Consider the following 130,305-nt stretch of genomic DNA (forward strand, 5'->3'; position numbering starts at 1 on the left):
CAGGAGCAGATCTGGCTGGATGTAAGGAAATATTAACAATTAGAATTATCCAAATATTAACAATTAGAATTACCCAGGAAGTAGTGGATTTCCCCCATTAGCAGTCTTCAAACAAAAGCTACATGACCACTTTAACCTACTCTCTTGTTGAGAATGTTAAGGAATAGATTCTTATTCAAATGTGGGTTAAGCTAGATGGCCTTGGAAGTCCTTTCCAATTTTAGAGAATCTATGATATATGATGTGCTAATATCTATATATCATATATATCATATGCTAATAGCTCATATTGCCATAGTGTTTCCAGATTTACAAAGCTCTTTCCTCATAACCCTTTTAGAGAGGTAAAACAGGTCTTTTATCCCCATTTTGCAGATTAGTTAGCTAACTTACCAAGGGAATACACCTTGAAAGCAGGCTTTGCCACCAAGGCAAAGCACTTTCCACTATACCACACAGTAAATCTTTTGTAACAGCTTTACCCCACATTACGGTCTTTCCCTTTTCTGAACTGAAACACACACATTATATGTACATGTATGTGTATGTATACATATATGTGTATGTGCATACAGTTATCACTTCCACATTGTGGGGGTTAGGAGCATGGCTCCTCAGCTATCTGGAAAATCTACATAAAATTTTTTGACCCTCCCTTTGTACCAGAGAAGAAGTTTGAATTATTATGGTACTGAAAGATAAATGTTGATATTATATAATATTATACATACATCGTATGCATTTTCTGAGTTCCTAAAATTTTTTCTGTGTCATCTGTGGCGTCTGCAAAAGGCCCATTTAATTTCTTATTCTGACTTGTGATCTATGGAAACCATGATGGGGAAAATCATAATGTGGATGGGATAACTATATATATATATATATATATATACACACACACACACACACACATACACACATGCATATACATATGTGTATGTATCATTCATTTGAAACATCTTATACTGATTTGTGGCATCTCAGACAAAATAATAGGATTTAGATAGAACCTAGATAGAACTAAAAAAGACATTAGAAATCTAGTCCTACTTCCTTATTTTGTAGAAGAGGAAATTGAGGCCCAGAGAAATTGAATGACTTGCCCAACATCCAGTGGGTAGTAAGCAACAGAAAAGGGTCAAAACACTGGTCCTCAGATGTCAAATCCACTTCTCCTTCCACACACCACTATTTCATACAACTATTTATAAAGACATTAAAAGGATCTGTGATTTTGTCCTCATGGGGAATTCTCAATGTAAGAACTCCACCCAAAGTGGATTGCAACACATTTATGACTAAGTAGCAAGTTCTAAGTAGTTGCTTTTACTCAGAATGTGATACCTTTAAACCTTCTAAGACTAAAGGAGGAAAGGATGGATTAAGACAAGGAAAGGTTTTGAGATTTGGAGTAGGGGAGATGAAGGAAGCATGATGTTAGCCCTTGTTATGTGTGTCTATATCTGTGAGTTCATTGCTATAGAAGCATCCACTTGAAGAAACTCTTTCTACCAATGCAGTTAGGCCATTTCTCTTTTTTTTGTTTTTTTAGTGAGGCAATTGGGGTTAAGTGACTTGCCCAGGGTCACACAGCTAGTAAGTGTTAAGTGTCTGAGGCCGGATTTGAACTCAGGTCCTCCTGACTCCAGGGCCGGTGCTCTATCCACTGTGCCACCTAGCTGCCCCAGGCCATTTCTAATCTTAGAGATTTGCCAGAGACACTGAGATATTAAATGACTTGCCCACCAACACACAACTAATGTGTCAAAGACAGAACATAAATCTAGGTTTTCCTGGGCCAGCCCACTATCCACTATCCTGATTGTTGTTTTTCAAAACACTGTTTAAACATAAGTTACTATTGAGCATCAGGCTACTTTTGCATGTATTTTTTCATATATAGCTGAGAGTACCAGGGAGAGCTAATTGGCAAAAAACAGCTAGTCAGATATAAAATGCCAAAGATGAACAAGTGATATCTCCCTCTGCAGAGGAATGATCCTCTTTTTAAAAAAAATTTTTTTTAAGTAGCATTTTCATCTTTAAGTAACTAGATTGTCTAAAGGTTTGTATGGATTCCCTATAGCAATGAGATAAGATACAATGTAGCCATTTTACCAGGCCTGGGGGCCCTTCTAGACATCCCAGTACAATCAGGGTTTAAGTTTATGTTACACAGAACCCTTCTGTTCTGCAAGTTTGCTTGTTTCTGTGCCTTTGCTGCCATTGCTGGGAGACAAAAAACGTTTCCAACACCAAGAACATGTGCAGGCTACCCGTCTGCAAAACAGAAATTTCCTGTTAATTTGATCTTTTGTAGTTCATTCCAAAAGCTGAAGTTCAATCAATAAGCAACCGGCATCGAAATCACTGGGGTTGGCTGTGATAACAGGTCATATGCCATGTAAAGAGACGTTCCTACAAATGGTATGCTCTGGCTTTCTTTGTCCAGCTAAATCTTTGTTAAATAGAACACAGTGTATTGACTTCAGTGGATCTTTGATCAATGACTTTAGATGTAAAGATAAGAAGAACAAAGAATAAATGAAAAGATCCCCATTTAAACAAGACTTAGCTGGGTTTGGGGTTGCTCTGTGACCCTGGAGACAACAGTTTCAGCTGAGTAGAGGAGATCAAAGCCAGACTACAAGAGGCTGAGTGGAGAGGGAGGAAAATGGAAGCAGTAGGGAGGAAAGGTAACTCTTTCTAGATGTTTAGCAGTGAAGAGAAAGGCAGAAATGGAAAAGCAATGTGAGGGGACAGCAGGGTCAGGAGACCATATCTCGCTTTTACACTTAGAAAAGGAAAAATGAAGAAAAATCGTGGTCCATGTTGAAAAACTCACGCACATTCCACTTTTCACTTCTGCTCTTTCCTGATAAAAATAGTTCATTTCTGTTCATCTAAAGAAATCATTAGGCTTAAAAGAAATAATTGTTTTAAAATGTGGGCAGTATTTTGGGGTTGGGAGGGGGGAAGGAATGATACCGTTCAAGCTTGTCAGTTATTCCACAGAGCATCTATGCCAGTGGGAAATAAAAGTACCAGAATGATGCAAACAGTTCTATGAGCTCTTCTCCCTCCCTTCTCTCCCCTACCTTGTCTCTTCTTTCATTGTAGCCTATGAAAAGCCTATAATTAGGTGGTGGGATTATGACATCAGCAAGGATTCGACCAATCTGCCAAAAGGTAATTTGCATAGGACACTCCTACTATTTCAAATGTAACCCAGTTATCTTGAGGAGAGTTGGGAGTGGAAATAGAATTCTCCCAATGAAAAAAGGGTGAGGGAGGAGAATCACACAACAGGAGACTATTAGTATTGATACTGTTTTCAGTGATATAGTGATCAAAGTGTTATAATGGCTGTCTTTTAAAGTGTTTTCTACCTTCAAAGCACTCTAGCATGCTAACTCATGTAATAACTCCTGGAGCCATTTGATCTTTAAAAATGCTTGTTTAATGTGTAATTATTGCATATGAGGCAGCTAGATGGTACAGTGGATAGAGTGCCTGGCCTGGAATCAGGAAGATTCATTTTCCTGAGTTCAAATCTGACTTTGAACACTTCCTAGTTGTGTGACCCTGGACAATTTACTTAACCTTATTTGCCTCAGTTTCCTTATCTGTAAAATGAGCTGAAGAAGAATATGGCAAACCACTTCAGTCTCTTTGCCAAGAAAACCCAAAACAGGATCACAGAGTGAGACATGACTAAAAAACGACTGAACAACAATTTTTTCAGAATGGAAAACTGAACCATACTTGGATAAGCTCTGAGTCCCTCATGACTCTCCCTTTGTCAATTTTCAGGTTGAAAGGAAAGGGGACTTTTTTATTCTTAATATTTGAATAATCCTTTTAGGAAAACAGTTTACTTTGTATTTATTTACTTGTAGATTGTAGCATAGAATAATCTATAGTTAAAATTGGGTATTTATCAAAGTAAATGAACTTGTAGTTTCCCTGCTATAGAACTCTAAAACTGATCTTTATCTTACTTTATTTAAGTGCTTGCTCATTTGCCAAATTTGATAAACCCCAGGAGGTTCCTCTCACATTAGACTAAACTCACTGGGACCCCCCACAAAGAATTAAGTCACTCATCCCAGTGGGATAATTCTGCTACTCTCTTGTGTCCAATAGGGTGCTCCGGTTTCTCTGCTGGAGGCCTGGACTGGAGTATCTTAATTATACAAGCTTCATTCACCCATGCACCAGAATTATCCAAGATAAAAATAGATATGGTAAAAGAGAAAGGAGAGTGTTATTCTGTAGACCTAGTGTCACATTCCTAACAATTTAAGACTGGAAATTTCTATCAATGTCAACAAGAATTTTAAATGTGTTAAGCACCTAATGTATACCGAGCATTATGCTGGTACCAGGGAGGTAGAAAAATTAGATAAAATGTGATCATTGGGCTGGTGGAGCTTATAGTATAGTTGGGGAATAGGCACATGCACAAATAAATATAATGCAAAGTGATACTTGAAAAGTAAACAAAAAATATTAAAACCGAGTCCTATTGGAGAGTCACATGAAGGATGGTCCATTACTGATTGGGGATCAAAGAAAACTTGGACAAGTAGTGGGGGGCATGAGGTGAGGGTGGGGCTATCTAAGTATAGGCAATGGGTTGAGCAAAATCATGGAGGCTGAGGGCATGTATGTGGGAGAGCAAGTAGTACAATTTGGCTGGAGTATAGACTGTGTGGAGTAAAGTAGTATAAGCTAAAGCTCTAAATATAGGTTCTTGCCAGGTTATGGAGATCCCTAAATTCCAGGCTAAAGGGTTTGAATTTTTCTTATCAGGCAATAGGGTTTGATTTTGAAGAGAGGATTTATATGACATGATCAAATATGGGTGAAAAAGGAAGATTAATTTGGCAGAATATGAAGGATATGTATTGTAATAAACAGTGAGAGCTTGAAGTTTTTCAGTAGGCAAGAGGGAATCATTGAAAGGTTTTTAAAAGACTGGCATGATATGATCATATATGTGCAAAAAAGGTTAGTCAGACAACATATGAAGGAAAGTATTGCAATAATCCAGAAATTTTTAGATTATAATGAGAACCTGTTATAGGGCAGTGGCAGTAGGAATTGAAAGGGATGACACATACAGGAGACTTTGGAGAGACAGAACCAAAAGGACTTGGCAACTGGGGGTATGGAGAAGGGAAAATAAAATATAATACTAAAGTTTCAGACAAGGAATACTGTCAGAAATAGGACAAAGGGACAGGTTAGAGAGGGGGAAGAGAATAACTTTGATATTCTGTTTTATCTTAAATATCAAATCACAGCCTGTACTTGGTTTTTCTCCAAAGAAAATTAGAACAAAAAACCAATATCAAATTTTCAATTATCTAAAAGTAATCTCAGTCTCATTTAGCGTGAGTACTCAAGAATCTACTCTGAATAATAATTCTTCACCAGCTTCAAACAGATGGCTGTAGCTCACATATGTCTTTTAAAATGTTTTACATATACTTTTTCCCATAAAAAGTATTTTATTATTTTCCAGTTACATGAAGAGATAGTTTTCAATATTTGTTTTCATCAGATTTCTAGTTTCAAATTTTTCTCCCTCCCTCCCCTCCCCAAGACAGCAAGAAATCTAATATAGGTTATATATGTACAATCACATTAAACATATTTCTGCATTAGTCATGCTGTGAGAGAAGAATCAGAACAAAAAGGAAAAACCTCAAAAAAAGAAAAATAAAAAATAGAAATAGTATGGTTCAATCTGCATCTAGATTCCATAGTTCTGTTTTTCTGGATTTGGAGAGCATTTTCCATCATGTGTACTTTGGAACTATCTTGGATCATTGTATTGCTGAGAAGAGTCAAGTCTATCCCGGTTGATCAACACATAATGCGGTTGATACTATGTACAATGTTCTCCTGGTTCTGCTCATCTCACTCAGTATCTGTTCATGTAAGTCCTTCCAGGTTTCTCTGAAATTTGCCTGCTCATGGTTTCTTACAGCACAATAGTATTCCATTGCATTCATTTACCACAACTTGTTCAGCCATTCCACAATTGATGGGCATCCCCTCAATTTCCAGTTCCTTGCCACCACAAAAAGAGCAGCTATAATTATTTTTGTACATGGGTCACATATGTCTTTACCCAGACTTTCTATCCCAATATCTCTGGCTATAGATGTCTGTGCTGTAATCTGATAACAGATTTCAGAAATATGTGGTGACACATTTGAACTCCTGGGGTTTTGACTACTGGAATGGAATGTGCAGGCCATTTGACACTGGGTGACAAATCTTGATGCCATAAGGTTGAGCATCATTCATTACTTTGGATCACCAACCCCTATGACACTACAGTTGTCGATGTTGTTTACTGAGCTGAATCTTGGGTCAGACCTAAGATTGACAGTAAATTGGACATTTAGCTGTTCCCCAGAGTATGAAAGTTTATTCAAATCAAGCTTAAGGTTAATCTGAGTCCAATACAGCAAAGTAACAACAACAACAACAACAAAGATCATCTTTTCTCTTCTTTCTATTTGGATTCAGGGTTGATGCAAATAGCCTTTTTGGTGATGGTTGTTCCAGAAGCAGTCCACTCAGTCGTGATTTTTGCAGAACTTCATGTTATTCTGAGTTGACATTTGTATTTTTTGCACTCTTCCAGAGGAAGATCTGCAAATGGCTTGTCTAGCAACCTGACAACATGGGAATTTCTGTCACTGGTTTGAGGACAGTTATCCAAGTCTACTAGTGATCCATGTGGCACATGCTCTTGTGGTGACTGACTCTTACTTTGTATTTACTTATCTGTCCTATGCATACATTGTTTCTTCCAAGTACAATAAAAACTCTTTAAAGGCCAGGGTGTTTCCTTTCATTTTCTTCCTCCCTCTCTCCATTCCCTCTGTTCTTTTCTTTCCCTACCTTTGTATATCCCTGGCACCCATCACAATGTCAGGTGCTTAATAAATATTTGTTGATCTGAATCGAATCCACAAGCTGCAGCACAGGATACTATCTCCTGTTCTCATCTTCTTAGAGGAAGGTCACTCTCTGAGTGACCCTTGAGGACTCCAGTTTGGATAACCCAGTGGGCTTTGGCGGAAAGAGATACCTTCTTACCCCGTCCCGTTCTTAAATGACTGAAACCTTTGTAAATCTCTGGGGACAAGTTAAGGGTTCACCCACAGGTGAGTGAATGGCTGTTTTCAAAGCCAGAAATTCACTCGAGTTTGAATGGGTCTGCTTGGGTTGCCCGGATGCTTCCCACGACTCCCGGCCCATCGTGAGGCAGAGGATGTAGAGGCAATGCGTGGCCTTCAATCCTCTCCAGGTCTCCAGCAGAAGCTTGATACCGGTGGTTTAAGTGGTCTGATGGGGGGAGGGGAGGGGGTGGATGTGCGGCAAGGACAAGTGGATGAATGAGAGAAAGTCCCAAGGGATTTCCTATCTGGCGGGTGGGAGACGTAGGGGCGCTGTCCTGAGAAGCCATGGGGCGCACCCAACCGCTCCCCGCCACCCTCCCTTCCCTGCTCCCCGAAGCCGCCTCTCTGCATTGCTAAAACGCAGCAGCAGCATCGCCCTCCAGCCCACTCCGGGGGGAAATGCACAGTGCAACCAAGCCTCCAACGTGCCTGGGCGACGCCCCCTCGGCCTGCCGCCCGGTTATTGGCCGCGCGTCGGTGTCACTCGACGTCCTACTTTGCCATCCCCTCCTGGGCTGAGGAAGACGGGCGGGGTAGGTTGTGCGCGCCGCTCTCCAGCTCTGGCAGCTGTGCCTTTGCAGCAGGCTCGGGGCGGGTAGACACGGAGAGGGCGGGGGAAGAGGTAGAGGGAGCGGGAGCTGGGCACTCTGCGGGCGAGGCGCTGGTCGCTCCATGCGGGGAGGGGCGCAGCCGGGCAGGCCAGGGCTGGGGGGCTGCGGCCGGCGCCGAGGGCAGTCAAGGAGGACCTGCCCGGCTGGCTGCCCCATGCCATGCCCTACCTCGCCCAGGCGAGGCGGCGGGCGGGGAAGGATGCGCCGCCGTCCACTGCAGTTTGCAGACCAGCTTTCCCTCTTGCAGCCCATGCCCTGAAGCAGAAAGTTTGGGGACCGGGGGCTTCTATCTTCCTTCCTGCCAATGACTTTGCCCAAGGACTTCTGCTGCCCAGCCCTGACTGTGACCTGGCATCTGGTATCCAGATCAGAATGAATTGCTCCAGCCAGTAACCAAGGCTCCCCCACTCCTTCAGCACCCCCTTCTTTTTTCTTTAAATTTCCGTTTGCCATCTTTTGTTTGTTTGGTTTTTTTAAACTCACTGCCCCCTTTCTGGGTGGGAAGGAGGGAGAACAGTTCCCCCTTAAGAAGGCAGCGCTGGAAGGGACAGATCTCCAAACCGACCCATATTCATCATGAAGAGGTGCAAGTCTGACGAACTGCAGCAACAGCGGGAGGAGGATGGAGCCGGGCTGGAAGATACTGCTTGCCACCTGGCCGGCCCGGACTTGAAACCTGGAGAGGTCATGAGTGCAAATCCTGCTGTGGCTCCAGCGACTCCAGATGTAGGTGCTACCATGGCCCCCAACCCTGGCCCTCGAAGCAAGCCTCCGGATTTAAAGGTGAGCCTCAACTCTCCCTCTCCATCCTTTCTTGCCCTCAGGTCAACTGGCAACTGGGGGGTGAAGGTGGGGAGGGAAGTTGAAGTCAGGGATCAGAGAGGTTGAGCTACTGGTTTGTAATCATAGGTCATTAAATATTAAGATTTGGAAGGGGCCTTTGGGAATCACCTGATCTGACTTCATATTACAGAGGAGGAAACTGAGGCCAAGAAAAGAGAAATGGTTTGCCCAAGGGCCCTGCCATACAGCTTAAGCATCAAGCCTCAGCTTTGTTTTCCTGGCTATACATCAGACATTCTAGTGACTCACCCAGAGAGGAGGCAACCTGACATCATGTGTGAAGTACTTTTAGCTCCTTAGCAGCAAATGCACTGGAGAAATTAAAAGTGTTAACATTGTCATAATGACCTCTTTGGGGACTGAGAGGAGAGGGGAGAGGAGAAGAGATATGATTTGGGGATGATAATTAAGGACCAGCAGTCCATTCTTGAGCCTTTCTTTTTTTCCCTGAATGACTTTGGAAATAATCCCCAGAGCTCAGTTTGCCCACCTGTGAAATGGGAGAGAGGGACATTTTGCCATTAGGTGGAGCCAAAAGCTAAGCTGGTGCTTGGAGATCCCTGGATGGAAATGGGTGACAGACAGGTGGCGCAAGTGGTACTTGGGCTGCTTCGGGGACTCGATTCAAGTTGCACACGTGCTGAGTGAGGAGCCTGAACTAGAACTAAAGGGAATAAGTGTGTGCGAGCAGTGGTCATTAGCTTCAGGCCTGAGGTCCTTTAGAATGTTTCTCTAGATTAATCGTGGGGGTAACAGCAATGATCAGTCATCACTGGCCTTTTTGAAAGTGGCCCCTTCAATGATTCCAGGCACAGGATTGTTCTCATCTCACTGAGGGCTGTTGGATTCTGGAAGAACTTAAGCGTTTGTGGAGACTGATGCATGAGGGAAATAGCTTCTCTCATGGGGGTGCAGGGCCTGGGCTAGGAAAGAAGAGAGGAATCAGTTACTTTAAATAAAGCCTGTAACCTATGACAGCAGCCACTAAGGAGCTTTCCGGCAAAAGCCAATGACACTCCTCAGCTTGTGGGAGCGGACTGAAGTCAGGAAACTCTGGGGTATAGGTGAGTATGTTTAGAAGCCAGTTCTCTCACCTGGATGTTACCTGTCTACTTTCCTTGGGGGGCTGGGGCAGGGGGAACAACCGGGCCACCACGTTGAATTGACTACTTAAAAAAAAAAAAGAAAAACTTGATTGTTGCTGGCAGGAGGAATAGAGGGCAGACTGCAGGCAGGACCTCCTTAGGATTGGGGGAGAATTGGAGGAAAAACAGAAGAAGCTGACCCACCCTTCACCTTAGCCTTTCCAGTGGCCTGAGGACAGCCAAATCCCAAAGTAGGATAGCCTTTCGAAGGGAATGTTACGATGAAGTCACAATCCCAAGGAAGCTGGAACCCTCACTGCATAGCCCAGTAACCATTTGCTCTAAAATGCCCTTTTATTGACAGTAGGAGTAAGGTAAATGCCATCCCCTAACTCCAGGCTTCCTACTCCTTCCCAGCTGATCCACAGGAGCCTGGCCCACTCTGCTTTCACAGACTTCCTGTCCTCAGTGTTTACACCCAAACTGGGAGGACCCTCTTTCTTTGCTGATAATAAGAAACCCTTTTCATGCCCCTAAGACAGCCTTGGAAAAATCCAGTTGTCCAGGGCCACCAAGGGCACGTAGTAAAGACCGCTAATTTCATTCATTTTATTCTGGGTGTTATCTTCCTGGCAGAGAGTGAACCAATAGATAACAACAGTGTGTGGGCAGTCTAATATTTTGTACTTATCAACAAGGCCTTCTTATGGTGACTTGTACCTCTTCTATCCACCCACATCTTCTCTAGCTCCCTGGCTGTTACTTTACCATCCTCTTTAGTGGCAGATGCAGCAGCAGCTCTGTCCTTAGTATTAGCTGCGGTACTCCTTAGAACAAGAAATTGTTTTGGGTGTGGAATAGAGGATGAGGGAAAGGGGGAGCCACTCAAGAAAAAGACTACCGAGGTTGGTCCAAGCAGCTTGGATTTGAGCTGTGAATAGGCAAGATAAGACCCAAGCATTACTTGCCTAGTGGGATCAAGAGAGGCAAGTGAACGATGCCTTTTCCTGTTTATCTCTGACTGCTGTCATCACAACATGTTTACAGCTCTGTGCAATGACAGGACTTGGAGTTAGAGCTGCCAGTTTCTTAGCTCAACTCTGTTCTTGATTTGCTATGTGATTCTCGGCAAATTACAACTTCTCTGGTCCGTTTGTCCCTGTGTAAAGGGGCAAGGAATACTCATGGGCCAGATTTAAAGTCCCGGAAACATTGTGTCTAAGTTTGTTTCCCAGAGATAGGGCTGGAGTGGTGGGGCAGGGCTGGGAGGTAGAGGGAAGAATTCATCAGTAATCTGGGAACTCTTTTGGACTTGGTTCATTTCCAGACCCAATGATGTGAATGGAAGGAGATGGGTTTCGTTTTTTTTTAACCTTCTCTCTCACCTGCCTTTTGTAAAGCCAGACAACCAGTTTGGGCTTTCTGTTTGTCTTATTCTAAACTTTTCTGATGAGCACCAATGTGTTGACTCCATTTTTTCCCAGTGACACAACTCTGAGATGTCTTGGTTTGGGGGTTGGTAGAAAACACCTTGGAAAAGATGCTCAAAGGCCATGTCCAAGGCATCCCTGTCAGGGTGTGTTTTGGCTTTTGTCAGAGGGGTTTGGATGATGTTCCACTTGAGGTTTCTCCTAACCCTGACCTCTGAAGCTGTTGGTAGCCCAGTGGAAGGTTTCTTCAGTTGAAGGTGGGGGTGATAGAGCAGAGGGATGCTCTGGTTTAAATTCAGCTTTGGACTCCTTGATGTGTGACTTTAATTTTTCTGAGTCTCAGTTTTCTTCTGTCAAAGGGGAATAATAGTATCTGTCCCATGTCCCTCACAGGGTTGTTTTGAGACTCAAATGTACTGTATGCAGATGTTTTACAAGCCTTAAAGCACTTCATAAATGTTAGCTATTGTTATTTTCTTTTGATTTTCTGTCTCACCATTCCTTAATTCCTCATTCTATTATCATTCAATTCTGATAGGAAAGACTACAATCTGTGATGGGGTGGGGGGAAAGGCAAGCAACAACTTTAAAAGAGTAATGATATGAGGTCGAGGGAATAAACATTTATATTGCACATACTTTATAAATATTATCTCATTTGATCCTCATAACAATCATGAGAGATATGTACTGTTATTTTTCCCATTTCACAGTTGAGGGAACTGAGGCAAAGAGGTTAAATGACTTGCCCAGAGTCACACAGCTATTAAGTGTCTGAGGTCAGATTTGAAAGCAGGTCTTCCTGACTCTAAGCCCAGTCTCCATCCACTGTACCACTTCATTGCCTCATTGCCATGTGATGATGATGTTAACTGGGAGAATACTTTTGGAGGTCGAACCTGTCTGTAAATATTTCAGTGGGGTTTTTTAAAAGTTATTTTCATGCTCAGGGTGTCCCAAAAGTCTGAGTGCAGCAGGAACTAGATTAAAATGTAATTGGGAAATGTTTCACAAAATAAACAAAAATACAGTACAACATAGATAATGTTAACTTTGGGTTTTCCAAGTAGCCTGCGGGGAATTTAGTGGTTCCCATTTCTATTAGACATCACTGGTCTTGTACATCACAGGAATGTTTGGTCGAGCCCAAAGTACACCAGCATTCTCCAGCGGGAAAGAAAGCTTTATCCCAGTGAGATCAAAATCCAGCTTTCTTTTTCCTCTCCCCCCTCCCCTTCAGTGCCACCATTAGCAGCTGAAGTGATGAGAAGCAGAAACAGACTTGGGGCACATGGGCCTGTTTAAAAATACAGTTGTGATAGACATTTCTGAGGTTTGTGGCATAGTGACTAATTCCACACTAGGTGCAAGAGAGAGAGAGAGAGAGAGAGAGAGAGAGAGAGAGAGAGAGAGAGAGAGAGAGAGAGAGAGAGAGAGAAAGAGAGCGCTTGTTCTTTCCTGAAACATTTTAGAAGTGCCAGGCTAGGGCCCCTGAAGGTAAATCCCACCTCTGAGTCCCTCTCCACTTCCACCGGAACTAGGGGAATTCAGCATTTTCCCAAAGAAGAGAGAGCCAACTGTCTTTGGGCCTGTACCATCTGTAGGCCATCCCCTACAATTCCATTGATACCCATCCCCCCAGCAAGAATACAGTATCCCTGAAGTCTTAGTTCGATTTAAATCTTTAATGGCTTAAAAGTTCAGTAAGGCTTTTTGGAACACCCCATATCTGTGAGATTTTTCCCTAAAGAAAGAGAAAGAAACATTTCTGAATCACATTCCTGATTATGGATGATTTTTTTCAAGTAAAAATGTTTATATTTTTTCCAGCTACTTGTAAAAAATATCTTTAACATTTTTCCCTCTCCCCCGCCCCCGACTTGTAAAATTTTTTTTAAAGATTTGTTTAAGTTTGAGTTCAAAATTCTTTCCTTCCTTCCCTTCCCTTCCCCCTCCAAACAATTTGATATAGATTATATATGTGCAGTCATGTAAAACATATTTTGTGGATGAATTTAAACCCTAGTCTCAGCCTACCCACTCAGCCTGTGTTTTGGTATGTTGTCTTTTTTCTTCTATCCATATTAACATTGTCTTTATTGGATTTTTTCCTTGGCTCAGAGCAGAGAACAGAAAACATGGTAAGGAGCGGCACATCTCAGGGAATTCCTTATAAGATCTTGTAAACTCTTCTGTGCTTGATCACAAGCCCTGTCTATGACCATAAATGTTTTGGCACTCATTGCATGGACTATATAACTCTATTGTCTGGAGAAAACATCATTAGAGAACTTTGGGCCTAGATTATATTTCTAGCTTTGTCCATAATTTATTTTGTGTCTTTGAGCACATCCTTTAATCTCCCTGGGTCTCAGTTGCTCCATCTGTGAAATGGGAAAGATACTGCTGTATAATTCAGATGGATGTAGTGGGAAACGGAGACTGATCTTGGAGTCTCAGGAATAAGTCTGGGGAAATCTGAGATGGGAGTTAATGGTCATCAGATTTCAGAAATGAAAGGGACTTTTGATATTGTCTAGACTAGCTCCTTCAGTCTATAAATGAGGAAAGTGAGGCACAGGAGTGAAATGACTTTCCCAATGTCATACACTAATTCTTAGGGGGAGCCAGGTTTCCTGATGCCCCCTTCTTTCCAGTACACCAGTGCTGTCTCTGTCCGTTATTTATTTTAACAGCTACAAGTGAATAACATCAAGCAAGGCAACATAGGGATGTGTGCATGGCTCTATGTGTGTATGTGTGTGTGTGCGCACGTGCATGCGCACGCACATGCACGCTTGTGCTGGGCTTTGTGGCACCAAAAGGAGATCTGGATATGATGAGATCCCGTGTAGAAAAGCATTTTGTTATTGTAAAATGGCACATAGATGTGAATACCTATTGTTATTATGATCCTTATTGGTGTCTTTGTGTGGTCCTGGAAAAGAATTTGATATTAGTATTCTCAGACATGGATGATTCTTGTCATCATTGACATAAACTAATGATAAGGTTGGGTTGCTGTGGGGTCAGTGCTAGGCTGCTTCCAGAATGGGCCAGATCAATAAGGAAATTGGGCAATTCATAGTAGTCAATAATATTTACTGATCATGTATGTGTGAAGATCAGTAGACTCTGGGCTGTGGGAAGAGAAGAAGAAGGAGGAGGTGGTAACTTGAATCTGGGTCCCCCCTTTCAGGCATTCTCAGTGCAATAGGAGAAAGAATATGTATTTGTGAAAAATAAATTAGACTATATAAGCATAAAAAACTTGGTGAAGCTTAATATAGAGACCTCAAGACATCAAGGATAGAACATAAGTGGAGTTAACCACAGAAATTTTTCTGATGGAGGGAAGATTGGTTTTAGATTTTGAATGCAGCCAGGCATGGAAGCCTATGCCAGGAGTCCCTGATGCTGGGAAGGCCAAGGCTGGTGAATTGCTTGAGTTCAGGAGTTCTGAGTTCCAGTAGGGCTAAAGCCAATAAAGTGTCTGCCCTAAGTCCTGCAACAAGACAATGAGTTCCCAGGAGCAAAGAGTTATCAGGCTGCCTAAGGATGGGGCAAACTGGCACAGGCCTGATAAATAGAGAAGGGACTCATCAGCATTGGGGTAGGACCTGGGAGCTGTTGCTGCACTGCCAGGCTGAGCAAGATAGGGAAACCCAGTCTCAAAAAAATAAAATAAAATAAAAACACAAGAGGCAGGGAGGAAAAGGGAAAGATAGAGAGAGGGTTAGGGAGGAAGAGGGGGAAGAGGGAGAGGAGAAGGAAAGAGAGAAGATGGGGAGGAAAGAAAGAAGAACAGGAATTGTCCTTTTAAACAAGGGGTGTTACCCCACATTTTTAGGGTACAGAAAACAGGTGTGCTTGGCCATTATGGTGTTTCTGCCATTCTTTCAGCAGCCATGCAAATATCTAGTTGCCAGGAGCTAGTTACAAGACATTAGTGCTGCTGGCAGGTAGGTACATAGAACCCTGGACTTGAAGTCAGAAAGACTTGAGTGCAAATTTGAGCTCAGACCCTTACTAGCTATATGACCCGGGGAAGTGTTCTGCTTCTGTTTCTTCTTCTGTTAAATGGAGATAAGAGCACCTATCAAATAAAGCTGTTGTGAGAATCAAATGAGGTAACATTTCTAAAGTGCTTAACACAGTGCCAGGCACATAAGTAGGTTTGCTCTTACTTAACCTCAATCTCTCTCTCTCTCTCCCTCTCTCCCTCTCTCTCTCTCTCTCTCTCTCTCTCTCTCTCTCTCTCTCTCTCTCTCTCTCTCTCTCTCTCTCTCTCTCTCTCTCTCTCATATCTATCTATCTATCTCTCTATCTCTCTATCTCTCTCTCTCTCTATCTATCTAACTAACTAACTAACTAGCTAACTCTATTACTGGAAACTAGATGTTTGCTAAAGGAAAGACAGAAACACCATTCTGGCCTGCTTGCTGTACCCTAAAATTACTTGTCTGGAGCTTCCAACTTGCCTTGTTGCCAATCCGTGTCCTTTTTTCTGGTGTGGTAAAGGCTGCTGATGTTATATATTTCATTCTCTCCAGACTTTGGCAGGCTAGTCAGGCAAATTCAGTGGACTGTTAAATTTAGGGGCCCACTCTTTTTTTTTTTTTTTTTAGTGAGGCAATTGGGGTTAAGTGACTTGCCCAGGGTCACACAGCTAGTGTTAAGTGTCTGAGGCCGGATTTGAACTCAGGTACTCCTGACTCCAGGGCCGGTGCTCTATCCACTGCGCCACCTAGCTGCCCCCTAGGGGCCCACTCTTAATTGTCAAGGTGTGCTTATGGGCTCACAGGAAGACCACAAGTAGGGTGGTATATTATGAAAGAGGGCATTGGATGGACCTCAAGGCAAAAGATCTGAGTTTGAGTCCTAGTTCTACTATTTAATAGCTATTTGACCAAGGACAAATCATCTTTTCTGTCTGAATCTCAGTTTCCAAATCAGTAAAATGTTGGGGGGGGGGTTGACTTGAGCAGTTTACCTCATGGGGTTATTGTGAGGAAAGCATCTTGTAAGTTGCTATATAAAATGTGATCTATTAGTACCAGCAGCAAGAGTAAGAATCAGCTGAAGGAGTTAATGTTGGGAAACTCTATTTAAAATGAAGTGTTCTATGCTAATGCAGTGCGCATTTGGGTTCTGAATTAATTACCAGCGATAGTTGGTTTGATGGCATGTTGCCTTCCTGTGTGCTCAGTATTTACAGAATTACCATCTCTTAGTTTGTTCCTAATTGCATTTTAACTGTCAGCTCCATTGACGGGAATATCTTTCTTAGTGAGGAATTGAAATAGCCGGTTTGGTCCCAATTTTGGATTGGAATTTAAAAGAAGAATTGGCACAGCAGTTTTTCCGTGGTCTTAGAAGCCAACTCAGAAACATCTTTATTTTCCTCTCTCCACTTAAGAATGACATTTCTCCTTTTGAAATCCCTGAAGTTTAAGATGAGAAATTTTTGGAATGCTGCCATTGACCCTGTTGGAGTAGCTCTTAGAGCTTACCATGTCAGTGGTCCAGGCCTTCACAAGGCTGAGTTTTCTGAAGCAGGATTGGTGAATCATGACAGGTGGTTTTTGTTGTTGTTGTTGTTGTTGAGGTTTTTTTGTTTAGGAAAAATAAAAGTATTTGTAACTTGGCTGGATCAAGCTTTTCTTTGGTCATTTGGTTTGAAAAAGCCAAAGAGGCAGTTGTGTCCTGTACTCTGGAAAACAGAGCTGGTTTAAAGAACATGACCTCCCCGACCCTACTCCCTTAGCCAGTTTACAAAAACAGTAAACAAGACTTCGATCTTTCCTTTGTGTGCTCTCTTTCCAAACCAACTACATCTCAGTGATTTGCTGCTAGAAGAGTATTGTTACCAAGGAACCCAAGTGGCTGTTCTCAGTCTCCAGATGAGATGGGCTAAGTTGGGGCAAGGAGAGAAGGAGCTAATTTGCTCCATGATACAAAATGGCGGGGTGGGGGTGAGGGGTTCCTGGCTGAGAGCTATTGAGAACTGGAAGTTAAATAAAAGATATAGGATTAAAATAACATGTAAAGAAAGACAAATTCCTAATGATATGTAACAAGGTAGCACATGACCAAATGCCAGAGGAAGGGTAAAGTACTCTCAGCTCAATAGGAGTATAGAGAAGGGAGAAAGTAATTTAGGTTGTGGTAGCTCAACCTAGATAGAATGCTGGGCTCAGAGTCAGCAAGACGAGTTCAAAAGCAGCCTCAGACACTTACTAGCAGCATGTCCCTGAACAAGACACTTCACCCAGTTTGCCTCAGTTTCCTCATCTGTAAAATGAGGAGGAGAAGGAAATGACAAACTACTCCAGTATCTCTGCCAAGAAGACCCTCAATCACAGTCAAACACAATTGAAATGACTGAACAGATCAAGGAAAGCTTCACAGAGGGTGGGATTTGAGTGGGGCCTTGAAGTCTGAGTCTCCATAGTTTGACTGGTCTCTCCTGATGTTGTTGTTGTTGTTGTTGGTCCTTTGTTCTTGAAGGGGACTGTGACACATGTCATGATTTGCACTGAATCGGAAAAAAGTGCGGAAGGGCTGTACAAAGTCACCAACCTCACTCTCTCCTCTGAAGGGATTATCAGAACTAGATAGCACTTTTAAGACTATCTGGGGGCAGCTAGGTGGCTCAGTGGATAGAGCACCCGCCCTGGATTCAGGAGTACCTGAGTTCAAATCTGGCCTCAGACACTTAACACTTACTAGCTGTGTGACCCTGGGCAAGTCACTTAACCCTAATTGCCTCACTAAAAAAAAAAAAAGACTATCTGGTCCAGGGGTTCTTAACTGGAGGTCTAGGAACTTTTTTTAAAAAATATTTTTATAACTCTATTTCAATATAATTGGCTTTCTTTTTACTCCTTTGTATTTTATACATTTAACAGCACGATTCTGAAAAGGGTCCATATTGATGGCTTTATACTAAACTACCGACAGGGGATGCAGGACACACACAAAAAGGTGAAAAATCCCTCATCCAGTCCAACTCTTGTATTTTGCAGATTAGGAAACAGAGAAAGCCCCAGTGTTAGAGGTGGACTTTGAACCCAGGTTTCCTGACCCCCCCAGTCAGCCCAGGGTTCTTTTCTTTACAACACTGGGGAGAAATCACATGCCCTTCCTCCAGTTGAGGTTTATTTGTTAATATCCACTTGGAATCTGAGAAAATAAAAGATTCCAGAAACCTTGCATAACCATGTCTCCAGTAGAGACCATTAGCAGACTCCAGACTCCAATTTCTCTTTTCCCTCCTCTCTGTTGTCCTTGTCATGAGTTCTAAACCTGGGGAAGCTTCTTTAAGTCAAGCCCAGGCTTTCTCAATTCACTTTGTACCTTGAGAGTGGGTTTTTACGGTGATTAGCTCTGTTTCCATAGAGACCCTATAAATAGAGGAAAATTTCAATCCTTATTTCTCCAAATGAAGATTCAGTGTATAATGGGGGAACTTTGGCTTTATGTGACTCAAGATGACCTAGTCACCCCACCTTGCCCCCTCAGGGATGAATACAAGATTAAGCCCACTTGGGGTGGTGAGGAAAGGGTCAATGACATTGAGGAGGGTAGACACATATTAGGTAAGGGATTTTTTAAAAAAAATGCTTCTAGTTTTTCTTAGAGATGTAAAGACTATGAGAACCCTTAGGAATGAGCTGCTGTGTCTGAGCATTTCTGAGCCAATGAGCAAAAGGTTGAGATTCTTAGTTTTGGCCTTGGGCAGGCCTGGTTTCCCAATTGAAGAGAGACCCTGGTGGATGTGTCTACAAGTCTGCCTTTCCCAATCCCTCCAATTCCTAGTGTCTCCCCCCACCCTTAGATTACTTTGTATCTATCTTATTTGTATCGTGTCTATACCTATGTAGAGTTAGCATGGTGCAGTGGGGAGGGACAGAATAAACATTTATTAAGCACCTACTATGTGTCAGGCTTTGCATTAAGTGCTTTTTACTAGTATTATCTCATTTGAACCTCACTACAACCCTGTGAAGGTAAGTACTGTTGTTATAGTAGCCATTTTACAAACAGGATAAGTGATTTGCCCAGGTTCACACAGCTGGTCTGAGGCCAAATTTGAACTCAGGTGTTCCTGACTCTAGGCCTGGTGCTCTCTCCATTCTACCAATTGCCTCAGTAGAAAGAGCATCAAGATTTGTTATCAGAGCACCTGATAACAAAGGGTTCCGACCTTGGCTCTGGCATTTCCTGTTTAGGACACTTCAGGCAGGAAGCCACTTTGTTACTCAGCCTCATTTTCTCATATATAAAGCAAAGAACAAGGAGTAAATGGTCTTTTAGGTCCCTTTGAGTGCTAAATCCGTGATCCTATGACATGATATATTTTCTCCTCGGTAAAATATAAGCTTTTTTTATGGACAGAGATACTTTTGCTTTTGTCTTTTTGTCTCCAGCATTAAGCACCAGTGCTTGGAACACAGTAGTTGCTTACTCAATGTTTATTGATTCAATAAGAAAAACAGTTACATTATAACAACCCAGAGATGGCAGAATCCTCCTGAAGAGAATTACAGAAATCATTTGGCCTAACTAACCTTTTCTTATTCTGGCGAGTGACAGCTCCAAAGAGATAGAAGTCTGGGGGTGAAATTAAATTTCTAGGGAAAGAAAATATCAAGCTTATTTCTTTTACTTATTCCTGTGTCTGACAACTTCTTTGGCAGGAAGTTCTACTTTCTGCCTAATTTCCCTTAAAGGAGAAGTAAGAACTTTTACTCTTCTGTTCTCAGGGTACAGAGGGTCTAAATGACCTCCTCGGGCCTTTACATCTGAGGGACCTTCTGCCCCCCTTTCCTAATATGTGTCATAACTTGGCCACTAAAAAGTTAGGGTTTTGTTTTTCCCACCTGGAAAAAAAAGTTTTTAAAAAGTCTTTATGGAAAAGCAAGTGACATTTATTTTCTGGAGTGTGCTAGTTGGAGCAGGTGGTGCTTTCTGATGCGTTGGTTGCTGAGTTCCCTAGAGCTAGTCACCATGGTTTTCCTCACTTTCAAAACTTGGAGCTGGATTGTGGAATGTACATGGGCTTTTCTTTAAAAAGAAAATAATACCCTATTTGGGGTGTAGATAGGTGGCGCAGTGGATAAAGCACCAGCCCTGGATTCAGAAGGACCTGAGTTCAAATTAGACACTCAACACTTACTAGCTGTGTGACCTTAGGCAAGTCACTAACCCCTATTCCCCTGCAAAAAAAAAAAATACCCTATTTGTATTTGTCCAATTCTCTAGTAGGAAAGACTAAACCCCACCTCACCCCTACTCCAACAAACACTCCAGCACCAGCTGCTACTTATATCCAAGTAAAGCTACTACCATCAATTGATTCTTTTTTTTTTTTTGAAGCAATTTGGGTTAAGTGACTTGCCCAGTCACCCAGCTAGTGTCAAGTATCTGAGGTCGGATTTAAACCCAGGTCCTCCTGACTCCAGGGCCGGTGCTCTATCCACTGCGCTACCTAGCTGCCCCCATTCTTTCAGGGGATCTTGTTTGTTGTTGTTGTTGTTGTTCTTCAGTCTTTGTGACCCTATTTGGGGTTTTCTTTTTTTTTTTTTTTTTTGGTTTTATGAGATATTTTATTTTTTCCGTTACATGTAAAGATAGTTCTCAACTTTTGTTTATACATGCTTTACAATTTCAGATTTTTCTCCCTCCCTCCCCTCCCTCCCCCCTCCCCTAGACAGCAGGTAATCTGATATAGGTTATATCTATATATCTCTATACATATACATATAGATATATATATACACACACATATATATACACATAATAACATTAATCCTATTTCTGCATTAATCCTGTTACAAGAGAAAGAATCAGAGCAGTGATGCAAAGCCTCAAAATAGAAAAAAAAAACAACAGCACCCAAAACAAAAGAAATAATATGGTTCAATCAGCATCTATACTCCACAGTTCTTTCTTTCTTTTTTTTTCTTGGATTTGGAGATCCTCTTCTATCATGAGTTCCCTGGAACTCTTCTGTACCATTGCATTGGTGAGAAGAATCTAGTCCATCACAGTAGGTCAACACTCAATGTTGATGATACTGTGTACAATGTTCTTCTGGTTCTGCTCATCTCACTCATCATCAGCTCACATAAGACCCTCCAGGTTTCTCTGAACTCTTCCTGCTCATCATTTCTTACAGCACAATAGTATTCCATTGTATTCATATACCACAATGGGGTTTTCTTGGCCCAGATTCTGGAGTGGTTTGCTATTTCTTTCTCCAGTTCATTTTACAAATGAGGAAACTGAGGCAAACAGGGATTAAGTGACTTGCCCAAGGATCTCAAAACTAGTGTTTGAGGCCAGATTTGAACTCATGAAGATGAGTCTTCCAGACTCTAGACCTAGCACTCTATTTATTGCACCAATAGGGGACTCAGCTTGAACCAAAGTTAGTGCTTGCTTAAGCAATCTCAAAAATTTCATTTTATCTTATTGATGCTTTCATCTGTCATTTTCTATTCAATCTCCTTCTACTCTTTACCTTCCACTCTTCCTTGGAATAAACAGTCAAGTAAAGTAAGTTCAATGTTATCAGTCATGTTTGTACCCCCATCCACAACCTCTGTGCTAAGAGTCTTCTGATGTCACTGCTTTCATTAGAGTTCTGAAATTTTTTTACTGTTGTTTTCCATTAACTATCTGTGGTGTTCATCACATAAGCTATTCTTCTGCTTCTGATTACCTTGCTCTGCATCAGTTCATATAAGTCTTCCTAAGTGCCTCTGAATTCTTTATATTCATCATTTTTACCATACCATAATAATCCATGACATTCACATACCACAATTTGTTCCACCATTCCTCAATCAATGGCCTCTCACTTTGTTTCTAGTTCTTTGCAGCTACAAAAAGTGTTGCTATAAGCATTTTCACATATATGAGACCTTTCCTTCTATTATTGACCTCCTTGGGATATAAGCCTAGTAGTGGTTTCTCTGGGTCAGAGGACAAGTATATTTCAGTGACTTTGGGGGTATAATTCCAAATTGTTTTCTAGAACAGTTGGACCGATTTACTGCTCCACTAAAAAAAGTACCTTAGTGTGCCTGTCTTCCCATAGCTCCCTCCTTAACAAATTTACCAGGCATCTGTTAAGCACCTATTATATGCAGAGTTGATATTTGAAGTTGGAATACAGAGCATTGTACAAGGATAAATATATGGCCTCCGCTATCAAGGACCTAAGAATCTACTGGGGAATAAAATATAATAATAACTAGTATTTATATAGCAACATAAAGTTTACAAAGCACTTTATATACATTATCTCATTTGAGCCCCATGTCTATTCTGGTACTTCAGGTATTATTATCCCCATTTTACAGATGAAACTGAGGCCCAGAGATGTGGAATAACTTGGCCATTATCATACAGCTAGAAACTGTTAGAGGGTACCTAGGTGGTGCGGTGAATAGAGCACCAGAACTTCAGACAGACCTGAGTTCAAATCTGGCCTCAGACACTTATTAGCTGTATGACCCTGGGCAAGTCACTTAACCTTGTTTGCCTCAGTTTCCTCACCTGTAAAATGAACCAAGAGAAGGAGATGGCAAACCACTCAAGCATCTTTGCCAAGAAACCCCCAAACAGGGTCACGAAGATCAGACACGACTGAACAACAACAACAAAAGTGTCAGAGCCAGGACTGGAAGCCAGCTCTTCCTGACTCTTAAGTCCAACACTCCACTAAAGCAGAAGTTAGAATGTGCTAAGAAACTACTTGCTTTATACTAGATAAAGCAAAGAGGGGTGAGAGGTTTGAGGAGGAAACAGTGGCTTCACTTCAGTATCCCCGGCTTGTGACTGCCCTTTGATTTTTTTTTTTTGTTTTGTTTTTTGTTTTTTTGTGAGGCAATTGGGGTTAAGTGACTTGCCTAGGGTCACACAGCTAGTAAGTGTTAAGTGTCTGAGGTCGGATTTGAACTCAGGTCCTCCTGACTCTAGGGCCGGTGCTCTATCCATTGTGCTCTATCTAGCTGCCCCGCTTTGATTTTTCTTACTCACTTCAGGTGGGTCTCCACAAACCCTGGAGAGTGTTAATAGCAGAAGAAACTTTGGAGGTCTCCTTTGCCAAAATGCTTGTAGCATCTTCACTTCCAGAGTACAGGAAACTGGGACCAAGAGGAACAAGTGGCATCTCCAAGTTACCGAGTGGGACTGATAGGGACTCCTGTATTCTGGCCTTAGTAACAACTCCAAAGACACCACCTTAAGGCCATTGCCTTCAATTGTCAGAACAGAATCATCCTTGGTATCTTTTCTGGTCTTGATTATGTCGTTATTAACTGAAAAGAAATGGGATTGAAAATCAGGAGACCCAAGGTTGACTGAGTGACTTTGAACAAGCTGCTAACCTTCTCCTTGTCTCAGTTTCCTCATCTAAAAATGGAGAGAATATCTCCTCCATTCTGTATCCTTGGGGTGAAAGGGTGATGGTATAAGGTCATACATTGCACCACAAACTATCCCTCTTATTGGTATTGCCATTGTCATTTGTTGGCTCAGCATTCTAGGCTCTAAAGCATCCTGCAGGTAATGGCAGATGACATTTTCCATTCTTATCAGAGTTGGGAGGAAAAGGTAGAGGACTTTGTAGAGAGGAGAGTATGTACAGTATTACTCCAAGGATCCCTGGTAGTATCCATCTATGAGATGACTGCCTTTGATAACTGAAGGCAAGTATCAAGGGAACCACAGTGTTTTGGAAAGGCCATGGCAGGTTTGGAATCTAGAGGTAGCCAGGGAAGTCTAAGGGAATGGAGCAAGGAAGTAACTGCTAGGAGCTTTTACAATTTAGCCATATGACTATCTCACAGAAGCAATGTCAAATGTCATAATCAACCATCTTTGGCAACAGGTCCCCTATTAGGGGGACCCTGAAGAAAGTGGGGAGTCATACTGGATCTTCCCTGGTTAACAGGATCATAGATTTAGAGTTGGAAGGGACCTTGTAGGTCATCAAATCCCACCCCTCATTTTACAGATAAGAGAAACTGATGTCCAGCAAGGTAGAATCACTTGCCCGTGGTCACATAAATCTTAAGTGGCAGAGTTGGGATTGGTGCCCCCTCCCCTGGAAATTAAGGGTTTCTTCAGACCCATTTTGAGTGGGTTTAAATCTACAGTTTGGTTTGAGATTCCCTGGCCTAGAGCAGACCAAGGCAGACTCATATTCCAGAGTGGTTCAGTATCATGGGAGTTTATCTAGGCTAGAGATGAAAGAAAATGATGGGGACCCTATTACCTCTTACCTGCTCCAAACCAGGGCCTAATCCCAAACCCTGAAGGCTCCCCTTTGCCCCAGATTGCCTGCTTGTCTTAAAAGCTTTGTAAATATTCCCTTCCCCTGTGTAGAGTTATAGAAAATATGAAGTCTGGAGAGTTTTTTTAAAAAGCCATCAAATACTTATTGAGTGTCTGTGACACAATGGAAAGAACACTAGGTCAAGAGTCAAAAGATCTGGTCTGAGTCACATTCTATTGCTTGGAACCCATAGTTATTCTGACGCATCGAGCGTACTCTTGGGGTCTCAGTTTCTCCGTTGATAAAATGAGAATGATAAATGCCTACCCAACATCCTTTGAAGTTTTATTTTGAAGATCTTCGTAAATACTTAATGAGATAACGTAGGTGAAAGTGCTGTGCTCATCTAGGTATGCTGTTGGTAGCAGCATAGCATTTTACTATTCAGTAAGGGTCAAGGAGAAGGCAGCTAGGGAAGAAGAAATCAGAGACCTTTAGAGTTCACAGTCTAGTCTGAGAGAAGAGAGAACTACATACAGGAAGATATTTAGACATTGAAAAAGCAATATGGGGGCGGCTAGGTGGCGCAGTGGATAGAGCACCGGCCCTGGAGTCAGGAGTACCTGAGTTCAAATCCGGCCTCAGACACTTAACACTTACTAGCTGCGTGACCCTGGGCAAGTCACTTAACCCCAATTGCCTCACTAAAAAAAATAATTAAAAAAAAAAAGCAATATGCAAATTCTTAGAGCACATAGTAAATGTACAAGTGGGAGAGTCAGGGTGACCAGAGGTGATGGATAGAGAGCTGGTCTCATGTCAGAAAGACCTGGCTTCTAGTCCCTACCCCACCCCTGACATATACTGCCTAGAAATTTCTGATTTGCATTGGTAGAGGAAGTTCCTCACCTGGTGCTCCCTATAACAAGGAAATCAAAGACCTGGTCCAAAATAGCAACGATAACATCGCCAGCTTAGTGCACTGTCCTGGGTGACTTCTCACTGATCTTAAACTACTTCTGGCAACTCCTTGGTGATCTCAGACTGCTTTCAGTAATCCCATGCAGTAAGGACTCAGCCATCTCTGACTTATCACTGGTACAAAGCCCCCATCTTTTTAAATACCAGTCATCCTCTCCTGATACTACATGACTGCAGACCATGACACATGATTTCTGAAAAAAGACAATGACAGATACCTCAGAAGGATGAAGGAAAGATGATGCCTGGGGACTTCTAGCCAAGATGGCTTCCTGAACAGAGGCAGGCCAGTTTGCTCCTCCTTACTTACTCTAGCAAAAGCCTGAAAATCATACCAGGTCAAATAGCAATCAAAAAGTCCACTGAGAAATTACAGTAAGTGACTTCTTCCACCCCAGGACTGTACAAGAAGGCATCTAGAAGCCACCAGCCCATTGGCCAATTCAGGCAAATCAGCCAACAGCCTCTCAGTGCTAGCAGAGGTGGACCACACATGGACCCTGCAAGGCAATGGGTTCCATAGCAATGAGAGTGGAGAAAACTTCAAAGTGGTTAGAAACCCACAGTGGGACCCTGAAGCACATTATTACTCAGAACAGAACACCCCAGGGTCAGGGGTTCTGAGGTTCTTAACACTGACCCAAGATGTCTTAGAGGGCCTTATAGATCCATATCTCTGACCTTTAAAGATCCAGTGGGCCCTCCATGATGCAAGGGGAGCAGAAGGATTCAGGACAAGACCAAGCATTGAGACTACCCCACTCACCCAAAACCACAGTATGGAGAAGAGCCTGCACCTATTACAAAGTCTCAATTCATAAACTAAGGTCAAAGAAATAAACTGAAGAATGCACCAACCACTATAAAGAATGATTATAGACTCAAACATGGCCAGAATCCAATTTATAAGGACAGAGTAATGCCATAGTAACTGCAAGGGGAGGCTCAAAGGAAAAATAGATTTTCTACAAGCACAACATAAATACCTACAAGAAATGAACCAGGGGCAGCTAGGTGGCACAGTGGATAGAGCACTGGCCCTGGAGTCAGGAGTACCTGAGTTCAAATCCAGCCTCAGACACTTAACACTTACTAGCTGTGTGACCCTGGGCAAGTCACTTAACCCCAATTGCCTCACTAAAAAAAGAAAGAAAGAAAGAAAGAAAGAAAGAAAGAAAGAAAGAAAGAAAGAAAGAAAGAAAGAAAGAAAGAAAGAAAGAAAGAAAGAAAGAAAGAAATTAACCAAAAAGTAGGAGGAAGGGTTCCCATCAGTTGAGGAATAGCTGAATAAACTGTGATATGTGAATATAACGGAATATTATGACACCATAAGAAATGATGGGGGTTAAGTGACTTGCCTAGGCATATTAATGGTTCAACACAAAAAAGGATTGTATATGAAACCATGAGTCTCTATTTCATACCATTTGTTCTTTTAAAAATGAACCAGGGGCAGCTAGGTGGCACAGTGGATAGAGCACTGGCCCTGGAGTCAGGAGTACCTGAGTTCAAATCCAGCCTCAGACACTTAACACTTACTAGCTGTGTGACCCTGGGCAAGTCACTTAACCCCAATTGCCTCACTAAAAAAAGAAAGAAAGAAAGAAAGAAAGAAAGAAAGAAAGAAAGAAAGAAAGAAAGAAAGAAAGAAATTAACCAAAAAGTAGGAGGAAGGGTTCCCATCAGTTGAGTTGGTTTCATATACAATCCTTTTTTGTGTTGAACCATTAATATGGAAATGTTCGTGGAGGGTTAAGTTCAGAATAAAAAAGATGCACGAGAGGTATAAACAGGCTGCATCTTACTAGAATGGATGGATTATAGTTAACAAGTCACATAAAGACATTATTGAAGACACACATGACCAGAAAAGGACTTGAGGGGAGGGACTTTTATATGGATATGGGACAGCTGCTGGACAACCTGTGTGGTATATTGGTACTCTTGAAATATTAAAAACAAGAGGAAGACCTCAAACACAATGGTTGAATCCTCTATGGAGGGTGCATGAGAAAACATGGCCAAGATTTGTACAAATGAGAAAATGTGACTATAGTTCTGATCTTTGTCAATGAAAAGAATAACGAAACCAATAAGAGTAGTAGAAATAAACTCAGTCGATCACCTGTCTAAAGTGCATATAAGAAAAAAAGGGGGGGGGCAGCTACGTGGCGCAGTGGATATAGCACCAGCCCTGGATTCAGGAGGACCTGAGTTCAGATCCGGCCTCAGACACTTGACACTTACTAGCTGTGTGACCCTAGGCAAATCACTTAACCCCAATTGCCTCACCAAAAAAACCCAAAACCAAAACAAAATGCATACATGTTCTTACTTGATTTCCCACAATAATCCTATGAGACTATTGTTATTTCTATTTTACAGAAAAGGAAACTGAAGTTTACAGAAATTAAGTCACATGCTTAGGGTCACACAGAGCGTACATTTCTGAGATGGGATTTGAATCTAGGCCTTTCTGACTTCAAGTCTGAAACTCAACCTATTACATACCAAAGTACAGTAATTCAGAGAATGAATGCTCAGAAGTAAAGAAAAGAATTGTGAAAATGGGATGAGATCAATTAGCAGTACACGAGGTTCAATTTGGAACTATGCCCAAAGGGCTACAGGACTGTTCATACCCTTTGACCCAGTGGTACCACTGCTAGGACTGTATCCCAAAGAGACCATAGAAAAGGGAAAAGGACCCATATGTACAAAAATATTTATAGCAGCTCTCTTTGTGGTGGCAAAGAATTGGAAATCAAGGGAATGCCCATCAATAGGGGAATGGCTAAACAAGTTGTGGTATATGAATGTAATGGAATACTATAGTGCTGGAAGAAATGATGAGCAGGAGGAGTTCAGAGAAACCTGAAAGGACTTACATGAACTGATCCTGACTGAGAGGAGCAGAACCAGGAGAACATTGTACACAATAACAACAACATTGAGTGGTTAACAATGGTGATGGACTTGGCTCTTCTCAGCAGTGCAATGATCCAAAATAGTTTCAAAAAATTCATGATAGAAAATGTTCTCAACATCCAGAAAAAAGAACTGTGAATTATGAATGTAGATTGAACCATACTGTTTTTTCTTTTGGACTGTTTTTTTTCCTTCTTTTTTGAGGTTTTTCCCTTGTGCTCTGATTTTTCTTTTACAAGATGACTAATGTAGAAATATGTTTAATGTGATTGTACATATACAACCTATATCAGACTGCTTTCCATCTTGGGGAGGAGGGAGGGAAGGGAGGGTGGGAGAAAAATTTGGAACTAAAAATCCTGTGAAAACAAATGTTGAAAACTATCCTTATATGTAACTGGAAAATAATAAAATACTTTGGAAAAAAAAAAAGGAGTACATGAGGCCACTTTGGGAGATGGCTGGTTGTTCCTTACAGCCAGAAGCAAGCTTGGATCAAGAGTTGCTGTAGCTCCCTGATTATGATCACTCAGTAGGGATAAGAGAATATTCTTTTCCTATTTAGTATTAGTATTTAGGACTTTACCTCTCATCTGGACTACTGGAGTAGCCTCCTAATAGGTCTGTCTGCCTAAAGTCTCTCCCCACTCCAATCCTTTTTCTGCACAGCTCCCAAAGTGCTTTAAGAAAAAGTGTAGATCTGACAGTGTCACTCCCCTGCTCACTGAATTCTAGTGTATGATATGATATGATGATATGATATGACATGACATATCTAAATTTAATCTAATGTGAATAAATGATGTTCTATTATTATATTATCAAATATGAATTCTGTTCAGCACTTAAACCCTTCATACCTGGCCCTCACTTACTTTTCTAGCAGCCTCTTCATGTATACTATAGTCATGTCTACTTTTGTACCAACTCTCCTCTGCCTAAAATGCATTCCCTCTTAACTAGCACCTCTTTGAATCTCCATCTTCGTTCCAGGCTTAGCTCCCTTCACATGAAGTTTTTCCATATTACTCCCACACACACACCTTCTGTCCTATAGAAGTATCTTAATTCTATTTTGTATCTTTCTATCTATGTATATGTTGTTTCCTGTTGCAAGAACTCTTTCACTATTGTTTGCATATTCCCAGCATTTAGTACAGTACCTGACCCCTGGTTTAGCACTTAATAAATACTTACTTGTTAGTTGGCTGATTGAGCCCCAAGTCTGCATTCCATTCCTTTGAAGGAACGGTCTTACTTGGATCCCTTTATGTGCTTTGACTGCCTGGGCCACGCAGCAAGAGATGGAAGGGTCACTGGGCTGTTCTGTCTCACTGCTTTCCTGCCTTCAAGACTGATTAGTTTCATTGATGCCTCTTGTTTAGTATACCTTTGAATATCCTTTTTTTTTTTTATTTATTTTTGCGAGGCAATGGGGGTTAAGTGACTTGCCCAGGGTCACACAGCTAGTAAGTGTCAAGTGTCTGAGGCCGGATTTGAACTCAGGTACTCCTGAATCCAGGGCCGGTGCTTTATCCACTGCGCCACCTAGCTGCCCCGCTGAATATCCTTTTCTGATAGACTACCCTGCCCTGGCCCCAGAACTTTCTTTTGGGACAAAAGCCATTGAGCAAAACTGACTCATATAGTGATTGTGTTTGACAATGTATGCAATATTTTGTACTTTTAGTCCCTCACCTTCTGCTGAAAGGAGGGATGTGCAATCCATCTGTTTTCTGTGACCAAGATTGGTCATTGCATGAAATCTATGATCAGCCATATGGCTGATTTTTTTTAAAAGGCAGAATTTATATGTTCACATTCATTCAGAAAACATTTACTGAGGGTCTATGATATGGTAGCTATTGTGGGCATTGTGAAGATGATTAAGGTATAGCCATTGCCCTCCAGGAATTTTCAATTCAATAGATAAGATCAGTTATGTGTACCAAAACTTGTGCTCTAAGGCAGAATGGGATAAAGGCCATAAGAAGCTATAGGAGAATAGATTTTGAGTTGAAAGAGGCCTTACAGGTCATCTAGTTTAACTCACTCATTTACAGAACAGGAACCTGAGACCCAGAAAGGCTAAGTGGTTTGCCAAAGGTTACATAGATGGTAATGGCAGGGCTGGGATTGGAACTGGAGTCTTTAATTCCAAACCCAACATTCTTTCTATCATGCCACACACTCCAAAAAAAGTGCTTTTTGAGTGCAGAAGAGGGAGAAATCAGGTCAGGGAGAGATAGTGGGCTGGTCAAGGAAGTCTTCAGAGAGAAGGGGAAATCTGAATCCAACCATGAAGAATTGGTAGAATTTGAGTAGGTTGAGATGGGGATGGAGGGAACTAAAGAAGGAAGTCATCTAGGCAGAGGAAATAATGTAAAAAAAAGCAGAAAAATGCAGAGTTTTATTTGGGAATGGTATGTAGCCCTATTTGTAGAAAATGTGAAGAGGAATAACATGGAAAGGTCATTTGGGGCTAGATAAAGGATGTATTTTAATATGAGACTATGGAGTCACCCTTCAGAGTCATCCTCTTGGGAGATTGTATCCTTAATGGTGGGACTGTGTGTATACGTGTATGTGTGTGTATGCATATACAGACACACGCTTACACACACTTTAAAGACAGATATGGATTGGATACATGCATGTATGTGCATACATGTATGTGTATGTATCTACACAATGTATACACATGTAGCTATGAGATGAAGAGTCACTGAGCTGTTGTGTCTTGCTACATTCCTGACTTCAAGACTGATTTGTTTTTTTGATGCTTTTTGCTTTGTATACCCTTATATAAAATTTTCTGATATACATATTCACATATATGTATACATATACATATGTATGTATGTATATGTGTACAGATAGATCGATTGTTAAAGGGGCAGCTAGAAGGCACAATGGATAGAGTGCTAAACGTGGGGCAGGAAAACTCGAGTTCAAATTTGGCTTCAGATGATACTTAATAGCTGTGTGATCCTAGGCAAGTCACTTAACTCTATTTGCTTCAGTTTCTTCATCTGTAAAATGAGCTGGAGAAGGAAATGGTAAACCACTCCTGTATCTTTGCCAAGAAAACCACAAATGGGGTCACAAAGAGTCAGATATGACTGAAAACAACTGAACAGCAACAACAATGATTTAAAGTTTGCAGAATGCCTCATATATGTCTATTATTTTCTCCATTTTATAGATGAGGAAACAGAAGATAGAGATAGTAAATTGCTTGTGCAAGGTCATATAGTTAGAAAGTGTCTAAATTGAGATTTGAACCCAGATCTCCTCAATTGTCAATCCAGTCCTAGCCATTATGCCACAACAAAACACTAAGATTCTAAGGTTGGCGCCATTGTCCCAATCATATTTAGAGTTTCTTGGGGAAGTCAATTTCCTTCAAAATCAGCTTGAACTACATAAAAAATCAGTCCTATATCATATTCTCCTCCTTTCATTCCCTCCAACCTAAAGAAATCCCTGTTTTCCAGCCCAGTGCATATTTTGCTAATTAGACTTGGCTGTGAATGACTTTTGGTTGTTTTTCAAAATCAAAACCATTTTCTGCCACCTGACATCTATCAGATTGGCTAAAATGACAAAAAAATAATAATAAATGTTGGAGAAGTTGTGGAAAAATTGGAACACTAATGCATTGTTGGTGGAGCTGTGAACTGATCCAACCATTCTGGAGAGCAATTTGGAAGTATGCCCAAAGGGCTATAAAGCTGTGCATACCCTTTGACCCAGCAATACCACCTTTGGGTCTTTTTCCCAAAGAGATCATGGAAAAGGAAAAGGACCCAAATGTACAAAAATATTTATAGCTGCTCTTTATGTGGTGGCAAGGAACTGGAAGTTGAGGGGATGCCCATCAATTGGGGAATGGCTGGACAAGTTGTGGTATATGAATGTAATGGAATACTATTGTGCTGTAAGAAACAATGAGCAAGAGAAGTTCAGAGAAACCTGGAGGGTCTTGCATGGACTGATGATGAGTGAGATGAGCAGAACCAGAAGAACATTGTACACAGTATCATCAACATTGTGTGTTGATCTACTGTGATGGACTAGATTCTTCTTACCAATACAATGGTACAGAAGAGTTCCAGGGGACTCATGATGGAAGAGGATCTCCAAATCCAGGAAAAAAAAAAGAACTGTGGAGCATAGGTGCTGATTGAACCATACTATTTCTTTTGTTTTTGGTGCTGTTGTTTTTCTATTTTGAGGTTTTTCCTCATTGCTCTGGTTTTTCTCTTATAACATGACTAATGCAGAAATATGTTTAATGTTATTATATATATATATATATATATATAACCTATATCAGATTGCCTGCTGTCTAGGGGAGGGGGCGAGGGAGGGAAAGGGGGGGAGAAAAATCTGAAATTGGAAAGCTTGTATAAACAAAAGTTGAAAACTATCTTTACATGTAACTAGAAAAAAATAAAATATTTTATCAGAAAAAAATCAAAACCATTTTGAAAGAATGAACATTTACCACCACTGAAGATATATTTGGGAGAAAAGTTAAGGAAGAGGAATAGAATTCCCCCTTTAAAATTTTTAAAAGGTCGGGGACAGCTAGGTGGTACAGTGGATAAAGCACTGGCCCTGGAGTCAGGAGGACCTGAGTTCACATCCAACCTCAGACACTTGACAATTACTAGCCGTGTGACCATGGGCATGTCACTTAACCCTCATTGCTCTGCCAAAAAAAAAAAAAGTTAAAATTCTTAAAAGGTCATTGAAGTGTTTTTAAATAAACAGAAGAAAACAGAAAAACTAGAAATAATCATAGAGAAGCAGAGCAGCTCTGAGAGTTATATGCTGAATTTATCATATATTTGAAAGGCAGGATCTCCACATTAAAGATTCAAAGTTTCATGTATGATCTTCTTCTGTTGTACTGTGTATATGGAAATACTCATTTAATTTGTTGTTTATTTCATCATAAACAAAACCCCCCTCCAAAAGAACAAAAATAATGAAGCACAGTCAGTCCTATTATTCTCACTAAATTGTTATTATTAAAAATATTTAGTGAAGATGGCGGAGAAAAGGCAGTGAGCTCTCTAACTCATGACACGATTGCTCCAAAAAACATCTAAATAATGCCGTAGGACAATTCCTGGAGCAGCAAAATCCACCGAAGAATGTGCTGAAATCATATTCCAAGCAACGACAGCTTGGAAGGTCGGAAGGAGGGAGCTGCTGTTCTGAGACAGGAGTGGAGCCCAACCCCATAGTCACCCTGACACAGATCCAGTCCAAGGAAGACCTAGACAGAGAAAGAGACCCCCAGAGCCTCTGAATCAGCTGCATCGCCAGTGTTGTCTGGAACTAAGCTCACAGTCTGGTGAGAGGGCTGAGCCCTTGGAAGGGGGGAGATTACAGGGGTCTATGTTGGTGCTGATGCAGAACTTGGGTTTTTCACCCCTGCTGGGAACCAGGAGGTAAGTTTGAGTAGCAGTGGCCCAAGTGAGGGAGGGGCACCAGCTTGTTGGAGCTGACAACCACAACACACAAAGCTGGTTGATTAGCAAGTTGGTCTGGGGTCATCTATGGACCAGAGAACAGGCCAGGAGAATGAAGAACTTGATCCTCCTTAAATCATACCACCTGGGACCTTCTAAAGCTTGGGATAGTGCAGCCTGGAAACAGTGCCCCACTTTAAGGAGCTAAAAGTCAAGTAAAAGAAAGGAAAGATGAGTAGACAGAGAAAAGTGAGGACCATAGAAAATTTCTTTAGTGAAAATGAAGATCGAGGTACACCCTCAGAGGAAGATGTCAATGTCAGGGCCCCTATATCTAAAGCTTCCCAAAAAAATATGAATTGGTCTCAGGCCATAGAGGTACTCAAAAAGGACTTTGAAGATAAAGTTAGAGAGGTAGAGAAAAAAATGGAAAGAGAAATGAGGGTGATGCAGGAAAGACATGAGAAAAAAGTCAACGGCATGAAAACCCAAATTGGCCAATTGGAAAAAGAGGTACAAAAGCTCTCTGATGAAAATAATTGCCTAAGAATTAGGATTGAACAAATGGAAGCCAGTGACTTTATGAGAAACCAAGACACAATAAAGCAAATCCAAATGAATAAAAAAATAGAGGGCAATGTGAAATATCTTTAGGGAAAAAACTGCTGACCTGGAAAATAGGTCCAGGAGAGATAATTTGAAAATTATTGGTCTACCTGAAAACCATGATCAAGGAAAGAGCTTAGACATCATCTTCCAAGAAATTGTCAGGGAAAATTGCCCTGATATTCTAGAAGCAGAAGGTAAAATAGAAATTGAAAGAATCCACTAATCACATCCTGAAAGAGATCCCAAAAGGAAAACTACTAGGAATATTGTAGCCAAATTCCAGAGCTCTCAGGTCAAGGAGAAAATATTGCAAGCCGCCAAAAAAAAAAGAATTCAAGTATTGTGGAGTCCCAGTCAGGATAGCACAAGATCTAGCAGCTTCTACATTAAAGGACCAGAGGGCATGGAATATGATATTCCAGAGGGCAAAGGAATTGGGATTACAACCAAGAATCATGTATCCAGCAAAACTGAGTATAATCTTTCAGAGGAAAAAATGGGACTTTAATGAAAAAGAGGATTTTCAGTTATTAGTGATGAAAAGGCCTGAACTGAATGGAAAATTTGACTTTCAAATACAAGACCCTAGAGAACCATAAAAAATTGGAGTTGGGGGACATACCTGGGGTTGTGAAGTGGGTAACTGTCTCGTGTCTGTGGCCAGGTTTTGGCTGGGATCCCCCTGATTCCAGGGTGGATGCTTTGTCCACTGTGTCACCTAGCTGCCCCATGATGACATTTTTAGGGTAAAATTGAGGGGTGAGGGGAATGCACTGGGGGAGGGGGAAGGGCAGAGGTAGCATGGGGTGAAATCCCACATGAAAGAAATAGGAAAGGGCTTATGGAGTGGGGGAAGAGATGGGGGAGGAACAGGGCAGTAAATTAATTTTACACTCATAAGAATAGGCTCAAAGACCTTAATCTCATCAGAGTTGCCTCAAAGAGGGATTTACATACACACTCAATTGGGTGGAGTAATCTATCTAACCCTGCAGGAAAATAGGAGGGGAAGGGGATAAAGAGAGATGGACAAAAGAAAGGAGGGCAGATTGGGAGAGGGGACAGACAGAAGCAAATCCCTTTTGAAGAGGGATAGGGTGAAAGAAGATAGATAATAGAGTAAATATCATGGGGAAGGGAATAGGTTGAAGGGGAACAGTTAACAATAGTAATCATAAAAAAGAGAAAAGGGGGAAAATTGTACAAAAAATATTTATAGCAACTCTTTGTGATGGCTAAGAATTGGAAATCAAGGGAATATCCATCAACTGAGGAATGACTGAAGAATCTGTGGTATATGATTGTAATGGAATGGTATTGTGCTATAGGAAATGACAAACAGGATGATACCAGAAAAATCTGGACTCATATGAACTGATGTATAGTGAAGAGAGTAGAACTGGGAGGACATTGTGCATAGTGACAGCTGTATTGTTCAATGAGCAATTGTGAATGACTTAACTACTCTCAGCAATACAATGATCCAAGATAATCCCAAGGGACTAATGAGGAATCATACTATCCACCCCCATAGAAAAAATATTTAGTAAGAGAAAAAAGGGTTTTTTGAACCTTTAATAAATACAATTTTAAAAATCTTTTTAAATGGTAAGGGTGGCAATATCCTTGCTTTACCTCTTTACTTATTGGGAAGGTTTCTAGTGATTCTTCATTGCAAATATGTTGACTCTTAGTTTCAAATATATGCTTTTGTTCACATTTATTAGTCTTTGCATGCATATTGGCATGGATGAGCACTGTATTTTGTTGAAGTTGTTTATTTATATGTGGGGTTTTTTTGTTTTTTTTGTTTTTTTGCAGGGCAATGGGGGTTAAGTGACTTGCCCAGGGTCACACAGCTAGTAAGTGTCAAGTGTCTGAGGCTGGATTTGAACCCAGGTACTCCTGAATCCAAGGCCGGTGCTTTATCCACTGCGCCACCTAGCTGCCCCCTTATATGTTAATATAGTTACGTTTTTATTGTACATGTTAACAATTTTACTAATTGTTTTTCCTAATGTATAAATAGCTTTGTTTCCTTGGTATAGGTCCAACCTGAATTAGTAGAGAAGGGTAAAGATAGTCCTAGATTTGGAAGCAGAGGACCTGATTTTGAACCCCAATTCTGCCATTTGTTATGTGACCTCCAGCAAGTTTATTACTCTCTCTAATCCCCAGTTTCCTTACTTGTTCAATTTGGTTTTTTGGTTTTTTTGTTTTTGGGGGTTTTTTTGCAGGGCAATGGAGGTTAAGTGACTTGTCCAGGGTCACACAGCTAGTAAGTGTTAAGTGTCTGAGGCCGGATTTGAACTCAGGTACTCCTGAATCCAGGGCTGGTGCTTTATCCACTGTGCCACCTAGCTGCCCCTTGTTCAATTTGTTAAATGAGGAAATTAGACTACATGACTTTCAATGTCCCTTCCACTTCCAATTCTATGATCTTTTATTCAGAAAAATTTGCTGCAGGCAGAGCCTAAAGGCTTTACCAAAAATGTATGGAGCATTGTAAGCACAGTTAAGATGACCAAAACAGTTTTCTAAGGGTGCAGCTTTAAAGGAAAGAACATTTTTTTCTGGATGTGTGCTGGATTGTGTTTACTATTTCGTGATCACATTCGGCCTAGTATGTTTGAAGTACTTGAAAGTTTGCAAAGCATTTTTGTAATATATGGTACACAAAATATATTTTATAATAATGAAGTACTTGAAAATTTGCAAAGTACTTGATATACATCTTATCTGAGCCTCTTAACAACTCCATGGGATAGACGCTGCAGGGATTATTATCCCCATTTTTTACAGATGAGGGAACCAAGCCTCAGTGGTTTAGGGATTTTCCCATAGTTACAGTGCTGGTAAGCATCAGAATTTGAATATAGATTTTACTGACTTCAAAGCCAATGTTGTATCCATTACACCTGATGCCTCTTTATTCAGTCTGCATTCGCAATCTGTTTGACAGAATGAATTGGAATTGCCAAGTGTCTCTGCTTTTAAGTGAGACCACTCTGAAAGCTCCAGGGACTCGACTTTTAAGTTGGTAACTGTCTCTGACTCTCAAGATGTCAAGTGTCCTAGAGCCCTTCTACCCTGAAAAGTTAATGCTAGGGGCAACTAGGTGGCGCAGTGGATAGAGCACCGGCCCTGGAGTCAGGAGTACCTGAGTTCAAATCCGGCCTCAGACACTTAACACTTACTAGCTGTATGACCATGGGCAAGTCACTTAACCCCAATTGCCTCACTAAAAAAAAAAATTTTAATTTAAAAATTAAAAAAAAAATCCAGGGTGTACTCTTTTCTTTCTATTATGCTATACTATCTGTGGTTTTGAATATGCTTTCACATACATTTTATGTTTTTCATTATCTCATTTGATTTTCTCCCAATGAGGAAACAGGACAAGAATTATTATCTCAGTTTTATGGAGGAAATGGAAGCTCAGAGAGGTTAAATGTCTCTGTTCACACAGCTAATAAGTAGAAGAACAAGGATTAGAACCTAGGATGTCTGATGTTCATTTGATACTCCATGCTGGTGAGGCTAGGAAGAATCCGGCTGAGCAGATAAAACTTGCTAATATGAGTCATATATTCCATGGCAAAGAGTGAGCCATTCAATATAATTAAAGTAGCATGATGTTTGATGTCCCTGAACCTGTCATTTCCCATCATACTCTCTTAGAATGCCATGTGGTAGCCATTGGGGTGAATTTCTGGGGCATGGGGTGGATAGTGCATGTTATCTTTCCAAACAGTGATGTTTAGAAACTTATCCATGGGGACCTCTGAATTTGAAGACTGTTGTTAGTGACTGAGATCTCACTAGGAGCAGGGCCCAAAGGACCTGTTAAGGCAGAAAGATGCATTCTGATGACTTTTGTCCTTTGTCTTCTCTCCTTAAGAAAATCCAGCAGCTTTCTGAGGGCTCCATGTTTGGCCACGGCCTGAAGCATCTGTTCCACAGTCGAAGGCGGTCCCGGGAACGGGAGCAGCAGCAGCAGCAGCAGCAGCAGCAGACATCTCAGGACTCCCAGCAGCAGCCGCAACACGGCATGTCAGACCATGACTCCCCAGATGAGAAAGAGCGCTCCCCAGAGATGCACCGTGTCTCCTACGCCATGTCCCTGCACGACCTGCCTGCTCGGCCCACTGCCTTCAACCGTGTGCTGCAGCAGATCCGCTCCCGCCCCTCCATTAAGAGGGGGGCCAGCCTACACAGCAGCAGCGGGGGCATCGGAGGGGGTGGTGGTGGCAGTGGCAGCAGCCGCAGAACCAAGAGCAGCTCCTTGGAGCCCCAGCGGGGCAGCCCTCACCTGCTGCGTAAGGCCCCCCAAGACAGCAGCCTGACAGCCATCTTGCACCAACACCAATGTCGACCCCGGTCTTCTTCCACCACTGACACTGCTCTGCTGTTGACAGAGAGCAGCAATACCTATTTCTTGGCCGAGGAGTCAGAGGGCCTTTCTGATAAGGTGAGATAGGGGTTGGGTAGGGGCAGGGGGCACCAGGTGGGGAGGAAGGGAGTCAGGAAAGTTTTGCAAGAGAAAAGGGGGGTGGAGAGAGTCTGTCCTAAGCTGTGCATCCTACCTGCTTCAGTTCATAACAATGATGCTGTTCAGAGATAAGTAACGTCTGCATCCATCGAAGGAATCAGTGGAGTGAATGATCCAGAACAGGAGACAATGAAAGGAAATAGTTTGTATGTGTTTAGGATTTTGTAGTAGATCTGTCTTCCTAATTACATTTTGCCTTGGCTGATAACAACGTTGATTTGCTCTCCCTGAATGACCAGCTGATGAGAAGGAGGAAATAGCTGTGAAGGGTGCTGATTGGTAGTGTGGCGCAGTTGAAGGAGTCCTAGATTGGGAGTCAGGATATCTGGGTTCTAGTCCAAACTATACCAATTAATAACTGGGACCTTGGCCAAGCTATTTAATTGACTTAGTTCAATTCAATAGGCATTCATTAAGTACTTATAAGCTGCTGTTGGGCACTGGGGCTATAGAGATGAAAAATGATATACTCTCTGGTCTCAGAATGTTTACAAACTAATAGTAGGGATATGACCTGAACACAAGTAAGTATGATACAAAGTTCAAAATGCTAAAGGCAAAAGAGAGATCCAGACAGAATAATATAAGGAAATTTGAGGAGGGAGAGATCACTTTCAGCTGATCAGGAAAGGCTTTGTGGATCAAGTGGCACCTGAAATGGACCACGAAGGGAGAAAAGGAATTCAGACGGGAAGGAAATGGATTCTAGACATGAAGAATAGCCTGCATGAATGCACAAAGACTGGAAACAATAAGGCAAGATTAGGGAACAGCCAGTAATTCAGTTTGACTGGATTGCAGAGTGTGTGAAGGGGCATAATGTGAAATAAGGATAGAAAGGTAAATGAGAGCTATCTTGTGGAGGGTTTTAAATACCAGACTAAGGAGTTATTTGATCCTAGAAGCAATAAGGAGCCAGTGAAGGGTTTTGAGGAGGAGTGACATGGTCAGACCTGTGCCTAAGGAACATTATTTTGGCAGCTGTTTAGAAGAGGGAGAGACTGGAGGAAGAAGGGAGACCAGTTATACAGGAAGCTTTTACAATAGTCTGGGTCAGAGGTGATTAGGACATGAATGAAGGTGTTGTCACCATGAGTGAAAAGGAAGGGATGGATCTGAAATGTTGTGGAATCTTAATTTTCCTTTCTACCAAAGTGGGATGTTTATCTCTGTCCTGCTGAGGTAATCACTGTGCTGTGGTAAGACCAAAAAAGACAATGAAGGTGAAATCGTTTGGCAACTGTAAGGAACTCTTAATTGCAAATTTAAGAGACTGAGAGGAGGTAGCAAGCTTGGCATTTCATGTTTGCAGTGTATAAACCTCCAAGTGGACGATCCATGCTCAAACCACTCAAATAGCAACATGAACTAAACTGCCTTTGTATAATTCCAGTGACCATAGATGTATATGTGACAAGTTAGCTAAAACCAGCACCAGAGAATAGAATCCTTAGTACTTTCACACAATATGGTTCCATTTTCTCAGCCCTCAGTTTCCATCCCTCATGGTACCTTCATATAATCCTGTTTTGCAAGCTGTATAACCTATTGTCTCTTGAGTTGTTCTAGAAATTCCATGGCTGATCCTGGCTCTTGGTTACTCACATCAGGGCTCTCTAAACTGTAGATTTCTGTCTGCCAGTGAATCTTGAAGCCCAGCGTGGGTAACCACCAAGCCCATTACTCTTTAGCTTGTGGGGAAGAGAGCGTGTCTGGGCACCAGCCCCATCCTCCAAAACTCTGAGTGGATAACACTTGTATACCACTTACTATTCTCTGCTCTTCCTTTGGGAGAAAATCAAAAGTAGCTCTCTCAGAAAAAGTGAGTGCCAAAAAAAAAAAAGAAGAAAAAGTTAATGCCAGCTAAAACTGGCACCAGAGAATAGGATCCATAATGTTTTAACACAAATACCCTTCCATTTTCTAGGCCCACATAATCTCCATCCTTCATGATACTTTGATTCAATCTTAATTTGCACATTGTACAACTTAACACCATTGGCTCCTGAGCTATTCTAGAAACTCCATGGGTGATCCTGCCCCTTCATTCCTCAGATCAGGGCTCTCAACAGATAGATCCCTATCTGCCAGTGAATCTCGAAGCCCTGAGTGGGTAACCACCAAGACCACTACTCTTTAGCTTGTGGAGAAGAGAGCATGTCTGGCACCCAGTCCCATCCTCCAAAAGTCTCAGTGGATGGCACTTGCCTAGCACAATTCTCTATTCTCCCTCTGAAAGAAAAACAAAAGTAGGTCTCTCAGAAAGTTAATGATCCTTGCTCCAAAAGGTGGGAGGTGAATGAATCAACTGAAATTGTTATGGAGCCCAGAGCTCAGAGAGGGCAGGGTAGTGAAAGGTAAAACATTAGAGTTTAATAAGCCGTTGATACATAATGTTTTGTTAGGGTGTTGGGTTTTGGGGTGTTTTTTTAAGTACAGGTAAGGAACTCTGTTATTCCTTCTATTTTGTAATAAAAGAGAATTTGAACTTCCTCATTCTTGAATGCAGCAGAATTTGGAAGGTTTTCCAGACAAGCAGAAGGCAATGGAAGGCATAGGGTAAGGAGGGAATGACATTGTTGATGCTGGAAACACAGGAATGAGATGAGCCAAGGGTCAGTAGGGTTCTTGGTGACAGGTTGGACATACTAGGCGGTTCAGTAAGCTGACCTGCCAGGATCCTCCATCTGTTGTCTCCTTTTATCTGCACATTGTTCCTGAGAGTGAGACAGGGAAGGAGGATTCAAATGAAGGGCCAGTGGCATTCAGTGACTTGTTGACCGGATCACATAACCTGTCCTTATGGCTGGACTTTGGGATTTTTTTTTTTTTGGTCCTAGTTAAGATGGTAGTAGTTATTTTTATTTTACATCTGCCAAATCACTCTTTTGCCCCAGGGCACTGAGGGTTACATGACTTGTCCAAGGTCACACAGCTAGTGTCAAGTGTCTGAATCTGGATTTGAACTTAAGTCCTCCTGAATCCAGGGCCAGTGCTTTATCCACTGCACCACCTAGCTACCCCCTGTCAAATCACTCTTAACTTTTCAGGTTTATGACCTGAATTGATTTTCACAGCAGCCATGAAAAGTAGGTGTTAGGAATGACTCTCCTTGTACTGATAAGTCTCAAAGAGATTAAGTAAGTAATAACAAAAGCCAGCATTTAAACAGCATTTCAAAGTTTGCAAAGTGCTTGTTATCTCATTTGATCCTCACAACAACCCTGGAAGGTTGGCTGCTTATGGTTATTTTACAGATGAGGAAACTGAGGCTGAGAGAGTTAAGTGTAAATAAATGTTTACTGAATTGATTTATTGAATTAAGTGACTTACTCAAGGTTACTGCTAATAAATATCTGAGGAAGAATTTCAACCTGTAAAATGAAGGTGTTAAACAGAATGCTCTTTCAGGTCCCTTCAATATCTAACATTTGATTGACACTATTGTTATGAACCTCATAACAGAAATTCAACCCTTCTGGAAGTAGCATTAGCCCTTTCTGGGTAGAAGGGCTCTGGGATACTTGATATCTTGAGAGCTAGAGACAGTTACCAGCTTAAGAGTCAAGTCCCGGAGGCAGCTAGGTGGTGAAGTGGATAAAGCACCAGCCATGGATTCAGGAGGACCTGAGTTCAAATCTGGCCTCAGGCACTTGACACTTCCTAGTTGTGTGACCCTGGGCAAGTCACTTAGTGAGCTGTAAGTGGAGTTTTGAAGAAAGTCAGAGAAGCCAGGAGGCAGGGATGAGGCAGGAGAGCCTTCCAGGCATGGGAGAGAGCCAGAGAAAAGGAACAGATAGTCAAGAGATGAAGGGCTATGTTCGAAGGAAGGAGAGGAGGTCAGTGTCACTAGATCCTAGAGAGTGAGACTTCCATCTATTCCCTCATCATGAACACTAGTGACTGCTTCTCTTGGCTGCCCCCCTTCTTAAGCTTTTATAGACCTTGGGGCTTTTCCTTCAGGAATGTGAAGTGAGAATTGGGGTTGGGGGGCGGGGGTCAAGAGGGATGAGGACACTCTGGATCTGAAGTCAGAGGACTTGGGTTCAAATCCTGTTACTTTAACTGCCTGTGTGTCTGGGGAAGTAACTTGGGTTTTCTGGGCCTCAGAGCCCTCATCTAAAATGAAGGACATCTAGTAGATGGTCTTGGAGATCCTCTGATGTCAATGTTCCCCTAGAATAAACACTCAGGGCTAGGGGCAGGGAGGGGAGGTAAAGGGACTGTGCAGGAAATGTCGTTTGCTGTCAGCAGCTGGTGTCCCTCGGGCACCAGAGAAAACTTGGTTAATGTGAGAAGCCTGGGTGGTGGTGGTGGTTTAATCCATGTAGTCTTGATGCTTGAATACGAGCTATTCTTCTCTCTTGTAAATAGAGAGCTGCACATGCTCTCTGCAGTCTCCAGGCTATTACTAGCATCTATTTTTAATTCATAAGCTTCCTCCGCTCCCTACACCCTTTGCCATTGTTTCCAGCTCACCAGCTGGCTTCCTGACCAGAGATGGCCCAGCTGGAATGCTGCATTACCAAGTGCCCCTATGACGGCTAGCATTTGCTCCTTGGCCACAACCAACCACCCTACCCCATCCCAAAAAGGCAAGAGACCCTGAGCCAGAAGAAGAGGAAGCAGAATTTCAGAGAGACATATAGTAAGTGGCTCAAGGTCCAGGGAGTCTCCTGGATTCTCCATAGTCTGAGGACATCCATGGACCGTGAGTCTAGAGACACCACGTGGAGTCTCCTCACCCTTCGTTCTGTAGGTTATAGACAGATCAAAGGGGAAAACTGGGTCTAGTTTAAAGGCACTGAAAGGGGCAGGTTATGGCCAAACTAACTTCATGTACACATCCAGGAGACTCCATTAAAGATCCTGGTAGAGGGGCAGCTAGGTGGCACAGTGGATAAAGCACTGGCCTTGGCTTCAGGAGGACCTGAGTTCAAATCCAGCCTCAGACATTCAACACTTACTAGCTGTGTGACCCTGGGCAAGTCACTTAACCCTCATTGTCCCACCCCCCCCAAAAAAAAAAGATCCTGGTAGGGGTGAATGGTTTTGGAAATGGAGCTCATCCCCACCCCCACCCCAGGTGTAGACAAACAAGTGTTTTCCTGTTTGTTGCTAAATAGCTGGATCATTGGGGAAAATCTAGCTCCCTGACCACTGCTCCTCCCCTGAAGAACATTTGGAGTCCCAGCTGCTGCCCATTGGGAGACCTCTCCTTCATGCCTCTTCTGTCTCCCTATAATCTAACTGGGTTCTCTGTCTCCTTTTGTCCCTTCTTCCTCATCTTTGCCCTGTTGTTGAGTCAGAGCTTTTTGCTATCTGTGGGGGCCCTACTGGCTGTCACTGCATCCTATGCTCAGGCCTTTTCTGCCTAATCAGACTCACCAGGCTCATACAGCAGGATCCCAAGCTCAGAAGTTGTGAGCTTGTATCCCATTTCTCCCTGGCCTGTGCAGTGTCACCTCAAGCTACCCCCTAACCCTTGCTTTGCCCCCTCTGTGAAATAGGAACTACCCCATCTTGGGACTGGAGTAAAGATGAATGAAATTCCATGACTGGAATGATGGTAGCTTAGGGGGAAAAATTCCCAGTAGCTTTAGGAAATCCAAATCCAAAGCATTCTGGAGAACCATTCATGGGCAGAATAGACACTGTGGGGCTGATAGACAGGCACACAAGTTAGGCCATCTCCTTTGAAGCTGTAGTGTTGAAAGGGAGCTGAGATCACTCGCAGTCTTAGGGGACTAGGCAGATGGGGGCGGAGCTTGCTTAGGATGCCCTGATTGGGTTTTTTTTCTAACATCCATACCAGGGTGTTATCTCCAGGACCCACGCAGGGAGACTGTGGGGAATCGGTAAATCAGTAAATAGGGGGAGACCTCAGCTTTCCTGACCTCTTAATTTTCTCTTCCAGCTTTAGCAACTGATTGAGATTTTCTCAATGCATTGGCATAAACACCCATGTTTACCACAAGGGATGGCTAGTGAGGGACAGGCCCCCAGTCAGAGGCCCTTGCCAAGAAAAGGCTAAGATCTTGGCAAGGGCTGAGGGATTCCTGCTTGTTTATGTGTCTGGAGACTGATGGGTGGGGGAAGGGTGAGATTGCCTTTTCTGAGAGTTGTTTTTAAACATCCTCCCTCCTCTGTTTGGGATGGGGGGGAAGGAGGTAATGATGGAAAAATCAATGGTCACAGTGCCACCCAAGTCCAACCAGGCCACACTGTCCTCTGTAGCATCCAAACCCATAAGGCCAAGTTGCTTATTAAGCTGTAGGCATTAGCCTTAGCTACTGAGGCCTGAGAGAGCAAAGGTATTTGGGCTGTAACCAGGATCTCCTGGCCTAGATTCATATGGGAACAAAGATGTTCAGTTACAATACACATGTACACACATACACATGCAGTGGACTGTAAATGTGATCGTGTAAGTGTTTTCATGTTTATCACAGGTACTCACACACATACACACGTATACCTTCTCTCTGAGAAGTTAGAGGAGACAAGCTCCTTCCTCCTTCCTGTCCTATGCCTAATGAATGATGTGCTTCTCCACTCTGGAATCTTTTGGTTTCTTCAGGCAGAACCAGGAGAGCAGCATACAGCGTAGCTCAGAAGGCAACCTTCTTTGGCAATGCCCTGCTCCTACTAGCCAAGGAGGAGCAGTTCCTTTGATCTGCCAGGAATCCTTATTCATTAGTGATTAAAAGCTCCTCTGATTCCCAGAGGCCTTCAGGCTCCAACACAGCAGTCTGGCCTTTTGAGATCTAATAGCCCTCCCAGCCAGGAGGGAACTTAAATCTAAATAGCACCCCATATGCGTCAGTTGAAGACTTCTAGCAGAAGAGGTCCTAGAAAGTGGGATGCTGCCTCTTCCCTAAATAGATAAGCTTTGAGGATCATAAATGGCTCTTTTGACTTCATTGAATTTGTTCTTGTCTTATGAGGATAACTGATTTTTTATTCATTCCCAGACCTGGGTTCAAAGCCTGCTCTTAGGGGCAGCTAGGTGGCGCAGTGGATAGAGCACTGGCCCTGGATTCAGGAGGACCGGAGTTCAAATCCGACCTCAGACACTTAACACTTACTAGCTGTGTGACCCTGGGCAAGTCACTTAACCCCCATTGCCTCTAAAAAAAAAAGAAAGAAAGAAAGAAAGAAATCAAAGCCTGCACTTGACATCCTGGCTGTGTGCCCTTGGAAAAGTTATATAACATCTATCTCAGTGGTCTAGGCAACTCTAAGTCTATAAAACTGTGAAGGTGACACTAGTAGATGGAACTTCCTTATCCAGGGAGTTAGCTATATTAATGACATCCCAGATCTATTCTTTATCCCTATTGCCCAGTCCCATGAGGATGCATGCTTCCTGTTCAACCAAGCCTCTAGAACTAGGCTTCATTCCTCTCTTCCTCTCTGCCATGCCTCATGCTCCTTACTGTTCTGGATTCTTTTTAGAAGACTTTCTTCTCATCCCCTTTTAAAATATCATGTCAAAAAAATTGCCATTAAAAACAAAAAAACAAAATACAACTACCATGTCAAATGAGATAATATTTGTCAAGCACTTAGCACAGTACCTAGCAGATAGTAGATGTTTAAATGCTCCTTCCTGCTTTCCTTCCTTCTATCCTTCCTTCCTTTCTTCTTCCCCTCTTTCCTTGCTTCTTTCCTTCCTTTCTTCTTCCCTCTCCCTTCCTTCCTTCTTCCCTTTCTCCCTTCTTTCCTTCCTTCCTCCCTTCCTTCCTCCCTCCCTCCCTCCCTCCCTCCCTTCCTTCCTTCCTTCCTTCCTTCCTTCCTTCCTTCCTTCCTTCCTTCCTTCCTTCCTTCCTGTCTCTCTGCACAAGTATGACTCTTGAGGATGTATGGAAGGGGAAACTCGGGGTATAGTGAGTCTCTAAATGAATTGTTCCTAGGGATCTGGCCTGGAGTGAGTTTTGATCCAGGCCTCTGCCTTCTTAACTCCTTGTCTCTTAGCTCAAGTCAATGATTCTTCAGAAGAGGCCACCTTGGCTAACAATGGCAGTAGAGATTTGAAGGTGAAGCCAGCCCAGACACAGAAGAGAGCTGCTGTATTAATTCTCTAGTCTCCTCTCCAGGGTTCCATCCATTTCAGCTTTAGCTCCCTCACCACCCACTGACTTTCTTTGCCTGGGAGGAAGGCGTACTGGAGTCTCAGGTGTCAGACCTCTCTGTGCCAGAGCCAATAGCAGCCAGGGGTGAAGGAGCTCTCTGGCATTGAGTTTCAGACCGAGAGGAGCCTAGTCTGGCAGGATGGGCAGGGGCCGTGGGAGTTAGCCATGTACTCCTGGTCACCAAGGCAAATTCCTCCCTGGATCCGGCCACATCCCTGAGAAGTGAAATGTGACCCTGGACCTTTCTGCTGCCTGATGAGGCAATGGAAATACAGTATCACGAACCTGATCCTTGCTTCTCTTCCCCGCCCCCTGACCCCTTTTTGTATAAACTATGTTTGGATTTTCTCTATTTATGTTTGGAGAGTAAGAGAGACTTGAAATAGAAACAAAGATGGACACACATGCATAAATCCTCCCAGTGTCCCCTGGGAAACCAAGGAATTCCCTGAGCTTCATTGAAGAGCGGTGAGCTAAGCTTCCGAGGATAGCAGGCCTTCAGTGCAGTGAATCCACAGTAGAGAACTGGGGGCTGGGCAGGGGGTGAGATGGATTTCTGGATTGCTGCCATTCATTTGTCCTGCAATTGTTAGAGTTTTTAGCATCCTTGACAAGCTGACCAAGACCCTCCTTGTTTTTTCGGTCTCCTTCAACCTCCCTGCCAGTCTAGTTACCAGAGGTATATGAATGAGGAGAGCACATTGAGTCTCCAGCCTCCTCTCTTTGGAGCCCACTGCCTGAGCCCCCTCTCCCAAATTAAGAGCTGCCTTCACATCTGGTGAATTATTTAGCAAGTCTCATAGCAAAAAGCAAAATCAGATCCAAGGCGATATTGTGACTAGGAGGCCTCCTTAGGGCTGCTGGAAAGGCGAACCCTGTCCTAGAAAGACAACTAACTGCCTGTAACATTAACTCTATTATATAAGGTTTCTCCATAGCCTGAGAAAGACAGCTTCAGGCTGCACATAATCTGGGCTCTGTGCCTTTCTGTTAACTCCTTGGTGGATGGATGGCACTGTGGATATATGCCCTGTCCAAACTCTAGGACCTGCCAGACAAGCTCCTTTGATAGTGCTCCTGGCACAAAGAGAAGCTCTGATGAAAAGCAGAGATGTTGGGTTGGAAGGTGTCCATAAAGGTCATCTTGTTCAGCCCTCTGCCTCCAGACAAGACTATTTGACACAATCCCAAGAAAAGGATGTTGAGGGAAAGATTTCTCTCTTTTCTTCAAGACATTTGGGAAAGGAAATCTGGCTTCCTCCCTGGGTCCTTGGCTTTTTACCAGTCTATGCTTCCCTATGGTACTTGCCATGAATGTGAAGTGCGTGAAATCAAGGATCTTTTCCCCTGCCTGGCACAAATTCTGCTTTGCCTCTGCTAACTGGAGTGAGTGACTGTTTCTATGGAACAGTCTCTGGTACCGTGTCAGTGTTACACCCACCCATCTACCCACCCACACACTCACTCGAGAAGGACTTCCACACATTGAGAGTTCTGCCCAAGACACATCTCCCTGTATGCCTCTAGTCAGAAGCTACAAAGGATAGAGCTTCCCTACCACCCTGTGCTTTGGACCCATCTGTGTTGGGTCACGTGTGGATAGGGCTCCCTGTCTACTCCCAGGAAATCTTGGTACCCTTGTTGTCCTAATTCACTCTGAAGGATATAGGATTCCATGCTGGATCTCCTTGAAGAGAGGTTCAGATTTACTTATCTGTACACATGTGATATTGTTCTTTCAGAACAAAAACCACTCTGTCTCTCTTTGTATACTCAGTGCCCAGCATAGGGCCATGTCCATAGTGAATGTTTGCTAAATTAAATTTGGTAGTGTAAGCGTGGAACAGGAGGAAAAAACACTGGAACTAGAGTCAGAGGACCTGGGTTCAAATTCTGCTTGTGTTACTCTGGCCAAATCACTTAACCTCCCTGGGCCTCAGTTTCTTCATCTGTAGAATGAGGATTATCCATTCCCTTATCCTCCATGGATAATGATAGAGCCTGCCTCACAAGGTTATCATAAGGATTAACCGAGATAATGTACATTTAAGCATTTTACAAATTTTAAAATGAAATTGCAATGTTGGCTATTATATTTCTTTCAGACCCAGAGAAAGATCTAAAATACAAGGTGGTCCTGAATGAGTCAGGGAGTCTCTATATGTTGCAGTTTCTTCAAGCTCTGTATCTTGGATCTTATAGATTCCATGTGGGCAGATCTGGCTATAGCTGAAAAAGACTGTAGGAAAAAGAGAAAATAATGAATGTTAACTTCCATGGACCAGCCAGGTGGAGAGAGGGGAGAGTTAAAGATAAACCCGGCATTAAAAAAAAAAATTTTTTTTTAAAGAATCGATCTATTTCTCATATGTAGATGCAGAAAATACAACCCAACAAACTCCTCACGAAGTACCTTCCTGAAATGGTTATGCAAAACAGTTCGAGGGAAAGGTTGCCACTGATACTATATATCGCTTTCCACTTTAGTCAGTTACATTTGTCAACAGAAAGGAAGGCTGTTCCCTTTCACTTTTATTATGCGAGTCCCAGTTTTGGAAGGAGGGATCTTGGGCAGCAGATTTCCTTGCTATGGTCCAGGCTCCTGGAGCTCCAGGCTGTCCCATTCTCAACCACTACATTTAGCATCTTTGGATGCCATTTACTCCTACAGCCTTTGTTTCCTTCCCTCTTTGCCCCCTCCCGACGACGACGACTTGTGTGTTGGTATATTGTTGAAAATAAGAAAGAAAAAGGAAGGGAAAAAGAAACAGGAAGGGGGGGGTTGAGAAAGGAGGGGGGAGAGAAGAGAGGAAAGAATGAAAAGAATACCAAAGTCGAAATGGAAGAAAATGGGGCAGATAATGAGCATACTGCTGGGGCTGAAAGGGACCTCAGAGGCCATCCAGGAAACTGAGGCCCAGGATTTGCCTGAAATCATACAGATGGGGGGGCGGGGAGGAGAGGGGGAAGGGCTGAAAGAAAAGTGAAAGGTTAACACAATAAAGAAAATAGAAAAGTAACAAAGGTGATAGCAGCAGATTCTCAGTAGAGAATGACAGTATTGCTAGGAAGGTACAATTAAATATAACAAAAATATTAAGGCATTTATTAAGTGCCTATGATGTGCAGAACACTGCACTAGGGATGGTTATAATATCCTATGGTTTGGAGGTGAGGAGCTAGTAAAATGTTGCCTTCTTGGGTAGTTGTTTTGATTTTCTTTTCCTTTCAGTATCCCAGAGCCCAACAGTTGTTTGCATATAGTAGGTAGGCTCTTAAAGGCTGAATTAGATTTATTCCAGTCCCCTCATTTTATAGACAGGGAAACTATGGCCAATAGAGGTGAAGTATCTGCTCAGGGTCATAGAGGTAGCAGAGGTGAAATTCAAATCCAAGCCTTATGCCTCTCTGTGTCTGGGTCACACTGCTTTGTCTCAGGGGTCTCTCCAAGGTCCCACTCTGAGGTAAGGGAAGCCCATTTGTTTTGTAAGGTCTCACTTTCAGGTAAGGTAGATATGTGGAAGTTGCAATACCTTCTTATTGCCCAAAGCTTCTTCTTCTTCTTCTTTTTTTTTTTTTACTGAGGCAATTGGGGTTAAGTGACTTGCCCAGGGTCACACAGCTAGTAAGTGTTAAGTGTCTGAGGCCAGATTTGAACTCAGGTACTCCTGACTCCAGGGCCAGTGCTCTATCCACTGCGCCACCTAGCTGCCCCATTCCCAAAGCTTCTTAAACTGTGGGTTACACTCCCATGTGGGGTCACATAGCTAAGCGTAGGGGTCACGGAAGAAAATTGCTAACAGTAAATGGTTGGGGGCAGCTAGGTGGCGAAGTAGATAAAGCACCAGCCCCGGATTCAGGAGGACTTGAGTTTAAATCCTGTCTCAGACACTTGACACTTACTAGCTGTGTGACCCTGGGGAAATCATTTAACCCTCATTGTCCCACGTGCAAAAAAAAAAAAAGGGAAAAAAAACAGTAAATGGTTATGTATTACCTATTTTATATATCTGTATATCTGGGGGTCACATAAAAATTTCTCAGGTGAAAAGGGGTCAAGAGTGGGAAAAATTGAAGAAGCCCTGCTCTAACCAGTGTGAAGGAAGGAAGACCAGATTCTATTAAAATTCTGTTACATGGCGGGGTGGGGCAGCTAGGTGGCACAGTGGATAAAGCACTGGCCCTGGATTCAGGAGGACCTGAGTTCATATCCAGCCTCAGACTCTTGACACTTACTAGCTGTGTGATCCTGGGCAAGTCATTTAACCCTCATTGCCCCACAAAAAAAAAAAAAGAAAGAAAAAAAAAATTTGGTTACATCTCTGCAGCATGGTGGAGACCATGTGCTTTGCCTGAGCCATTCCAAAGGAGAGGCAGTAGGACCATGGAATTTCCATTCCAGGTCCAGATCCCCCAAATTGGAAGTTGCAGGGTTGTTAGAATTTCCAGTAAAGAGCATTTTCATTTGCAGAATTACAGTTGTTCTCTAAATTATCCCATCCTTCCCCAAACCAGTTTGCCTTGGATTTTTGTCTTTTTTCCCAAGTCTTCTTCATTCTTTCTCCTTTCATTGCTGTTGAAATCACATTTCTGACTCCCACCCAGGTAAGAATCTAGATGGATACATATTGTCTCCTTCCCCTCTCCCTGGAGAAAAAAAATGATAAAGTTCTATAGAAGGAGCTTCAGGACAACTTAAATCCAACTTGTATGTAATCAATAAGCATTGAAACCTTTTTTTTTTTTCTTGGTGGTTGGAGAGTCCCCTGGATCCCAGAGAGTATATCACTCAACAAGGCCACTGGGCCCCTCCCCCTCTTTGAGAGTGTTGCCCCACTTACTTCAATGTCAGCCCCCAAGGAAGAATTCTCTTATATAGACTTGTGTTTTTCTTTTTAATTTTTCTTTATTTTAAAAATATTTTTAGGGGCAGCTAGATGGTGCAGTGGATAGAGCACTGGCCCTGGAATCAGGAGGACCTGAGTTCAAATTTGGTCTCAGACACTTACTAGCTGTGTGATGGTAGGCGAGTCACTTAACCCCAATTGCCTCACCAAAAAAAACCCCCAAAACTGTTTTTCAATTAACACATTTTTTCTCCTCCCTCATGTTCCCTTCTCCCCACTCACCCACCCAATCACCACCACTGGAAAAAAGAAAAAGAAAACTCTTATAACAAACACACATGGTAAAGCAAAACAAATTCTCATATTGGCCATGTCTGAAAACATGTGCTTCCTCCAGCCCCTTAAGGCTATCAACTCTCTGTCAGGAGGTAGGCAGCTGGCTTCATCATTGGTACTCTAGACTTACAGTTGGTCATTGCATTGATCAGAATTCTCAAAACTCTTTTTTTCATTTTACTATTGCCTTTGAGTCCATGAGGAAGAAGTCGGTGGAAATGATTTTGTTCTGCCCAGTTTGAGCCTTTGTATTAATTCCTTTCTTTCTTTCTTCATTCATTCATCCATCCACTCATTTAACAGATTTTTATTGAAGACCTATGTGGTATCAGTATCCAGAAACCAGGCCCAGAAAGCAGAGTTGCTCTGTGCTGAGTTTCTCTCCCCAACATATAGAGAATCCCTGACTCATTCAGGACCACTTTGTATTTTAGATCTTTCTCTGGGTCTGAAAGAAAAAACAATGGCTAGCATTTCTTTATCATTTTAAAACTTGTAAAATACTTTAACATACATTAATTATCTCATTTAATCCTTATGACAACCTTGTGAGGCAGGCTCTATGATTATCCATGGAGGATAAGGGAATGGAATTTCAGAGAAGTTAAGTGACTTTCCACTGGTCACATAGCTAATAGGCGTCTGTCAGAAGAGGAAATTGGGCCTCAGTTTCCCCTTTTTCCAAGTACAGCACTTTTCTGTTACACCCAAGTAGAGAACAGAGCAATGGAGAAAAGTATAAGGTTGGAGATGCTATTCTCTTTCCTGTTAGCCTGTCTGTCAGTTATTACCCTATCTAGCTCTTCCTTCCTTTTTTAGCAGATGGTGATTTCTCTCTCCCACCTGCTGCTTGGTAAATGTGCTGAAAGTCCTCCCTGGCGTGGAACTGAGACTTCTAAAAACAGGGGTGATGGCAAGAACCAAAGAGAGGCTAGAAAAATCCCCAGGGCATTTGACTGACATGCTATAGGCTAGGCTGATGCTTAAGAATAATAAGGATCCCTAAAGTGTGTTCTTGGCATAGTAAACAAAGTCTCTGACTGCAGAGATTCTCTGGGCTCAACTCATTCGGCCCCTTCCAAAAAGCTGTTGCCTCCTTTCACTTACAAAGAAAGGTTAAAGGTAGCAGTTTTGCAGGGCCTGAAAAAAGTAGGGTGGAGGATATTGATAATGGTCTTTTATAGCAAAAGGGTTTAATTATCCCTGAATAGAGTATCACATTGCTCTTCATGGATCCCGAGGACCAAATGCAAGGAAATAAGCTGACTTCTACTGTACCAGAAAGGCTGTTCCCCTCTGACTCTCCTCATAATCAGGAAGCTAGGTAGCACAGTGAACAGCCACTGGACCTAGAGTGAGGAAGAGCTGAGTTCAAATCCAGCCTCAGACACTTACTAGCTGTGTGACACTTACTGGGTATGATCCTAGGCAAGTCACTTCATTTCTGTCCACCTCGATTTCCTCAACTGTAAAATGGGAATCCTAACAGCACCTATTTCACAGGGTTGTTGTGAGGATGGAATGAGATAATATTTATAAAGAGCTTGGCATAGTTTCCGGCACATAGTAGGCACTATATAAATACTTCTTCCCTTCTCTATACCCCAAGACTTCTTTGAAGACCTCCCTGATCCTTATTATCAGCAATGACCATTTTTCCTCTGACTTTCACATATCACTTTTGTGCCAATCTAATTTTCATGTTATTGTGTATCATAGTTATCTGCATTTTTCTCCCCAGCTGGTGTGTAAGCTCCATGAGGCCGGGCATCCTTGCCTTCTCTAAACTGTATCACCTCCAACACCAGCCAATTAATAAATGTTGATTAAATTGAATTTGTGGCATGTCAAGGAAACATTTCCTACCATGGATGTAGAAGAGCCAAAACTAGAACCTAGAACCTAGAACCTAGAACTGCTTTGAAGTATTTTAACTAGGGGCTCTTAACCTGAGACCCCCACTTTGGGAGTCCATATATAGATTTCATGGGGTCACTGAATTTGGAATAGAAAACATACTTTTATTATAATATAATCAGTTTTCTTGATAATCTTACATATTTTATTTTATGCATTTAAAAACATCACTCCGAGAAGGCATCCACAGGCTTCACCAACACCAAAATGTTAAGAATCTCTGCATTAGTGGATAGAGCACCGGGCCTGGATTCAGGAGGACCTGAGTTCAAATACAGCCTCAGACACTTAACAATTACTAGCTGTGTGACCCTAGGCAAGTCACTTGACCCCTATTGCCTCACCAAAAAAAAAAAAAAAAAGAATCTCTGCATTAGATGAGCTCTAAGGTCATCTCCAAACCCTATGAGGCTATGGTCCTAGCACATAGTAGGTCCTGAATAAATGCTTCTCCATTAACATGATAGACATCCTTCTGCCATTTCTTCTGTCATTATTTTTTTTGCTGGTGACGTGTATTTCTTTTTTCTTTGTGTCTTTTCTTTCTAATTCAGCTGTGAAAGTAGGGACAACATGTTGTGCTTTTGTAACTCCCATCCTAGCCCAGGGCATGGCATGCAGTAAATGCTTGGTAAGTATGTGTCGATGAGCCAGTTGATTTGGGTAACCTTGCTGCAGTCATTGATACTTTTGTCTGTTTACATATAAATATCTACCTTGTAGATGGATTGGTAGCAAACATCTAATGTAGGGGCCCTTAGCCCTATTTCTGTCATGGGCCTATGAACCCCTTCTCAGAATCATATTTTAGTGCTTAAAATAAAATATATAGTATTACAAAGGAAACCAGTTATATTGAAATTAAGATGTAATTTTCCCCCATCCAACTTCACACAGTCCTTGAAATCCATCTGTGGGCTCTGGGTTAAGATCCCTGGCTCTAAAGCGGAGGCAATTTTCTGGAATCTGGGCACTCTTCCCGCCCCTCAGCCCCATCCCCAAGCTCTAGCCTCCAATTCTTCTGTATAACCTCAGAGTGTACAAACTAACTTTAACCCAGCTCCCTTGACCTCAGATACCCCAAGTCATCATCGATGACAAATATTTATTAAGTTTTTATAGAGCTCATGACTCACATATCCAGGTCATCATGGGTACAGGATGATCTCCTTGGGTTTCCCCATGTGCCCCTTACCCCCACCCTATTTTTTGGCAGCAGGGAACCCAAAGATACCAACCAGCAGCTCTTATCTCCCTGCTCCTTCTTGAGCTTCCGGATACCAACAGTCAACGTAATCTTGCTGACTCTGTATTTAAGGCCCGAGTCCCTGGCTAGGACCTCAAGTGCAAAATTGGATGGCTGTGGGACCCTGTGGATCTGTTGTGGAAAGCTCATTACAGAGGCCTGGAAATCCCAGCCTGCCAACTCCAGCTACTCTCTTTCCTCGGCTGGCTTCACTCAGTTCTGTGGACTGCTGGCCCCCTCTACTGGCTACCTAGAGTTTCTTCTACCAATTGGAAACGTCCCGATGAAGTCCCAAGAGGTAGAGAAAGTTGTATGCTTGTTTCTTCTCTGAAGCTGCTTTTCTGGACAGGACCTGGTGCAGGTCAGGGAAAGCTAATCTCCTGAGAGAGGATCAAAGTGGGACTGTAATTCCAGCCTCAGCCTACTGTGGACTAAATCTGAGGACCCTGGACTGGGTGTCAGGAGACCTGGGTTCTAGTTCCAGCTCTGCTACTTCACTAATTGTGTGACCTTGGGCAAATTGCCTGACCTCTCTGGACCTTGGTTTTCCCATTTGTAAGAGGAGGGTGTTGGGCTAGATGCTTTCTGAGGTTTCTTTTAGCTCTCATATTTTCTAGTTAAGAGAAATCTTGGGGTCTAAGGAGATTGCATAGACTAGGTAGCCAGCTGTTTCCCAAAGGTCTTGATTTTAGTAGGAAACTTTGGGGACATTCTGATTAGCTGGAGTCATTTGGAAGTCACTTAATCTCTCTATGCCTCAGATACCTCACCTATAAAATGTGGGGGTTGAACGAGAAGGCATCTGAGGACCCTTTCAGCTTTAAACCTATGATCCTAAGATCATCCGATGGCTCCCAAGCATAATGCAACAGACATTTATTAAGCATCTAGTGTATGCAGCTCAAGGGAGATGTGTCAAGGGCTAACATCAGAGAGCTGACAGTTGAGTGAAGTGGATGAGACAGGTAGAAAGTGTGGTCAGGAAGATCTGAGTTCAATTCCTGTCTCTGATGCTTACAGTCTGTGTGAACCTGGAGGTCACAACTTCTTTCTCAGTATTCCAGGCAACTCTCTTGAAGGGCAGGTGGTGGTTTGCATTAGTGGAGGGAGTTTCCTCATCGGGAGTACTTTGAATACCATGAAATCACAGATATGGTCCAAAAAGAATGTCCCAATGGGTAACTGTAACATATAAGATTATAGGATATGTGAGTTAACCAAAAAAGAGAGGGCGGGGGTGGGGAGGGAGAAGGAAAGGAAGGAAGAAATGGAGTGGAGTGGTGGGAAGAAAAGTCTTCTTTGGGAGAACAAGGATAGACTTCTTTAGGAGGTGGTATTTGAGTTGAGCTTTAAAAGATAGCTAGGAATTTAGCAGTTAAAGAGGAGGGCAGATACCCCTCTCAGGCACAGAGAACATCCAGAAAAAAAAAAGACCTGTGTCATAAATGTGAGTATGTACACATGCATGTATGTGTAAGTATGTGGAGCTGGGTTTGCACATGCATTTTCATGTGTGTGTTTGTGTGTGCTGTTAGCTGGGAGAGAGAATCATGTCTGTGAGTGGTGCCTATACTCGTGTCCATGGCAATAGCTTTAGGGCTCCCACCTGAGTCAGGGATGGCCAACTGTTACACATCCTTGGGCTGGCTGAGCTCCTAGTCCAGCTAGCTGGGATTAGGGATCGGGATCGGGACAGCCCTACAACGAGAACCCCCACCACAGAACGAGGTCCAACTCCCAATGATCCCTCCTTGGTGACCTGCCAGGAGGCTGCCAGATGGGAAGGCACAGTACCACCAGTGCTGGGGAAGGGGGCGGGGAGGGATGGGAAGGCTTTCAGAGCAACCCGTCCCTAATCCCCCAGGGCTGGGACTCAGCTGAGCCAAGCACGGGATGCATCAGACGCCCTGCTGTGCCTGCTCGAAGGCCCCTCACTCCCAAGGAAAGGCTGGCGCTTCCCAGGGACAGTGATATCCTGAGCCTGACCCAGTGCACAGAGAGCTGGAGGGTCAGAGAGCCTGGAACCCCATCACCAGCACGGCATTTGGAGATGGTACATGGGCAGGTGAGGTCCTTTGTATGTTGGAGGAGCCATTCTGAGCCTGTGTAAATAGGGAGCTCTGTGGAGAGAAGGCACCTCAGATTGCCTCTCCAGGCTGATCCATCCTAGGTTTGGGCGTGTGTGTGTGTGTGTGTGTGTGTGTGTGTGTGTGGTGGGGGCAGGGTAGTATGGAGAAGATACAGGTCCAGCAGCATATGGCAGATAAGAAATCACTAGTTTTTTATCCTGTTATCCCAGGAAAACCTCAGCGGTAGCCCCATCTTCTCTCCTTCCCACAGGGGGATGGTAAGAGATAATGGAAATGAGAAAGATGTTTGACCTTCCTGAATATTTCTTGGATGTGAGATCCAGATGGCCTAGCAGAGAACTGGCAGGACCAGAAACTTAGGCTGGGAAGGCTAATAGAGCGCAAGAGGAGATCTTGGAAAAGAAGTAGTGGAAGGACTCGGGGTATAGGAAAAAATGGATAAGAGCTGTGACTTACAGGAAATGTGAGGGTAAAAACTTCCTGGTAGGATTGGTGAGTGTGATGTGTGAGGATGGGAGAGTAGTTATTTGGTACACCATAGCAGGTACTAGTGACTAGTGAAATGTGAAAACGACCAGATTCTCCTGGTGAGGTTCGAGGTTCTGTCAAGTACAGAGAGATCCCTTGCTTGGATGAGTTATGGTAGGGGACCCTTGTGGAAGGGCTAGATGTGGGGCTCTCCCCTTCTATGAGATTGTGTGTGGCCAACAAAACAAAAGACATTCCCTGAATATATCCCGTCTGTCTTGCGTTGTAGAAATGAACTGTAGAGAAGCAAATGATTCTAATGTTCATCAGAGAAGCAGCACTGTCAGGTAGATAGGGGATTGAGATGTTGTTTATCACTTGGGGAAGTCAAAGTGTTTATCTTTGTTGGGAAGCTAGATAAACTTCATAATCAGTCAATCTTCTATGAAGTACCTACTGTCTGCCAGGCACTGTGCTAAGCACTGCAGCTACAAAAAAAGATAAGAGACAGAACCTGTTCTCGAGGGGCTTGTGGCTCATAACTTGATGCATTTAAAGGATAAGGAAATGGAGAACTTAAGAGTCCCACAATGTGCTAATGGAGATTGGTGGGGGCATTTCAGGACAGTTGAACAGAGCCCTGTTCAGAAGAGAGATTAGTTCAGCAAATTCCTGGGGTGGGGAGTCCACATGACAGTGGCTCATTTGGGGTTCAGGTGACTATTAAGAGAGCAGATTCTTCTTGAAGCTGATGATTGGACTCAGAGCTCAGATAGAAAAGGGCCCTGCTCTCTCTTGAACCAAGGGAATAGAGGGGAGTAACTCTGGCCATGGCATAGAATTAGCAAAAAATGGCAAGAGACCCTCAGAGTCAGAGTCAGAGACCATGGGAAGAAGGGTGAAACAGGGAGTGCCTAGAAAAGACTAATTCATGCTTGAAACCTGGGCCAAACTAATTAAATAATGTGAACCTGAACCTCTAACAATGCCTGACACAGAGTGGACCCTGAATGATTTCATTTGTTGCTTTACCTGTGATCTAGGTTGGGGTTTTTGGTCCTGATGCACCTAAATAGAAATGAACAATCATAATTCACACTTATATCTTCCTTGAAGATGTTGTTGCACTTTAGCCAAGCTCCCGAGTGTGCATTAGATATTGTTGGGGGAGGGATGGGACCAGATAAATGAAAGGGGGAAAGGTTTTGAATCCTAGTAGGGGGCCCCCTCCTCATTTCCCAAGGACTTAGGGATGCTCAGACTGGCTCTGGTGAAGCATCCTACTCTGATGCCCAGACTTTGGAGGGGAAATCTTGGGAGTTCATAATGGAAAAGATAACTAAGACTCAAGATAAAACATGCATTTTGGACACAGCCTTTGTGAGAATTAATTTATTTTGACTATGCATAATTGTTACAAAGGGTTTGTCTCTCCCCCCACCTCACCTCAGCCCCACTCCCTGCAGCTCCCACCCTCAACCCAGTGTAGGATGGTGGGAGAGCAAGGACAGGAGGATAGAGTAGCAAGAAAAGAAATAAAATGGTCATTGAGGAATCTCTTTTTTTAAATACAGTATGGCCAAAAAGAAGCACAGACAAGCAGGACAGCTTTGAAAGCTATTGTCATAGAGGTTGTTTATATTGAAAGCTATAGTCGTAGAGGTTGAAATTATTATTTATGTAAAAAAGAAAACCAAGCTATGCAAAACAGAGATGCAGGGGGCAGCTAGGTGGTACAGTGGATAAAGCACCAGCCCTGGATTCAGGAGGACCTGAGTTCAAATCTGGCCTCAGACACTTGACACTTATTAGCTGTGTGACCCTGGGCAAGTCACTTAACCCTCATTGCCCAGCACAAAAAAAAAAACCCAAAAGCAAAAAAAAAACAAAACCAAAACAGAGATGCAAAGTTCCCATGTGCAGACCTTTTTCTGTTCTACTATGTATATGGAAATGCCCATTTTATTTAGTGTAAAATTTAGAATAAAAATACATTTTCAAGAAGAAAACACCCTCAGGCTTCAGCCAGTGGCAAGCCTCCTCCTTCAGGGCTCCTTTCTTCTGACATTCTGCTGTAAAGAGGGACTGGCCTGCCTTACTTAAGCTTGTCTAAACAGCTGATTCCCAGACTCAGGGAGAAAAGCTTCTTATACTTCTAGGGCAATACCCTGCTAGCTGGGTGGATCAGTGTCTCCCCTCCAATCCCAGGCCCTGGGAGCATTTTGAATCAAGGTTTCAGGAACACATTTAGTGCCATAGAGTATCTCCACTGGGAGTGAGATGGGATGTCTGTTCCCTCCTCCCTCAACAAAGCCAGGCCAGGGGAAGGCCAGGAGCCTAGGCCCTCTTCTGATTTCAGGACCAGGCCCCAGAAATAAGTACCCAGCCCCCATCAACAAAGATGTCAGTTGGTATTGGAATTAACAGGTCACCTCTCTGCCACCCTCCTAGCTGTTCCTATGGAGTCATCAGTCGGGATTATTAAGGGATGACTGATTTCTAAGGCCCCACTTCTTTTCTTCTTCAAGTCCTTGGTATTTGGAGTCACTACATGTGGAATGGGGTAGTTGCTCCAGGTCTCTTACTAGCTGTGTGACTTACCTGAGCCTCAGTTTCCCCCCAACTGTAAAATGAGGAAACTTCTTCACACTAACAGGATTATTATGAATAAATTTTAGAACAATATTTGTGAACGATTATTACTCATTTTGCTGACCTTTATCTCCCTATGAAAAGAGGAATAAATAGGAAAATGACAGTCTTCAAAGTGCTTTCACATTATCTCATAAACTCCTCACTTTCCTACCTGTAATGGAGGCAGGGGAATTATTATTCTCATTTTAAAGAAGAGGAAACAGTCTTGAAGATGTTGTAACTTTCCCAATGTCACAAAGCTAGTAAAGTGTTGGGTTTGGAGAGGGTGGGCAATTAATGGACTTGGGTTTTACTACCATACTATAGAGCTGAAGGTTATAACCTTTTTTGAGTCATGGACCCCTTGGGCAGTCTGATAAAGTTTATGGACCCCTTCTCAAAATAGTGTGTTTAAATGCTTAAAATAGAATTTTGTTGCTGAATCATTTTTCAGTCATATTCAACTCTTTGTGAACCCATTTGGAGTTTTCTTGGCAGAGATACCAGTCATTTGCCATTGCCCTCTTCAGCTCATTTTACAGATGAGGAAACTGAGGTCAACAGGGTAAAGTGACTTACTCAGAGTCACACATCTAGTAAGTGTCTGAGGCCAGATTTGAATTCAGGAAGATGAAACTTCTGACTTCAGACCTTAAATGGAATTCTAAAATGGAATACATAGGAGTAAATAGGAGACCAATTATACTTAAATATAGCCATCCAAAGATTTTTTTATAAAAGAAACAAGTTCATGGACTCCAAGTTAAGAAATGAAGGTGGTAGGGATGAGGAGGAGGAGAAGAAGAAGAAGGAAGAAGGAGGAGGAAAAGGAGGAAAAAGAGGAAGAAAATAGCACCTTAAGATCTAAAAAGCACTTTATGTATGTTGTCACATTTAGTGGTAGTTGCAACAATCCTGTGAGGTAGGTGTCATTATTATCCACATTTTACAGATGAAGAAACTGAGGCTGAGGAAGTTTACATGACTTACCCAGCTAGAAAGTGTCTGAGACAGGTTTTGAACTCCCATCTCATCCTGATTCCAAGTCCAGCACCCTGTCCTGGCTTGCCCAGGTGCCTGGCAGTGGGAGCATGAGATCTTTTTTTTTTTTTTAGTGAGGCAATTGGGGTTAAGTGACTTGCCCAGGGTCACACAGCTAGTAAGTGTTAAGTGTCTGAGGCCGGATTTGAACTCAGGTACTCCTGACTCCAGGGCCGGTGCTCTATCCACTGCACCACCTAGCTGCCCCAAGCATGAGATCTTTTTTGCCAGGGTTAGCCCTGCCTGCCAGACCCCAGAGTCAGTAAAAGGCTGAGCTGAGAAATTCCTCCTGAGCTGAATCTCCAGGGATAATTCCAGCTGGAGTCCCGGACATTGGAAGGAGCCTTTGGCAGGGACCCTGTGTCCTTTCTGGCTCATCCCCAGCTCTCCAGGAACATCCTGCAGGCTCAGAGCAACAGAGTCCACAGCAGACATACCAAGCCCTGGGAGGCACGGCCAGGGTGGTGATGCGCAGACAGAGCTCCCTCTTTCCTGGGGTCAGTCTTGACAGGCTGAAGCGAGAGAGCCCCATGAGGCTTTTCTTCTTGCTCTCAGGGTTGCCTTTGATGGGAAGCTATTCGGATCCTATTAATAGTCATGATGCCTGTCTGCCCAGCTCTTGGTGCAGATGGTTATGGTACAGAGTGCCCTTTGCAGGCTTCCTGATATACAATGGCATAGCAGGAATACTGGATCTAGGTTCTGCTGGGATCTGCTGCTAACTGTGTGACCTGAAGCAAATCTCTTCCCCTTTCTGGGCCTGTTTCCTTATCTCCAAGATCAGGGCATGGTCTCACTGGATGAGCTCTAAGATACCTTGGTGATGCAAAGCCTGTTTTTTCTTTCTTCCTTCTCTGACCTCAAAAAAAGCCTGCCTTTCAGTCTAATAAGGGAAGTTGGCATCCTGAGTTGTGTCTGCAGGCAGCCCTTCCTGTGGGCCTGTCATTATCAGGAGGGCCTAGTGTCTGACATTCCCTAACTCCTTTGCACTGGGCATAAGTGACATCTTTTGAAAACTGTCTTTTAAATTATGAACTAGAAAATCACCATCAAACCTTGGGTGTTTCCAGAAAAAGGCCAGAAAAAGATGATGGTACATGACCTCATGGGTCTGTTACATACAGCTTGTTTTTCAAAATATGTATTAAATTTAACACAGCAGCAATAACATCACCCTACTTCTCTGTTTTCCCCCTTATAACTTCCTTCTTTCCTCTGGGTATTTTTTTTAAATGTTTCATTGATGTTCTTTTTTTTTCTTCTTCTTCTTCTTCTTTTTTTTTTTTTTAGTGAGGCAATTGGGGTTAAGTGACTTGCCCAGGGTCACACAGCTAGTAAGTGTTAAGTGTCTGGGGCCGGATTTGAACTCAGGTACTCCTGACTCCAGGGCTGGTGCTCTATCCACTGCGCCACCTAGCTGCCCTTCTTCTTTCTTTTGATGTCACTTGGCTACCCTCCCAAGTCTGCCCCCAAATCAAAGCTAAAAACAAGTATAGCCAAGCCAAAACAAATACAGCCAAGCCAAACAAATGTGGATTTTATTGGTTGTGTCTGAGAATGGCTTTGTTTCTCTAGCAAGGGGTAGGAGGAATGTTTCATCAAAAGGCTCCTGGAATTGTGATTGGTCATTGCATTGATCAGAGTTTATTTTTTTCTTTTTTTTTTTTTAAATTTTGTGGGGCAATGGGGGTTAAGTGACTTGCCCAAGGTCACACAGCTAGTAAGTGTCAAGTGTCTGAGGCTGGATCTGAACCCAGGTACTCCTGAATCCAGGGCTGGTGCTTTATCCGCTGCATCATCTAGCTGCCCCCCAGAGTTTATTTTTATTAATTTTTTTTCAATCGGAGTTCTTAACTGTTGCAAAGTTGCCGTCCTTTAAAGTGCTGTGGTTATTGTATACATACTTCTCTTAATTCTGCACCTTTTAATCCTCATTGATTCATATAAGCATGATGAGCATCTTAGTATCTAGAGAGAAGGAAGAAAAATGGAGTGTCACATGGATGGGGCTAGCTTAATGTCAGGAAAGAGACCACAGTTTAGGAGAGGGGGTGGGGAGGTGGAGGAGTATGTGTGAGCTTCTGAAAGGTCCCAGAGCAGGGCTGGGTGTGCAGGTCTGACTGTTCTTAATGGGCAGAGTGCTTTATCTGTTTTCTTAGTGCTGATGGAAAGGGATCCCCTGTCCTTGGGAGGAGCCAGGTGGCACAGTGGATAGGATGCTGGACTTGGACTCAGGAAGACCTGAGTTCAGATTCTGCCTTAGACACCTACTAGTAGTGTGAACCAGGGTAAACATTTAACCTCTCAGCCTCATCTAGAAAATAAAGGGATCAGACTCTATGGTTTCTAAGGTTCTTTCCAGGACTAAATCTATTGGGTAGATGTTTCCATATCCAATCTGGCTGGGCAGGGCACAGTCCTCCTTAGAAAGGAGCACGTAGAAGGCTGCTCCACTTTGTGATGTTGGAGCATCTCTTGAGCCTTAGCTGGATTACCATCAATTCATTTAACTTCAGGTAAATGCTGATTAAGCACCTGCTATTTGCAAGGCTTGGCACTGGAGGCACTATGACTGAGCACCATTCAAAATATGTTCCAGTAGCAAGTCCCTCATCTTTATGCAGACCATCAGTTTGAAAGGCACCATTTGCCTCTACCCAGAAGCCTGCTTCAGGTATCATGGTTAGAGGAAGGAACAGGTGCTGGGAGAAGAGACTTGTCAGATGTGCAAATTAGGAACCCTTGAAAGGAGCATTTTCTCTCTAAACTGGGACTGTAAGAAGGGGTGGGGTGGGAAATAAGTCCTCACAGTGGATAGGAAGGAAAATTAAGAAAATGATCCTTAAGCCAGATGGCTCTCCTCTGTCAGCAGCCAGACATTGGACTGAGGTACCCAGGAGGTTGGCTCTTGGAGCCTGCCTGGCTTGGCAGGTGGGAGTCATCCAGCAAGGGTCATTGCCTGCCCTGCCTCTCCCAGGGGCCTAGCTAGTCATTATCACTTGTGCAATATCACTTGGATTAGGCTGGGGAGGAGGGAGGGAGTGATGGGAAAAGGGAGTGCATAGTAGCAGTAGAGACAATTCCAGATATGGGGGCTGACAGCTGGGTGCAGGCATTTGGTGGAATTTGTTTCCAAGATTCATGCAGAGAGCTGAGCTGCCTATTGGGTGGATGTGTGCTAATTGGAGGAGGTAGAAGAGGATGATTCTGCAAATGTGTGTGTCCAGGTGTCTGTGGCAACGGGGGAGGTGGGAAGGCTCACTTCCAAAAGCCCATTGGTCATCTGGATTCTGGAAGCTCCTAACCTTGACTGTGTAGTAGGGATTTGAATTGGAAAATGTTTGTTGCTCGTGTTTCTTCCAGCATCTGGATGAAAAAAAACACTCTAACTTATCATCATCATCATTTAGCACTTTGCTCATAATCACCCTATTGAAGTAAGTAGGACAAGTATTATTATCCCCATTTGACAGATAGGAAGACTGAGGCTTAGAAAAGTGAAGTGTGGGACAGCTAGGTGGCACAGTGGATAGAACACGGGCCCTGGATTCAGGAGTACCCGAGTTCAAATCTGGCCTCAGACACTTGACACTAGCTGTGTGACCCTGGGCAAGTCACTTAACCCTCATTGCCCCGCAAAAGAAAGAAAGAAAGAAAAGTGAAGTGACTTGTCCAAGATCACCCAGCTAATGAACAGTGTCTGGTCTAGAACTCAATTCTCTTGATTCCCTTGCAGTCTAGGGACCTTTTCTCTGTATCACGCTGGCTTTGGGGAGGGGGTCCTCAAAACTGTCAGTCATCAAGACTTAGTTTGTATTTCTTTATTATGGAGGCTCTTTCTCTCCCCACCCCCAAACCATGTTTCAGCTTTGCCAAATACTTGTCTTTCTCTTCTCACTGCCTCGCTGACTTATTTCGTCACCCTTTCCATCTGTCTCCTTTCCTTTTCCTATTTTCTCAACTCTTGCTTTGTCTTGGAGAGTGGAGCTTACTGTTTCCCTCCTCATCTCTGTTTGTTTCCCTCTGTCTCTTCCCTCTCTTTCTCCATATTCCTTCTTTATTCTCACCCTTTCTCTCCTTTCCCTTCCCTCCCCCTCTTTTTCTTCCTTCTCCTCTTCTTTCCCTTTCCCTCAACTCTTTCCTTCCCATCCTCACAATTCCCTCTTCCCTTTTCTTTTCCCTTCCTTCCCTTCCTTTCTTCTCTCCACTTTTCCTTTGCCCTATTTATTCCTTTTCTTCCTTTTCCCTTTCTAGCTTCCTCATTTCCCTCCCCCTTTCCCTTCTTTGCTTCTCCCCACCCCCACTCTTTCCCTTCTCATTCCTCTCTCCCTCTCCCTCCATCTACCCCCTCCTGTGTCTGTGACTGAAAAGTTTAGAAACAATTGCCTAGTGCTGTCCTCAGCCCAGCCTCCCTCCCTCCCTCTTGCCCATCCTGGGAGAGGAGCTGTTGGCAGTGCTACAAGGCTCACAGCTGAACACTGGCTTGTTCACATTCTCTTCGAGCTAAGCCAGGCACAGCCTGTGGTTCTTTGGACTCCCTCTGGGATGGAGGTAGGAGACCCTGAGCGGAGGAGGGGTGGGCTTCCAGTATAAGGAATCTTCATCATGCTCTCTGGCTTCCGGGTTCCTAAGTTCAGATAGTCAATTTGTGTTGAGTATGGAAGAGAGATCAGTGCCAGGGTCTGTGGAAGGCTGGAACCCTTGAGCTCTGAGGATAACTTAGCCCCAGGTTAGGGAGCTAGGACAGGCTCTGCATCTCTGTTTCTAAAGCTTCCTTCCCCTGCTCGCCAGGGTGCTCAGGATAGCAGTGACTAATGGAATTAGTGACATATTGCTTGGGAGCTCCTGATGGGCATGGGTGGAACTGTGTGCACCTGGGAAGGGTTGGAGTGGATGGTGGGGGAGGATCTGTTAACTTCTGTGATTTTTTGTTTTACTTAGCCCTTTCTCCTCCTACTCACCAAAGGTACGGCTGTCACCCCATATGCCTAGGCCACCAGGCAGGATAGTGGATAGAGTGCTGAGCTTGGAATCAGGAAGACCAGAGTTCCAATCATGCCTCAGATAGTTACTTAGCTACTATTTGCCTCTGTTTCTTCATCTGTAAAATGGGATCAATAGTAATAGCACTCACTTCCCAGAGTTGTTGTGAGGATCAAATGAGGTAATCTATGTAAAGTGCTTTGCAAACTCTTATGGTTATATATATAAATGTTAGCTATTATTGTTGTTGTTGCATTCCAGCTGGTTACCTTCTAAATGGGGGACCCTCCCTCAAGCAGGGATGGTGGAGATGCTCAGCTGTCACTCTTCCCCTTTTTGCAGTTGCCAGGTCACTTGGCATGTTGGCAGAATTCAGTCGTGCTGGCTTCTACAGAGCTTCTCCCCTCCCCATCTCTCCCTTATGAAAGCCCAGTATGGTTGTGTCCCAGCACACCCCAGAGATGGCTACAGGATGGCCTCTAGGGAGGCAGCCAAGGAGAGAGCCAGTGAAGGCTCCCTTTGGACCTGCCAGTTACCTGTTTACAGGCCAGTGTAGGGTCATGTGACCAAGCAGACGTGTGTGTGGGGGGGGGTTGTTCCTGATGCTACTAATAGTTACAGGAAGGGTTTTAAGCATGGGAAGGTAGAAAGAGATGAGAGACCTGGGTTCTTGTTCTGCCTTGACTTCTTTGATCAATTGATAAGTCAAGCAATAAATAAACATTTATTAAACACCTACTATGTGCCAGGCACATAGTTAAGCTCTGGGGATACAAACAGAGGCAAAAATGTCTCTGCCCTCAATGATACTAATCTAATGATAACAATGATTCGAATTAGGAGATTCGCTTGAATCCCAAGGTCCCCCCAAATTCTAACATTCTATAATTCTAACATTCTAGTAAGGGAGGAAGGATGATACAGTGGGAAGAGTACTAGCTCTGAAGTCAGAAGACCTGGGTTCAAATCCTGTCTCTTAACACGCACAACTCCCAGTGTGACCTTAAGCAAATCACTTAACTGCTCTCCCCTCCCACACCCTCCCCAGCCTCAACTTCCTCATTTGTAAGATAAGTAGGGTTGGGCAGAACCAGGAAAATAATTCACACAGTAACACCAATATCTAAAGATAATCGACTCTGACAGACTTAGTAACTCTGATTAATGAACTCAGTGACCCACCACAGTTCCAAAGGACTCAGGAAAAATGCTTTCTTTCTCCTTACAGATAAAGAAATGATGGACTCAAAGTGTAAATTGAAGCATTTTGTTCTCTTTCTCTTTCTTGTTTTTCTTTTTTTAAACATAGCTAATGCAGACATTTGTTTTACAAGCTTTCGTATTTGTAATGGGCTTTGCATTTCTTGCCTTCTCAATGTGTGGGGAAGGTAGAAAAGCTGGAAATGAAAATCAAATAAAATTGGGAGGATGGGAATATGAGAGAGTTGAACCAGAGATCTTTGATCCTAGTCTAAGTACTCTTCTCTGATAAGGTCAGAAGATGGAAGGGGAGAAGGTGAAAGTGGAATTGAGTGCCTTTATTTCTCCTTGTTTCATGCCAGATCAGTAAAAGGAAGTTGCAGAAGACGGTCAAAACCTGGTAGAATGGAAAGAGCATTGGATCTGGATTCCAGCTCTGCCACTTCTTAACCATGTGACCTTGGATGAGTCACTGGTTTTACATCTCTAGGCCTCTGCGTTCTCAGCTTTAAAGTCGAGGATTTGGGGCTACATGACTTTGAGGGGCCCTTCCGGCTTTCCGTCTATGGTCTGCCAGTCTCCGGGAAGTAAGGGAGAACTAAAAAACTTGTAGGAGCAAGGAAGCCTGGAAGATAGGAGCAAGTCAAAGGCATCAGCCAGCAATCAAGGCTAAGTCCGGGAATCATTTTCTTCCAGCTCTGAGGGCTTTGTTGCTCTATTCATCTAGAATAGTTTCAGGGCTCTCTCCACCCCCCTCCTCCCAGGGCAGCTGTTCCTTCCTCTGCTTCCAGGCCACTTAGAATAGCAACTCAAGGAGAAGAACAAAATGCTGACTATGGCAGTAGAAATCATGGTGCTTGTAGGATTCTTCATCCCACTCTCTATGTCCACATTGAAATCCTCCCCCAAAGGAAATAGCTGCATGAGTAGGGGCTCTTTTGTGAATGGAGACCTCAAGGGCAGTAGCAGCAGAGGAAGAGAAGAGAAGTTTTAGCCTCACCCTCTCTAAAATTCACTTGATTGCCTGAATCAGAACCAGTCCCATTGACCATGGTTTTGGGGCAAGCTGCTCCCTTTGTACCCATCCTGGGGCCAGATCTTAACCCACCTGGGGCTAGGTTGTCCCCTTGAGAAGGAAAAGGATGCACGATTAAGTCAGATTAGTGATCAGAGGCCTTTCTTTCAGCTCCAGCCATCTACCAATCAATCAAATCAATCAATAAGCATTTATTAAGCACCTACTATGTGCTAGGCACTCCTATAATAGCTGGGGATTGTCGTTGTTTGTCCTTCATTATGGAAGAGGACCATGACTCATGTCATGACTTGCAGTGAATTGGATTTCACTGAGGGAGGACTGTGCAAGGTCAACAGCCTCACTCTCTCCTCCAGAGCCATCTGGGTCCAGTGGCAAGATATGCATCAGGACGACTGGAGATGGCCCCAGATGCTTAAAGCAGTTGGGGTTAAGTGACTTGCCCAAGGTCACAAAGCTGTTAAGTGTCTGAGGTGAGATTTAAACTCAGGTCCTCATGACTCTAGGGATTTTTCTAGCACCTAGCTGCCCCAAGTGCTGGGGATACAAAAAGAGGCAAAAGATGGTCCCTGCCCTCAAGGAGCTTACTATCTCATTAGTTTGTCTTATATGGCTCTTAACCCTTCTGCTCCTTCAACCTAGCTCTGTTTGACCCACAAATAGAAAAAGAAGAAGACTGAATTATTAGAGAGGACATGGGCCAAACCTGGGGCCCTGCCCTTTTTGTTATTGAATAGCTTAACAGCTATCAAGCACTAGCACAAGACACATTGTCATTTGGTCTTCACAGCAACCCTGTGAGGTCAGAAAGACCTCGCCCCCATTTTCCAGACAAGGAAAACTGAGGCCCTGACATATTAAGTGGCTTGCTCAAAGCTAGTTGGTCAGCAGGGCTGGGTCTCTTGATGTAGGATGAGGGAAAGCACACTGAACCAGGTGTTGGAAAACACCAACTCTGTTACTTACAAGCTGCATGGACAAGCTGCTTAACCTCAAGAACCTATGCTTCCTTATTAGTGAAATGAGGAGTTAGCCCAAGATTCCTTTCAGCTCTAAAATTCAATGATTAAGATGGATTAGCCAATGAAAGGAAACAAGTATTTATACAGGGCCTACTATGTGCCAAGCACAGGGCTAAGTGCCCTTCAAATGTTATTTCCTTTGATCCTCACAACAACCCTGGGAGTTAGGTGCTATTATTATCACCATTTAACAGATGATGAAACTGAGGCAGACAGCACCTAAGTGACTTGTCCGAAGTCATACAAATTAGTATGTGTCTGAGGCCAGATTTGAATTCAGGTCTTCCTGAGTCTAGGTCCTGTGGCTCTAACCCACTATACTTATCTACCCCTTGAAAACGAAAAGGGTTATTGATGAGGGTAATAAGAGCTGAGATTTATGTAGCACTGAGTATGACTTTAAAAGCACTTTATGAATATGACCTACTTTATTCCCTTGCATTTCCCTTGCACATATATAATATCTATTTATGTGTGTACGTGTTGTTTTCCCAGAAAGATTGTAAGCTCTTAACACAGTGCCTGGCACATAGTAGCTATTTAGCAAATGCTTGTCTTTTAATGACTTAAGTCTCATAATAGCCGGGTGAGATAGGAAATATAAGCAGTATTAGCCCCATTTTAGAGAGGTAAAGGGCAGATAGGTGGCTCAACAGATAGAGTGTTGGTCTTGGACTCAGGAAGAACTGAGTTCAAATCTGGCCTCAGACACTTACTAGCTGGGTGACCCCGGACAAGTGACTTAACCCTGTTGGCCTCAGTTTCGTCATCTGTAAAATGAGCCGGAGAAGGAAATGGCAAACTACGCTAGTCTCTTTGCCAAGAAAAACTCAAATGAGGTCACAGTTGGACACAAATGGAAATGACTGAACAACAACAAGGTGAAGCAACTTGTCCATAGTCAATTGGAAAAGCCATAATTGGAACCCAGGTCCTTTCACTTCAAATTAAGTGACTAAAGAAAAAATTCTTTCTTCTAGTCGTGAACAACCAGAAATTCTGAGGAGCAAAGACTGGATATATGAGAGTACGTAGGAGGGCAAATGAGAGAGAGCAAAGACCAAGAGAAGTACTATGGAGGGAAAGACTTGGACTTGGGTTCTTGGTGGAGAGAATTAGTGACCTGTCCAAGGTGGAGCAGCAAGTTAATGGCAAATTCATCAAAGGCTAAAGGGACCATGAGCTAGAAGAGCTGATTGATTTCTAGCCTCGGAGTCTCTGAGGCCTCTTGTCTCGGGACATTGACAAAACCAAGTTGTCCAATCATTTTGCACCTTGGTGGAAAGCAGGTCTAGTGGCTTCTGCGTTTAATTGGAGTGAACCTATTTCCTGTCACAGGGTGTGAAATGGGGCTTTTCTTAGCTTTCACCCCATTCTCTTGCTCACCTTACTCCCTCCCCCCAAACACATAAACCCATAGAAGGGCCCAGCTGACAAGGCAATATACGTAGGGTGTGCTGTGCATAAAAATACCCAAGTTGAGCCATTTCCTTCTGCTTCCGTTGTTGCTTGTGATAAGATACCCCAGATCCTCCCAATAGGCTGCACTAGGCAGCCCAGGAGTTTGGTGCCACTCTGGAAGGTCTCCTGGTTTTTCTGTCCTTTGGAAATTTTGGGGGGGAAGGGGACAATGTTTTTCTTTTTTTCCTTTCTCTTTCTTGGGTCCTTTTCTTTTTTTTCCCCCTCATTCTTTTTCCATCTGCCAGTGTTTTTCCCCTGTCTCTCTCTGGCTTTTTCTTTGTTCTCTTTCCTTGTGGCTAAGTGACACTCAGGAGCTCTGAGTAGAGTTCTGCTCTATTTGGGAGGGGAAGGGAGTAGTGTGTCATTTCCCCTCAATTGCACTACCTCCCTTGAGAAGCTGACTCCTTCAGGTCCTCAGAGCGGTCAGGAACCTCTCACCTGACTTATCCCACCTGGCCTGTGAGCATTTCTGCTTTGGTTCTTGGAAGGTGCTAGCCAGCTGTCTGGGTGTCTGTCTGAGTTCTTCCCAAAGCCTGGGGAAAGGGGGAGGGGCTTGGATGCACCCCCCCCCCCCCGCCACCATGAAGCGGAAGATATTGGTGATTCCCCATGAAAGCTGGAAGGTAACATCACCCATTCCCCAGAGTATGTCAGGGGTCACATACAGAGCCACCATCTGGGATCATGGTGGGGATGGCAGGAGGCTGAGGCTAGGGAAGGCAAGCCTTTCCTGTGGATATTGAAAGGGAAGATTGGAATGTTTGACATCATCCTTATAATTCTCCAACAAAGAGCTGGACTTAGTAACAGTATTAAGATGTAGGGTGCTTGCTTGTCCTTTTCCAGAAGTTTCCAGGGCATATTTTTTTAAAGATGGGGAAATCAAGGCCCAAAAAGATGATGTGTAATTTATTTTGCTTGATTGTGCATTTATGTTGCAAGAGTTTGGTTTTTCTGTTTCTTTTTCCTCATGTGGGATGTGAGTTGGAGAGTGAGGGAGAAATAGGCATTTGATAGCAGGAGAGAGAGAGAGAGAGAGAGAGAGAGAGAGAGAGAGAGAGAGAGAGAGAGAGAGAGAGAGAGAGGAGAGGAGAGGAGAGGAGAGGAGAGGAGAGGAGAGGAGAGGAGAGGAGAGGAGAGGAGAGGAGAGGAGAGGAGAGGAGAGGAGAGGAGAGGAGAGGAGAGGAGAGGAGAGGAGAGGAGAGGAGAGGAGAGGAGAGGAGAGGAGAGGAGAGGAGAGGAGAGAAGAGAAGAGAAGAGAAGAGAAGAGAAGAGAAGAGAAGAGAAGAGAAGAGAAGAGAAGAGAAGAGAAGAGAAGAGAAGAGAAGAGAAGAGAAGAGAGGGGTGTGTTGTTTTTTTAAACACAGAGAAGAGAATAAAAGGAAGGCCAGGAAGAAGCACAGACAAGCAGGACAGCTTTGAAAACTACAGGCTGAACTTATTATATACTTTAAGAGTATATTCTTTGTTATATTTTTTGTAAAAATCAATTCTTTATAAGAGATGGTTCTCTGGGAGAGGAGAGACGGGGGTAAAGGGGGAAATTCTAAGAACAAGAAAAATCAGTAAAAAGATATTTTAGAATAGCAAGTGATCTGCAGTTTAAGAAACAATCTCTTTTTTCTGTCACATATGAACATATATAATATATGGAAATGCCTATTTTATTTGGTGTTTGCTAAATTGAGAATAAAAATAAAATTGAAAAGAAAAAACCCCACACCAATTAAGTGGAAGCCACATAGCCTTCTTAAGAAATAGAATCAAGAATATCCCAACAACCCCAGAGCTTCTCCTCCCAACCTATTTCACCCACCTCTCCTTTTTTTTCCTCTCACCTCCAGGCTGAAAAGGGTGACCTTGTCACACTTCCTGCTGGTCCTGGCCATGGTGACTCTGATGTCCCCATCAACCTGGATGTCCCTGAAGGGACCCCAGATCCCCACCGGACCAAGGCCGCCATTGAACATCTGCACCAAAAGATTCTCAAGATCACAGAGCAGATCAAGATTGAACAGGAGGCCCGGGATGACAATGTGGCTGAGTACTTGAAGCTGGCCAATAATGCAGACAAGCAGCAGGTGTCACGCATCAAGCAGGTGTTTGAGAAGAAGAACCAGAAATCGGCCCAGACCATCGCCCAGCTACACAAGAAGCTGGAGCATTACCACAGGAGACTGAAAGAGATTGAACAGAACGGGCCCTCCCGGCAGCCCAAAGATGTCCTGAGGGACATGCAGCAGGGGCTGAAAGATGTGGGCGCCAATATGCGGGCAGGCATCAGTGGCTTTGGAGGTGGCGTGGTGGAGGGTGTGAAGGGAAGCCTCTCCGGGCTCTCCCAAGTGACCCATACGGCTGTGGTGTCCAAGCCCCGGGAATTTGCGAGCCTTATCCGTAACAAGTTTGGCAGTGCAGACAATATCGCCCACCTGAAGGACCCGCTAGAAGATGGTCACCCGGAGGAGGCAGCCAGGGCTCTGAGTGGCAGTGCCACCCTAGTGTCCAGTCCCAAGTATGGGAGTGATGATGAGTGTTCCAGTGCCAGTGCCAGCTCAGCAGGAGCAGGCAGTAACTCGGGGGCAGGGGCTGGTGGGGGACTAGGGAGCCCCAAGTCCAACACTCTGTACAGTCACCCCAACAACCTGGATACTCTGCTGGAAGAGCTTCGGGAGATCAAGGAGGGCCAGTCACACCTGGAAGACTCCATGGAGGACCTGAAGGCTCAACTACAACGAGACTATACTTATATGACACAGTGTCTACAGGAGGAGCGCTACAGGTAAGAGGCTTCTTGATCACGCCTGTTATCCCTGCTACTCTCTATCCTTCTTCATACTTATCACTTAGCTATAGCTTCTATCAGAGATGATCCCTCCAAGTAGCTCCTCCGTGAGATGAGAATGGGACAAGAGGGATCTCAGAAGATCGTGGAATGCTAGGATGGGGAGACCAGAAGTAGACTTCTGGGGCCACCTAAAGGCATTAGGGTAGATTATGGTGACTTTGGATGATTTTACATACATGCACACACACACACAGAGATATGTGTGCACATGTGTGTATACTTATACACATATCTAGGTGCATGTGCGTATGTACATACATTGTGTGTTTGTGTGTAGGAAGCAGCTAGGTGACTTAGTGGCTAGAGCACTGGGTCTGGAGTCGGTAAGACCTGAGTTCAAATGCGCCCTCAAATAAATGCTTACTAGCTATGTGACCCTGGACAAGTCACTTAACCTCTGTTTGCCTTAATCCCCTGGAGAAGAAATGGCCAACCACTCCAGTGTCTTTGCCAAGAAAACCCCATGGATAATATTAGTCCACGGGGCGATAAAGAATTGAACACAACTGATTAACAATGTGCATGTATACACGTACACACATACACATATAAATACATATATTATTTATCATATTATGTTACATATGCCTATATATCATGTGTGTATGTGTATGTACAGTAAGATGGAGTGGGAAGAGTCAGGAGACCTGAGTTCTGTCTTCAGATCTACCACTAATTAGCTATAAGCTTAAGTAAATGACTTCACCTTCCTAGGCCTTAGTACTTACCTATATAATAAGGAGACTGGACTAGATGATCTACAGACTTCCTTCCAATCCTTTCATTCTTTGATTTTATGAGCTGAAGGGATGAAGGAAGGTAGTGTCAGCATCATGGAAAGAATACTGGATTAGAGATCAGGAGTCTGATCTTGGCCTTTAAACAGCTGGGTAACCTTGGGCAAATTCCTTCCTCTCCATGAGCCTCTCTTTCCTCCTCTGCAAAACCAAGGGGTTGGATTCGATGACCTCTAAAGGATTTTCTGGCTTTCAAATTCTACAAGTCTATGAATATCCTTAAAATAACAAACCTAGCTTGGGCCAAATAAGCAAAATGCCCTTGGACATTATATGGATGGAAAAATTAAGAGGACCAGTTTATGGGTCTAGTTTAGAATTTCTGATGCCCGGCCAAAACCAACTGGGACCTCTCTGTCTTTCTCTCTCAGTCTCTCTGTTTCTGTTTCTGTCTCTGTCTCTGTCTCTGTTTCTGTCTCTGTCTCTCTGTTCTGTCTCTCTGTCTCTGTCTCTCTCTGTGTGTCTCTCTCTCCCCTGAAAAGTAGGAGGGGCAGTTATCATTGTTGTCATCATAATAGGAATAGCTCATGTTTCATATAGCATTCTGCACTTTTCAAAGCAACTTCCTCTCAACCAGTCAATCAAGAAATATTTATTAAGCTCCTTCTCTGTGGCAGGCACTATGCTAAGTTCTAGAGACACAAAGAAAGGTAAAAGACAGTCCCTGCCCTCAAGGAGCTCACACAATTTAATGGGGTATATAATATGCAAGCAGCTAGGTAGGAACAAGCTTTTAGACCGGATAAACTGAAGATAAGTAGCAGAAGGCAGACAATAGAATGATGAAGTTATCCCTACTTTTCAAATGAAGATGTACAAGAAAAAAAAGAAGATGTAGAAAGATAAAGTGATTTGTCTATGGGCACACTGCTAGTAAGTAGCAGAGCCGGAATTTAAACAAATCTATGAATGTTGTATTGCTAATGTTAGCACTATGTAGTAGGAAGTTGCTGGGTAGTATAATTCATAAAGCTCTCAACCTAGAGTTAGTAAGACCTGAGTTTGAATCCTGCCTTAGATGCTTAATGTCACCCTGGGCAAGTCACTTAACCTCCATATACCTCAGTTTCCCCATATATAAAATGGGGATGATAACACCTACCTCCCAGGATTGTAATAAGAATAAAATGAGATCCTATTTGTAAATTGCATTCTATTGCTAGCTATCGTGATTACTATTATTAAAGTGGTGAGGCTCAAATGAGTTAACATAAGTAAAGCACTTTGCAAATCTGAAAGCCATAATAAATGTTAGCTATTATTATTATGTAAATATGATCAGTTGTCATCCTGTCTCCAAGTTCAGTGCTTGCCTCTCTCAGATTTCCTGTTGTCCTTCTCATCTTTAACACTCTTCTGGTTAGCATACATGCCAATTATTGTCTGTCTTTCTTTTTTTTAATAAAGTATTTTTTCCAGTTACATGTAAAGATAGTTCTCAACTTTTGTTTATACAAGCTTTCCAATTTCAGATTTTTCTCCCTCCCTCCCCCTTCCCCTAGACAGCAGGTAATCTGATATAGGTTTTATGTATATTGTCTTTCTTATTATTTATGTTTTTATACATGCATCCTGTTTCCCCATCTAGGTTATAAGCTTCTGAAGACCAGAGATTTCTTCTTTATGTTTATATTCTTCCCTTCCCCTCCCTTTTTCTTGCCCATGTATCCAAACTAGGAGGTCATGTACTGTTTGTCAAACATGAATGAATGAATGAATGAATGAATGAATGAATGAATGAATGAATGAATGAATGAATGATCAGAGAAGGGAAGCCGGGGAGGCATTGGGCTAGTAGTACCAGGTGGGTTGTCACCTCCTCTCCTTCACCAGGTATGAGCGCCTAGAAGAGCAGTTGAATGACCTGACAGAGCTCCATCAGAACGAGATGACCAATCTGAAACAGGAGTTAGCCAGCATGGAGGAGAAAGTGGCCTACCAGTCCTATGAGAGGGCCCGAGATATCCAGGTACATTGGGGGTGGACTATGCCAAGCTGGGCCAGACCAGGGATGGTTCTGAGGATGGCTTTTTCCTCCTGTAAGGACTGGAGATAGCAACAGGACAGGCATCTTTTCTTTGCTAGGCCAGGGGAGGTAGTCCAGAGGATAAAAAGCGACAGAATGCACAGAGGGGGAAAAAATCCAGCAAATATTAGCAAGATAGATTGAGAGAGGGGACAGCTAGGTAGTGCAGTGGATAGAGCACTGACCCTGGGGTCAGGCGTACCTGAGTTCAAATCCAGCCTCAGACACTTAACACTTACTAGCTGTGTGACCTTGGGCAAGTCACTTAACCCCAATTGCCTCACTAAAAAAAAAAAAAAAAAAGATTGAGAGAAAACACAGGCATAGACAGACAGACACAGTAAGAGCTAGACCAGTGCAGATGGATCAGTCTGTTGATAACTCCCGTTCCCAGACAATCTGTACTATAGCCTTGCAGATACATACTTGCCCATGCCATTCACCAGCCTACATTTTCAGTCTTGCCACAAGGAGTACCCTGGGCTATTTGGAGAGCTCTTCTGATTAGCATTGGATCAATTTACCCCTTTTCCCAAACTTTCATTTTCTAGACTCTTCCTCAGATGGAAACTGGAATAGCCCAGATCTAAGGTATAAGTAGACAAAACACAGGGTTGACAGTCAGAAGACATAGTCCCTGCTCTGCTGCTAACTTGCTGCGTGATCTTAGACAAGTCATTTCTCCTCTCTGGGCCCTTGTTTTATAATGTGACAAATGAGGGCATCCAAGTGGATACTCTAAAGCCCCTTCCAGCTTAGTTTATGTTCATCTGGGAGCTCCTCTGTACCTCCCGCAGCATCTTGGGACCATATACATTTTAACCTTCCCCGTGTGAGGGCTCTGGCCATCCCCTTCCCGATGTGGTACAGGTGGGCAGTCAGAGCTCCTCCTTTCCTCACGCTCATCTCCCCTCTTCCCCTCCCCCCCCCCCAGGAGGCCGTGGAGTCCTGCCTGACCAGGGTCACCAAACTGGAGCTCCAGCAGCAGCAGCAGCAGGTGGTCCAGCTGGAGGGCGTGGAGAACGCCAACGCCCGGGCGCTGCTGGGCAAATTCATCAATGTGATCCTGGCGCTGATGGCCGTGCTGCTGGTGTTCGTCTCCACCATCGCCAACTTCATCACGCCGCTCATGAAGACCCGGCTCCGCATCGCCAGCACCACCCTCCTCGTCGTCCTTCTCTTCCTCCTCTGGAAACACTGGGACTCCCTCAGCTACCTCGTGGAGCACGTGCTCCTGCCCAGCTGAATCACCAGCCCGAGCGCTTCCCCGAGCTCCCAGGCAGCTTCTGTTCTCTAGTGGGGAGATCTGGCCCCGCCGCCTTGGACTTCTTCGCGTGTTTGGTTCAGGCTCTCGGCCCACATTCCTGCACTCTGTTGCCCTCCTCCCCTTCCCTTATGTTTCATTCATATCTGATAATGTTTCCTCCCTCCCAAGGGGAAACTCATCCCAGGGTGGATGGGAAGCTGACTGCTTCCCTCCCTCGGCACAGATATGGGAACTATAGCAGAGTGGAGAAGAAAACCAGGGATTCTATTTATTTGATGATTGAAAAGACGTTCAAGGTCTCTCTGCTGACCTAGAGATGGCCCGAGAGCTCTCTGCTCTGAGCCCCATGGGAAAGCACTCACTCTGGAGACTTCTCTTCATTTGATCTCAGGACAAAGATGGGCAAGCAGACCAAATGGGAGAGAGGAAGAAGTTCCACAGACCCCAGAGGTCGAGGAGAAGCCACTGGAGGAGAGAGAGCTTTGAAGGGGCAGGAAGTATTCCTTAGTGCTCCAGATGTCTGCAGGGCAAAAGGGGACCCAGAGGAGCTGGTTCCCAAGCCTGGCTCAGCCCTGTCTGCTGCAGATCTGAACCCTGTGATGCACAGGATGCAGATCGGAAGATGAGGGACCTCTGTGTCTTGGGAATTGTGTGCTTTTTTTTTCAACTGTTTGTCCTTTTCATGCTGTCATCGACCTGTCATTTTCAGAGAAATACAGCCCCCTCCCCACCCCCACCCCTCCAGGGCCCCAAGCCTCAGGTCTTGGGCTCCTGTGAATTCTGTCCATTTATTTATTTATTTATTTAAGACTGTATTTCTTCTTCCCATCCTGAATTCCAGGGAGGCCCATTCTATAACACCCCCCACACCACCAAAGTATCCTCTCCTTGTCTTCTTTGCCTGGAACCAGGGTCTTATCCCTGGGGATTCTGATCTGGGTGGCAGTAGCACTTCTGTACAATTTGCTTTCTGGACCCCTGAGTCTAGAGTGGGAGCAAAGTTATCCAATCCCCTTTACCCTATCAGCTGGGATAGGAGGAATCGAGCCTTGGCCTCCATTTTGTATGACTATTTATTATTTGTATATGTGTGTATGCGTGTGTGCCTGTATTTTTTTTTTAAGTCACTGGAGTGTTTTGTGTGGTTGCTGTTCATGGTCCCCACCTTCCCATTGGCGCTTCCAGGAGAAAAGGGGGTTCCTGGGAGAATGATAAATGGAATCCTCAGGGGTTTGGGGGAGCCCTGCCCACGTCCGGGGATTTCAAGAGAAATAAAAAATACTTCCCTGAATTCTCAAACCCATATTGTGTTGCCTGAGTCCATCGTCAAGGGGGTGGCTGTGAAAGCCGCTGTCCCATGTTCTCTTGTACCCTTCCCCACCAACCAAAGTAAATTCGCTCTAGTAAAATGGGTGCAGTCCTTGGGAAAACACTGTAGCTGTCACTACCACTACTGACAAAGATGAAGATGAAAATGATAACGGTGGCCAAGCGATAGTTAACCTTTGCATACAAAGTGCTTTTCCTCACAATAACACAGTGAGGTGGGTAGTTCAAGTAGGATTGTCTCCATTTTACTAAAAAGTAGCTGAGGCCCAGACAAGTTATTGCCCCTGGTTGTACAACTGGCAAATGTCAGAACTGGTATTCGAATTCAGGTCTAACGCAAAATCTGGTACCTTTTCCACAATATTACATTGCCTCCATGCAAACAATTATCATTAATTTTCTTGGGTCTCAGTTTCTTCATCTGTAAAATGGGAATAATGATACTTACACTACCTACCTCACAGGGTTGTAAGGAAAATGCTTTGCAAATATTAAATGTAAGCTGCTGTCATGATGAAGAAGAAGAAGAAGAAGAATTATTAATTTCCCAAGGTTTCAACCCATTTTGCCAGATGGAGTTAAACTAGATGACTCTAATGTCCCTTCTGGCCCTATATGTATGATGCTATGACCTGTGCTCCTGAATGTTGATAGGCTGCTCACAAAGTGCCTGGTGTCATCTGGAATCATGGGCCTCCAGAAATTAGTATTTACAGAGAAACAACCTATTGCTTATATTCTTCTTTTCTGTCCTTCTCCCCTTCTCCATCCTTTCTCATCTGGGACAGTTTCTTGGAATAGGGGAATTTGAGAGAAAGGGTGTAGACAATTGATGACAAAGACCCTTCAGTCATACCTATATGTGGCCACAAGAGGGACACAAAGTCCCAGCTTTTCCTAGGCACACTCTGAAAGCCTTCCAGCCTCAGAAACCACCCTTAACCATATCCCCAGCTCTGTCCCAAGAGGGAGCATTTCCTTGGATCAATCAGCTCCACTTGTTCCTTGTCTTGCCAAGCCGGTTGGCCCAGAGCCTTTCCCCAATTAGGAGATTGAGCCTTGAACTGGAGGCCATGTGGCTTGGTGATGACCGCATTTCAGCTCCTGCCCTTCTCTACAGCTTCCTATCTATGCCTTGTGAGCAGTCTGACCCAGGCTGTGTACCCACAGAGGCTACCTTTGCATACCAGCAGGAAACCCACAGGAGAGAGGGGCTCTCTCCCAGAAGATGGAGCTGCTGTGGGAGAGGGGAAAGAATGGTCTCTGCCAGCCCCATTGTGGCTAAGAATGGTGGTGTACAGCAATCAACTCAAAAAGAAACATTTTTGTGGGCTGCATGTTGACATGGAAAACCACAAATTAACATTATCTATGTGTATTGTGTTTTTATTTATTTGGTTAAACATTTCCCGATTACACTTTAATGCTCAAGAGTTTCGTGGCCCACTTGTGACCTGAAGGTGGGGAGTGTGACACCTCTGAGAGGTAGGCTTCTTAACCTGGGGTCCACCAACATTTTTTCAAATTTTGATAATTATATTTTAATAGAATTGGTTCCCTTTATAATTCTCTATATTTTATTTCATGCATTCAAAAACATTACTCTGAAAAGGGCTTCTTTAGACAGCCTGGGGTCCCCAACATGCACGTACAAAAAAGTAAGCACTTTGTTCTGGGGGAAAGAGTATTTCTTAACTAAGTTGTAGTCTCATTATGAGTATGATATAAAATAAACTCTTTTCTCTAGGCATCTGGTCTTGAAGTCAGGAAGGAAGTCTGAATTTGAATGGAGAAGGTGGGGCTCAGGAGAGATGGGAAAAGATCTATTTGGGGTTTGGTTTTTTCAGGCTCAGAGGCTCACTAGCTGTGTGACCCTCGGCAAATCCCTTCTCCTCTCTAGCCCACCCAGTTCTTCCTCTATGGAATGCTCTTTGCACTGCAAAATACACCAGCAAATATTTATTCTGTGTGCTAAGCACAGTGCTAGGCACTGAGAGAGAGATTTAGATAAAACTGCCCAAAATTTAAGTTAAAATTGCCCTTGGATCCAGGGAATTTATCATTTAGGAAAGGACTAAGAGAGCTGTTAATACCCATTTATAGAGTAGCATCCAAATTGCCTTCTTAGATGGAATGTCAGCTCATTGAGGGCAGGACACAAGGTGGGGTTTTTTTTTTTTTGCTTTGTTTTGTTTTGGGGTTTTGTATATATCATAAAAGTATTTTATTACTTTCTAGTTACATGTAAAGATAGTTTTCAACATTTGTTTTCCTAAGATTTCTAGTTTCAAATTTTTCTCCCTTTCTCCCCTCCCTCTCCCCTCCCTAAGACAGCAAGCAATCTGATATAGGTTATATGTGTACAATCACATTAAACATATTTCTTCATTAGTCATGTTGTGAAAGAAGAATCAGAGCAAAAAGGAAAAAACCAAAAAAAAGTAGAAATAGTATGGCTCAATCTGCATCTAGATGCCACAGTTCTTTTTTTTCCTGGATTTGGAGAGCATTTTCCATCATGTGTCCTTTGGAACTATCTTGGACCATTGTATTGCTGAGAAGAGTCAAGTCTATCACAGTTGATCACACAATGCTGTTGAAACTATGTACAATGTTCTCCTGGTTCTGCTCATCTCACTCAGCATCAGTTCATGTAAGTCCTTCCAGGTTTCTCTGAAATCTGCCTGCTCATCGTTTCTTACAGCACAATAGTATTCCATTACATTCATATACCACAACTTGTTCAGCCATTCCCCAATTGATGGGCATCCCCTCAATTTCCAATCCCTTACCACCACAAAAAGAGCAGCTATAAATCTTTTTGTACATGTGGGTCCTTTTCCCTTTTTTATGACCTCTTTGGGAAAAAAGAACTAATAGTGGTATTGCTGGGTCAAAAGGGTATGCACAGCTTTATAGCCCTTTGGGCATAATTCCAAATTGCTCTCCAGAATGGTTGGATCAGTTCACAGCTCCACCAACAATGCATTAGTGTTCCAATTTTTCCACAGCTTCTCCAACATCTATTATTTTCCTTTTTTGTCATATTAGCCAATCTGATAGTTGTAAGGTGGTACCTCAGAGTTGTTTTAATGTTTATTTCTCTAATCAATAGTGATTTAGAGCATTTTTTCATATGGCAATAGATAGCTTTGATTTCTTCATCAGAAAACTGCCTGTTCATATCCTTTGACCATTTCTCAATTGGGGAACAACTTAGATTCTTATAAATTTGATTTAGTTCCCAATATATTTTAGAAATGAGGCCTTTGGGGCAGCTAGATGGCGCAGTAGATAGAGCACCGGCCCTGGACTCAGGAGTACCTGAGTTCAAATCCGACCTCAGACACTTAACATTTACTGGCTGTGTGACCCTGGGCAAGTCACTTAACCCCAATTGCCCAGCAAAAAAAAAAAAAAATGAGGCCTTTATCAGAAATACTGGCTATAAAAATTGTTTCCCAGCTTTCTGCTTCCCTTCTAATTTTGGATCCATTGCTTCTGTCTGTACAAAAACTTTTTAATTTAATGTAATCAAAGTCATCCATTTTGCATTTCATAATATTCTCTGTCTCTTGTTTGATCATAAACTGTTCTCCTTTCCATAAATCTGAGAGGTAGACTATTCCTTCCTCTCCTAATTTACCTATGGTAACACCTTTTATGTCTAAATAATGTACCAATTTTGACCTTATTTTAGTATAAGGTGTAAGATGTTGATCTATGCCTAGTTTCTGCCATCCTATTTTCCAGCTTTCCCAACAGTTTTTGTCAAATACTGAGTTCCTATCCCAGAAGCTGGAGTCTTTGGGTTTATCAAACAATACATTACTAAAGTCATTTACTACTGAGGACACAAGGTTTTATTTTTGTTTTTGAATCCCCAGTATCCAGAAAAGTATAGCACACTATGAAGCACATAGGAGGTGCTTTAAAAATGCTCCTTGATGGTTTCACGTATCCCGGTGTAGTGCACTATATAGCACATAGTAGGTTCTTTTTAAATGCTTGCTGACTGATTGAAGTACCCCAGAGAGGTACAAAACCAAGTGTTATGGGAGGCCTGAGGAGATAGGTTGTTACTGAGTGGGGAAGATCACTACGTAGCTGGAAGGCTTTCAAAGGAATTGCCTAAACTTTTAAGTGCTCTGTCACATTTCCATGGCATCTTAAGGCTTACAAAAGTTCTCCTCAAAAGCAACAACTCTGGGGGCAGCTAGGTGGTGCAGTGGATAAAGCACCAGCCCTGCATTCAGGAGTATCTAAGTTCAAATCCGGCCTCAGACACTTGACACTTACTAGCTGTGTGATCCTGGGCAAGTCACTTAACCCCAATTGCCTCACCAAAACCAAACAAAAAAAGCAACAACTCTGTGAGCTAGGTAATGCCCCTTATATTATCCCATTTTACAGCTGAGGCAGCTGAGGCAGCTGAGGCTGAGAGGGAGGGGACTAGCTCAGTAAATGAATGTCAGAGCTTGCCTTGAGTTACTAAACTACTATTAAATGTTGAAACTCTGATCTTCTGACTCCAAGATGAGCGTTCTTTCTACTGCACTGTGTTGGCTCTGAGTTTCCTATTACTTATTTCTGCCTTTGTCAAATGAGGGTGTTGGATTTTGGACGGTCCCTAAGCCCCCCTCCCATTTTGAAATTCAGTGATTCTCTTCTGTCTCAGGAGTCCACTTCCTCCCTGTCTCTCTCCTCCCCTAGGGAGCTGGGGGCAAGGAGAGAGCCCACATTCCTGGATCCAGGTGGGGGATGGCTGTTTTCTGCCACAGACATTTTGCACATTCCTCCTCAAGGTCAGGAGGCTTCTGTTCATTGGCTCTCAAAAACAATTCCCTTGCTGCTGTCTGGGCTACCAGGGAGAGAGGGAAGGAGGAAAGAGCAGGGGGTCAGTGTCTCCTCAGCAAATCTGGTAATGACAGAGCAAACACCTAGTGCAGGAGAAACATCCAAGCAGCAAAAATTTCCCTGCAAAGAGAATGGACCAGGCTTCAGTGCCTTGGGCCTGGGATTGTCCATTTCAGGGAAAAGCAATCTGGTGGACTGATGCTTGAGCTGGGAGGTGGGACTCCTTGGTTCAGTCTGCTGCAGTGAAGAGCATGTTGGATTGGAACAAATTCCAGCTTTGTTCTTTATTATCTGGATGACCTTAGGCAAGTCACTTCCTTGAGCTGTAGCTCAGTTTCCTCTTTTGTAAAATGATGTTGTTCTACATCAGGGGCTCTTAACCTTTCTTGGGCAAGTCTGACAAAGCCTAGTACTACTGTGGTACATTTTTTTTTTTTTGGTGAGGCAATTGGGGTTAAGTGACTTGCCCAGGGTCACACAGTTAGTACGTGTTAAGTGTCTGAGACTGGATTTGAACTCAGGTACTCCTGACTCCAGGGCCAGTGCTCCATCCACTATGCCACCTAGCTGCCCCTGTGGTACATTTATAATTGAAGTAAATACTACATTTCAGTTAGAGGTTTGTGAAAATAAAATAGTTTTTTCTTATCCAAGTTCATGAAGCCCCTCAAATATATCCATGGACCCCAGGTTAAGAACCCCTGCTCTAGATAATCTCTAAAGAATCTTTCAGCTCTAAACTCTTTGATACTGTTTTCAGGTCATTTCCTCTCCTGTGTTATTTAGGCTTGGTTATTTTCCTAGCTTGGATCCTGGTGTCCCTTTATAAAATGGGTTGGATGGTCCCTGTGTCTGTCTTTTTCCTACCTTCAATATGGGCAAGGTTGAATTTGGGGCCAATAGAACTTGGAGTTCCCTCCATCTGGGTGAAGAGGAGACTGACCACTCAGTAGTATCTGTCCCAGTAAACTGGCAATTTCCTGGAGCTCCTGGCCCTTCAGATCTCTGTCCCCTGCACCTGGCAGGTAAGGGCCATGGCATCAATCCAGGTTGGCACACAATAGGCCTTAGTCCATCTCTAGGGTGGAGATAGGTGAGAGAGCTCTCTGCCCAGGGGCATCTCTTCATCTCACTGTTGGGCATTAAATAGGCAGGTGTCCAAGGCCTAGGGTAGGCTCCCGCTGCATGCAGAGCCTATTAGAGCATGGTTATGATGCCTATGGGGAATCAAGATACTTCTCCACCCTTTTGTTTGGAGAAAGTGAATTCCAGCATGTGGGGCTTGTACAGTCACTATAACCCATTGGTGTCAAACTCAAACAGAAATGGGGCCACTAAACTATACATAAGGATCCCTGCCAACAGCATATTGACTTAGAAAACCAGTTGAACATCATCTCCTATTCTATTCTATTCTATTTATTATTAAGTCTTATTAAATATTTCCTAATTACATTTTAATCAAGAATGGCAGTGGATAAAGCACCGGCCCTGGAGTCAGGAGTACCTGAGTTCAAATCCGGCCTCAGACACTTAACACTAGCTGTGTGACCCTGGGCAAGTCACTTAACCCCAATTGCCTCAAAAAAAAAAAAAAAAAAAAAAAAAAAAAAAAAGTCTAAAAAGAATGGCGTGTGCAGCCAGTGGTGTGTTTAGCACCCCTGGTGGGTAAAAAATGAAATGACTGAGGAAACATAGGTTTGAGCTTCTGAGTCTATCAATTTATTAAGCAATGCATGCCAATTGCATAAGAAATCAAGATAGACCTCCTCAAGCTTAAGGCTGGACCCTGAATAAGGGGTAGGGGGGAGGCAGACTTTTATCCATTCAAAACAATTGTTCAAATAAGACAAATTCATTAAAAGGAAACAATGCAACATTAGGTAATTTGATTTCTAATTGGAGGAAAGATTAGAGACTTTCCAAGTTGGGAAGAGGAGAGTAAACAGGTGCAATTCTCTAAATTCAGAAAAGGAGGTGTCCTGCTTCTCCCAAGTGTTTGTGAATAATCAAAGGAACTTCCCCAGTCACCAAAGTAATGGAGATGCAATGTCTTTGTGTCCCCAGCAGCCAGCACTGTGCCCTTGTATACAGCAGGTGCTTAATAAGGATTTGTTGGATTTTTTTTAAAAAGCAACATGGAAACAATAATTGCTTGATCAGTACAGGGCCAGTTTTCAGATAAGACATATGGTTTGCTTGAGATGTACAAATGCAAGAAAAGTCCTTGTATTGATCTTTGGATCTGACTGGGCTTCTGGTCAGCATAACCTGGCTTTAGTCAGAGTAGCAGCAGGTAGAGGTGGTCCAGCTTACCAGGCTAACAGGACTAAGTTCAAACAATGCAATAAGGTTTTCCCACAATTGAATGAAGTTTTCTCCCAGGACATAAATTGGACAAGACCCATAATTGAATACAAAGGGCACTAGCTCCAGAACTGAGTCACAAGATGGAGTCAGTGGGGTTCATTCAGTTCCCACAATGAACCACTTGCTGCTCCATTCCCTCTCAATTCCCTCACACCTCTGCAGCGTAGCCTGCAGTAGGGGTCATGGGGACCATGGTGGTAACTTAGACATCTAATTTACAAAGTGTTGAGGATTTAGAACCGGGAGACCCAGACTTGAATCCAGGCTCTCAAAATCACAGAAGTTGAGATTTAAAAGGGACCATGGTGACCATCTAGTCCAACCTGTACCTGAATGGATTCTTACTAGTTGTGTAGCCATGCTTAAAATCACTTCATCTCTGAGACTCAGTCTCTTTAGTCAGTGAAATGGTGATAATACAATAAAATTCAACAACCATTGATTAATTGCCTAGCTAGGTGGGTAGAGTGCCAGGCCTGGGGTCAGGAAGGCTCATCTTCCTGAGTTCAAGTCCAGTCTCAGACACTCACTAGCTGTGTGACCCTAGGCAAGTCACTTAACCCTGTTGGCCTCAGTTTTCTCATCTGAAAAATGAGCTGGAGAACCACTCCAGTATCTCTGCCAAGAAAACCCTGAATGGGGTCACAGAGAGTCAGACATGACTGAACAGACTAAACCCCAACAATGGGTAAGGCACTAAGATAGGTACTAGAGATACAAAGAAGGGAGACAGTTCCTACCCTTAAGAAATTTACATTCTTCTGGGAGATAACTGTAAACAAATACAGACATGATCATTTGAAGAGAGAACACTGACAACTGGTGGGATCATGGAAGACATGAAGAAGGTAGCCCCCAAGCTGAACCTTGAAGCAAGCCGAGCATTGTAAGAGGCAGAAGTGAAGAGGGAGGGAATGTATTCTAGGCATGCGGGTGGAGGGGCAGGCGAGGAGGTGAGGAGGACAGCCTCTGTGAAAGTATAAAGGTGGAGATGGAATGCTGAGTTCAGGGGAGGGGAAGTCGTCCAGCCTGACTGGAAAGTTTAGTATAAGAAGGAAATAACATGAAATAAGGCTAGGTGTTCAGCTGGAAAGGACCTCAAAGGCCAAGTCCAATCACACCATTTTGTAGATGAGAAAACTGAGGCCCTGGGACTTATCCAAGCTGGCAGGGTTTGAATTGGGACCCTCCAATTCCAGAGCCAGACTTCTTTAAATGACAAGCTGAAGAGTTGATATTTTATCCCTCAAGGGGGCCACCCAAGGCTTTTTTTTTTTTGGGGGGGGGTGAGGCAATCGGGGTTAAGTGACTTGCCCAGGGTCACACAGCTAGTAAGTGTCAAGTGTCTGAGGTTGGATTTGAACTCAGATCCTCCTGAATCCAGGACCAGTGCTCTATCTACTGTGCAACCTAGCTGCACCCCACCCAAGGTTTTTGAGCAAGAAAATTACCTGATCAGAAAAGGCATGGACCTATACCTTAGGAATAATAGTGCTTTTACTACCCACCTAATGAGGCTATTGCGAAGAAAGCCAAAGGAGCTCTGGCTAATATCTCCACCCACAGCTTTCCCAGGACAGTGAGAGTTGAGGAATAATGGGATTAGAGAGTGGACAGCTAAGGTGACCCCTTGATAGAACCTTCCAGGCACAACTTCATCACGGTACAGTAGAAATATCACTGACTCTGGAGTCTCCATGAGTTGCTGGGGACACTAAGAAATGAATCCATTTGTCCAGGATCATACAGCAGTGGGGTCTGAGGCAGGACTCAAACTCAGGACTTCTGGACTAAAAGGCCTGGACCCTATCCATTAAGCCACATGACCTCTAGAGCTTGAAGGTTTGACAGCTCTCCAAGTAAGAGTGTTATTTATCATTCCTGTTTTACAGATAAGGAAACTGAGGCTCAGAGATAGAAAGGAGAGACTTGTCTGTGGTCACCATCCTAGTGTGTCAGAGTCCAGTAAGATGCTTCCCCTCTGATCCACCAGTGGATCCTGGGGGGAAAGAGAGGCTGTTCTAGGTCACATAAGATAGTGTTCCTCCTTCTCTTCCACCATCCCTTCCCAGAAAAGTAGCTAGGATCTGGATACTAGGTGTGCTGCCTACCCTCCTAAACATACATAGAAGGCTGTTTCAGCCTCACATTGTCCCTGGTCTAGAGAAGGCCTGGCTAGCACTGCCTTGGACCAGGTTGGCACCAGAGCCACTTAGCCTTTAGAGCTGCTCATCAGGATCGCATCAAGTTCCTGGGCATTCCCTGGCAATGTTTGTTTGGGGCCCTTCACAGTTCACATCTGGCTAGAATTTTGATGCTTACAAACCACTTTACTCACAGAATCTTGGAATTTGAGTTAGAAGGGACCTCACTAGCCATCTAATTCAACCCAAAGAAAGAGGAATCCCTACTATATGATGAATGAGCTTTCATTCTCTCTCCACTTAAAGACCTCCAAGGAAGGGGAGTCTTTCACCTTTTGAGTCAGACCATTCCATTTTGGGGGACTAGAAATATCCCTTTGAGTTAGAGAGTAAAAATATTCTCCCCATTTTGCAGAAAAGGAAACTGAGGTTCCAAATGGTTAAATGATTTGTCTAGCTAGTATTAGTTATTTTGAACTTGGTCCCAGCTCTGACTGGGGAGTGGGGCATACCTTGGGGATACCTCTCCTGAGGGCAGAGAGGAAGGGTCCTTACCTACAGTGGTGGAAATAGGCCCCATCAAACATTAACTAGACCCACCAGGGAAGAAATGAAGGGTGGAGGGTAGGGTGGGAAGGAGGGAAGCCTTGATGTGAATATGAAGAAACTCAGAACCCACTGGGCCTGTTTAAAGTGGTGGAGTTGGGGTGTGAGAGGAGAGGAGAAGGGAATGGAAGCCCCAAACTTGTTCTAGCACATCCTGAGACTGACAGCAGGTCTGAGTCACAAGCTTGCAGGGCCACAGCTGGAGCATGAAGAGCTGCAATCATCAGTAATCTCCCCACATCGTGGGCCCCACAGAAATGCCCTTGCTCCCCTAAAACCACGGAATGTCATAGTTGGAAGATACTGAATTATTTGGTCCAACCTGAACCAGCATCCCCTCTTTAGAACCCCCACCTCTGCCTCAGTAAATGGTTATCCAGCTTCTGCTGAAAGATCCTTAATGACAGGTGGCTCACTACTTCAGAGGTTGTCTGTTTCATTTGGGGGCAGCTAGAATTTTTTTTCATAGATTCTTTTTGCTTTTATTTTGTTGTCATTGTTTAGTTGATTAGTCGTGTCTGACTCTGTGACCCCATTGGGGGTTTTCTTGGCAGAAATACTGGAGTAGTTTGCCATTTCCTTCTCCAGCAAGGTTTAGTGACTTGCCTAGGGTCACACAGCTAGTAAGTGTCTGAGGCCAGATTTGAACTCAGGTCCTGCTGACACACTATCCACTGCATCGCCTATCACCTTCACTTCCAAATATAACCCTCCCTCCTCTTCTCTCCAGAGATCTTCCATCCTTTGGAACAAAGAAGGAAAAGAGAGAAAAAGCAGTTTAGCAAAGCCACCCAATACACTGCTTGAGACTGACCCATTAAACCCATTGCTCTGAGTTCTTCCCTAGGTGACCAGGCAGAACAAATATAATCTCCCTTCCACATGACAGACCTTTAAATATTTGAAGATCACTATCATGTCCCTCCTGAGTCTAGTTACCTTTAGACATAAACATCTCCAGTTCTTTCAATGGATTCTTAAAGATCATGGCCTTTGTTCCCCTCTCTTTCCTGGCTATCTTTCTCTGGGGGTCCTCCCTAAAAGGTGACACATGGTACTCCTAATGTTGTCTGACTTGGGCAGAGTACAGCAGGACTGTTCCCTCTGATCCCTCTTACTAGCATCCTTGATCTCTGACCCTGAGCAGTCATATAAAGTACTCTAGGACAGAGTACAACAGGGTTGTATCTTCTCTGATCCAGCCCCTTATTAATATCCCTAACTTCTGTCTTTCAATGTCTTTTATTGTTGTTGTTTTTGGTGGTGGTGGTGGTGGCGAGTCATTTTTCAGTCATGTCCAACTCTTTGTGACCCATTTGGGATTTTCTTGGCAAAGATGTTTTACCATTTCCTTCTACAGTTCATTTTACAGATAAAGAAACTGAGGCCAACATGTTTAAGTGACTGGCCCAGGGTCACACAGCTGGTAAGTGTCTGACCAGATGACTCATCCTGACTCCAGGCCAGCTACTCGATCCAATATCTTCCGTTCAAATAAAGTATTCTAAAGCTAAGAGGAAACTGAAGTGGTCATCAGATTGAGCATTGGAAGGGACCTTAGAGATTATCTAATCCAATTCTTCCATTTCACAGATGAGGAAACCTAGATTCAGAGAGGTTATAAGATATATATGCAGCGGCACTGGTGCCAAACTCTACTGGCTCTGCCTCTCCTTTGGATCCACCAGTGTCGCGGAGAGGGAAAACCTGCTGCATGGGCAACAGCTTGTTTTCCATATTGATCTGCCCAGGCCAGCGCCCTGGAGAGGACACTCCAGCTACTCCTCATGGGGTAGATACAACATGGGATGCAGCAGTTACCGGTTATAAGTCACTCAGGAGCTGTGGCTCCCGTATCGGACTGCGCAGCACAGCCACACTGTGGCCTGTGGCTCTTCAAGGCGCTGATCCATGGTCGTCCTCCACTGGTGGAGGCCTACTACCACTACTACTATATGACATACCCAGGAATAAACAAGTAGTAAGTCACAGAACAGGAATTTGAACCCAGATCCATTTTCCTACTATAACACAATCCTCATCTCAACCATTCTCTTTCCCCAGGCCTAGCCTCACTCAGCCCAGCTCAGACACTAAGAAGGAGAAATTCCACATCTGATTTAGCTACCTCTCTTGGTAGGAGTGGAAATGAGAGCAAGGTCTTTTTTTTTTTTGCCTAGAACAGGAGCTATTAACCTGGAGCTTGTGAACTTAAAAACACACACACATATTTTTTTTTTTTTGTGAGGCAATTGGGGTTAAGTGACTTGCCCAGGGTCACACAGCTAGTAAGTGTTAAGTGTCTGAGGCCGGATTTGAACTCAGGTACTCCTGAATCCAGGGCCGATGCTCCATCCACTGTGCCACCTAGCTGCCCCCACACACATTTTTATATTGTCCCATATATTTTATTTTGCACATTGAAAAAACACTTTGAAAATGGTCCCATATTCTTTTACCAGACTGCCAAAAGAAACCACCAAACAACAAGTATTTATTAAACTCTTACTACAGGGCAGCTAGCTAGGTGGTACAGTGGATAGAGCACCAGCCCTGAAGTCAGGAGATCACTCAGAGTATCTACTAGCTCTGTGACCTGGGGCAAGTCACTTAACCCTAATTGCCAACAACAAAACCCCTTACTATTATGGGGCAGCTAGGTGGCACAGTGGATAAAGCACCAGCCCTGGATTCAGGAGGACCTGAGTTCAAATCCAGCCTCAGACACTTGACACTTACTAGCTGTGTGACCCTGGGCGAGTCACTTAACCCTAATCGCCAACAACAGCAAAAACCCTTACTATGTGCCTGGTCAGAGCTGGGGATACAAAGAAAGGCAAAGGCAGTCCATGTCCTCAAGGAGCTTACATACTAAAGGGAGAAACAATATGCAAGCACCTGATAGAAGAGACTGTGAATGGAAGACAGTCTCCGAAGGAAGGCCCTGGCTGTGGAAAGGGAATGGTGAAATAGGAAAGGTTTCTTACAGAATCTGGAATTGGAGCTGAGTTTTGAAGGAGACCCGGAGGGAAGCCAAGAGGGAGAGGTGAGGAAGAAGCACAAGCAGGGAAAAAGCCAAGTTAGGAGATGGTATTAAGTCCAAAGAAGAGGAAGAAGGCTAGTGTCCCTGGATCATAGGCTATGTGGAAGGTAATACAGCGTAGGAAGAGTGGATGGGGAGGAAGGAAGTAGGTTGTGAAAGGCTTTAAATTCTAAACAAAGGATTTTACATTTGACCCTGTTGGTGATAGGGATCCATCCATTGGAAATTTATTGAGTAAGGGGGCAGCTAGATAGCATAGTGGATAAAGAACTGGCCCTGGAGTCAAGAGGAACTGAGTTCAAATCTTGCCTCAGACACTTACTAGCTGTGTGACTCTGGGCAAGTCACTTAACCCCAATTGCCTTAAACATCCAGGGCCATCTCCAGTCGTCCTAATGTATATCTTGCCACTGGACCCAGGTGGCTCTGGAGGAGAGAGTCAGGTTGGTGCCTTTGCACAGCCCTCCCTCACTTAAATTCAATTCAGTACAGGTCATGACATCAACCTGATGTCATGGTCCTCTTTGAGAATGAAGAACAAACAACAACAAGGATTTTAAGCATGTGGACAGCAAATAGTAGTCAGAAACAAGTCCCTTATCTTCCCTGATGCACCAGAGAAATAGCAAGTATTCCAGTCCTGTGGATGTGAGAGCAATCTGCTCTGGATCTCAGGGCCAGGAGTCTTGAACTTTCTTGGGGACTATTCCCCACTAACCATCTGGGACCCTCCAAGGGCTCCCAGAGTCTCTTCCTCCTTTGTGAGGTCGTTGGACCTCTGAACCTGCTGCATCTTCTAGAACTTGCTCCCAAAGACCCCAGAGCCTCAGCCCCAAGAGGCAACATAGTACCACAGAAAGAATACTGACTTGGAGTTAGGAGATCTGGATACAAGCTATTGTTCTTCTACTGTCTCCTTGGGTAAGGGAAGCATAAGACAAACATTTCCTCTCTGGATATGATTTCCAAAATTGGGGGCTTAGCCTAGGTGACCTCGCTAAGGTCCATTCAAGCTCTGACACTGGTCTATGAGCATTGTTTCACAGATATTTGTGCAGATGATTAGCTTATGTAACTAGTATAGAAATTTTTAAAAATCAACCTTGAAGGTTGTCATTAGAGAGGTGCATGATGGGAAAACAATGTGGATCAGTCATGCAGAAAGCAAAAGGTATGGATAGCCTGTGTGCTCCATTGGTATCTGTGTAATGTCTGTTTGTTGTTGCTTGTTTGTTTGTTTTTGGTAAGGCAATTGGAGTGAAGTGATTTGCTCAAGGTCACACAGCTAGTAAGTGTCAAGTGTCTGAGGTCAGATTTGAACTCAGGTCCTCCTGATTCCAGGGCTAGTGCTTTATCTACTGCACCACCTAGCTGCCCTGGTATCCATGTAATGTCAAGAAATTGAATAATACCCATTATTTATATGGCTCTTTAGCCACTACAACAACTAGCTGTCTTAAAGTCAGGAGGCCATGATCTTGCCTTAGACATTTGAGAGGGCTATGATCCTGGAAGAATCAATTAACCTCTCACAATTCATTTCCTCATCTGTAAAATGGGAATAAGAGTACTTACCTCAAAGGGTTGCCATGAGGACCAAACAAGACTATCTATCTCTACCTATGTATCATCTATCTATATCTGTCTCTACCATCTGTCTATCTATGTATATATGTGTGTATGTGTATATATATAAATTTCTTTAAGCATTATATAAATGCTAGCTATTATTAGTATCTTTAAGAGCTCTGGAAGATGACCCTACTACTCTGGGTAGACACCTACCCTATGGAGGATTTATGGGAGGACAGAGGCAAGAGGCTGATAGGATGAGAGGACATGGATGGGTGATCCAGTTATATCAATGAGGAGAGAATACAAGGGGTGGCTAGGTGGCACAGTGGATAGAGCACTGGCCCTGAATTCAGGAGGACCTGAGTTCAAATCTGGCCTCAGACACTTGACACTTACTAGCTGTGTGACCCTGGGCAAGTCACTTAACCCCAATTGCCTCACCAAAAAAAAAGAGAGAGAGAGAATATACACACATGAAATTTCCAATTCACTTTGTCATTTTTTTCTTCTCTGGAGCCTCTTCATGCAAATGTTCAGAACCTGCCCCTCATCATTCTCCTTGGCATGTCAAGAGGGCTGACCCCCAAAGAACCACATGTTCATATGAGGAGGCTGATGTAGAATTTGGTAGAATTCTACATTAATGGAGTACTTTGTTCAAAGCTCTATGTCAGGCAGCAGGGCACGTAGATGAGGGAGAGAGTCGGTGGTACAGTGGGAAGATCATTGGATTCCCAGGCAGTCGGAGAACCCAGTTGGGAACCTTGCCTCTACTATGTATTCTCTGTGTGACTTTGGGCAGGTCACAACCTCTGCAGGACTCTGTGTCCTCGTCTGTAAAATGAAGGGACTGGACTAGGTAGCCTATGACACGCCACCAGATTGTCCTCTGGAGGAGCACCCTGTCTAACCCTCAGGACCAGCTTATTCCCTCAGGGAAAGGGCTGGTTTATATTTTCAGCTCAAGAGTCAATATCCTAACTGAACCCCTCTCCTCACTCTACTATCCAACTGTCTATACTCTGCAGAGATCAGGAAACCCAAGTGTGGTGGATAAGAGGGGAGAGTTTTCATCAAGGGATGAGGAGAAGCCCGTGTCTTAGGCCAAAGAACCAGAAATGGAGTCTTTTCCTGGGCCTAAAGGAAACTGCTGATCCCTGGGGGGCGGGGGGCAGGGGGGTGTATTGGGGCTGCAAACGACAGAAGAAGGAGAGGTGGGAATAGTTCAGGGACCCTGAAGAAAAATGCCCTAGCATTTTAGATTTAGAACTGGAACAGACCTTAGAAGTCACCTTTTCAGGGGCAGCTAGGTGGCACAGTGGATAGAGCACCAGCCCTGGAGTCAGGAGTACCTGAGTTCAAATCCGGCCTCAGACACTTAACACTTACTAGCTCTGTGACCCTGGGCAAGTCACTTAACCCCAATTGCCTCTCTTAAAAAAAAAAGTCACCTTTTCTAGTTGTCTCATTTTAAAGATAAGGAAACCAAGCTTGCTTTATTAACCAGCACCCCTCCTTAGCAATTTGGCAATGTTAACTTTCATTAATGATTTCTCATCTCCACTGAGATGCAGTTTTCTCTGCTGAAAACATAAACAGTGACCCTGAGGTCTTGAGGGCCTCACACTCAAGAATTATTTCTTTTGGGTCTGGAGAGAGAAGGAATGCCACAGATAGGTTATGGGAGGAGCGAGCCCAGGGCATTAACTTGAAATTGCTAAGAAAACCACGTTAGCAATTAGTACCCACCAGAGCCTGGCACCTTAGCGAATCCATCAAAGTCAGGGTGTCCATCTGAGGTTCAGGATGAGAACTCTTCTCCCATTCCACTCCCCACCTTGTCTCATATTCCCAGTTGACCACAGTGCTCCCCCAGCCATATTCTACCAGTGTATGCCCAGAAGCCAGCCCGGGTTCTTTCCCCACATATCCAGGCTGAAAGGCTGCTGCTGGGCATGCCTAGCTCTCTTTGGGAAAGGGGACTCATTTGGCCTCTTTTGGACCCCAGGCCAGGGACAGAGGGGAAGCTGGTGTGCATGTGACCCTGAGTTACCCCAGCTTCCTTCAGGCGGTCCCCACGGGAAGTAAGGCTGGAGACTTGGCACTCCTGCTGGGCAAGAGCTCCTTTCTAAACGGAAGGGTGGGGTATGGAGAATGAGGGGATCCTGGGGAGGTGTGTTCCTGCAGGCTGAGTCTCATCATCGCTTTTGCAAGGGAGCCTGTCAGAACAATTTACGGTGCCAGATAGACAGGGTGGGGCAAAGCCTTCAACAAAGACTAAGCAAATCCTCCTGATGCTAGGCCACCAGGCTGGATTCGATCGCTGCTGCTCCTTCTTCCGTAAATCCCTTAGAAGAGTGCAGACATGGCAGTCCCTAGCCCTTCCGGGGCCTGAGCTACGCTCCCAGGGGGCTGCACCGGGCAAAGGGAGCAGGATGGAGAATCTGCTTCCACATGCCTAACTGACCACAGGCCCCAACATTTCCTAATGGAGAATCAGGGAGGAGACAGTAGCCCTGGCTGACTCACCAGCTGAGACAGACATCCCCACCCCCAGCTCCTGCCAGGGGGCTGGGCGGGGAGGACAGCTTTGGCTCTTGCTTTTCCTCTCCCATTGCTCTTAGCTTTCTCCCTCTCTCCTTCAAAGCTCCATGGACAGTTGGGATCTTAGATCTAAAATTGGAAGGGACCTTTAGAAACTATCTAATGAAACCCCCTTATTTTACTGATAAGCACACTGAGGCCCAGAAAGATTAAGGGATTTGTCTAAGGTCATGCAAGTATGAAGTGGCTGAGAGCAGGGACTGGAACTGGGGCCCTATGACCTCAAGGTCCACTCCTGGTCTTTCCACTGTTTCCATCTCCATTAACTGCTTTCCAACACAGGATCACAGAATATAAACTTAATCTATTTCAAGGTGGCATGTGCTGACATGGCCTGGCCTGGCCTGGTGGCAGGTTTGGGCATGGAATGGGGAGTTCTGGGTGTGGCATCTAGGAAGACATTGTGTGAAAAGACTATACCAAAGTCATGGGAGACAGGAGTGGACTGGGCCTCAGCAGGTCCTTCAAAGGACTAAGCCATCTCCCATGGGGAAATCAAAGAATCAAAGATTCAGAGCTAAAAGGAGCCAGAGTCCAATTTCTTCATTTTTTTTAACAATATGATTTTTTATTTATATCTTTTAATACCACTTTCATTTCCAAATATATTCCTCCCCTCTCCCCTACCCGGAGGGCCCTACCTTACAACAACAAAAACTGCAAAAAATGAAAATTAAAAATGAAAGAGAAAAAAATGCAGTCCAGCAAAACTAACCAATACATTAACTGAGCCTGACAGCATGAGACCACGCTCCACACCCTTAGTGCTCCACCTTTGCAAAGAAGAAAGGCTGGGGCATTTGTTTCTGCTCTTTCTTAGAGCCAAGTTTGGTCATTGTAATTGCAAAACATTGAATCTGAGGCCTTTTGATTTCTACTAGTAGATAATTGTAGTCATTGTGCATATTGTCTTTCTGGCTTGGCTCACTGACTTTCATATAAGTCTGTTATGGGTGGGGGAAATGGGGTACGGGGTTTGGGTTAGGGGTTGGGGTTCTTAGGAATTCCTCTTTAAAGAATTACACCCTCTTGCACACAAAAGCAGGGCCCACAACAAGTCTACCCATGTTTTTCTTCACATTCATATATTCTTACCATGTATCCTTTCTTTGGGCAGTTTGGTATTGTGCCAGGCCTGGAGTCAAGAAGACTCATCTTCCTAAGTTCAAGTCCAGTCTCAGACACTTACTAGCTGTGTGATCCTGGGGAGGTCCCTTAACCCTGTTGGCCTCATTTTCCTCAACCGTAAAATGGGCTGCAGTAGAAATGACAAACCACTCCAGGATCTTTGCCAAGAAAACCCCAAATGGAATCACAAAGAGCTGGACACAAATGAGCAACAATCTTTTCTTATAATATACTACTACATTTGCATGCCACTTTGTTTTTAGCCATTTCCCAGTTGTTTCCCTTTATTTTAAGCCAGCTCCCTTCCCTTATTTTTAAAAATTTTTTCATAAAAGTATTTTATTATTTTCCAGTTACATGTAGAGATAGTTTTCAACATTTGTTTTTATCAGATTTCTAGTTTCAAATTTTTCTCCCTCCCTCCCCCCCTCCCCAAGACAGCAAGCAATATTAAATAGGTTATATATGTACAATCACATTAAACACATTTCTTCATTAGTCATGTTGTGAAAGAAGAATCAGAGCAAAAAAGAAAAACCTCAAAAAAGAAAAAAAAGTAGAAATAGTATGGCTCAATCTGCATCTAGATTCCACAGTTCTTTTTTTTCTGGATTTGGAGAGCATTTTCCATCATGAGTCCTTTGGAACAATCTTGGACCATTGTATTGCTGAGAAGAGTCAAGTCTATCACAGTTGATCAACACACAATGTTGTTTATACTGTGTGCAACGTTCTCCTGGTTCTGTTCATCTCACTCAGCATCAGTTCATGTAAATCCTTCCAGGTTTCTCTGAAATCCGCCTGTTCATTGTTTCTTACAGCACAATAGTATTCCATTACATTCATATACCACAACTTGTTCAGCCATTCCCCAATTGATTGGTATCCTCTCAATTTCCAATTCTTTGCCACCAAAAAGAGCAGCTATAAATCTTTTTGTACTTGTGGGTCCTTTTCTCTTTTTTGTGATCTCTTTAGGGAAAAGACCTAATAGTGGTATTGCTGTCCCTTCCCTTATTTTATTTATTTATTTATCTTTTTTCTTTAAGTGAGGCATTTGGGGTTAAATGACTTGCTCAGGGTCACACAGCTAGTAAGTGTTAAGTGTCTGAGGCCAAATTTGAACTCAGGTACTCCTGACTCCAGGGCTGGTGCTTTATCCACTTCGCCACCTAGCTGCCCCCACCTTCCCTCATTTTAATGATGAGAAAATAGACCTGGAGAGCTTACATGAAGTGCTAATAAGCAGAAGAGTCAAGATTTGAACTCAGGTCATCAGACTTGAAATCCAGGACATTTTCCCACAATAACAAACTTTGCTTTCCTTCCCACAATTTCCCCATTTCTCTGGGATGAGCAATTTTTGAATGACTGGAGAGTAAAAAGCCCTTTCACTCAGAACCTCAGAGTTGGAAAGTGTCTAGAAAAAGGGGTCTTACATCTAATTTTCAGTATCCTTCTCTCCAACTCACTGAACCAGAAGGGCCAGGCAAAGGGAAGGAAGATGTCCTACCCAACCATCCTGGAGTTAGCTGGACTGTTGTCTAGTTGAACCAGACATCATCTTGTCCAACTTGTCCCCGGAGCATGAATCTCCTCTACAGAATCCTGAATTTTGTTTAAATATCTCCAGTGACAAAGCAGTGAGTCATAGGCATTTTTCTCATCTTCTCTGAGGCCACCAAGGACAGGCTGAAAGCTGTTGATCTGGTCCTAACAATAACAGCTGACATTTATATAGTGCTTTCCACACTTGATTTCATTTGAGTTTCACAACCACATTGGGAGGTGGGTACTATAGGTATTATCTTCCTGACACTATGGATGAGGAAAGAGATGAAGTGACTTGTCTTTGATCTTATAGTTAGGAAATGTCATAGACAAGATTCTGACACATCTCTTCTGACTAAGTTGTTGTGATCTATACACCGTGTACCCCACTGCTTCTCCCTTGGATTCTGGCTTAGTGGAAAGAATGCTGGGTCTGGAGTCAGAGGACCCAGGTTTGAATGTCCCCTCTACTATTTACTATCTGTGTAACGTTGTGCAATTATCTGGGCCTCTCTTTTCCTCTTCTGTAAAATAAGGGCGTGGGACTACATGATATCTGAGGTCCCTTCCAGATCAAAATCTAGGAAACTATGAAACTTTATTTTATGCCCCAGCTCAGGGCTCCTCATCCCCATCCTAGAACAATGAGGCAGGTACCCAAGAACGTGGAAGGGAGTAAAAGGGACTAGAGGCATTGTATACTCTACTCAGCACCCTGGCTTTCTTGAGGCTTCCTTGGCTCACTGGGGTGGAAGTTGTCCCACCTACCATAATACTCTGCCCTGTGGAGTTCTTGGAAAGACCCCTGCAAGGGGGATATGGGTAGGTTTTCAAGAGAGTAGTCTTTGGACTGAGGGCTCCCTGACTTAAGTTAAACAGAGTCCATAGATTTTGAAAAGGAGGAAAATCCAGGCAAAAAGAGATTGGATCGGGGCAGCTAGGTGGTACAGTGGATAAAGCACTGGCCCTGGATTCAGGAGGACCTGAATTCAAATCCGGCCTCAGACACTTGACACTTCCTAGCTGTGTGACCCTGGGCAAGTCACTTAACCCCCATAGCCCCACCAAAAAAAAAAAAAGAGAGGGAGAGAGATTTGATCATTCCAATAACCTGCTTTTCCCTTGGGCTCATGACTGCTAGGCCTTAGCCTGCATTCTACCTCCACCCATACCCCATCTTCTACCCCTTGTGCCCAGGGGGATAGTGAGTGAGAAGCTGTGGTTCTTTCAAAGGTATTCAGTTCAGTGAGGAAGAGGCCAGACTGTTTTCTGGGCTCTGGGGAGGGCTCAACAGCTGTCCCAGAGCATGGATCCTGGTCCCAGCTGGGTGCAGTAGGGTGCAGAGGAACAGTGAAGCAGAGACAAGATGGGGAGAGCAGGTGCTTCCTCTTCAGAGGCCAACCTACAGTAAACTAAAATAGGAATTCACTTATTTGAATGTACTTTGCACATGTCTCCATATCGGTGCCTCTGTTTTCTCTTTTCTATTGTAGACAATTGTTAAATTACCACAGTATTTTTGCCCCTCCCTCCAATGTCATCTTTTTTCATGCTATCCTTCTTTCCTCCTCTCTTTTCTATTATCACCCATTACGGTCAGAGGACTAGACTTCAAATCCCAGCTCTTCCATTTTTGACCTGTGTGACTTTAGGAAAGCCATTCAACTTCTGTTTCTTCGTCTGTAAAATGAGAGGGTTGGTCTAGATGAACTTTATGGCCCCTTCCAGTTTTAAATCTGTAATCCTAAGAGCCTCACACTAGAAACATAAAATAGAGGGTATGGGAAGTAAGAAGAAACACAGATCTATCTCCAGGAGATAGACATATACAAGATACATGAAATTTACAAGATACTTGAAATTCACAAGATACATGAACTACACAAGATACATGAGATAGCCCAGGTGCATGAAATTCACAAGATACTTGAAACAAATAAGATGTATGAAATATACAAGTGCATGAAATTCACAAGATACATGAAATACACACAATACATCAATTACATTCAGTACATGAAATATACAAGATACATGAAATACACACAATACATCAATTACATTCAGTACATGAAATATACAAGATACACGAATTCCACAAGATACAGGAAATAAACAAGAAGAATGTCTTCTCCCTCCAGTTCACTGTGTGCCCTCAGCCTAGATTCCAAACCTCTTTTTTTTCCATTTTCCTCAGCACCCAGGACCAACCTAGCCTTTGCCCCTCCTTTGTCCTCACTAGATTGTTTCCTGAGATGGCTACAGGTTCTCATTAAGAGCATGAGTAGTCGGAGATAATTACTTTGATTAAGATATCTGCCCCGCCCAGACCTTCTGGCTCAAGTGGGTAGGAGAGAACAATACTCAGGGTTAGATGCCTTAAACCCTTTCTCTGGCATTTTCTCTATGATTAAGGACCAAAAACTGACTTTAAAGCTCCAATGTTTTCTTTAATGTCTCATGTACTATAAGAAATGATGAGAAGAAAGGTTTCAGAAAAACCTTGGAAGACGTATGTGAACTCATGAAGAGTAAAGTCAGCAGAACCAGGAGATCATTGTACACAGTAACAGCAATATTATAACGATGATCAACGGTGAAAGACAGCTAGCTACTCTGATCAGTACAACGATCCAAGACAATTCCAAAAGACCCATGATGAAAAATTCTACCCACCTCCAGAGAGAGAACTAATGAACTCTGAGTAAAAAGTGAAGTATAATTTTTTCTTTATTTTTCTTCTTTTTTTCTGCAACATGTTTAATATGGAAATATATTTTGCATATATAATTGATATAATTGCTTGCCTTCTCAATGGGTGGGGGGAGGGCTGGAGAGAGAGAAAGAATTTGGAACTCAAAAAAAATTTTTTTTAAGGATGTTAAAAATAAATAAATAAATTTGAAAAAGAAGAAGAGTCCTTACTTAACCTCTTTTGGCTAATCCAGTGCATGAAATGTTTAACACTGCCTCAATGCCTTCTTCTGGTTCTGTCTTAAGGTCAATAGCCTCTGAATGCAACCAAACTTTTCTAAGCAATATCAACCTGGCTGCCGCTAACAAGCCCATTGGAAGAGAAATTCAGAAACTGTACTACCACACCATATATATATATGTATATATATATATGTATATGTACGTGTACACACACACACACACACACACACACAGAGTGCACTCCTTATTCCCTCCAATTCTGGGCCCTAAGCCTACTTTATACTAATGTCTAAACTGCCATGGAGCAGCTATGTGGCATAGTAGAGTGCCTGGCCTGGAGTTATGAGTTCAAATAGGCCTTAGACCCTTATTATCTACGTGACCCTGGACAAGTTACTCAACCCTGTTTGCCTCAGTTTCCTCATCTGTAAAATGAGCCGGACAAGGAAATGTCAAAGTACCACAGAAAACCCCAAATGGGGTCATGAAGAATCAGACACATCTGAAAAATGACTGAACACAAACTTCTGCCCACCTTACCCCACTCTATCTAGGCTACACCTCTATTACTAGGCCCAAAACTATGTAACGTGGGCTTTCTTTAGTTTGAGACTTTATAAATGTTGACATTTTCCTGTGTGAGGTCATTAGTATCAGTATTATTAGGAGAGATAGCATGATATAGTGGATAGAGTGCTGGACCTGGGAGACCTGGGTTCATATTCTACCCCAGACACTAGCTGCAAAGGGCAAGTCATTTACCTCTCTGAATCTTAGTTTCCTCATCTGTAAAATGAGGATAATAAGAACACTTCTTATCTGCAGGGTTGTTGGGAGGTAGGGGCCCAAATAAGATCCAATTTAATTTGGGGCAGCTAGGTGGCACAGTGGATAGAGCACGGGCCCTGGAGTCAGGAGGACCTGAGTTCAAATTCGGCCTCAGACACTTAACACTTACTAGCTGTGTGACCCTGGGCAAGTCACTTAACCCCAATTGCCTCACCAAAAAAAAAAAAGATTCAATTTAATTCAAAAAGCATTTATTAAGTGTACTATGTTGTTGTTTGTTCTTCATTCTCCAAGAGAACCATGGCATCAGGGTGATGTCATGACTTGCACTGAATTGGATTTTAGTGAGGGAGGGCTGTACAAAGTCTCCAGCCTCACTCTCTCCTCCAGACCCATCTGGGTTCAGTGGCAAGATATATATCAGGACGCCTGGAGATGGCCCTGGATGTTTAAGGCAATTGGGAGTTAAGTGACTTGCCCAAGGTCACACAGTTAGTATCTGAGGTAATTTTTGAACCCAGCTCCTCTTGACTCCAGGGCACTGGCCACCTAGCTGACCCAAGTGTATTATGTGTTAGGTGCTGGACATACAAAGACAAAAATGGAAGTTTCTGACCTTAAAGAAGCTCTTTTTACTAGAGAAAAACAACATGTACAGACATAGAAATAAATTCAAAACATAGACAGCCAACAAGTATTTATTTATTTGTTTGTTTGTTTATTTATTTATTTATTTTTGCGGGGCAAGTGGGGTTAAGTGACTTGCCCAGGGTCACACAGCTAGTAAGTCTTAAGTGTCTGAGGCCAAATTTGAACTCAGGTCCTCCTGAATTCAGGGCTGGTGCTCTATCCTCTGCGCCATCTAGCTGCCCCCCAACAAGTATTTATTAAGCCCTTATTAAGTGCCAAGCACTGCTCTAAGGCCTAGGAATAAAAATACAAGCAAAGAAGACAGTCTCTGCCCTCAAGGAGCTTACATTCTTTCTTTCTTTCTTTTTTTTTTTTTTTGGTGAGGCAATTGTGGTTAAGTGACTTGCCCAGGGTCACACAGCTAGTAAGTGTTAAGTGTCTGAGGCCAAATTTGAACTCAGGTCCTCCTGACTCCAGGTCCCGTGCTCTATGTCACCTAGCTGCCCCAAGAAGTTTATATTCTAAACGGGAAAGTTGAATGGGGAGGGGGGAGGGCCAGTTCCTATCCTGGGGCATGATGGTGGTGGGAGGGGTGGGGGTGGGGGGTCTAAAGGACAACCTGGTGAGAAATAAAGAGATAGCCATCCCGGAAGGCTACTTTAAATGCAGGTTCTGGGAGGAGCCATTCAATCAGAGAAAGGGGCCCCAAGGTGCGGAATAAGCATTTATAAATATTATCTCATTTGACCCAAGGGTACTACTGAGCTGTGAATTCCGGGGCTGAAAATTATCTTCCTGGTTGAAGTTTTCTGGAGTTTAATGGAGGAAATACAAAGTAATTTTGAGGATGGGTGGGTGGGAGTGAGGACCGACAATTGGGAAACCTCAGAAAGGCCTCTTAAAGGGATTTGCTAATTTGAAATAGTTGCTTTTTAAATGTGAGCTATTATTATAATAATCCCCATTTTACAAGTAAGGGAATTGAGCCTCAGAGAAATCTTGACTTGCTGGAGATCACCTGGCTAGTGGAGGCTGGCCTCAGAACCCAGGGCTTCTGACTTGTTCAATTGATTTTCTTTCCATAATACAACATTGTTCCTTAAGAGTGTGACACCCAGGGGCAGCTAGGTGGTGAAGTAGATAAAGCACCAGCCCTGGATTCAGGAGGACCTGGGTTCAAATTCGGCCTCAGTGTGACCCTGGGAAAGTCACTTAACCCTCATTGCCCCAAGGAGGGAAAAGAAAAGAGTGACAACCATCTGCCTTGGACACCTGGCCTTTAGCCACACCCACATTTGCTGTGCTCTTCAAGAGACTTTGCCCAGAGCCCTCTCACTTCTTTCTGCTCTGTCCCATAATAAGCTTCTGCTCTCTGGCCCTTCCAAGGACTGAGTCAGACAGATTATTTTTAGCCTGGTATATTGGGGAAGGGGGACCACATGACTTCATTCTCCCGAATATTTGACGTTCCCCAGGGACCACAAGTTCAAGTCTGCCTCCCACCGCTTCCAGCCCACCAGACCACACTTCCTCTTTTGAATAATCATAACATAGCTTGACATGAATCTTGGTATCCTTCAATTACATAGGTCTTTGATTAGCTGGTTAGAGGCTACTCCTTTTCCTGTAAGTGGGAGATAAAACTTAGAAATCTGCTCTAATTATAGGATCTTAGAATCACAAACTTTTAGAGTTGGAAGAGATAGTAAAGGTCCAACCCTTTCCTCATACATAAATTCCTCTACAAATTCCCAAATAAGCCTTAGTTTTAACGGACTCCCCTTCTTGGGTCTGATGGATTTTGAAGCCATTAAGAACCTCCAAGCCTTGGACGTAGGAGAGATCGGAGAACAATAGAATCCAGCCACCTTGTTTTATAGATGAGGAAACTGAGAGGTTAAGGTCATACAGGGAGTAAAAGCAGAGAGTACGGATTCGAACCCAGATCCTCCCTAATGCAGACCCAGAGCTCTTTCCACTACACTGTGTCTTCTCAATACACATTTAAAAAAAAAATTTATTTTTGTGAGGCAGTTGGGGTTAAGTGACTGGCCCAGGGTCACACAGCTAATAAGTGTTAAGTGTCTGCGGCCGGATTTGAACTCAGGTCCTCCTGACTCCAGGGTTGGTGCTCTATCCACTGCTCCACCTAGCTGCCTCTCAATACACATTTAATAGAATCAGAACCTCTGAGTTAGAAGGGGCTTCAGAGGCCATCTGGGCCAATTTGTATGTAAACAGGAATCCCTTGACAATGATTCTGACCAGTGGTTATCCAGCTGCCACCTAGGAACTCAATACCTATTAAGGCAATTCATTTCACCTTGGGACAGTTCTAACTGTTGTTCTTCCTATTCAGTAGGGGTTTGCCTCTCTGTAACTGCTACTGTCACTCTTACTTGTGCCCTCTGAGGCCAGGCAGAAAAAGCCCAGGTCCTTTTATACCTGTTCATTGTTCAGTCATCTCAGTCATGGTTGACTCTTCATGGTCCCATTTGGGGTTTTCTTGGTAGAGATGCTGGAATTGATGTGGGATGGATTTAGGGTCAAATTGATCATGAGGCGTCCCAAAAGAATTATAAGACTCAGTGACTCGGTTTCCCAAATTTTATTGCAATACTGTGAGTGAACACAGGGAGAGAACCAGAAAAGTGGAAAGGTATCTCTGGAATAAAGAGAGAAAGACAGTTATATTTATAGTATGGATAAATTGACTATCTGTCTTATTATAATAATCTCCACCTTAGGGAGGTACAGGGGAGGGCTTATCCTAATTTGGAGTTCCTGGGGTCCTAAGCCAATCCCCGAGGTAGGTACCTTTTTCCGAGGAGGTGTGTTTTGGGGGTTTACACGTCATAAGGTGAATCTGGGGACAAATTTGGCCTTTTCTGCTCCTGTCACCTTTTGATTCCCATGCTTACTTTCAAAATATTTTCATTTATCAGTTTGAATTCCTATGCCCTGTCTGTGTATCATCATTATAGTTAAGGTCTCTATGACTTGCCTCTTTATATTCTTATTATGGGTGCTGATTAATGTGGGTAACAAGAACCTAGGCCCTGACTTATATTAATGAAGACTCAAGTCTTAAGCTATCCATTAACTGGGGTCTGAATGCCTCTTAGAGCTCAGATCTAAATTATTTGTTGATTGATTGATTGATTGATTTTTAGGGCAATGAGGGTTAAGTGACTTGCCCAGGGTCACACAGCTAGTAAGTGTTAAGTGTCTGAGGCTGGATTTGAACTCAGGTACTCCTGAATCCAGGGCCAGCGCTTTATCCACTGTGCCACCTAGCTGCCCCTCAGATCTAAATTAGAGCTTGGGTCTTAGGTTTTTCTGTTAACCCCTTTTTTTGCCTCCTACATCAGAATGGTTTGCCATTTCCTACACCAGCTCATTTTACAGATGAGGAGACTGAGGCAAACAGGGTTAAGTAACTTGCTCAGGATCACACAGCTAATAAGTGTCTGAGGCTGCATTGGAACTCAGGTCTTCCTGACTCCAGCAGTCAGGGCAGGCCTGAACTTGGAGTCCCTGGAGAACATCAAATATTCGAGGGAATTGAGTCATGTTGTCCTCTTTCCCCCATATGCCCGGCTAAAAATAATCTGTCTGACTCGGTCCTTGGAAGGGCCAAAAAGCAGAAGCTTATTATGGGACACATCAGAGAGAAGTGAGAGGGCTCTGGGTGGTCACATGGAGAGCACAGCAAATGTGGGCATGGCTATAGGCTAGGTATGCAGGGCAATGTTGTGTTATGGGAAGAAAAGTACCCCCACATTCTTTCTGCCATCTACCCTAAATCCTTCCTAATATAACCCAAGACTCTAGGGCAAAGGTTCTTAACGTGGGGCCCATGTGTCCCACAGTCCATGAATAGATTCCAGGGACTGGGAATGGGGGAAGGGAGATAGTGACCTTGAATGAGAAAAATATATATATTTTAATTTTCACTGACTTCGATGAAAGTTAGTATTTCCTTCAATTCTGAAGGTAGGGTGATAAGGCAGAATAGCATAAAGGTCCACAGGCTTTACCAGATCACTAAAAGGGTACATGAAACAAAGGAGTCAGCACCCCGGCAAGACTTCTTTTCCCCAGGGATTTTCATGAGAATCAGTTACTTAAACCTGATAAATACAGAGAGGAGATTGCCTTTTTTTTAAAATTATTATTTATTTATTTTAGTTTTCAATATTTGTTTAGATAAGATTTCCAATTTCCATTTTTTCTCCCTGCCTCCCCTCTCTCCCCCCTCCCCTAGACAGCTGGTAATCTGATATAGGTTATATATATATATATATATATATAAAATAACATTAAGCATATTTCTGCATTAGTCATGTTATATGAGAAGAATCAGAGCAAAAAGGAAAAACCTCAAAAAAGAAAAACAAAACAACAGCACCAAAAACAAAAGAAATAGTATGGTCCAATCAGCGTCCATATTCCACAGTTCCAAGATTACCTTTTAATGTAGTTTCTGCCTAGCCTTAGTATTTGAGGCCCCTAGTGCTGATGACTCTGGGCATCAGGGAGATGGTGCACATTGCCTCTGAAATGAAAGGGCTTGAGCTGGCCAGGAGGTCAGGGTATGAATGAATCCAAACTCAGAGCCTCTGGGACTAGGGGAGTCTGACTCTTTCCAGTCTGCATATTCTCCAGAGATCCAGGTGGCATGCAATCCCTGCCCTGGGGAATCAGCCTGGAGAAAGAGATAAACAAAACTTTGCATTTTAGGGCTTAAGAAGGAGCCCAGCTAGTTGAGACCCTGGATGAGTGCAGTGACCAACCATGATTCCCAAAGGATCTAAGCCTATTATTACTCACCTCCTGACAGAGAGGGGATGGACTCAAGATGCAGAATAAGATTTACATTTTTGGACAGGGCCTGCCTATGCAGGAATTGTTTGGCCATGAACACATAGTACATGAGCTTTGTTGTCCTTTTTTTTCCATTGGAAAAGGGTGAGAAGTGAGGCAGGGAATAGGGTAAGGTGGGTAGGTAGGGATTAGATAGCAAAAGGAAAGAAAACAGAAGTATTGAAGCATCTTTTTTTTTTTTTAATTGAGAGAAAAGACCAGAAGGAGGACTGGAGAGGAGCATGGAAAAGCACAACAGCTTTGAAAGCTCAAGTTGAATTTATTGTATACTTAACAAGAAAAGCAAGACTACATAACAGAGATCTGCTGTTTCATGTATAGTCAGTGTATTTCAGACAAATTGACCTACTTACAGGACCATAGAGTCATAGCTAGAAGGGCTGGAATTTAAAGCCAGGTTGAGTAGTTTGTAGTTAGTGGCAGTGGAGAGCCATTGAATATTCTTGAGCAGGGGAGGGGCATGGTCAGATTTTTGCTTTAGGGAGATTAATAGTTGTGTGAATAATAGATTGAGAAAGAAAGGACTGAAAGCAAGGAGATCAATAAGAAGGCTGCTGCAAAAGTCCAAGTGAAAAGGCCTGTTGGTCAAGTGAGAAGGGGGCTTGGGAAAGAGGTGCTATAGAGGTAGTCAACAAGACTTGGCAACTGATTGGATAAAGGGGTAAAAGAGAATGAGAGTTTGGGAATGATTCTGAGCTTTTATACCTTGTTGACCATTAGGATGGTGGTATCCTTTACAGAAACAGGGCAATTTGGGAAAGATTCAGCATTTGGACAAAGTTGGTTTGAAATGCTAATGAGACATTGAGGTGATGAAGGTATCCAGAAGGTAGTTGGTGTTTAGGGACTGGAACTGAGGAGAGAGATGAGAGCTAGAGAAATGGATTTGGGAGTCATCAGCACTGAGCTGATAAGTGCATCAGATCACCAAGGGAAGAATATGTAGGGAGAAAAGAGAGGAGGGCCCAGGCCAAAGCCCTGGAGGATCCCTATGTAGAGGAAGAAATCCATGAGTGATGATCCAGCAAAGAAGACTGGGAAGAAAGGATCAGTTAGTAAGGAAGGAGGAGAACCAGGAAACAGCAGCATCATGAAAACTGCTCATTTGATGGGGTTGACAGTATCAAATGAGGGTCTTTAAAGAAATGAGAAGACCTGGGCATATTTGTAAATGTGGCAGCGAAGGATCCAGGAAATAAGATATTTAAGAGGTGAAGGGATGGCTGAAGGGATGAACTCTTGGAAAAAATGGGAGGGGAAGGTACTAAAAATGCAAGTGGAGGGATTGGCCTTGGCAAGAAGGGCCGTTTCTTCCTCAGAGATCAGAGCAAAGGAAGAGAAAATAGATGTCGAAAGGGAGCTGAGGTATACAACAGAGAAGAGGAAAGAACTTAGATATTTTCAGTTTTCTCAGTAGGAGGCACAGATCTCTGCCGAGAGGAAGGATGTAGGGAGTAGTTTAATAGGTATGTGAGTAAAGAAGAGAGGGTTTATAATAGCTACTGTGGGGGTGTTTGATAGAGTCAATCAGAGAAAAATAAATTGATTCCTATGCAACAGTGAGGGCCCAGTTGAGATTAGATAATACAAATTTGTAGTGGACCCAGTAGACAGAGCAGCTAGGTGATGTAGTGAATAGAATGCTAGGCCTGAAGTCAGAAAGATTCATCTTCCTGAGTTCAAATGTGGCCTCAGACACTTACTAGCTAGCTGTGTGACCCTGGGTAAGTCACTTAACCCTTTTGGCCTCATTTTCCTCATCTGTAAAATGAGCTAATGAAGGAAATAGCAAATCACTCCAGTATCTTTGCAAGAAAACCCCAAATGGGGTCACAAAGAGTGGGACATAAAAAAAACCACCACCAACAACAACAAAGAGTAGGACATGACTATAGAAGCAACAACAACAACAGTTGTCAGGGTTGTATGATATGCCCCAGAGGTATTCAGTAGGAACATAGAAAACAGGTAGTTAGAGTGACCCAGAGCTGGTGTTTGGCATTGCATGAGAGGCAACCGGGCAAATGAGCAAAGGAATCAAGGTATCAGACAGTGTCTAGTTGACTGTTAAGTGGGAATAATACCCACATTGTGCTGAATAATACCCACTTTGTGCTTAATTTAAAAATTCCTCTTTACAATTATTAATTTGACAGACATCAAACAAATATTTTAAAATTCCACAACAAAGAAGAGAAAGGATTGTATATGAAACCACAAATCTCTGTTATGTGTAGCTGGTTTCTTTAATTAAAAAAAGTAATATATTTAAATCAATTTAAAATTAATAAATGTAATAAATTTCCTATAGTAGTACCAAAACTGCCCTGCTTGTCTGCATTCTCCTCTAAACCTTCTATGTATTTTCAAACATCTCAGAGATGGTCTTTTTTTCTACTCTTTTTTTTTTTGCCATCACTATCCCTTCTCTCCTACTCTTCCCATAATTCTCCCTCCCTCCAAAAAAATGTAATAAAAGCCCCCCCTTTTTTTGTAGTAAGTGTAGTCAAACAAGCCAAATGCATATATCGGACATGTCTGAAGATGTATATCTAATTCTGCTCCTCTCATCCACCTCTCTGCCAGGAGCTCTGCCTCCAACACTTACTAACTATATGACCTCCAGCAAATCACTTCACTTAATGCGTTTAAGTCTCAGTTTCCTTATCAGTGAAATGGGGATAATAATATCTGAACTATATATATTATGAGAACCAAAAGGGATCTTGTATGTAAAGCATTTTGGAAAGTCTCAAGCACAACATGTCATATTTTTTATAAATAAAAATGTGTCAACCTAGAAACATAAAGTCCAGTTTCACCAGGTTCTGAGTTTTCCAGCTTTTTATAGAGAATATTGTTGGTGGCACTTAGGAGATGCTGACCAATATTGTTCTTAGAACCCATTAGGAATTGTTTGATGTATTCTGCCTTGGCCAGACTACATCTAGAGTATGTGTTCAGTTCAGGGAACTTCTTTCTTTCTTTCCTTCTTTCTTTTTTTAATGTTTTATTTCTTGATAGCTTTTAAATTCATTACATCAGAGTCATTTATGGAAGCCCAGTCCCTCCTGATTGAACCCTTCCTTTTTCCCAGAGGAAACCAGTTAAATTCAATATGGGGACTATATCTACCAATTTACACAACATTCTGCCCTACCAGTCTCCTATTTCTTTGCCAAGAGAGCTTACATATATCTCACTGTCAATAAATAATGCTCTGGGACCATCACTGATTTTTTGGTTACTCGGAGTTTGGCTTCCTTTTAAGTGATTTTTCATTTACATTATAGTACTTACTATATATTGGGAGAGCAAGGTGGCTCAGTGGATAGAGCTCTGGGCCTGGAGTTAGGAAGACTCATCTTCCTGAATTCAAATCTGGCCTCAGACATTCACTAGCTGTGTGACTCTGGGCAAGTCACTTAACCCTGTTTGCCTCAGTTTCCCCATCTGTAAAATGAGCTAGAGAAGGAAATGGCAAACCACTCTAGTGTCTTTGCCAAGAAAACCTCAAATGGGGTCATGAAGAGTTAGAAATGACTGCAAAATGACTGAAGAACAACAAGAAGTCATTACATATAATATTCTACTTATTTTATGCTGCATCCGTTTTTACAAAATTTCCCATGTTTCTCTGAATTCTTCAATTCTTTGTTATTTCTCAGTGCAAAATAATATTCCATTGGATTCACATACCATAAATTGTTCATATGTTATAGAGTTAGAATGGGAAGGGACCTTAGACATCATCTAGTCCTACTCTCTAATTTTATAGATGAGGAACTTGGGGCAGGTAGGTGGCACAGTGGATAGAGTACTGGCCCTGGAGTCAAGAGGACCTAAGTTCAAATCTCACCTCAGACACTTACTAGCTGTGTGACCCTGGGTAGGTCACTTAACTCCAATTGCCTTAAACATCTGGGGCCATCTCCAGTCGTCCTTATGTATATCTTACCACTGGACCCAGATGGCTCTACAGGAGAGAGTGAGGTAGGTGACCTTGCACTATCCTCCCTCACTTAAATCCAATGTCAAGTCATGACATCACCCTGATGTCATGGTCCTCTTGGAGAATGAAGGACAAACAACAACAAAATGAGGAACCCAAGTCCCAGGACTTAACATGACTTACCTAAGGTCACAGAAGTAGTAAGTATTCAAGGCAGGATTTAAACTCACGACCTCTGACTCCAGAAAGTGTTCTGCCTTCTAAAGCCAGAGGTTGCACTGAGTTGTTTCAGCCATCATTTGACACTCACTTCCTTTCCCCTACCCCCAGTTCTTTGATGATGCATGAATATTTTGATGTGACTTTTGTGGTTTTTTCCCTCTTTGAAGTGTAAATACCTAATAGTGGGATAAATGGATCAAAAGTTATCGCTTTTCTTGCACAGTTCCAAATTGATATCCAGAATGATTGGACCAGATCTCAACCGTACCAACAGTACTAGCACCACATTTTACACAGACTGGGACCAGCTGGAGAACATCTGGTGGGGAGGCACCCCAGAAAGCTAGGGGAATGGACATCAGACTCTGGCAGTACCAAAGAGAAAAGGAGACTTGGGGTGATGGTGGGATCTGATAGCCCGAAGGGCTGTTGTCATGTGGGAGAAAGAGTAAATTTGTTTCACTCGGTTCCAAAGGACAAGTAGGAACAAAGGGTATTGCAGAGAGGGAGGCAGATTTCAGTTCAGGGTCAGGAAAAGTGTCCTGCCAGTAAGAGCTGTCTAGAAGAAGCATGGACTGCCTTAGGAAAAAGTAGTTTGATCTTTGCTGGAGGTCTTTAAGGGGAGTCAGGCTGATGACCTCTAACCTGGGATGTCACATAGCAGATTCCTGTTCAGATACAGGTTATGATAGAGCCCATTCTGGTTCATTTCATTTAGAGCTTCCTTCCAACTCGGGGAAGGAACATTAAGCCTCATGCAGTCCTGAAGTCAGCAGAAAGATTCAGGATCCTCTGACCTGGAAAGGTCAATTTGTTCATCCCCCTGCATCTGGGCTGGGCAACATGGTCAGGCAGGACCCAGCGGATAAGTATCCTCTCTGCTAAGAACTCATGTGTGATAGCAGAAATAACACAGATGAAAGCCAAATAGCCCAAGATCTAGTCCCAGCTCTAACATTAATTTCCTTGTATGATCTTGAATAAATCACTTTAAACACCCCCAACCCCTTGGTTTTCTCATCTAAAGTGAGGGGATTGGGGGCAGCTAGGTGCTACAGTGGATAAAGCACTGGCCCTGGATTCAGGAGGACCTGAATTCAGATCCAGCCTCAGACACTTGACACTAGCTGTGTGACCAGGGGCAAGTCACTTAACCCTCATTGCCCCACAAAAAAAAACCCAAACCCACAAAACCCCCCAAACAAACAATAAAGTGAGAGGATTGAATGAGACTGATCTTGAAATTCTTTTCTATTCTAACATTCTCCAATTATTTTTAAAATTGTATTTTACAAGCATTTATCATATCTCCCTGTTACTCTCTCCCTCAATTAAACAAAAAGAGAAAAAAAGAAAACTCTTATAATAAATATGCATAGGGAAGCCAAACAAATTCCCACACTGGCCACTAACATTTTTCAGTTCTATGATGAAGAATCCACCTGATGCCTGAGCTCACATTCCAACCCTGCAAAGCCCCCTTTGGAAGGAGAAAGTGGGTGAGTGCAAAGGCCGCTGGCCCCCAAATCCAGAGATAGCAATTAGACACTTCCGATCGGAAATCAGGGGCTTTTGCTTCTGAGTCTGGGAAAACCCCAAGTGAGATGGCCAGTGCTGTCTGTTTATCAGGAGAGATGAGTCAGAGAGAACTATCTCTCTCAGGGGCTGCTAACATCAAAAAAATTCCATTTGTCCAGAACCAGCCTCAGGCTTCTTTCCTATCTCTGGGGAATTCCTCTGGTTGGAGGACAGGAAGGGCAATCCAAGCCCAGCCCATGAGACTTAAACCTGAGATATGACCATTTATGGGCTTGAAGCCCCCTAAGGGTGACTCATCCTCTCAGCCAAACCCAAGTCCCCCTGGGAAGACCAGAAGAGATAGAACTGAGAAAGAGGAGGGAAGAAAAGGTGGGAAGGGAGGAGGAATGGGAGTTTTAGAGAAATAATATAGAGATGAAGAAATAAGGAGAAAGAAATTGATAGGAAGGAGGGAGTGGGGCAGCTAGGTGGTGCAGTGGATAGAGCACCAGTCCTGGAGTCAGGAGGATCTGAGTTCAAATCCAGCCTCAGAGACTTCACACTTACTAGCTGTGTGACCTTGGACAAGTCACTTAACCCTCATTGCCCAACCAAAAAAAAAAAAGCCCAAGGAAGGAGGGAGTGGGCTGGGAAGAAGGGAAGAAAGAGGGAGAAGAGGAAGGCGTCCAATCAAAGAGGAAAAAGCAGTGTGCTGAGCAGCCAAGCTGTTCTTTTTTCAGTAGTGTGGAAGGAAATTGGAGTTAAGTAATTTGTCCAGGGTCACATGGATTAGTAAGTGTCTGGGGTCAGATTTGAACTCAGGTCTTCCTGACCCTAGGGCTGGCCAGTTGCCCCAGCAAAGCTATTCTGTTCCCTTTTAGAGGTGGCTCCTACTTGGTGGTGGTCCAGTGCAGAGCTCATATTGAAAGCCTGACTTTCAATTCAACAAGGTTTTTATTAAGCATCCTATTACATATAGGCCATTGTGCTGGGTACTAAGTATAACATACAAAGACAAAATGAAAAATAGCCCCATCCCTCATAGAGCTTACATTTTACTAATAATGGGTTTTTAACCAGGGGTCTTGGAATTTTAAAAAATTCATGACTTTATTTCAACATAATTGATTTCCTTTGTAATCCTATGTAATTTATTTTATGCATTTAAAAATATCATTCTGGCGGCAGCTAGATGGCACAGTAGATAGAGCACCAGCCCTGGAGTCAGGAGGACCTGAGTTCAAATTCGGCCTCAGACACTTAACACTTACTAGCTGTGTGACCCTGGGCAAGTCACTTAACCCCAATTGCCTCACCAAAAAATAAAAAAATAAATTATATATATATACATACATATATATATATATATATAAAATTCTGAGTCAAGGGGTCCATAGGTGTCCAAAGGGATCCAGGACACAAAAAAGGTTGGGATCTACAGCAATCTACTGCACCTTCCTTGGCTTGGAATCTCAGTGTTGCTATGATATATGATCTGTAATTCATATCAACCCCTGGGCAAATTACTACCCCTGTCTGGGTCTTGGTTTCCACATCTGTGAAATGGGAGCACTCAATAACTTCCCTCTACTAAGAGATGTTCCAGAACCCTGCTCTACTCTACCTGCTATCCTCTTGGTAGGGGTAGGGGACCATCTGCCCTCTCATACCTTCCCAAGATCATCAGGGCCTTTCTATCCACCCTGCGAACTTCCTTGTCTGAGTACTACCTGGCCTTTCTATTTCCCATGAACACGACATGAGCATGAGCCCTCCTCTATGTACTGTCTCCTCCAATTAGAATGTGAACTTTTCAAGAGCAGGGACTGTCTTGATTTCTTCTTTGCTTCTTCCCTAGTATTTAAAAGGAAAGGCTTAATAAAGGCTTCCCATTCTATTCCATTATCACTGAGGTCTCTTGTAGCTCTTAATTCTAAGGATCCCATGATGCTTGGTGCCACTGCCTCCCACAGAATGGCATTTCTGATATTCTTAGGACATTAAAAATGGTTAAGTGCTAGCTGTGTGACCCTGGGGAAGTCACTTAACCCCAAGTGCCTTACTAAAAAAAAAAATTTTTTTAAATGGTTGTGTTTTGTTTTTGTTTTTTTTAAGATACAAGATGGTATTAGGTTGAACAGGAAGGAACTTTAGAGATCAGATAGGCTGAGCCAAACCCCTCATGTTATGTTATAAGATACTGAGCCCTAGAGAAGTGAATAACACCAAAGACTATTTTCTCCATCATCCTACTTCACTGAGCTCCTCAATCATCAACATCCTCATCAGAGACAGAAATATAACATCAGCACTTGGGGAATGAGCATCCAAGTGGTATGATTCAATTGCACCAGAATAATAATAACAACAACGAATGTTTATATAGTGCTTTAAGGTCTGCAAAATGTTTCACAAATATCTCATTTGATCCAAACAACCACCCTGGAAGGTAGGTACTATTATTCTCTCCATTCTATAGATAAAGAAACTGAGGCACATTGAGATTAACTGACTTGCCAAGCTCACACAGTTACTAAGCATCTGAGGTGAGATTTGAACACAACTCCTGATACCAGTGGAGACTGCTGAGGAGATACTTAGTCTTGACAATCAATTATCGGTCCCTAATACTCTAGCAAATGCTAAATGATGCTTGTCACAACTTACATGCTTATTCCCTCACCCTAACCTCATTAGTGGTCATTTTCTCACAAAGTTAGTGCTAAGCAATTCCTCCACCTTGGATATAGCTGCCCTCCCTATTCATAGAATTACAAATTACTAAGTAAGGGACCTTTGGTGAAACTGAAGGTCACCCAGACTGACTTCCCATACCATTCAGTAGTTTATCTTCTACAACATCCTTTTTTTTTTAATAAAAAATATTTTAGGAGCAGCTAGGTGGTGCAGTAGATAAAACACTGGCCCTGGATTCAGGGGGACCTGAGTTCAAATCCGGTCTCAGACACTTGACACTTACTAGCTGTGTGACCCTGGGCAAGTCACTTAATCCTCATTGCCCCACCAAAAAAAAATTTTTTTTTTACAGCATCCTTAACAAATGGTGGAAGATACCACCAGTGATGGGGAGCTCACTACCTTCTGGGGAAGGGTGCTCCATTGTTGGACAGGTCTAATTTTTAGAAATTCTTTTTTCTTTTTTAAATAATAAACATTTTTATTTATAGTTTTGAGTTCCAATTTTCAGCCCTCCTTCTTTCCCCTCCCCTCCCCCATCCCTGAGGCAGCAGGCAATCAATTGTGAGTTATACATGTATGATTATGCAAAACATTGCCATATCAGTCATTTTGTACAAGAAAACTTGAATAAAAGAAAAAATGAAAGAAAGTATAAAATCGCATGCTTCAGTCTGTGTTCAGTCAATATCAGTTCTTTCTTTGGAGGTGGTTAATGTGTGCTTCATCATGAGTCCTTTGGGATTGTGTTGGATCATTGTATTATTGAGCATAGTTGTCATTCACAGTTCTTATCAAACAATATTGCTGTCTCAGTGCAGGATGTTCTCTTGGTTCTGCTCATTTCACTATACATCAGTTCATACAAGTCTTTCCAGGCCTTTCTGAAATCATCCTGCTGGTCATTTCTTATAGCACAGTAATATTCCATCACCATCATATACCACGGCTTGTTTAGCCATTCCCCAACTGATGGGCATCCCTTTGATAGAAATTCTTTTTTCTACTGAGATACAATTCTCTTCTAGTGCCTTCCACCCCCTGGTTCTTAACTCTGCCTTCAAGAAGCATTCCAGAAGTCTAGTACTTCTGGAATATAGCTCTTTGAAATTTTAAATAAGCTATCATGCCTCCCCTTCCCTCAAATATTCTCTCCTCCAGGCAAAATACCTCTGGTTCTATCAATTATTTATTCAATACAATTAGGAGGCAATATGATTCAGTGGAAAGCTTGCTGAATTTCAAGTCAGAGAACCCTAGTTCAACTTCCAGCCCTGCCATTAGATTGTTTTTGTGACGTTAGGCAAGTCACTTAATCTCCAGGACACAGTTTCCTCATATGTCAAACAAGCATCTAGATGGCTTGTTAGGTCCTTTCCTGGCCTACATCTATGATACTAAACAAACATCAATTAAGTGCCTACTTTGTACAAGTCACTGCCCTACTTGTACATAAGATATGCTTGCAAGTGGCCTCACCATCCTGGTCTCCCTCTTTTGGATACACTCCAGTTGGCCTGAGTCCCTCCTAAGACATAGGACCCAGATGGAACACAGTAGTTCAGAGAATCTCAGAGGTGGAAGGGTCTTCAGAACTTATCTAATCTAACCTATATCAGAACAGAATCCCCTAAACAATCTCATTGAGGCGGAGTAGACAGAATATCGGATGTGGGAAGCTCTGTCTGAGTTGACTCAGAGTGAAATGAATAGAACCAAGAATACTTTATCAGTGACTGCAATATTATAAAGGAAAAAAAAAAAAAACAAAAAACCTCTGAAAGCTTAAGAGCTCCAAATGATGCAATGACCAGTTAGGACCACAGAAAAAGGGTGGTGAAGTATCTCTTGGCTGAAAGATGATGGATTAGAAGGGCAGAATGACACAGATCCATTTCCAGGTATGGCCACCAATGGGAGATTTTCTTTCCCTTTAATCTATGTATTTCTTACAAGGGAGGGCTTTTATTGGGGGTGGGGGATGGAGAGAGAGTTGTGGGAGGAGAGAGGGTTGGTGGTGATAGTGATACAGAAAAAGAAAAAATATTTCAACAAAAGAGTAAAAAATACACAGGAAGCAGTAGGCAGTTCAGGAGACAGACAAGTAGAATAGTGTTTTGTTTTGTTTTTTTCATCGTGCTAAATTAAATACACACTAAAATAAACTGCATGTAATAAACATTCACAGTTTCATGTAAAATTGTCTTTTGTTTTTTGTATATTGAAATGTTCTTTTTTATGTGTGAGTATAATTTTAAAATTTCCAGGGTTTAAATACTAGGTATGAACCATCTAGTTAGCTAGGTGCATTGTGCTTGGAGTCAGAAAGCCTCATCCTTCCTGAGTTCAAAGCTGGCCTCTGACACTAACTGTGTGACCCTGGACAAGTCACTTTATTCTGTTTGTTTCAGATTCCTTGAGCTGGAGAAGGAAATGGCAAACCACTCCAGTATCTTTGCAAAAAATAACAACAACAAAACCCAAATGGGTTTATGAAGAGTCAGATATAGGGCAGCCAGGTGGCACAGTGGATAAAGTACTGGCCTTGGATTCAGGAGGACCTGAGTTCAAATATGGCCTCAGACACTTGACACTCACTAGCTGTGTGACCTTGAGTAAGTCACTTAACCCTCATTGTCCCACCAAAACAAAACAAAACAAAAAAAGAGTCAGATACAACTGAAAGGACTCAACAACCACCGAGTAAAACTTTCCTTCAAGATCCCTCCTCTGACAACTCACCTCTGTAAGCCTCAAGTAGATCTGCCTATTGTATTGTAGAGGGATGGTGTCCCATCTCATCCTTCTTGAATACCCAGAACCTAGCACGATACCATAAACATTCGAGTTGCTTAATAAATGTGAATTTAAAACAAATCAACCATGGAGCAATTGTATTTCTCTGGTCCTCAGTTTCCAAATCTGTAAAACATCAATCAGTAGATAAATATTAATTCAGAAGTCACTATGTACAATGCTTACCACCCAATGGTGGTTGCAAGAAAAGGGCTTTATAAACTTTAAAGTACTACTGTAAACATACAGGCTAATATCTTCATTAAGTGCTCAGCCAGCCTTTGTGTCTACTCTGCCTGTTGGAGTTTTGACCATGGAGATTTCTGTAAGATCAATGCCTGGGCTAAAGGCTTGGGGTGTGAAGGATCCTAAGGCCCTCCTTATCTATCTGATACCAGGGGACAAAGGGGAAGCCCCAAGTCAGCAACGGCTGGAGACCTAAATTAGATGGGGAAATTCTTTTTTTTTTTTTTTTTGGTGAGGCAATTGGGGTTAAGTGACTTGCCCAGGGTCACATAGCTAGTAAATGTTAAGTGTCTGAGGCCATATTTGAACTCAGGTCCTCCTGACTCCAGGGCTGGTGCTCTATCCACTGTGCCACCTAGCTGCCCCTGGGGGAATTCTTACAGAGGAAGATGGGCACTAAGTAGTCTCCTCCAAGGAAGGGGAATTTCCATTTAAGAAGAGAAATTACATTCCTGAAGGAAAAAGGAAGTGGGGGGGGGATGAGAGGGAGAGGTTTGGGGACTGCTTGGAAGGCCTGGAGATAGACTGAAGGGTGGAAGGAAGGAAGAAGAATCTGCCTGAGTTTTCACCAAGGAGAAGGTCCCATGATGCCCATACAAGGCTCCTTCCTGTTCTCCAGAGTTGCCCAAGGTCATCGTCTGGGTTATCCACATTCCGGAAGTGTTGATGTGGCACTAATCATTCTTGAAGCTTCAGACTCCCCTTCCCCCCGCCCCCTTCCCTGGGCCCGACATCATTTCCCAGAGGTCTTTCAGGAATGCTTGCAGCTATGAGAAGCCAAGGTGGGTGGGGGAAGGGCCAGAGACCACAGGAGCCTGAGACTCCCTGCCATCAGTCCTTTGGGGGGATCTGGCTCTCCTTCCCTCCCTAAGCACTTGCCATTACTTTCCAGAACTCCAGTGGAATTCCACTGTTCTACCCCACCCCCACCTCCAGGCCAGCCCCCAAGTCCACAGTGAGAGCAGGGCCAAAGCAGCCAGGGCCAGCATGGGGTCTGAAGGGGTTAAGTAAACACATCAAATAAAGAACAAAGGTCTCAGAACAGGATATCACTGGCCCTTCCTTCCTTCCCTACAATTACATGTCCCCTTCTTAGCTGTGACATCAGGACCTCAGCTTCCTCTGAACTGCACACTTGGTACTGCTAGATTTCGCTGGTTTTCAGTTTATCTTTTCAGGCTTTGAGTTACCTTTTCCTATGCTAGACTAGAAACTCCTTGAGGGTAAGGGAACATGGCTATTACTGTTGTGGTGCCTCTGGAAAACCAACCTAGATCTATAACATTTCTATAGCCCTGTGTAGCTACAAGGTCCACTGTCAGGGAATATTACTGAGCTATAAGAAGCCATGAATATGAAGATTCTAAGAGAAGAATGGGAAGACATGGGAAGTTATACAGTGAAAGTGAAAAGTGAAATAACCAGAACCAGGATAATTATATACCCAATTACTACAATAATATAAGTGGCAAGTTTACATTGCAGAATGTGAAGGCAAGCTAGGTGGTGCAGTGGCTAAAGTGACTGGCCTGGAGTCAGGATAGACCTGAGTTCAAATCCAGCCTCAGATATTTACTAGTTGTGTGACCCTGGACAAGTCATTTCAATTCTGTTTGCTTCAGGGGTTTTTTGTTTTATTTTTTATCTGTCAAATGGGAATCATAATAGCACCTACCTCCCAGAGTTGTTGTGAGGATCAAATGAGAGAAAATTGTAAAGCTCTTAAGCATAGGACCAGGTACAAAGTAAGCAGTAGATAAATATTAGCTATTGTTATTATTATTATTATTAGGTGAGGCAATTGGGGTTAAGTGACTTGCCCAGGGTCACACAGCCAGTAAGTGTTAAGTGTCTGAGGCTGGATTTGAACTCAGGTCCTCCTGAATCCAGGGCTGGTGCTCTATCCACTGCACCACCTAGCTGCCCCTATTGTTATTATTATTGCACAGTGGATAGAGCAGTGGGCTTGGAATTAGGAAGATTCATCTTCATGAGTTCAAATCTAGCCTCAGATACTTACTAGCTGTGTGACCTTGGCTAAGTTACTTCATGTTGTTTGTCTCAGTTTCCTCATTTGGAAAGTGAGCTGGAGAAAGAAATGGAAAACCACTTCAGTATCTTTGCCAACAAAATCCTAAATGGGGTCATGAAGAGTCAGAAACCACTTCAATGACTGAAGAACATTATTATCTACCTCACAGGGTTGTTGTAAGGACCAAGTGAAATAAAAAGTGTAAAGTGCTTGGCACAGGGTAAGTGCTCTATAAATATTAGCTATTATATTATTATTATCATTAAGTGGGGGAAAATAGCAAAACCCCTCCCCCAATTAAGTGCTCTTTCTAATTAATTCTATTTTTTTTTTTGCAGGACAATTAGGGTTAAGTGACTTGCCCAGGGTCACTTAGCTAGTAAGTGTCAAGTGTCTGAGGCTGGATTTGAACTCAGGTCTTCCTGAATCCAGGGCCGGTGCTTTATCCACTGTGCCACCTAGCTGCCCCCTAATTACTTTAATTCAAATGATGAAACTGGTCACTGAAGAACAGATGAGAAAATGCAGCTCCTTCCCCTCTTTGCAGAAGTGGTGAACTATGGCTGTTAAATATTGTATATACTGCCAGATTGGTCCATGTGTTGGTTTTATTGATCTTTTTTTCCTCTCTTTTAAAGTTCTTTACAAGGGATAACTCTCTGGATAAGGGAGGAGAGAGATATATTTGGAAATGAAGGTGATGTAAAAACAAAAGCTAGCATTAAAACAAACAAACACTACCACCCTCATTTATTATTGCATTTGGATCTCACAACTCCTTGAGGGAGGAAGGGCAGGTATGATTATACCCATTTTGTAGATGAGGACCCTGAAGGTCAGGGAGATGAAGGGTCTTGCCCAGGGTCACTAAAGCAGTAAGGAGCAGAGCTAGGCAGCCCCTCAGTTACCCAAGCCCATTTATTCTTTGACTTCAAGTTCAATTCTACACACTTATTTGATTTATTGAAGCCCTGAATGTCTTCTCTTCCCCAGTCTCAGGGACTCTTTATGATCCCACAGGTGCGTGGGGACAGAGAAACCCAGAGAGAAGACGCCAGGTGAGGAGTGGGAGGCCAAGGCTGCTGGGAGAGCAGGTGTGGATCCGGGAGCCAGGGAGCTCTGCTGCCTGTGGTTTTCCTTTTGTCCTTGCTCGGCCCCCATCTGTCCTCAGATTTCCTAGCCTGGGAGTTTCTCAAAGGAGCAGAAGGCATGTGGGGAATGCTTTGCAGGGGACCTTGATGATGGCACGTGGGGAAGGGGGCGGAGGGTTGACATTCCAAGCATTCCTTTCCTCAGGGGGTGGGGGTGGAGGACCATGTCGAACTCCCCAGGAACAAAAGGGAGTTCAGAAAGACGGATTTCTTTGGAAGGTGAGAAAACCAGAGGCTCTGGGAAATCTCAGCTTTCTGGAGGCTGCTGGGCAATTAGGCTGCTGGGGAGAGCTGAATACTCAATGGAGTTTGCTCCCTTGAAGCAACTGCGATTGTTTCTGTCCCCCACTAACAATCTTTCAGTGGCTTCCCGTTGCCTGCTGGATAAAGAATAAACTCTTCATCCTGGTATTCAAGTCTCTCCATAATCTGCTTCCAACGTAGGTTTCCAAGCTTGGCTCAGATATTCTACATTCCAGCTACATTGGACTACATACCCTCGGTAGAAGGTCCCCATCCTGCCTCTCCCTTTCTGAGCCCTTGTTCATGTTGTTCCCTCAATTATGCCCCCCCAATACCATATTATTTTTATTTTTTTGTTTTTTTTGTGGGGCAATGGGGGTTAAGTGACTTGCCCAGGGTCACACAGCCAGTAAGTGTCAAGTGTCTGAGGCCGGATTTGAACTCGGGTACTCCTGAATCCAGGGCCGATGCTTTATCCACTGCGCCACCTAGCCACCCCCCCAATACCACATTATTGTAGTCCTTTCCTTCTTTCAGTAAAATACCATGGTGTATGGTAGCAAAAGTGCCGAACCTGCAAGCAGGAGAGGCTTCTGATCAAATCCTGCCTTTGACATTAGCTGAGTAATCATGAATAAGTCATAATATTATAGATTTCTAGCTGGAAGGGACTTCAGGGTACATCTAGTTCACTTAGTGTCACCTAGTTCACCTAGTTTCACAGTGTCAGTTTTCTTATCCATAAAATGGGGGCAATAATACTTATTATTACTTACTGTAATACTTATCTCACAAGGGTGTCACGAAGAACAAATGAGATAGAATGTGTAAAGCTCTCAGCCAAGTTAGTAGAAGTCAAGACTGAGTCTAGGTGTTACCTCCTCTAAGAAGACTTTCCTAACCTCCCTCTGCCAGAATACATAGAAAGAGGGGGAAATGATCTCTTCCTTCCAGATTTCTCTTTGGTAGTTGTCCCTCATGCTCCTTCCCAAGAGGACCAAAATGACATCACTATATTGGAATCAAGGTACAGTGTGTTGACTGTGGCTGATCAGACCCAGGTGAGCTGGGAAGGCTCTACTATAGGTCAGGCACAAATAGTCCACACAAAATAGTATGGCTACCGGTCAGAATACTTGAAACTCATTGAAATGAAAATGTCCAGAACTGATTTTATCCTCTAGCACAAAACATAGCCAGCCTGCTCTGATGAGAAAGCATTGTTCTATCATCTATTTACCATTCTTTTTGGTTTTGCCTATTTTTATTTTGTATTTGTTTAGTTCTCAAAAATAAACATTTATATTTAAAGTTTTGAGTTCCAAATTCTAACCCTCCCTCTCCTTTCCCCTCCCTGAGGCAATAAGCAATCAGATATAGGTCATACATGTGCAATTATGTAAAATGTTACCATATTAGTCATTTTGTATAAGAAAATTCTAATAAAAGCAAAAAAATTGAAAGAAATAGAGTGGAAAAATAGCATACTTCAATCTGTGTTCAATCAATATCAATATCAATATCAGTTCTTTCTTTGGAAGTGGATAGTATGTGTCATCATTAGTACTTTGGGATTGTCTTAGATCGTTGTATTGCTGAGAATAGTTGTCATTCACAGTTCATCAAACAATATTGCTGTCACTGTGTACAATGTTCTCCTGGTTCTGCTCACTTCACTATACATCAGTTCATATAAGTTTTTCCAGGCCTTTCTGAAATCATCCTGCTTGTCATTTCTTATAGCACAATAATATGCCATTACAATCATATATACAAGTAGAATCAGATGATTCTATGAAACCTCAAACAGTCTGTAAAGTTTGCCTCAAGAGAAGATCCTTCTGTTTTTAGGTTTTTTCTTTCCTGTGGGTCTATCTAGATTGGCCCAGAATAAATGAAACTAGCCATGTCTTTCATTAATATCCAATTCTGCTACATGCATGTAAAACCAGCTTATGTCACTTTCCAAATAATATGAATAGGGAACCATGATTATACCAAAGTTGCTCACCCTTGTTGCAAATAAAACTATATGTGGTCGGGGGCAGCTAGATGGCGCAGTGGTTAAAGCACCGGCCCTGGATTCAGGAGTACCTGAGTTCAAATCCGGCCTCAGACACTTAACACTTACTAGCTGTGTGACCCTGGGCAAGTCACTTAACCCCCATTGCCCCGCAAAAAAAACAAAACAAACTATATGTGGTCACCTTATTTCTGTCCCAAGTATAGGGAAAATTAGCTGGGGTTTATTATATATTTGTAACTTAGAAATTAGAGGCTACTGCACCGGTTTGGGGGCATTAAGCATTTATTAAAACATATTAAATATTAATAAAGAGAGTGCACATGGCTCTGAAAGACAGGAAAGCCTAGCTAGGACCTAGGGGAGAGAAAACTGGGCTGTGTGCCTCCCCTTCCATGTTCCGAGGCCAGGAGAGGGATCAGTAAAAGTAAGCTCTCTGAGGGAAGGAGGAGAGGCAGCCCTTACACACTGCTTAAAGCTAATTGGCTAGCATCATTTAAATCTATTGGTTCACTGGATTTGAGGGTGGTTCGGCACAGTAGTGCTGATGTCAGAGCCCGGAGAACAGATCCTCTGGCAGGTGGATGTGATTTTGAATGAGGTAACTTCCTGACTCTGGGCTGGCCTTAAGAAAGGTCAGGCCAGGCTCTCTCAGTGAGGGGAGCCCTCTGGAAGTCTCAAAACGCCTATTATTAATAATTTTCTCACACCCTAAAACTTTGTCATATCAACCAGTAAGTATTTACACCATATCTTTCTTTTATTAGCTATTAACACCCAAGGATTGTATTGTTTCATATACCCTTTGACCCAGTAATACCACTACTAGGTCTGTTGTCCGAAGAGATCATCAAAAAGGGAAAAGGACCCACATGTACAAAAATATTTCTAGCAGCTCTCTTTGTGGTGGCAAAGAATTGGAAATTGAGGGAATTCCCATCAATTGGGGAATGGCTGAACAAGTTGTGGTATATGAATGTAATGTACAGTACTATTGTGCCGTAAGAAATGATGAGCAGGCAGATTTCAGAAAAACCTGGAAAAACTTAAGTGGACTGATGCTAAATGAAGTGAGCAGAACCAGGAAAACATTGTACACAGTAACAGCAACATTGTGTGATGATCAACTGTGATAGACTTGACTCTTCTCAGCAGTGCAATGATCCAAGACAATTCCAAGGAATTCATGATAGAAAGTGTTCTCCATGTCCAGAAAGGGGAACTGTGGATTCTGAATGCAGATTGAACCATACTATTTCTACTTTTTTGTTGTTTTTTGTTGTTTCTTTTTTGAGGTTTTTCCCTTGTGTTCTGATTCTTCTTGAACAACATGACTAATGCGGAAATATGTTTAATGTGATTGTACATATATAACCTATATCAGATTGCTTTCTGTCTTGGGGAGGGGAGAGGGAAGGGAGGGAAGGAGAAAAATTTGGAACTAAAAATCTTATGAAAACAAATGCTGAAAACTATCTTTACATGTAACAGGAAAATAATAAAATACTTTTATGATTAAAAATAAAAAAAGAAAATGAGGCACAATGGATGGGGATAATTAAAAAATAGAGATTGGTAGTATAGGAAAGATAATGTACCACACTCTAATAGAGACTGAAAATGAGAGGTTTGGTAGAATTCATTATGCCTCATCTAAATTATTGAATGTAATTATTAAAGAGTATACAAAAATTTTAAAACAACAACAACAAAAGAAATGTATTGTTTGTGGTGCTTGTGTCAATCAGGTCACTGTTAGAAAAAATAATTTCCTGTTATTTCCTCTAATATTGTACTCTTGTGTTTTCAATAAATCAGAGTTGCAAATTGCTCCTTGTATAAGACAAACCAAAAACAAATAGTCTACATGAACATCTGGAGTGGAGATGCCTCTAAATTTGCACCTCTCCCATTTCTTTGGAGATGCTATAATTCTGCTTAGCTCACAGTGCACAGCACTTTCTTTGGTGCTGTGTGGTCTTGTGCCAATATCTCCCATGTCAAACAATCTATTCCAGAGTTCTTCAGAGAGACCTTGAGAGTGTCCTCCTATTGCTTTTCTGACCTCTGTGGGAGCACTTGCCTTGTGTGAGTTCTCTGTAAAATAGTCTTTTCAATTTCTCATTGAGCATTGCCAGCAGCCATCCTTTTGTTCTTGTACCTAATCTACAAGGGAGACTAAGATATATTTACCTACCATATCTTACCTTTCAGACTCCTGCAGGACAGAACCTGTCTCATATCTATTTTTGTGTCCCCAGTACCTGACACAGTAGGTGTTTAATAAATGTTTATTGATCCTTAGTACTTATCTCTTAAATCACTTGCAACTTGCTTATGATCCTCCTTGAGTTCTTTTCTTGGATTTTAGCTCTATGAGTAAATGTAATCACACACACACACACACACACACACACACACACACACACAAATACTTTTCCCATAGAATTGCTGACCTTGGACTCATTGTTAACTAGATTTTTTAATAGGTGGAATTCATTTGGGGGGAGTAGCAGAAGAGGGGCTGTCTACCCTAGGGTTGAGGCACCAACATCCAGAGCTAAAAATTGGGGGAGCAGGTTCTGGAAGACTGAGATTCTCAATGACTGGGACAACACAGGGATCAGGAAGACTCAGGGCAATTCTAGACAACCTTTCCCTGCCAAGACCAATCAGGGAAACTAGAGTAACAGTCCAGTGCCCTCAGCAAGCACCTATCATTATTTTAGGCGATTTTACAGTCTTTATTCCTCAACACTATGAGGGAACTGACATAAGAAACAAAGGTATATTTGTCTCATTACAAAAGTGCTTGCAGTTGACCAGGGGAACCTGCCATATTGACACAGGTCTCCTGACCCCAGCCTCCTGGTTGGATCCTTTCCAGCCTGGGTCACAGCTTTTGAAGGAATGGTGCTGTGACGAACTCCCAGAAACTGAGTGACAATGACCAACCAGGACTCTGGAAGACCCATAAGGAATTGCTCATCCCACCTCTTGGCAGAGAGGAGAATGGATTTGTTTATGTGTGAATATGTTTTACTTGGCTATACCTATTCATTACAAGGTAGGGCTGGGGATTGTTGGGGGGCGGGTATAGAGAGAATATGAGGGGCAAGAGATCTCCCCTTTGGCAGCCAACCTTCAGGAAAAAGCTGTCTATATTTTTTGCCTCTACTTCCTCCCCTCTCCCCTCCAACTCCTTTGCAATCTAGCTTCTGACATCATCACTCAACTGAACCAGTTCTCTCCAAAGTTACCAGTGATCTTTTAATTTCCAAATCTCATTTTCTCAGATCTTTCTTTTCTTAGTCTTCATCCTTTTGCCCTCTCAGTGGCATTTGACATTGACGGCCACTCTTTTTTTCTGGGTATTCTCTCCTCTAAGGGTTTTTCGGTGACTGATCCCTCAGTCATCCTCCCACCTGTCTGCTTGCTCTTTCTCAGTGTTGTTCTCTAGATCATCATTCACCTCCCACCACTTTACTATTTGTGCACTTACTCCCCCCAGGTTCTGTCCTGGGCCCTTTTCTCTTCTCTGGATTCACACTCTCTCAATGATCTCATCAGTTCCCATCGATTCAAGTATCATCTTTCTGTAGATGAATCCCAGATGGATACATCAGTCCTATTCTTTCCCTTGAGCTCTAGTCCCCTATCACTTCCTGTCTATTGGACATTTGAACTGAATTTCAAACTCGATATCTTTCCCCTCCAAACCCATGTTTCATCCTAATGTTTCTGTGGAGGGCATCACACCATCTTTCTAGTTACTCAGATTTACAACCTCAGAGCCAGTCTTGGTGCCTCACCTTACCTCACACATCCAATAAATTGCCACTTCCATGCAGTCTTTCATTCTGCTCAGGTGAAAGTGTGCTCTCCCTTCTCATATTTGCCTAGATCTCTTTGTCTGAATCTAACCTATACTCACATCATTTTCTACTTTGTATGATGACCTAAGACCTGATTAGTACGAACAATGAATTCCCCTGGAGTGATCTCATCATTCCAATTTACAGTACATATTTCTATTGAGCTGGAACCAATGACCATATTTTACATGTAATTATGACTTCCAAAAATGTGAATCCAAATATATGTGACTGCTTCAGAGGATTCATTGTTCGCACTCATTGAGACTTAGCTGTATATTTATTTGTGCAGATGTTCTATCACTGTTTCCCTCATATACCCCAAATGTAAACTCCTTGAAGGGGCAGGAGAGATGTAGCTTTCATGTCCCTTGTATTTGGGAAATTCTTTCAACAATTCTCAGATGCTTCCTGGTACACAAATCCCACTGATATTTTCCCAGTGTTGTTATATTATGGCCATTAACTATTGAATCCCACATTCTCCAAAAGATCAAAAATGTGGGCAGCACATAGGACAGTGGAAAAAAACATATGGTAGGTGCCAGTAGGTTATATCATATTACTGATGAAAACTTGGACAAAAAAATGGCAGAAGGGACACACAATCCTCACAAGGATTTGTGATCTCCCTGTTATGAGGATGCCCTCAATCTGTCTCCATCCCTACCCATCCTCTGTCCTTCATGAGTGTGCACTCGCCACTGCAATCCAGAATACTATAGGGT

The 130,305-nt window shown here is 43.1% G+C and overlaps 1 protein-coding gene across 6 annotated transcripts; it reads left to right on the plus strand.

Annotated features, from left to right (window-relative positions):
• The first annotated feature begins 7,873 nt into the window (after positions 1 to 7,873).
• TMCC2 (transmembrane and coiled-coil domain family 2) lies at positions 7,874 to 79,671 on the plus strand. Of its 6 annotated transcripts, none has more exons than XM_044003690.1 (5): positions 7,874 to 8,599; positions 38,371 to 38,940; positions 73,282 to 74,216; positions 76,913 to 77,048; positions 78,040 to 79,671. In XM_044003690.1, the coding sequence occupies exons 1-5, from the start codon at positions 8,393 to 8,395 to the stop codon at positions 78,349 to 78,351; spliced, it is 2,160 nt and encodes a 719-aa protein (XP_043859625.1). In that variant the 5' UTR covers positions 7,874 to 8,392; the 3' UTR covers positions 78,352 to 79,671. The 6 variants fall into 6 exon arrangements, with proteins under 6 accessions (XP_043859625.1, XP_043859626.1, XP_043859627.1 ...); XM_044003691.1 differs by lacking the exon at positions 7,874 to 8,599 and adding an exon at positions 9,343 to 9,723; XM_044003692.1 differs by lacking the exons at positions 7,874 to 8,599; positions 38,371 to 38,940 and adding exons at positions 55,606 to 55,800; positions 57,367 to 57,567.
• The last annotated feature ends 50,634 nt before the right edge of the window (positions 79,672 to 130,305 follow it).

This window comes from Dromiciops gliroides, chromosome 4 (genome assembly GCF_019393635.1).
Source record: "Dromiciops gliroides isolate mDroGli1 chromosome 4, mDroGli1.pri, whole genome shotgun sequence".
NCBI lineage: Eukaryota > Metazoa > Chordata > Mammalia > Microbiotheria > Microbiotheriidae > Dromiciops > Dromiciops gliroides.

Bases quoted from the DNA above. Each gene is read 5' to 3' on its own strand.
- TMCC2 (XM_044003690.1), top strand. From the start codon at position 8,393: ATGAAGAGGTGCAAGTCTGACGAACTGCAGCAACAGCGGGAGGAGGAT. The intron at 8,600-38,370 runs GTGAGCCTCAAC...TCTCTCCTTAAG, and splicing joins GCAAGCCTCCGGATTTAAAG to AAAATCCAGCAGCTTTCTGA. The intron at 38,941-73,281 runs GTGAGATAGGGG...TCTCACCTCCAG, and splicing joins CAGAGGGCCTTTCTGATAAG to GCTGAAAAGGGTGACCTTGT.